At 42.9% G+C, this 131,248-nt stretch overlaps 10 protein-coding genes across 11 annotated transcripts; 9 read left to right on the top strand and 1 right to left on the bottom strand.

Moving 5' to 3' along the window:
* The first annotated feature begins 5,599 nt into the window (after nt 1–5,599).
* Nucleotides 5,600–21,528, top strand: si:ch211-137a8.2 (SPEC and KASH domain-containing protein). The gene is made up of 12 exons (XM_010893866.3): nt 5,600–5,876; nt 13,977–14,281; nt 14,526–14,676; nt 14,830–15,012; nt 15,253–15,390; nt 15,606–15,800; nt 16,249–16,480; nt 16,657–16,751; nt 17,330–17,563; nt 18,868–19,020; nt 20,856–20,917; nt 21,297–21,528. The coding sequence occupies exons 2-12, from the start codon at nt 14,043–14,045 to the stop codon at nt 21,526–21,528; spliced, it is 1,914 nt and encodes a 637-aa protein (XP_010892168.2). The 5' UTR covers nt 5,600–5,876; nt 13,977–14,042.
* A 12,849-nt stretch (nt 21,529–34,377) lies between these two features.
* Nucleotides 34,378–40,951, top strand: si:ch211-137a8.4 (titin homolog). Its single transcript, XM_010893865.3, has 3 exons — nt 34,378–34,567; nt 37,377–39,395; nt 40,393–40,951. Exons 2-3 carry the CDS (start codon nt 37,562–37,564, stop codon nt 40,413–40,415), a joined length of 1,857 nt encoding a protein of 618 aa, XP_010892167.2. The 5' UTR covers nt 34,378–34,567; nt 37,377–37,561; the 3' UTR covers nt 40,416–40,951.
* Nucleotides 40,952–41,971: 1,020 nt separating this feature from the next.
* zgc:162698 (Lung_7-TM_R domain-containing protein) lies at nt 41,972–54,251 on the bottom strand. 2 transcript variants are annotated; one of them, XM_010893863.5, is made up of 20 exons: nt 53,880–54,251; nt 52,573–52,645; nt 51,909–52,000; nt 51,587–51,706; nt 51,021–51,077; nt 50,417–50,488; nt 49,366–49,495; nt 49,222–49,283; nt 48,573–48,756; nt 48,257–48,356; nt 48,070–48,163; nt 47,110–47,178; nt 46,200–46,308; nt 45,873–45,931; nt 45,484–45,587; nt 45,006–45,079; nt 43,661–43,722; nt 43,478–43,530; nt 43,226–43,256; nt 41,972–42,691 (listed from the first exon to the last, which is right to left on the bottom strand). In XM_010893863.5, exons 1-20 carry the CDS (start codon nt 54,033–54,035, stop codon nt 42,650–42,652), a joined length of 1,743 nt encoding a protein of 580 aa, XP_010892165.3. In that variant the 5' UTR covers nt 54,036–54,251; the 3' UTR covers nt 41,972–42,649. The 2 variants fall into 2 exon arrangements, with proteins under 2 accessions (XP_010892165.3, XP_010892166.2); XM_010893864.4 differs by lacking the exon at nt 47,110–47,178 and adding an exon at nt 47,499–47,570 and having other exon boundaries at nt 53,880–54,247.
* Nucleotides 54,252–55,374: 1,123 nt separating this feature from the next.
* Nucleotides 55,375–61,580, top strand: LOC105024138 (calpain small subunit 1). The gene is made up of 11 exons (XM_010893861.3): nt 55,375–55,503; nt 55,733–55,802; nt 56,314–56,347; nt 56,569–56,661; nt 57,969–58,026; nt 58,574–58,638; nt 58,876–58,944; nt 59,175–59,253; nt 59,428–59,544; nt 59,652–59,710; nt 60,821–61,580. The coding sequence occupies exons 2-11, from the start codon at nt 55,756–55,758 to the stop codon at nt 60,845–60,847; spliced, it is 648 nt and encodes a 215-aa protein (XP_010892163.1). The 5' UTR covers nt 55,375–55,503; nt 55,733–55,755; the 3' UTR covers nt 60,848–61,580.
* A 2,631-nt stretch (nt 61,581–64,211) lies between these two features.
* LOC105024137 (calpain small subunit 1-like) lies at nt 64,212–69,515 on the top strand. Its single transcript, XM_010893859.4, has 11 exons — nt 64,212–64,304; nt 64,568–64,639; nt 64,777–64,813; nt 65,064–65,159; nt 67,729–67,786; nt 68,013–68,077; nt 68,163–68,231; nt 68,489–68,567; nt 68,755–68,871; nt 68,967–69,025; nt 69,254–69,515. Exons 2-11 carry the CDS (start codon nt 64,593–64,595, stop codon nt 69,278–69,280), a joined length of 654 nt encoding a protein of 217 aa, XP_010892161.2. The 5' UTR covers nt 64,212–64,304; nt 64,568–64,592; the 3' UTR covers nt 69,281–69,515.
* A 3,195-nt stretch (nt 69,516–72,710) lies between these two features.
* Nucleotides 72,711–79,065, top strand: zgc:101731 (SNARE_SNAP25N and SNARE_SNAP23C domain-containing protein). The gene is made up of 7 exons (XM_034293578.1): nt 72,711–72,916; nt 74,167–74,208; nt 74,480–74,528; nt 75,342–75,453; nt 75,706–75,843; nt 78,753–78,897; nt 78,988–79,065. The coding sequence occupies exons 1-7, from the start codon at nt 72,845–72,847 to the stop codon at nt 79,051–79,053; spliced, it is 624 nt and encodes a 207-aa protein (XP_034149469.1). The 5' UTR covers nt 72,711–72,844; the 3' UTR covers nt 79,054–79,065.
* Nucleotides 79,066–80,205: 1,140 nt separating this feature from the next.
* On the top strand, nt 80,206–84,221 carry zgc:113149 (uncharacterized protein LOC541363 homolog). The gene is made up of 5 exons (XM_010893856.4): nt 80,206–80,423; nt 81,627–81,860; nt 82,024–82,476; nt 82,625–82,678; nt 82,776–84,221. The coding sequence occupies exons 2-5, from the start codon at nt 81,722–81,724 to the stop codon at nt 83,255–83,257; spliced, it is 1,128 nt and encodes a 375-aa protein (XP_010892158.2). The 5' UTR covers nt 80,206–80,423; nt 81,627–81,721; the 3' UTR covers nt 83,258–84,221.
* Nucleotides 84,222–84,226: 5 nt separating this feature from the next.
* Nucleotides 84,227–87,394, top strand: zgc:171927 (uncharacterized protein LOC100124616 homolog). The gene is made up of 7 exons (XM_010893857.5): nt 84,227–84,305; nt 84,478–84,501; nt 84,889–84,961; nt 85,157–85,252; nt 85,530–85,625; nt 85,855–85,986; nt 86,136–87,394. The coding sequence occupies exons 1-7, from the start codon at nt 84,250–84,252 to the stop codon at nt 86,358–86,360; spliced, it is 702 nt and encodes a 233-aa protein (XP_010892159.1). The 5' UTR covers nt 84,227–84,249; the 3' UTR covers nt 86,361–87,394.
* Nucleotides 87,395–90,557: 3,163 nt separating this feature from the next.
* Nucleotides 90,558–115,468, top strand: timm50 (translocase of inner mitochondrial membrane 50 homolog (S. cerevisiae)). The gene is made up of 11 exons (XM_010893855.5): nt 90,558–90,799; nt 91,882–92,047; nt 92,660–92,691; nt 97,809–97,830; nt 102,047–102,105; nt 105,818–105,937; nt 106,509–106,613; nt 108,128–108,226; nt 112,815–112,971; nt 113,074–113,180; nt 114,351–115,468. The coding sequence occupies exons 1-11, from the start codon at nt 90,584–90,586 to the stop codon at nt 114,447–114,449; spliced, it is 1,182 nt and encodes a 393-aa protein (XP_010892157.1). The 5' UTR covers nt 90,558–90,583; the 3' UTR covers nt 114,450–115,468.
* A 6,996-nt stretch (nt 115,469–122,464) lies between these two features.
* Nucleotides 122,465–128,531, top strand: dlc (deltaC). The gene is made up of 9 exons (XM_010893854.3): nt 122,465–122,746; nt 122,854–123,093; nt 123,254–123,314; nt 123,561–123,818; nt 124,331–124,692; nt 124,894–125,110; nt 126,132–126,840; nt 127,060–127,180; nt 127,304–128,531. The coding sequence occupies exons 1-9, from the start codon at nt 122,696–122,698 to the stop codon at nt 127,307–127,309; spliced, it is 2,025 nt and encodes a 674-aa protein (XP_010892156.1). The 5' UTR covers nt 122,465–122,695; the 3' UTR covers nt 127,310–128,531.
* The last annotated feature ends 2,717 nt before the right edge of the window (nt 128,532–131,248 follow it).

Below are 131,248 nucleotides of genomic sequence, written 5' to 3'. Positions count from 1 at the left end.
TTCTCAGTGCTAGAAGATCCTCACAGAAAGTTAAGTTTGGTGTCTTACCTCTCCAACCAAGACACTGCCTCAGCTAAAATGTTCAGTCTTATGATGAACTCCAGATTATATACTCCTCTGGTGTCACTTTTTGTAAGATTTAACACCTCATTATTAAGACATTTGCATTCCTTTGTTCTAAAGGATGGTAATGGTACTCTGTGGGTTAATCTTTTTGAAGACGTCCACCTTTAACAGTACAGGTAACACCATGAAAGAACACATTTGGTTCAAAGGATAAGGACTTCTGTGATGCATTTTCATCAAAGGAAAACGCAATGATGTTTTGAAATTGTCCAGAACTGTAGATGATTGAGTCAAAATTAGATTCGGTGATTAGATTCGGTCGAAACAGATAATCGGCAACTAGCATAGGCTAATAGGTATAACTGTCTCACAGTTAAAAAAGGTTTGAGAAACATTTATTATTATTTATTATCAAACATTTATTATGTCGAACTGCATGGCTTAAACTATAGGCTGGGGTATTTACATTACATTCGTGATTCACAACATAACCAGAGACTTCAAAAGAACTGTTTCATAAAGTAGCCTTATCTTTGATAACATAAATTCTGTAGGCTAGTAGATATATTTATAAATATATCTACTGATCTATAGTATACGTGGGCTACCTACATTTCTCATTTTCACAGCCGCCTTGTGTAGCCTATGTCTAGTATTTTTTTCTGTTATGCCTTTTTTCATAACCCGGTTATGTAAGGCCTTTGTTTAAAATGTGCTGCAATTACCTTGGTATCCAGCTGGGGGAGCCCCTTTTCCTTGAGACGAAAAGTGTGTTTGTTTACTTTGATGGTAAGAGGCGTAAGTAGGCCACGAGCACAATCCATTGAAGGCGAAACGACAACGAGACAACTAATCAATCAATGACTGATACTGGCACCTGAATCCCAACCGTAAACGTTTGTGAAATGTTCAACATCAAAACTGTCGTTTTTGTAACATCCTTTGATCCGTTGTTTGTGAAGGCACGTGTTACTATTTACGCACCAAACGGATCAAAGCTAATGCGCCTACTCCATTCCAGTCAATTACCGGAGCCAATCAGAGCTGCTTTCTAAATCCCTTCGTAAATAACCGAATATAAGCTATACCGGTTAGGTGACTGATTTTAAAGCATGCCTACACTATTCACATCAGTCGAGACTTACATATGCATTTTTCCTGTAGGCAATGCATCATGGCAATTAGAAGGGTTTTCAGATTTTTGTCATATCTGAAATTGTAACTGAACGTTTATTTTAGGATGATGTACCATTATATATAATGACCTCCATCATGTTTCAGCAATAAGGCACCTCAGGGATTGTCAATGGTTGATATACCCAGGCTAAGGTAAAATACCACAGCTCTACATACGAGGTGCCATATTGGTATTATAAACTCAATACCAAACCAGACCACAAAATCAGTTTATAAATGGCCTGATAATACCATATAGTTTTTAGTTCATCAGAGTTTGAACCACTTAATGCATAATAACATTTTGGCTAGACTGAAAAATGTGTCTCTAACTCAGGCATACAAGTCTAGCAATGACAGGCAGCCGACACAACTAAAAGGCAGCTAGCGTGAAGATCAATCATCCGATACTCTCTCTGATCCAACATCAATGTAAAGAAACTCAAATGGACATCAATGAGGGCTATAAGAAAACAGACTTTAGCAGGGTCTTTAATGTCACGTCTGCATAAGCTATGTGGCAGTGTAGTCTGAATGAAGGTTTACAATATAACAATGGTTGCAGCATGTTTTAATTAAAACGATTCTGTGGTTAACATGACAATAACATGGTTTGATGTGTCTTGTCTATTGCAGCATCCAACAACATGTAACATTTTACATCTGTCAGGGAATGTGGCCAAGTGAAACCATATGACATCCTTGCTTGAAAACCTTGACATCATTAGAGAAACACAGTCAGACATGAGATATCATGTCAGACCTCTGCTACAAGGATGCACTGTTGCTGCCCAGCCCCATTGTTTGGAGGCTCAAACTATGATTAAATAATACTCCTGGCTGTCAGTTTATTTCATCCGCCGTCCTCAGCCTGCAATATTTGTTGGACAAACATCCACTTAACTAGACTCACATTATGACTCAGATTTTGATGTCTACATGCACTGACAATTTACTAGTTTACTACAGCTTTAACCCAGCTTTGCCCTAATTCTCATAAAGACGACCTACGTGAAAGCCTGCGGCACCCTCACTCTCATTAAACTGAATAGTCAAAATAGTGGGATTTCTTTTTCTTTTTTTTAGCAAGACGCCTCGTCTTCTGCACCAATCGATCGGCCTGGCGAATTGGGAGATATCCCTGATGATCAGCATCGGCGTTCCTGCCTGACGAAGAACAAGCATAGCCAAGGATTGTTCTGACTGTCATTGAATCCCAGGATTCATTCAACTAGGACCAGTTGTCCTGCTCCTACTAAGTGTTATGTGAACTATTCCATCTCAGTTGAGATGAAGACCAGAGTTCACTGCAGCTTTTTCCCAATGGGAGTAACTGTGAAACTAACAGGAAAAAATTGACATAATGCATGTACAGAGATGTTATTTTCGCAGTGTTTACATTTTGGGTCTTTTTGGGGGAAACTAAAGCTACTCGTGGTTAGCAAAATGAGATCTAGAAAACAATCTAAATGCTAAACGAGTTGCTTACTTCTGACAGTTGGCACTCACACCAGTTTTAGAGTATTTCTTTCTCACGATATTACCTCTACAAATCAGTGCTGACGACTGGATCAAAATTCATCGCCAATTCAAACCACCATACAAGGTATGTGAATATTATATGCATATCACATCAACTATGCATGAGAAGCGGCTCAATTTGCCAGCCCACTTGCATAATGATTTGACTTTAACGATTCACACTCAGTGTGCCAGCCTAGCGCCTGTCAGCCTGTCCGTCTAGTTGCAATACCAGCTATGGACTGTAGGAGGCAATACAAGTCTCACCCCCCAAAAATGCTACAACACTCCAGATCCATTACATAACACGCCACGCTTTAGAGGACACCTATGGAGGTTATTAGTCTAACAAAGGAACGCCACAAAGGCTGATGGAAGGATGAAATAGATGGGAGGGACAATCAGCATAACATCAACAGAATATGGGGCACCTGTTTATACTAGGTTAAGAGGCCAGTCCGGGGAAGGACATTTCACCCATTAGGTGTTGCTGTTAAAGGCACGGTGTCCTGGGAAGGTTTTCCAGAAATGGAGGGGAGCAGCTGTTTCAGTCCCCGGCCTGCGGATAATGATGTGATCCCTGTCAGACCTCGCTCACCTTCCCTGCACTCTTCAGGCCTCACTAAACGACCGTCCCAGTCTACTATTCTACCATTAACTGCCGACCTCAAGACTCTGTATGCTGTGTCACAGTGGCCATTTATCAATCCGCATTTTGGTCCGTACTTGTGTTCTTGTGAACTCGTTTGACGTCATCTTTCATGGCCCAAGTACGGTTCCAATCCAAAGAACGCAAGTTACCAAGAACGCCTAAAATGCCCGGATGCGTACTTGATCCACCTCTTTTATCGAGGATGCATGGGTTGGAGACTTGTTCAGCGAGAACGCATCTGATATCCCAGAAGTCATTTCAAGATGTCAGGAGAGCAGGAAAAACTCCACAACTGTAATAAGTTTTCATATTTTAGGTAAACGGTACCTGCAAATCAGCATCTGAAAAAAAAATGACGAGAAATGGCCTTTGTAGTCGCTGAATATTTGCTTATTTTATAAAAAAAAACAGCTAATTTATAAATTTGCTCCAACTTTTCGGTCAGCTAGCTAACGTTATTCAGTGCAGTGAAGAGGCTAGTTAACGTTATCTAAGTTAAGTAATTACAGAACCGGTAGAGAGAGACAGCTTTTTTGCAGTGGATTTTCGCAATAGCCAAATACACATGCATTCTCTGTCCTCGCGATCTTGCAAGACCATTCTCGCAAGGACGCTTTGGCAAGAGCCTTCTTCTCAAGGACACAAATACGTTCTTAGCATACTTGGAATGATAAAGAGCCAACATCTCCGGAGGCATCACAGTGTCCACTTCCTGATACCAACAGTGCATTTACACGCAGACGCCTCAAAATGCAATTAAACAACTAGGCCACACAAAATACGACTGTTAACTTGGTTTCTGCCCTGAATCGCAAATTAGATGGGATATGTTTTGTGTGTGTTTTCCCCTGTCCAGTCGGCATGGTGGTTCCAGTATGTCGACTACTGAAACCCTATGTCGTCCTCTCCACGGAGCTCTAATAATGAACGTCACCCCTGCACCCTGTCGAAATGAAGCCTGCGGCCTCTTCACCTTTACGCCCCAGTGGCTCTGGGGTCTATTGTTACCTCGGACAGGCCAATTGGAGAGCCCCCTTCCATTCCTCCCGCCCCTGCATAATTAACGCAGGGAAAGGACGGGGATTCAGCCCACTCCAATGCATAATTACAGTGTTTTTTTGTTCATAATTAGCAGAGAGGGTAATCCATTCAGACGTGTTCAGTGAGTTATCTCAAATGCCCCACGTTCACCCCCACCCCCCCTCCCTCGCTAAATAGAGATTTCAAGCCAGCTTCGGTTGGAGAGGGGAAACACAGTAAGCATATAATCTCTCACCCCCCACCCCCCACCCCCGTTTCTGCTGAAGCACCAACCTAAATCGTCTGACTGAGCTGAGCCCACAGTCCTCCTCTGAGACATGAGCCGAGAGTGTGGAGCCACCCTCTCAGATTCTGACATGAAAGCTTGAGTCTGGTTCCCCCCCTCTGTCCTGCTGCTCCACAATGAGGCTGCGTGCCCTGGATGTGTGGCTACATATTGGTAAATGTTTGCCTTGCCGAGGCCTTTCCTTTGTTTCACTGTAATCAACAAAGGGTCTCCTTGGGGAGGAGATGCTGGCTGCCTGTTAGTACAGTGTGACTTAATCCGGTGCAGCTCTTCTAACTACACATAAAATTAGCATGAACCCTGTATGGATCCTGTCTGTTACTTCACTTTCCACTTAAATCCGCGGATGGACTCAGAACCATGGGGTTTCTGAGTCGCATCTTTCTTCTAGTGCCTTCAATATTAATGGAAGCCCGAGCCATTAGATTTAACTGTGTCTTCACGACAACTGGGGTGAACATGAGTGTACATTCTTGTTATTATGAGTTTGTTATGAAATACTGCGTCTTAAAAAATAAAGTCTTATTTAATTTATTTCACCCAGGGTTTTCATTTTGCCATCCTTACATAACTGGTCCATAATAGGCCTTCATTTGAATATGTATGTATCCTGGCTGAAAACATTTCCATTAATTCAAATGACCCAGACATCTGTCTGTGATTTTTTTTAAACACTGTAAAAATACCATTCGATGCAGGCAATAGGATCATTTATATAAGATTGTTCTTTCTGTATTTCATTTTTATTTTAAGTTTATGAATGATAGGATATGGCAGTTATTTAGATCTGATCCTTTTCATAACAGTGAATTGGCAGTACGTGACATGTGTACAGTAAGCGGAAGTTAACTGCAGGTGCGCTGAGTAGAGCGCCGGCGAGGGGTGTGGTTTCGAAGTACCTGTGACAGGTCAAGTTACCTGCTATCTTCGAAACTCTTGTGCGTTATACTGATAGTGATTACATTCGCAAGACAAAGAGGACAATCGAATCAAATAATATCCCGTGGTTGATGCTTCAAAGGTGCGCAAATTTCCTCCGAATTTTGACTAATGGATTTGTCATATTTTTAGTCGCGCAAAAAGGGGATTTCAAGTGTCAAGACCCCGTTGCGTGAATCCAAACGAAGTACAATCGTAAGTTCCCTGGTTTGTTTATCTGTGTCTGTGCTATGTGATCTTTTTTACTTTAGAGTGCGCATATTAAAGTGTTAAGGGGTGTTTTTTTTTAAATGAATATTGTATATCATTTCAATACAGCAATGTGGGTCATAAACAAAATATTCAAATTTCGCAGATGTTGCTAGTTTTAAGAGCAGAGCTTTTGTAGCAGAGGACCCTGAAGTGTATCTTCGGGTTATATATTTTTTTTTTAACAAGAACCGGTTAGTGTCTGTCTGGCTGCTGGGCTATGTAATTGAAGGATGCGTGACTCATTGTAACAGGTGGACTGCCTGTCATGTCTTGGGGTTACTACTTCTTCAGGATGTGCCCTAAATAACCCTAGGGTTACAACTCACAGTGGAACCAAATACTCCTAGCCTTCTAGGGTTTCACAGAAAATGTAATTTTCACTTACCCTTAACAACATGCATGTCACTTGCTGGCCAAAATGCCACTAAATAAAGCACAGTCATGTATGCCAAGTAGTGAAATTCATGTTGTCCTTTTTCAGTGATCAGCAATTAGATGAAATTATTGTGCCCATTTGTGCAGCGGTTGACCTGACTGAATTGCCGTCAGCAAATTAAACACCCTCATCAGTGGCCCTGGCGTTAGACACTGAATGAACAGAACCAGTTGGTAAGGGGTGCCAAGCCCCTTCCGTTCTTTCCTTTCCATGACCGTTGGTACGGAGGACCGTTATATTACAGACGGTGAAACGGTGAAACAAGCTTTGAGACGTGTGCTTCGGGACTTCTTGAATGACTATTGGACTTATCATCCATAACTACAGAATGGATATGGACGTGAATCAGCAGGAAAATCACAGGCCTTCCTCATCATGTCTGTGTTGACTGGGTACCCCTCATCGTTTAGGTCCCAAATCACTTGAATGTCCCGAGTCACCGTGTCCCCTCTTCAGAGGATCATCTGCATGAGAATAGCATCTGGAAGTGGTTAGAGCACCTCTCCAAACTCCCTACAGGGAGTGGAGGGAGGCAAATCAGCAGATAAAGGATTTCAGAAGTGATTTGGATTCATGCTCTTCAGTACACAATATTCACTGAGTTGGGGCTTTGCAGGTGCCTGACCAGCTGCAGGGAGTTACTGAGGCGCAATGTGGCAAACTGACACTGTCCATCATTCCTCTTACCAATCTGGGTGGTGTTCAGCCAATTAACGCTGGTCTTTCCTGGGACACCCGGACACTGTTGTTATACTGTAAGCAGGCTATGATCTCGCTGCCTTAGGTCGCTGGGCTTCTCGGGCGGCCCGCCATTTCTCAGTGTCGTTTGTGTTTCTTGGCTTTCATTCCCGTTGATTTCTCTTTGACTCATTCGTGGCACTACTAAGCCGGATCCATTTAAATCCCGTTCATTTCCTTTGAAAACAGATAATTAAGTTACTACCGAACATGGAAAAACATGGCAAGCCTCTGAGTCTAATTGAGTCCTCTAGCCCTGTAAGAATTGAGTTCCATTCCCATGTCCTATGTGCGAGGCTGTGTAAGAATCACTCAAATTACGTCACGAGGGGAGGGAATTGCATTGCATTTGGGCTAAGACTGCCCCACAAAGCCATTGTTTGCTTCCCAGTGCTGGGCTCCTAGTGAATTGGATTTATTTTCACTTCTCTTAGTGTTAGCATAGTCACGATATCCAGGACACTCGTTTCCCATGCCTGATCAAGCACAACAGTAGATCATATCTCTTCAATGAGGGCTATATCTGACACCAAGGATAATCTGTGTACCCTAAAGTGTATTTGGCAACACAATCTCCGCATGTTCCCAGCCCAGCCTCTTGTTGCTTTGTCCTCACATCATCTATCTCTTTTCTGTCCTCATCCTCCGGTGCTCATCTGCTGAACCAAAGCCTTTTAAACAACAAGAGCAAGAGGGAAAGGAGAGCAACTTGACCAGGCCCATATCAGTGTTCAGATGTCTTCTCAAGGTATATACGGCATGTTCAGCAACGATTAGCTGCACACAGCTAACTAAATATAAACGTTGCCTTTTACTTCCTCCATCTCAATCACCGTCAACTGTCCCACGAGGATGGAGGCACTGAAGCCTGCACCGGGAAACTGCACCGGGAAACTGACCCAGTTCCCGGTAGAATTAACAGGTCCCAATGCAACTCCAATTTAGCCCATTCTTGTTACCATTCTGGGGATAAAAAAATTATCATTGCTATTTTCTGCCAACTGCAGGAATTATCGACTTCATTCTTGTTCTTTGTCAGTAAGTAGCCTACATTGCTGTTTACTGCCATAGTCAGAAGTGTCTCTGTAGCATGTGCTACTTAATAATCTATTTGCCTGCATGGTATTTTCCATACCTTCTAGGAAATGCGGTAGATGTCCTCTTTGGCCTAAATACATTTGTTGAGGTATTGCTGTTGGAAACGTTGCATAGGATTTCACCACTGTAGCCTGGTATTGCTTCCAAACACACCTTTTTAGTAAATATTTAGCCAAAATGCTTTGTATTGATACAAGTCTAGCAGCCTGTAAGATAATTAAGCTTTCTGTGTTAGTCACGTTCTTAACCAAAATTGTATATAGGTACACATTTATATATCTCTTTTTGTTAGATCTTATCTGTGTGTTGTTTTACTCAATCTCATTAATACGGTCTCTCACTTTATCACAGTTTCTCTTCTGTGTTCCAGGTTTCTTTTCTACATAGAAAATGATCAGGCAGGCCAAACTGAACCAAATGGTTATCAGCTTTAAACATTACAAATGTTTCAACCACATTCAGTAGATATAAGACGTGTTTTTCATCTCTGACAAAGGACAGTTGTGAAAATAGGAATGTTTAAGCATGTCAAGAACATGTCATTAGTCTTGGCAATGTCCACAGAACTGCACAAAATTGTCTTTCTGTCACTTCTCTGTATTTCTCTTCCATATACTGAATATTTTAACCTCCAAATCCTTTCATTTTCATAAGTAATGTGTAGAATTGAAGAAAGTCACCAGGAAAACCGCAAAATATTCTCCAATGCTGAGATGGAGGCCTCTAAGATTCTTTTTTCAGGGCACAAACAGAACATAGCCATGTCTATCACATACCCCAGTTGTTTTGCCCTGTTAAAAAACATTCCTTCTGTCTTCCAATTAGTTTTTCTAGTTCTTTAGGCCTCTCCTCATTTCTGTCCCTCCAGTTGTCCTTTCTCGCTTCATTTATGCTGACACTAGTTATGTGGTGAAAGAAAGATTTATATCAAGCATAACCAGATCCACTCTTTGTCTCCCGCAAACCGATGCATTCTGATCTCGGATAAATTCCTGATGGTGAGTTTCTGTCCCTGGCTACCTCTATCAAACCAATGCGTTCTGATCCCGGGTCAGTTCCTGATGGTGAGTTTCTGTCCCTGGCTACCTCTATCAAACCAATGCGTTCTGATCCCGGGTCAGTTCCTGATGGTGAGTTTCTGTCCCTGGCTGTCTCTATCTCTGTGTAAACAGTGGAGAGATCAAGTGTCCCAGGCATGTCTTCCGCTCTCCACCCAGATAGCAAAAAGGCACATTTGTTCATTTTGTGAGCCCTTTGTGCTCCCAAGACAATGGATGCAGTCTCTGGGATGTGGGAATGAGGGGGACAGGTTTTTTTCTTTAGGGGGGGTTGGGTACAGATGCAGCAGAAGATGCGAAGCCTGCCTCCCTTTATTCCTCGCTGGTTATCCCACCAAGATGTCACCAGGAACACGGATGTCCCCCACACCTGCTCCTCGTCCCTTTTTACCCACGGCGCGTTGGCGGCGCACTGAACGTGTCTGCAAGCCTGTTAACCGTCGGGATGAGAATAGATCTGTATTAGGTGTTAGAAGATGCGCTGACTTTTCTTTCCCTATAATTCCACACAGTGGGCTGTATAACGACGTGAAAGAATTTGTTCCCTATTCTGATTTTCTCCATTTTGCATCGACAAATCCTTCCACTGCACTGTATTTCCAGTGGCTGTGTGCTATCAGCATAGTGTCTGGTCACACTGCCGCCCCCCCCCCACCCCCCCGCTCCTTTTGATTTGACTGCGTTCTTTCTCTGATAGACCCTGATATAACCGGCGTGGAAGGAAGTTGCCTAGGTTGAGTTACGACTAGGACGACTAAGGATGGGGGTCACTTAAGGCGCTGCGGAGTGTCTCGTCTTTAGCACCGGCAGATGAATGAGCGTCCTGCCACGGAGGGGCGCCCCAGTCTGTTCTGCTGGCTGCCTCGGCTCCAGGCTGTGGACCTGCATACCAATACCTGTTTGTCTTCTCCGCCGTCATAAGAGGGGAAAGACGTGAGCTACCCGGACACAGAATGATTGTCGGGGCGCCGGATGCCTGTAAACTGTCAATGTCCTCCTCCAATCAGACGGCCGGAAACCAGTCAGACCGTGATGAGTGTTGAGCCTCCCATGCTGTAGACGCGTGTTGTGTCCGTGCAGGACGAATGGCAAGTTGATACGTGACGTTCTGTCAGGGTCTGAACAGGAGACCGACGCCGCAGTTTAATTGTCCTATTTTTCCTGGCTAATGTCTCGGCTTCCCACCCCATGCCTGCCCGTCAGGTGATCCAGGACGATGCCGGGTCAGACGGAGGCGCGTCCGTCACGGCAGGGAAATGTCAGTGGCCAATCACACTTCACAGCTGTGTTGACGCTGTCGTTATTTTTCATTTTTCTCGCGTAGTTGGGCTGTCTGGGCCATCGCCGGCTCATGACGTCAGCAGCTCACCTTATGTCTCAACGAGATATATATATATATATTTTTTTTTTTGTGTTCATAGCAGGCGACGCTTTTGCTGTTTGTGTTCATTCGGCTTGGTCTCACATATTCAAATGTGGGTCTGGTTATGGAAAACTACCAAGATTCACCTGCTTTCACCCCCATGTACCTTGCCAGTAAAATGAGACATGCACATTAAGCATAAGCTACCATTAGTCATCCCTATTCATGTATTCCTGGACTGGTAATTAATCCGGTCTGTGTAGAAATAGTGACTTGGCATCCTCTCTTTTTGGACATATTGTACTGTAAACTGTTGGTAGCCCTATTCTCTCACATTTTGATCATGTGTGAACAAGGTGTCACCACAGTGCTACAACCGTTTATCAGTAAATAATAGAAGTGAGGACACTACCGGGATATACAGTGGATTAAAAAGTTTACAGAACCCTGTGAAAACGCCAGGTTTGTGTGATGTACAAGAATAAGACACAGATGAATCATGATCAGAACTTTTGCCACTTTTAATGTGTCCTATAATGTGAACAATTCAATTGAAAAACAAACTGAAATCTTCGAGGGGGAAAAATGTAATCTACGACACCCTCATACACAGCACACACAGCACGGGCACATATGGTATTCCATAGAAACCAGAGATTCTGACGCGAGCCCCAACGGAATTACATGTCACTCAACCCCCACCCCCCAACACACAACACAACATTCAGCGCTGGAGACTTGATTAACCTCACACAAAGAGCGGGGGCATCATCGCCACCCGCCCCCCCCCCCCCCCCCCCCCACCCCGGCCTGCAGAAATGATATGCCCTTTAGAAGCTGTGACACCTGTGTGTTCCATTACTCTCCAGTATGGAGTGAGGTCCCCTAACAGGTACAAAAGTAATAAAACTGCATTCGATTTTCGACTCCATTGCCTCAGGGCCCAGTCCAGTGACTCCTTGCCCTCAGATGTGACTGAGCAGCCGCCAAGCTTATGAATGATGAGATGACGCTGCTGGGAGAGGTTACAGCTTCCTGGTGTTGATATTAATATTTCCTTCACTTAATGGCTGGCTGGTTAGCAAGTAGCCATTTTGAAAGCCTTGCCTTTTCCACTAACTGAAGATGACAGTTGCTAAATCTGTGTCTTGTCGCCTGTTATTGTTGTGTTATTCTCTGTCGGCCTATGGATGATCAATCCAGGGCCAGAGGTCAGTCTTAAGCTCAGACAGCCAGCCGGAGCTAGATTATCACGTGTGACATTACACCAGGGTGGTCTGGTGTAATGTGCTTTCAATTAAGTTGTTTACAGGACATTTGATTGGCAATGGGAACGAATGGGGTTGGATGGAACAATGCCATGGAGTACATCTGAACCTTATGATCCCTGTTTTTCTCCCTCTCTCACTGAGATAAGCGCTAATTACTGTTAGGTGATAAAATCACCCTCTTCCTTTTTTATTGATGTGGTCCATAATTGTATCACAGATTACGATTGTAGTCATCAGACTTCACCGACAGTCTGGGCTCACATTGGCCTTGGATCATGTTTTTATTTTGCTCCTCGGCTGTGTGTGACCTATCAGACTTGAAGTTGGGTCATTAGAGTTGTTCACATGTCACTCCCTGAGGGGCGGACTCACAGGGCTGGTGTCTCTCAGCTTTGCGAACAGCACCCATCAACCAACCAAGAACTGCCTCAGAGACAGTTGCCCGGAGTTCAGACTTCTGCAATCCAGAGTCTCTCCTGAACTTTAGCAATGAAAGGAATACAAAGTACAGAGTTTGGTGGATGGACTCTCTCAGGTGGCGTTGCAGATTACCCGTGATGTGTATTGGAACCAGTCTCCAAATGGTTCTACTTTCCCTAAAACTAGCTTTTGAAATGGCACATCAATGCTCAGTCCTTACTCCGATCAGTATGTTTGCCCTGAAGCATATTAGTTTTAAATAAGAAGACTGCATTTCATAACTGTGATGTTTCACTGAATAGACAGACAAAATAAAACTTGTCTGTTGTTCCACTTTGGGTTTCTCATATCTGTCTGTTACCCCTGTGGGTGGAGTGTACACCCCCCCCCCCCCCCTTTGTTAGAAGAGTTAAGGGGGTTATATACTATTGACAGGCTTTTCTGGGGGGACTGAAAATGTTGGCTGGGGGGGCATCTAGGGGAACGTAGCCAAGCCCGAGGGCATCTAGGGGAACGTAGCCAAGCCCAAGGGCATCTAGGGGGATCGTAGCCATGCGTAAACCACAGACGTTAAATGGGTTTCTTGACTCACTGCGGTCACTAAGATGGTCCTTTGGGACTTATCGTACAGTTGGGGTCCTTGGTGTCCTTGCTACATTTCCAGTCTGGCACTTGTAGCATTAAACCCCGGCCTCCAAAAGGCTAAATAATCCTCTCTGCTCTCCAAATGATAGACTGTAAGGATAACAAGCATCATGGCATGGTTTGGCAAACTCTTTTTATTTTATTTTTATGCTCAGGTTGACCTTTTCCCTATGGTCAGAAACCTGTGCCCACTCTGCTAAATGTTATCTGACGGGCTTACTAGTCGGCTGCTGCCAAGCCAACTGGAAAATAAACAGCAATTGAAAATGAGGAAGAGAGAAAAGGGGAAGTTGAGATGATTGACTAAGAACCACAATTCAACCATCTGGGCCTGTTACAGACGAGCATATTACAGACCGGTTCTATTCAGCCTTCATCTTACATTTTTGTTGTGCAATTTTATTTTTCAAGGCAGACTGAAATAGATAACGTCAACATAGATGACACTACTCTGTTTTCATTTTCTATTTAACAGTCTGCTGTGTGAAAAAGAAGTGTGGCTCTGCCAAGTCACAATTCATAAGAAGTCTTCCTTCCACAGAACGATTAGGTGGCGCCAAATATATTTGCTTGGCTACTCAGGTCATAGCTTGACTTTAGTGAAAGCATTCGGCTATGCTTTTTGATTTTGTTTTTGTTTGTTTGCATACGATAATATTGTGAATTGAACTATCTATCCCCCTTGGGAAACCTCTCTACAAATGCAATACTCACTTTAAAGCTGCTATAGCAATCTCTGCCTCATAACAATGTAGATTTGCATGAAATTTGCTTAACCTGATGTACATGGCCAAGATATCTTTCCCAGGGGCCTAAGACATTAGTACTGAGCACTACTGAAGTCATAGTAGAATAAATTGTATGTTATTTTCCACTCACGGTTTCTGATTGGTAGTGCTTTCCCTGATCAATTTACTATCACTAAAGTGGTCCGCAATCCCAAACCATTTAAGAACCGCAAATTATATTCGATGATGCTGTGAGGTTGCATTGATTATGTCACTTCATTCTCAGTTTTAGCGGTGACAGAGTGGAGTGGTGACGCAGTGGAGGCACCAAGGTGACAGGTGGGAGCCCGAGATGCCACTCCCAGTCGATCGTCAAGGAGACGAATGTCCTTGCCACACAGGAAGTGGCCTCGCCACCCAATCTGTAAACAGCCCTTTAGCATCGGACCTGCTCCTAGAGACCACTGAGCCTCTTTTTTCCAACTCCCAGTTCCTGCCACTACAAGACATTTGTGAGGAGTCCCAAGACTGTATGCCACTGGGAACCTGCTTGACCCAAGATGGATGCTCATCTCTAGATGGTTGTATTCAGTGAGTGCATATCTGTAAAGTCCTGTCCTCAACTCCTTAAACCAGAATATTTCTCCTGATTCTGGTTGCCTAAGTGCATTTCCGGGTTGCAAGATTCAGACCTAGTAAACTTGGATGGTTCATTAATGGATATTTAATTATGTTGTTCATTAGCAGCAAATACTGCTGCCCCGACCTAGGCCCACCTTGGCACCTTTATCAATGTGCTTTTTTTTTTTACCATTCTGGTCTCTGTCTCCCCGAGGTTGGAGAGGAAATGGGTGCTGTGGCATGAGTTCATGAAGGAATATTACTCTCTAAATGACTGGCTTCGATTGGCTGAGCAATCTGCTGACTCTCCCAGAACTGCCTTTGTGCCTTTTGTCACTGCCAAGGAGGAGCTCAAGAAGTTTGAGGTAAAATAGGCTCTGATCTGACCATCTAAATCTTCATTTTGGCTTTTATGTAGACCGGCGTCTTGACACAGCAGACTTATTACAGAACTGCTCCATTCACCTGAGTAATAGAAAGAAAAGATACTCATCTCTGTTAATCTCCTCACGCCAAAGAACCTGAGGAGCCAGGCTGGGTCCAGGCTTGCGCAGCTGGATAGTCTCACCCAGAGGAACAGGGCCCTGACCAGAATGTTTGACGGGGCCATGCGGTCCCGCCTGGCGAGCATGACCAGGGACTGTGGTCAGCGCTGGGACCGCCTCAGTGGGACCATGGAGTGTGTCTGCCGGAGACTCAGGGTGAGTTTCCAGATACAGGGCAGCAGCCTTCATGCCACAGATCTCTCAATGTACAGAGGAATAATAAAAATAGATTTTGTTTCAAATCAATTCAAACGGATTTGTATAGCTAGCATTGCTAGAAGGAAACAAAAATATAAATCTGTAGTCTCAACAACACTATCTATCTATCTCTATCTGTCCCTTTTATTTTCTCCATCCTGCCTGGTGGCTCCTGCCCGGTCTTATTGTTCTGCCCAGCACTGTGTGTCCCAGCGGGAGGAGTTTGACAACCAGAGGGAAGAGATGGCTGTGTGGCTGGCTGACATGGACCTTCGGCTGACCGAGGTGGAACACTTCTCTGGAAGGGACACGTGTGACAAGATGCGGGAGCTGCAGGTAAAGGACTGGACCGGCCAAGTCACCGGTCCAAACAATCAGGGGTCCACGCCTGTGTCTAACACTGTACCTGATTTATTTAATCATATCTGTAATTACTCCCGTCTCTGGTCTGGATGACAATTTACATTAACCAGATTTTATACTACCGATTCCTGGAACTAGTCTTATGACCTCTTCTTCCTGTTTGGGACTGCTGTGTGTGTGGGCCGTAGAGTTTCCAGGAAGCAGTGGGGGTCAACGCAGGGCGTCTGAACAGCCTCCTGGAGTGTGGTGAGGCGCTGATCCAGAAGAGCGAGCCATTGGATGCCCAGGACATCGAGGCGGGGCTGCAGGAATTGCTCCTCTACTGTGCCCACGTGTTCGAGGGGGTGGGTCGTCTCCACACACGGCTGCTCAGCATGAGACTGGTACGACTTCAGAGTGTTGGGGGTGGTACTAGCTCCTCTAAGGCCATGCTTTCCTTTATATTCATAGTTCATTTTGTTAGTATTCGTTACTATTCTTCAGTATTCTCCTCTGTTCCTCCCCTGGTCTGGGTGGGTTAAAGGAGTCTGTTGGAGAATGTGTGGAAGGGGACTTTGTGTTGTTGCAGTGCAATTTCTTTCCCCGCTTAGTTCTGTTTAGCTGTCCTCTACCTAACAATGACAATGACCAGACCATTAGTGTGTTTATGGCATCGTAACCAAACGTGGCAGATATTGGTGAAACGCCTGAGCGGAGTTTCCACATCGGTTTTCTGGGCATAAGGAAGCTAGATTAAATATAAACTGCAAAGCGGAAAACATTGGGAGAAACTCTCTTGTTCTTCCAACGCCGTCGATGGGTGTTGGAATTACCGTGTCTGTCCTGTGTCAGGTGTTTGAGGACGACTGGGTTCTGACGGCAGCCTCGGATTCCGGCTGCCCTTCCGAGACCCTGTTAGAGGAGGACGGGGTGTTTGAGAAGAGCAGCGCCCCAGACCAGCGAAATCCCCCGGGCACCTCTTCCACCCAGGACTACCTGGTGCTGGAGTGGGACCCCTCTGTTGATATTGGGGGCCCGGTTTCCCACGACGATGCAGATTCATCATATTTCGGCGCCAACACAGGTGGGCAAGGAAATTACGTAGACCGTCTCTGCCGGGCCCTGGACGGGGGACGCGTGACGAACACGCAACTCTCCGTTCCTACCGTTTTTGTTGTCCGTCTCAACGCTTAATGGTTTCTGATGTTTGTCTGTGAGTCTCGGCACCAGATCTGAGGTGCCCTATTGTCTTTCACCCAGACCGAGAGAAGCCATTGGCCAGAGATGGTGCGAAGAGGCGGAGCTTCCTCGGCTCCATGGGCTCTCGGTCTGATGAGACTCAAAAAGGAACAGTGGTGAGTAGACTCCCTCTGCTGATCCGTGTGGCGCTGCTTCGTTCCGCAGGCCTTACCTTAGGCTAAGAGGCAGGTCAACATGTTTTTGTAATATTACCCGGAATTTAAACTTGTGTTCAACTGGCAAAGGAATGTGAGAAATGCATTGGACAGTGTGCATGGATATAAAGTATGTCCATGTGGTTGTCAGGTTGAAACAAATGATCCATTGAAATTGTAATGAGGCCCAATGTTGTTCTTTAGTTTGATGAACAAGGAGTTATTGTGTGTTTGTGTGCACGCACAAGAATGATGAAGAATGATGAGAATTTGCATGTGGGGTGAAAAAGTTTTATTTTGCTGCTGTGACTTATAGGAGGGTGACTGTCGCTTTGTTGAAGTCCAAACCAAAACCTTCAGTAGTTAACTGGGCAAGATGGTATAGGACTGCTTGTGCATTATTAATACATTGAGGCCTCAGATGTTTTTTTGCCTATTAGAGCAGAAAATCCCTAATTACATGTTAACAAATGTCAGGTTAAATAAAATAAAAAATTATAACCTCACCAAAATGCTTTGGTTGTGTCCGGTGTTTCCAGAACCCAGAGGTCTTCTCACCCCTCACAAACCAGAGTGTCAGATATGGCGGACCCCTACTCACTGGCCACTGGACGGCCTCCATACTCGACAGACCCTCCTCAGAGCCAGTGACCTTTGACCCATCTCGCATCAGCGCCTGGCTAGGACAAACACATGGACACCCTTCTGTGTTACCCAGAACCCAGCAGCAGGTAGCCTGCTCCAAAGCTGTCCAGACTGACGGTGATCAGCAGGTATGAATGAATTAAAAGAAAAGGTCCTTTTATTAAAAAAAATTAACAGACAAATCAATTATCCCCTCAGACCCATGTCTCCGCTAAGATTAGAACTAATCATCATCTCATTTAATTGGAGGAAGTTGGTAGACTGTCCTGGGCGGGTACCCCTTTCGGTCCATTGCGAGCATTTGACTTGGCCCACGCTCAACAGGTAACAGCATTCTGAAACCAGTATGATCGCAAGAATGAGCTGTTGACAACAGTGGCCTTTCTTCGAGCAGCAGACTGCATCACATGACCGTCATCATCTTCACATGTGTGTGTCTTTCTGGCAGAGAAGCGGAGGCCCCGGGCTACATAAGACTCCTGACCTTCCACGCTGATTAGCAAGTCAGGTTCTGTTTGTTTTGCTCTTGAGTACCGTTGGTCCTTAGGCGTGTTCAGCGCCAGTGGCATCGCATGTGAGTCCACATCTGTAGAATCGGTAACATGGGAATGGACGATCTGCAGTCTTGTTACTGCATGTAACTTTTAATTAAATGCCCTCTGTGTTGTCTCACATCAATGCACCAAGCGTGTGTTTTGTGCCTTATCTTGCTCATAAATAATAACATTTTGATTTATAAAGGCGTCAGTGAAGCTGACACGACATTTTTAAGTGTCACCATAAACATCCAGCGCAGAGGAACCCCCACCACGCTGTGTTGGGGGGGGATGGTGCCCTAATGAAGCCGTCTGAAGCCCAACTTCCCAAGCCTGACTAAAGCATTCCGTTCGCCAAAGGGCGGGGGGGACCCATCCACAGAATGGTGAATCACTGAGCTGATGGAAAGCCTGATCTCACTACGACACCTGGAAAACCTAGAGGAACCGTTTCCATTTCAATGTGCCTGTTGTAATTTCTCTGCGCTCGCGGCTTAATCGGCTGCTTTACAGGGACGGCGGTGAGCTCCGGCGTTAACAGGCTTTTTAATGTCTGTCCTAATTGCGGCGGAGACCATAAAGAGGGGACACTGTAGGGTGCAATGTGAGGAGACAGAGGGAAGGGGCGCGTTTGTGTGTCAACCTCATTAGTTAATGGGCTGCATCTCAGTCCTTTTTGCTTTACATTTGCCCTTTGTTGTGTAGGAACACTGTCATGTAGAATGAGTGTAGCCTGTGCCACGATGCTGCTTTCAAGTGCTAGACGGGCCTTGGAAACTCAGACATTTCCAACTTGCTTATTAGCTGACCGTGGCATGTGTGACAACAAGTTAACAGGTTGTAAATTCAGTTTCCATTGATAACCCAAAAGCACGGTGTCTGTGTCCTTGTGACAGTGTGCTGTTTGCTCAGAGCGACGCCGACCTCTCAGGGACGTCCCCTTTCAGACACAAACGCGGGAACTAAGTGTCCCTCCCAGCACCCTACAGTCATGTGACCTCCACCACCAGTCTGATAGGATGACTTGTAGACGTCAGGACCACCCACAGGTAACAGTATAAAGTTGTGCATCATAACCGTTAATGTAACGATAAGGCCATTCTTTTCTTGTGTCTTCAACAGCGTGTGCTGAAGATGGCATTGTATGCAGATCAGATTACACTAACAGTAAAGAGCTTTGCCAGCTGGTTTGTATAGGCTTACAGAGTTGTGTGCTTACCCTGCCTTTTGGAAAGTCAGACCCCTTCACTGACTAGACATTGTGTTGTTTTTATAGACTTTATAAATAATTACATTTTTCTGTTATAAAAAAATTGAAACATTTTTGATAGAAAAAATACATTTGCCATAAACCTACACACAACTATATCTGATAATGACAAAGCAAAAACACGTTTTTTGAAACGTGTGCCATTTTATTGAAATAAAAAAAACTGATATCTCATGTGCATAAGTATTCAGATGCTTTATTTGTTACTTTGTAGAAGCACCTGTCACAGCTTTGAGTCTTCTTGGGTATGCTTCTTCCTTGTAGATCTTCTGAAGCTCTGTGAGATTGGGTGGGGAGTGTCAGTGAACTGTGATCTTCAGGTCTTTTTAGGTGTTCAGTGGGGTTCAAGTCCAGGTATTGGCTGAGCTACTCAAGGACATTAACAAACTTGACCTGAAGCCAAAACAGCGTTGTATTGGCTGTGTGCTTTGTGTCATTGTCACGCTGAAAGATTCATCGCTGTCCTGGTCTGACGTCCTGTGCACTCTGGATCAGTGTTTTTTTCCAAAACCTCTGTTTTTTGCTCCATTCATCCTTCAACCAGTCGCGTACTTCATGCTTCTGAGATGCATCCCCTTAGCATATTGCTACCATATTTAACCCTGGGGATGGTATTAGCCAGGTAATGAGCAGTATCTGGTATTTGCCAGACATGGAGTTTGGAAGTTCAATATTGGTTTAATCAGTCCAGAGAATCATTTTGCTCATGCTCAGAGTCCTTCAGGCGCATGTCTTGCATGTTTTACTCAGGATTAACTTGAATCCAGCCACTCAACCACACAGGCTTGATTGATTGAGTGCTGCAGAGTTGGTTGTCCTTCGGACAGGTTCTCTGCAATTAAACTCTAATGCTCTAAACCTTCCCCAGATCTATCCCTCGACACAATTCTCTCTCAATTGAATTTGCCACATGGACAGCTCTAGGTTGATCCAATGACACAGAATGCATCTGGGATCAATTTAGTGTCATGGCAAAAGGTCTGAATACCTATGTACATGAGATCTCAGTTTTTATTTTCAATAAATTAGCAACATTTTCTAAATATGTTTTCACTTTGTTGTAATGGGGTATTGTGTTTGATTGATGGCAAAATATTTACATTTAATCAATTACACATTTGGTCCATAACACAGTGAAATGTGGACCAAGTGAAGGTGTCTGAATTATTTCCAAAACTATATGTGGGTACATACAAGTTTTACTATACTCATTGGGGCCAACTGGCCAATAATAGGACATTTCAAGTCCTTTTTCCGGTCCCAATGAGTAACCAATCTATTTTGTGCTGAGGGGTCAGATTTAGGTTTGAGGTCACAGTTCGGGGGCCCCTCAACAACGCCGTGGTGAATTCAATTAGCTGCGTCATTGTGAGAACGTTGTTCAAATACTGCTCACAAATTTGCCTTGGGGTCCCATGGAGGGCAGTGGAATTGGCCAGCGCCGTCCGAGTTTGGAAGGATTAGTAATTGAGGGTTTAGGAGTTTGGTGTTTGGGATTATGGTTATTGTTAGGGGTTAAAAAAAAAAGATTTTGAATGTGAATAATTGTTTAGGGTCTTTGCAAGGATAGTAAAATGCATGTGTTCTCTGTTGATTCGTCTGTTTCTCTGTCAGTCTCCAGAGGACCAGCTGTGCTACAATGCCTCATGGGAGGTGAAGTTCCATAGCGACCAACGGTAATAATATCAATATTCCATGTCTGTTTTGGTTGAATTTATTTAACTGCAGTGTTTTTTATTCTACACGGATCGCGTAACTGTTTTCTAACAGTTTCTTCATGTTAAAAATGAATACAACATTTTAACCAGAACAGTCTTCATGTCAAATGGGCTTATAACTTTTGTCTGGACAACACTTTGAGTACCTGCTGTGGCAGTAGATATTCCAGTCAATATCAATTAGATGGCACTAGCAAATCTCACCCCTCTGCGCGATTGATTGAAATCAAAGACGCAGTGCACGCCAAGGTCGAAGCCAACAACCCCCGACTTCAGTGATGCTGAGCCTTGGTAATTCTTACACGCTCCTCCTGCACCTCTCCCACTCCTCTGCCAGGCTGGAAGGCTTCCCCAGCCGACAAGCTCTGTGCAGGCCATGGTCCTCAGGCACCTGGTGGACGGTGGAGACCCTGCGAGACCCAGTGTTCCTGGTCGCCCTCCTGGCTGTGGTTTTGGTTCTGCTGGTGTGGCCCGCCATGCTCACTGAGCCAGAATGCCGTCACGCCAACTCCCTGGCCCGCTCCTTCCACTTGGCCCTGCGCTATGTCAATGGGCCTCCACCGACCTGAGGGACAACCGGTGCCACTGACGGTCGTCACACAGGGGACTCGCCGCTCCCCCGGCACCCCCACAACAAACCTCTGGGTCAGGCAGACAGTCCCAGAATGACTTTGCATTTCAAAGTCTTACGTGAGGCAGTAAGCGGTAACGAACTGTATGAGAGAGAGAGAAATCTGGAACTGTTGAGGCCACTGGAAATATGTCTTGCAGTATTTCATGGATGAATCCCTCCACCGCCTGGCTGGCTCATGTCATAAAAGTCCAAATTTACAATAATCTTCAATGGCCACGGTAGCACTTTTGTTGATAGGTCTGATTGTTTTGTAACTTATGTGTTGATTCTGATCTATATGTTAGAGTTAATAACGGTAAACCCTTTGAGAATAAATTTTCTTGAGGCCTTTGATGACACAACGCATGCAAATGAACTGAATCTCTATGCATTATGTCTATGCTAAAGACAGCTTTCCATTTATATTTTACATTTCTGCCGATTAAATTTGCAGAATGTTCCGACATGCCAGACAGACTCACAGATACTGTCTTGGTAATTTGTAGGTCAATGGGATAGGTAACATGGCTAATGCACTTAGGATGAATTAGTTGTGTGTGTGTGTGTGCGCGCACACTACAATACTTGCAATACTGGCAAATCATGACTTGTGAGGACATTCTCCGTTACGTAAGTTGGTTTTTTAGGCTTAGGGTTAAGGTTAGTGTTATAATGGAGTTTTAGGGGTTAGAGGTTAGAAAAGATGGATATTTTAATAGAAATTATTTGTGATCCTAAAACAACAGTCTGCACAAATATTCTAAAGAGTGTGTGTGTTTGTGTGTGCGTCTTTGTGTATGTGTTACTATCATAGATTATAATTTTTTTATCTGCTGTGATGCCAAATTGGGTTCGGCTGGAAATCAACTCCTTTTTATAGTCAGCGAAAAGCTAACGTATCTATGAGGCACTTCAGGGCTAGTGTTAGCATGTAAACCGTATTATGTCAACGTTTGTAGTCAATGCTACAATGCAGTCCTGGACCTCAAATATGCAATGTCATGAATGTAATGGCATATTCTGAGAAAAAAATCTATTTTATAATGGTGTGCACAAATTACATGCAACATCATCTGAAAATGCTGGAAAATATCCTCTTAGCTCTTTCAGTTGATTATGGGGGAGTTTTTGCACAGTTGATTGTCTGTCTGTGTGTGTTAGCACAGAAATGTAGCACCAGGAGTTATTCTATGCGAAGTTTAACCTGAGCATTCCAAAATAAAGTGTAGAATTTCCAAATGGCACAATGTTTCGTATCTTTATTAAAGTGTGTATGTATACGTTTTTTTTAGGGCAGACTATTTTCTTGTTGATGTTTCATTAGGTTAACCATTATTTTAGGGAAGTATTCTAAAAACTGACTTTTATTGACCGCAACAACCTGGGAGCAATTAGGGTCAACTGTCTTTCTCGGGTCAAAACTACATTGTTTCTCACATGGTTGACTATAGGGTTAAAACCAGTGACCTTTTGTTTACCAAGGCTCTTGACCCCTACGTTACCCTGCCACCCCCAGATTCACACACACTCATATTTATCAGTGAAATCAAAATCATTATTGTGTCTATATACTGAACTGGTTTAGGTTAATTTGAATGTATATCTATAAATGGGTGGGCTAATATTAGGTTGTGGTACCTGGCAGGGTATAATGTTTACGCAACTTTCGGTGGAGGTTTTAAAACATTTTCAAACAAGACAAGAAACACTCATTGACCACCCAAATACTAGCGGGTTGGATCTCCTTGCCTCCAGAAGGGTATATTCTCTGAAAAAAGGCGCCGGACGTGTTCCACAGTGCTGTTGGTCAACACTCAGGTGATGATCTTCCCACAGATGCTGCAGATTGGAAACATTGGTGTGAACAGCTGGTTCCATCTCAGAGATGCGCTATTGGCTCGTCTTATGGGGTTCAGCCAAGGCAACAAAACTGAACCAGGATTGGTTGGACCAGGCAATGTATTTCCATTCCTCAGTTGTCTTGTGTTGGACTGACAACCACTGGAGCCTCTTTTTATCTGAGAGGAGTGGACCCCAATGTGTGAAAGACCGCTGAGACGTTTGTCTTGCTCACCGCTGTCGTACTTTGCCCGTAATTTGGCTGTTCATGGTCCCGACGTTACGTTTCACCACAGTGTCTAAACCCTCGATGCTGACATTAATGAAAGGCCCAATGGTTGCATTTTCTAAAACACTGATTGGAACGCCTGGCACAGATGATCCGGCAACACTTAGTCGCTGATGACACAAATACCTCCCATTCCAACGTTCAATCAAACAATGTCTCAACGCTTGTCTGTAACAATGTCCATTAATCACTGTCTGTAGGAGCAACACATTTTTTGTGAGCAGGGTTAAAGACCCAATGTCAATATGGTACCATAAAGAAAATGCTTCATTTTATATTTTCTGTCCATTCTCTGAGACCCCAATTGTGGTTTTGTATGTAACAAATCAGATGAGCTGCATTAATAGATCATTCCTTACACTGTTCCTTTATGCTGTAGGAAGGATGTTTCTTTTTATGTGGAGTTAAACATCCTGAAATGAAAGAACAGTGAGGGCTATAGATCCCTTTCTTCCACTATGGAATGTGTGGAATGATATGGCGTGTGATTCTGATTTGGCCGTAGTGTGGCCGAGTGCAACTATCCGGCCCAGTGGGAGCACTGAAAGAGGGGTTTTGTAGTGGCACTTGAAGAAAAAAAATCACCCAAGAATGTCTCAAATTCGATTAGTACGCAAATTATTTCATGTTGGAAGAATTTGCGGATGACATTTCAACCCTGTCGCTTTCCATTGAAAGAGGATTCCGCTGTGTACGGTCAGGAATTCAGGATTGCGCGTCTTGTAGAGGGACGAGACTGACAGTCCTCGACCGGCAGGGCCACTCCGTTAACCCATGCTAATGAGGCAAATTGCATTGCATTCTATGATGGAAATCAGGTGATGATCTGTTAGTCCTGTTCTTTCCCCCATGACTCGCAGAGGAGTTGGTGTGGAGAGGAAATTGCCCACGTGCAAGGTGTGTTTGCCCCAACTGTTGTTAACCATAAATTTTCGGCATGGAGACAGAGGCGGACGGCGCTCCAGATTGGACCCCGGACGGTGATATACTGCCGGGTATCCGGTGCCAACGGCCAAACGACTGTAAAAAAAACAGAACAAATAAATGCGTCCGTTTTCCCCTTGAGAACGGCTGTCTGCTCAGGCGGCTGAGCAAATGAGAAGCGTCCCCTGAGATATTGTGAGTAAACAGACCTTTCCAGTTGATTTCTGATGTACCTATCGGAGGCACTGACACTGGGCCATACCTGTTATGCAACATGGCTGCAGGAGCCGGTGTGAAGAACGGTGTCTTATTTCATATTTTTCTTAAATTCACTCATGCATTCATGACACAACTATTTTCATGACTGGCTACTTACTGTAGGCTTCTGGCCAATGTCCGTAACTGTAAAGCATCGGGGAGTGTTTTGAGGCAAATGTAGTGAAGACCTCACTCTAACAGAACAGGCTCAAGCTGAGATGAAAAGTATCGTTTGTTGTCTGTGTGTGGATTCGGTTCCCTGCAGCGAAATGATTTGACTTGCTATATTCCTACAAGAGCACCAGTAGTGCATTTCACAGCCTCGGAGCAAAACAAATCAAAAAAAAAGATATGTTGGTATGAGCTAGCCTGACTCACATTAGCTACCATCACTAATTGAGTTTCAACACTGCTACTGAAGAGGTCTGATAGGATCAGGCTGACTATCAAGGCACAATGAGCCATCGACCATTGCAGAATGAGAGCACATTGTTACAAACAATACCACAAATCTCTACATTTGATAGCAGCCTTCCCTGAAGTGCCCTTCTCAATAAATAATAAATATCACAACAACAAAAAATATTACATCGCTTTCACTAATACATGTATTTTGTCAATGTGATTTTATGATATTTTGCTAATTCTTTTTACTTTATTAAAAAAGTGCTATACTTTGATTCTGCTATGTAGTAAATACATGCATCTCTATACTTTTTCCTGCTTAGTAGTAAGTACATGCATCTCTATACAGTGGGAAGAACAAGTATTTGATACACATTCCCGATTTTGCAGGCTTTCATACTTACAAAGCATGTAGAGGTCCGTAATTTTTATCATAGGTACTCTTCAACTGTGAGAGACGGAATCTGAAACAAAAATCCAGAAAATCACATTGTACAACTTTTAAATAATTAATTAGCATTTTATTTATATCACCTACCAACCAGTAAGAATTATGACTCTCACTGACCTGTTAGTTTTTCTTTAAGAAGCCCTCCTGTTCTCCACTCAATACCTGTATTAACTGCACCTGTTTGAACTCGTTACCTGTATAAAAGACACACTCAATCAAACAGATTCCAACCTCTCCACAATGGCCAAGACCAGAGAGCTGTGTAGGGACATCAGGGATAAAATTGTAGACCTGCACAAGGCTGGGATGGCCTACAGGACAATAGGCAAGCAGCTTGGTGAGAAGTCAACAACTGTTGGCGCAATTATTAGAAAATGGAAGAAGTTCAAGATGACGGTCAATCTATCTCGGTCTGGGGCTCCATGCAAGATCTCACCTCGTGGGGCATCAATGATCATGAGGAAGGTGAGGGATCAGCCCAGAACTTCACGGCAGGACCTGGTCAATGACCTGAAGAGAGCTGGGACCACGGTCTCAAAGAAAACTATTAGTAACACACTACGCCGTCATGGATTAAAATCCTGCAGCACACGCAAGATCCCCCTGCTCAAGCCAGTGCATGTCCATCCCTGCTGCAGTGTGTGCAAACTTTGTAATTGCCAACAAAGGTTTCTGTACAAAATATTAAGTTCTGCTTTTCTGATGTATCAAATCCTTATGTCATGCAATAAAATGCAAATTAATTACTTAAAAATCATACAATGTGATTTTCTGGAAATTTTTTTAGATTCTGTCACTCACAGTTGAAGAGTACCTATGATAAAAATTACAGACTTCTACATGCTTTTGCAGGAAAACCTGCAAAATTGGCAGTATATCAAATACTTGTTCTCCCCACTGTACTTTATTCTGCTTAGTAGTAAGTACATGCATCTCTATACATTTATTCTGGCCCCTGATGGGAGTTGAACCCAACGCATGTTCTGGCTGAAGGAAAAAATGAATCTGATCAATCGAGCTTAGGTCCCAACTCTGAAGTCACTTAATTATTATTTTTTTAAACGGTTAAGGGTAATGCTTAAGGTTAGGGTCTGGGCAACAGTGTGAGTTAAGATTTGGGTTTAGGGCAGAAAAACACTACTCCTGGTGAGATGTCCTCTAACAGCATTCAGTGTGTTTGAAATGCAAGCTCCGCCCTCTCCATTGCGTAAACCATTCGTGTTAATTCCTCCCTAAAGTGCAGATGCCTCTATTACAAGTTTAAGTAAATCTCCCATGTGCTACATTGACTATGTTACATTTAATAAGTTACATATACCCCTGAGACCAGATTTAAGCATGTTTTTAGCAGAATAATGCAATGCTACTTAAGAGAAGCCAGATATGTAATAGTTGTTTTGAAGCTGAACTTTTAATGATCCCTTGCACAAGGTAGGAAAAAAACTAAGCTTCAACAATAAGGCCTTGTTAGCACTGTAAATAAGAAAAACTAAGTAATTGAATCACAACACAAACTGCCAGAGCAGTGTTTCTAAAATGTGGTCTTCTGCCCTACATTTAATATATTTTACTGTACATAAAAGTAGGATAATTGTCATTACAAATATGCAGCAACCTCTGAAAATATTGTGACAGGTTTTGTCTCTTAAAATCTCCCTAGTTTCTATGGCAGTATGTTTGGGGTCAATCTCTTGCTGTATGATAAAGAGCTGTCCAATTTCGTTTAGAGGTATTTGCTTGTACTTAAGCGGGACAATTCTTTAAGATTTTTCCTTCTCATAATGTTATCCTTTAATTTTATTGACACCCCCTGGGTCCACATGTTGACAGACATTAATAGCAGACTCCAAAGGCAAAGCCTGTCAGCTTTCTTGTGACTGCACCAATGATGTAACAGAACACATGACTACCCAGAAACAGCTGGCAAGCCAGCTGGTTCTGTTATATGATTTGCGCCTAAGGAGACCGTATAGAAATGTTGTCATTTCAAAATGGTGAAACCAGAATTTAATAGATAAAGAATTAAACAAGCTTGTGTCCTAATAATTGCAAAAGGCATTGTATTTGCTTACACAGTATAGCAATAGAACCCAGGCAATTGTAACTCATGGAGTTCCCTATGGTTCAATGTTGGGTCCTTTATTGTTCACTCTGTATATGAATAATAACTTTAACTCGATGAGAAACTGTGACATTGTTATGGTGATGGTATTGTATGCTGCTATCCCATGTTGAGCAAAAGCATTTGCACACCTGCAGTCCATTCTACAACTATTTCAAAATTAACTTATGGATCTATGTTTCGTGCACATTTTTAGGTCCCAAAATCTACATTTGTATAATGAATTAATCAATTTGTTTTATAAAGCCCTTTATGAATTAATTAGTTATCTGAATATCACTACCTTGGATTGTTCCCTTCACGGTTCTGTTATAGAATGTATTCCCTTGATGGTGAGATGATGATAATCTTGGTTTTAAAACAGTGCTGAGTTGGTGAACAAGCTAAAGATCAAAATGTTTTTCCTTTATAGAAGCAAATCATGTCTGTCATATCAGCATAGAAATTAAATTGTGCAAGACACTTATGTCAGTTTTAGATTATGTTGATATGCTAAATATGCATCCCTCATCATCAGTGTTGAAAATCTTGGATTCAGTCCATCATGCAATTTTGCACACAATTTATTTGTATATGCTTTGGTTGGCTTGAACTCTCTGACTTTCAGAAGGGCCAGACAGTTGTTGATGTTTGCATAAGGCTATACTGCAGAAACGTTGCCAGTTATTTCAGCAACACATTTATTTTGATGAAAAACAACAGTTTTGAAATGTGTTCTCTAGACTTGCTAATCCCAGAGATACCTCAGGCTTATTCAGAGTTAGGTAAAACTGCCCTTTTCTACTACCCCACCTCATGGAATGTCTTGCAGAGTGACCTTAATACAAATATTTTATAAATTACATTTTTATTGTTTACTGTGAATTATCTTCCGAATGTCTGCATGTTTTTGTTTTTATTTCTCAGTTTGATGTCCCTGCTTAATTAAGGTTAAATAAAAATTAAAACTGTACATCTATGTCTTCGGTTTTGACCGAATCCAGAAAATCTCCTTAAGTATCAGGACATGAACTGATATTGAGTAGTGAGAGAGAGCGATCTCTTGGTGGTTCACTTGGCAAGTCGTCAGGATACTTAGTGAGAGTAACTCCTTAAGCCTGATTCTGAACTACACCCAGTGTGTTACAGCTAATGAAAATGCTCAGCGTTAGGGCATGCACACATTTGTCTTCACACAAATTTTGAGCACAGGGAAGATGTATTTTTCCACATTGACTAGGGCTGGGAAAGGGAATGACAAACAAAATGGTGTTTCATAGATGTGCCTCCCTAGCATTTCCTAGATATTATGTGCCATGTCCCTTCCCAGCCCTAGTCAATGTGGATAATTTGTTCCGTCTCCATAGTATTTCTGCCCTCTGCCTAGCAGGGAAGGGAGGAGAGGATAATGAGATCGCATTCAGCTAATCGATAGAATAGATCACCATTGGTCCGGGACCCATGTCCCGCCCCCCTCAGCGGGACCCCGGCAAACCAACAACAGCCGTGATTGAGATTGACAGATTGTGCGCACATAAAGAGATTATACAGAGAAATCCCTGACAAGTGTGGTAGCAAATGGCTACAGCAGCAACAGAAGGTCCTCATATGCATGACAGCAGTGGTGCCTCTAACGTGGCCTCCATCGTGAGGAACACATTAAGCAATCAGCACACCTAATAAGCTGTGTGTAAGGACCGTTCACTGGACATGCCGATTAAGTATCTAAATGCATACCGAACACAGATGAGGGAGAAGTGACTATGAGGACACACACAGGGGGTGATGGAGAGAGATGTGAAACATACTCGTGGTATTCCCTTGGTGGAAGGGATTGTGATGGGTGGGAGACACGTGTGAAAAATTATGGTCCACGGTCTACAGGAAGCTTGATTGGGATGGTATGAGGACACGCAGGAAACAAATCCCCTTAGCACTCACTATGATGAGGTACAGTGGATATAAAAAGTCTACACACCCCTGTTAAAATGCCAGGTTTTTGTGATGTTAAAGAATGAGACAAATATAAATCATGTCGGAACTTTTTCCACTTTTAATGTGACCTACAATGTGAACAATTCAATTGAAGAACAAGCTGAAATCTTCAAGGGGGAAAAATAAAAACCTTACAATAACCTGGTTGCATATGAGTGAACACCCTCTTATAACTGGGAATGTAGCTGTGTTCAGAATTAACCAATCACAATCAAACTCATGTTAAATAGAAGTAATTACGCACCTGCCATCATTTAAAGTGACTGATTAATCACAAATAAAGTTCAGCTGTTCTAGAGCAAAAGCCATGGTCCGCAGAGAGCTTCCATAGCATCAGAGGGATCTCATTGTTGAAAGATATCAGTCAGGAGAAGGGTACAAAATAATTTCCAAAGCATTAGCTATACCATGGAACACAGACAGTCATCATCAAGTGGAGAAAATATGGCACAACAGAGACATTACCAAGAACTGGACGTCCCCCCAAAATTGATGAAAAGACGAGACGAAAACTGGTCAGGGAGGCTTCCAAGAGGCCAACAGCAACATTAAAGGAACTGCAGGAATTTCTGGCAAGTACTGGCTGTGTCAACAATCTCCTGTATTCTTCATATGAATGGGTTATGGGGTAGGTTGGCAAGACGGAAGCCTTTTCTTACAAAGATAAGCATAAGCCCGGCTGAAGGTGGTAAAAACAAACATTAAGTCCCCCAAAAGCACATGGGAAAATGTGTTATGGTCTGATGAAACCAAGGTTGAACTTTTTGGCCATAATTTGGCCATAAGTTATGTTTGGCGCAAAAACAACACTGCACATCACTCAAAGAACACCATACACACAGTGCAGCATGGTGGTGGCAGCATCATGCTTTGGGGCTGTTTTTCTTCAGCTGGAACCGGGGCCTTAGTTAGGGTGGAGGGAATTATGAACAGTTCCAAATACCAGGCAATTTTGGCACAAAACCTTCAGGCTTCCATTATAAAGCTGAAGATGAAGTTCACCTTTCAGCACGACAATGACCCAAAGCACACATCCAAATCCACCAAAGCATGGCTTCACCAGAAGAAGATTAACATTTTGGAATGGCCCAGCCAGAGGCCAGACCTGAATCCAATTGAACATCTGTGGGGTGATCTGAAGAGGGCTGTGCACAGGAGATGTCCTTGCAATCTGACTAATTTGGAGTGCTTTTGCAAAGAAGAGTGGGCAAATACATCCACGTCAAGATGTGCCATGCTAATAGACTCCTACCCAAAAAGCCTGAGTTCTGTAATAAAACCAAAAGGGGCTAAAACACAGTATTAGTTTAAGTGTGTGCACACTGTGAGTTTTAAATGTTTACCCCTCAAAGATTTCAGTTTGTTTTCCAATTGAATTGTTATAGGTCACATTAAAGGTGGAAAAAGTTCTGACATATCTTTGTCTCATTCTTTTACATCACAAGAACCTGGCATTTCAACAGGGGTGTGTAGACTTTTTATATCCACTGTAGGTTCCATGTTTACCGCATCTGTGATGAATGACAGCGCTTCGACAGTACCACCGGTGAGTCATCGCTGGGAGACAGCCGCACACTCAATTTCTTCCTCCCCGCTCTCAATGAGCATTGACTTCAGATGTATACTTATTATCCTCCAGGGCAGAAAGTGGTAAAAAAGAGAGAGGTACCCTGGCCCACCACGATCTGTTCCTGAGGACCGGATGAAACCTAATTACGCAGATTAATGTCCCGTGGAAAGTGCCATTACCTAAATGGACCCAAAAAAAGGAGAGTGAGGGAGACTGTGCACATCAAAAGCCCAACATTTTCAGTCTAAATGCTAATGCTTGTCTCAAATCGGACAGATTAAAAGACATAGAGATCTGTGCAGTGCCTTGCTCTTCCCTGACTCGGATAAGATTTTGAGCACTTTAATTCCAGTGCAAGGGCTACTTCCCTTGACAATGGCTCTAAGCCTGGATGAGAACCCCCTCCCTTAGCCTCCACTCTGTTCTATTTTGTCTGAATGAATTTCTTGTGAGAAATTTTTGGGGGCTGGCTGAGGCATGCATCAAAGCACCAGAATTGAAAAGCACCCCCCCCCATACACAACCTCACAACCCACTCTCTCTCCCCCTTCCCGTCTCTTTAACCCTAACTCCTCCTCCATGGACATCCTATTATTTTCATTGTTTCTGCAACCCACATTGATTAAATGGGAGGCTTAATCCCTCTGTAACCCCACATTATAGACAATGATGTCAGCCTATTGTGAATCTATTCGCAGGAAATAAAGTGGCTGCAGATGCAATTCGATTGGCTGCCGGCGCCTCATAGCTAGTGTGTTTACGGATCGGCTGCGTGGCACAGCGCGTGCTGGTCATCAGGCGGCAGAAACTGGCTTCTTAAAATAAGACCTTGTCGCCACGGACATGCGAGCGGGAAATGGAGTTGACAGGTAGTGCCGTGAGCCTTACACGGCCTTCAGCTGAGCCTGTCAGAGTTGAGGCATCCAACCCCCTTCCACTTCAACCCTCTCCTACACACACAAATACAGATGCACCCAAACACACACACACACACACACACACACACACACATAGACTTGCTCATTGACTCACTTGCTACCAGACATTCACAGCAGGCGTGCACGCTCAAGTACACAGACACACAGACACGCACACGCTGTCGCCAGGCATTAGGGAGGCAGAGACAAACACCTCGAACGGCTTCACTTGAACGTGTTCACACTGAAATCCCTCCACCGCTCCGGGGACATTCGATTTTATGTTTGTGTCCCCGTAGAGCGACCGTGTTGCCTACTGGCTGTGGGATCTCTGCGTCTGAGAGCAGACAGACATCCGGTAAAGAATGCCAGAAACTAAAGCCATTAACGCGACACTGTTCAAAGCTCCCAATCTAGGGTAGGTTGGCAGTAGCGCTTAGTGCTTACGGTCTCAGATGGCGCGTCTGACACTGAATGGGCGTTATTTATGATCAAGCCCCGTTGTTGTTTGTGACAATAAATGGCAAATATGTCATCACCATACACCCGCATCACTCGAGGCAGCAGGGGCATCTCCCGGCAGAGGCAGCTTTCTCTCTGGCTCCCTGTGACATCCAAATGACATTGGGCTGCTCTCGCTCGGGTAGCGGGTGAAAAGAATGCATTCTCTGACTGGATCAGCCAGTGGCGGAGACGAAGGAACGATGAAATCTTCCCGGCACATTCCCTCCCAACTCGCATGGTCAGATGCAGCAGGGATATGCATGGCAGAGCATGGCAGAGTTCTAGCCGCTGATCTTGCACAAAACACAGACACTCCAGTCTAGGACTAATTGCCGCCAGCCCCCCCCCCCCCCACACACACACACAAAAACTGCCTACCACACTGTGTTGTTGTCCCGGATGCAGAGGTACGATAGAGTGTAGAAACTCCAAATACTGTAACAGAGGGGCATCCATCCATTCTCACAAGCCATGCCCACCATCAACAGAGCTTTATTAACGTTCTGAATTCATACCTTGGCTAAGGTATTTATGAAGCACCTTTCATGATTTGCCCGATGCACCACGCCACATCCTTCCTCCGCCGTATTACGAAGATGATTTCACACAGAAACTACGCATGACACAGGTCTGTTCGCCTCGGCTGAACTCCGTTCGCCTCCTGTGCCCTGTAACAGGCTACCTAGCTAACGCGAAGGCCGACAGTGTAGCCCAGACTTCAGTGAACAGACACTCAGGCATCCTCCACAAGGAAATGAAGGCTTAGAGAGCGAAGGAGAACAAGTCCTCGCAGATGCACTGTCTTATGAAATATTAATCACACAGAAAATGCTTTCCAGTGCAGCGCGCAATTTACTCTATCCAGGGGGCAAATTTTGTCTGATATTAAAACAGACGCACCGAGAAATATGGTTTTTGGCATCCACACATACACAAAACTGCCCGAGTACAACTTGCACAATGTTCCTCTGTATCCTGGATCTTTCCTGGTGCCCGGGGCCTAGTAATGGAATTTGTGTGATTGTTCTCCCTGTACACCTTCAATTGTCAACTGTTTTGCAGTCTCACTGTATTGCAAGCACATGGCCACGGAGATCAACATGGCTGACTCATTGAACAACGCTGCTTGTTCAATGAGCAGTGTACAGAAATGGTTTCCAGAAAAAACTGCATACAAATGCTGCAACAAAGGGGTTTTTCTTTCTTTAATTGGCAATGTTCTTCAGTGTGATAGACTAAATGAATTAATTTCAATGATCCTATTTATAAACTTCAGGTTATTGTTCCCAAGTCACATAAGTTGAAGACGAAGACTAACCAACGGCTCGCTGTACAACAAAGTAATGTAAATGGGTACACGTGGTATAACAAACATTCTGTTTTAAATAGTAGTTTTATGCAAATCATATCCAAGTGGCTATGACTGGGCAAATTACTGAAGGAAACAATTTCCCCCCGTACTCTATCCCTAGTGGTGGGGGTGGGGGTTTTAGGGAGGGGGTGGGCTCTATGGTTGCTAAGGGCAACGGGGTGAGATAGATGGTGTGTATTTGCGGAGCCGCAGCTGCGCGTCTGTTAATGCCACCGCGACCCTCACGTCCCCGCGCAATTCTCCACACTGGGTTGGCTACTTCAAGGCGTGAGGATGCGAGCGGTGATTTAGTTTCAGTGTCTTTTCCCGTCCGCAGAAGCTTATTACCTTTCTCCCGTACGCACAAACGGATTTAGCCACACGAAACAAGGTTTGGACAGATTATTCGTTATTTTTTTCTTCTAAACATAGCCTATTGTGTTTATTAAATGCAGTATTACGCGCAATATGATTCACTTCTGTGATTTACCATTTGACGTTAAAATAACAATTACTGTAATGCTTACAATATGGCTCCTGTTGATAAAGCTCTTGGATAGGGAGCTCAGCTTATTGGTTTTGGTTGGAGGATCTCAACGCGAAGGACAATGAACGGGCTGTTGATGTGTGATGCGACGCACCGCAACTCTGGGTAGCATGCATATGGAACTACTGTGCTTGTTTATATTTTACTGGCATTGCTTTGGTTTGACACCGGTTTGTTTTGTGAAGACAATTGTGCCCTCCCAAACAACGTATTTTGGTGCCTAAGAACCGGACATTCAATCAACGTCCATGCGGTTCGCCAGACTGCCCCTTACACATTATAATTAAACTAATTTAAGTGTGAATTTAAAGTGGGCCAAGTGGGACATAAATATCACAATAATCTGATGGAACCATGATGTCGCTTCTGAGTAGAATCGCGGTCAAGATACAAGTTTCGAGAATGTTCACCAGAATAAACAAGGGCTGCATGTTAAGATTGTGGCGCTTGAGATTTCCACAATGACATTCATATTCTATGTATCATGCAGATGTTCTTGGGAGATTTCCAAAAGCGTAATATTTGTTAATTCATAGAAAATATGTCCTAAAATATACATTACTGTTGCCTATATCGATGCATTTACGCGTCAACAGACTGCACATATTTCTCTAAAGGCCAGCCATCTATTCTTCTGAACAGGCTACATGTTGGCTTCAACTTGGAAATTGTTGTGATGGTTATCATTAACGGGTTAAATGTATATCCCTACAGGCCTATAACGCAAACATTTCGTTCGGAAAATTACTGCTAAAATATTTTGGGAAGACGCTTCCTTTAGTCTAGCCTAGCCAAAATGGGGGTGGTGGCTTTGTGAATCACATTAGCAATGCAAATGAGCGTTTGAAAAGCACGGGCACCTGCTGTCTTGAGCGTTTGCATTGGTTTTCCCCCGCTCTTTCCCTCATTAGAATGATGCTCTATTTCTACAGCGCATGATTGGAGCTCACTGGTAAGCTCAATCGCTGGGGCTTCTTAAACCCCCTCGCGCTCACTGCTGGTTTAACATAACAAAGGGGGAGAGTGCCCAAATGAAATGGGGGACAAAAAGGCTAAAGCGCGCGATTGTCCTCGAGTCTCAGGACAGGCATGCGTGATCTCCTCCCACCATTAAGGTTCCTTTACGCGCACGTAGCCTAGCCAATCGATGAATATGATTTAAAATGCGTTATTTGCTTAATATAAAAAGGAGAACAAGGAATATGTATGTTTGTGTAGCTTAGTAATTCATAACAAATGCAATCACTGGGCCAGTTTGATATATATCCAATATCCCAAAGTGGTCCATGTGACTTCATGCAGTGGCGGGTTAACCTGGTTCGAGCCCCTGGGCTACAGGTCTTCATAACCCTGGTTTAACGGGTGAAGGTTATGAAATTATCCGCCACCATGCACCACTATCAGCAAGGGTACAGCTTTTGCGTTCATTATGACTCGGAGGGAATGATAATTGCACTCAAATGGCACGATTATTGCGATAAATAAACTGCTCTATTGCCACTCCATGAATTTTGACAATTATTTAGGGTAAGATAAAAGGCCAGTTTACAGGCGAATCCAGGAACTGACCTTTTCCCATTCATTTTTTTGACACTTCCCTGTTGAACTACATTGACTACATTGTCTTAACACAGTATTTGTTGAACCTACCCTTCTTCTACCGAGTCTCTGGCTTCTAGAACAGGCTGGCCTGCGCAGTAAAACGCCCCTTGGCATCATGATGCGCGTCTCTGGTGTTTTAGATTGGAGAGATGTGAGATTATTTCAGATTCTCAACTGGAAGATTTAGAGATAACATGAAATCGGTATTAATCTATAAAGATAGCATGCCGTGGATAAAATATTTAGCTGTGTTACTAAACAACCCACTGCCGACTGTAAAAATCAAGGTCAGTACTCCACAGCACATGATGACAGATAAAGGGTTGTCTGTGGGTGAAGTAAAGTCGATAATAAAGAGACCTTTAATCCAGTTTATATTGGGGTTAAATCCATAGGAAATCAGATGAATGAAAACCGGGCAGTTGGTTTCTGTGTTGTCTACCAATGATGTGTAATGATGCAATTTGAAAACATTTGCAAGAAAAGCATTTTCAGGTGGCTTTTGGGTAACAGACATTTTATGCGTTAAAGTCTCCAACCTGTTTTCATTGTTATTTCCTACTATGAAGGGTTGCTGAAAAGGTTCTCTGTTTCCCTCTCTGGCCACTGCTTGCATTTTATTGTTCAAGCATACTATCTGGGATGTCAGCTTGTTTTGTCAGGTATACTTCAGCCCAGAAATAATCCCCTCTAATGGTGCTGATTACTAAATAAACAACTGAATCCACTTTTCTAAGAAATAGCGCTCTCTGGCATCTACGTGACAACATGCAATTACCTGGAGCATGTTATGCCCTGTGTTCATTTCTCTCTGACTGCACTGGGACATGTATGTAATTTCCCTGTTCAAAATGCCCATCACCTCTCTCATTGCATTTGTCACAGTATATTATATTGGTTTGTGCCTTAGATAATACATTGGTTTACAAATGCCTGAGCAAGCCTTTACTATTGTAGAGATGTTTATTCCATTTGCTCCTCTGTCTGTCTAGACCACTGTGTTTCCGAACCATTTTCGGTTTTGAATCCCTTCTCTTTTTCCTTCCACTAGGTTTGTGGCCCTCATTTGCAACTTGGAATATGATGCAGAGACCCTGCTCTCCGAAGGGAAGTTGGATGGGATTACAGCCACACGTGTCAGTTCTTGATCAATGAACTCAGTCCAGTCAAGCACAAAAGGAAATAATCCCAGTTACTGAAGAAAAAGAGGGGATTTTACAACACAATTGTGTGGACATGGCGGCGACCGATGCTTGCGCGACACCCATCCAGGAAGATGGCACCTGTACCAATGATAATAAAACAGAAGTGGAGCCCACAAACTCAGAGACGGTCACAGAGACGGTCACAGAGGCTGTCACGTCTCCACCAGAAGAGGCACAACCTATAGAAGAGACCCCACAGAGCACAGAGCAGCCGGCCGATGGCAAAGCTAAACAGTCGTCTGACAATATTTTCTCTTCCTTTCTGAATAAAAGTGGGTTGGGAAAAGTCATGGGAGGGAGGAAAAAGAAGGAGCCCGGCACCGAGTCTGTGGAGGCTAACGGAGAGGGCCACATGGAGCAGAAAAAGGCTTCAGACCAAGCAGATGAGCCGGCAGCCAATGGCACAGAGGCAGTGGCAGAAGATCAGGCCATTGAGAAGGTTCCAGATCACGATGAAGTCGCATCAGAGGAAAAGCCATCTGCCTCCAAGGATGTCAAGCCAAAACATGGGGAGAAGTCCAGTGTCAGGGAATTAATCCGTAAACCTGTTGCCAGGATCTTCTCTCACAGAAGCACAGAAAAAAAAGATGGAAATGGAGAGCCCGAGAACCAGGTGAAGGTCAGATCCAAATCTTTGGACAGGTTGGAGGACCCTGAGGCCCTCAATACCACAGTGGACCAACCGGGAGATTCCCCGGCTGCAGAAGAGTCAGAGAAACCTGCCTCCGTTGCTGCAACCAAACATATGAAACGCTGGCATTCCTTTAAGAAGCTTATGGCCCAGAAGAGTCACAAGAAGAGCTCAGATGAGTCTAAGGAAGCTGAGTGCGTGGATGGTGCGTCTGGGGGCACACCTGGGGACACAGGTACACTGGACTCAAAGACTTCAGAAACCAGCGGACAGAAACGGTGGAAACTGAAGAGGTCATGGACATTCCAAGGACTGAAGAGAGACCCGTCAGTTGTAGGGATCAGCAAAGCCACAAAGGGCGAGAAGGATGAAGGGGAGGAAAATGCCACAGAGAACAATGAAGCAGCTGTGGCCGAAACTGATGAAGCAAAGGCACAGGTAGATGGAGAAGCACAGGAGAAGACAAATACAGAAGTAGAAGAGGAGAAAGGAGCTGCCACTGCCGCAGCGCCACACAAATCAATGAACCAGCATGCTGATGAGATCTGGACTTCCTTCAAGAAGCGTGTGATCCCCAAGTCCAAGAGGTCAGCAGACACGTCTGTTGTCAGTGGGGAAGAGGAAACTGCTGCCGCGGCTGAGCCAACTGAAGTGGTCGAGGAGACGGACGAGGCAGGCAAAGAGCAGGCCAAGTCGGCCAAGGCCAAGCGGACGCACTTCAACCGCGCCGTGTCGTTGAAAAACTTCATCCTGCGAAAGGGGAAAAGCACCAGTGTGGACCAGGGAGAGGGAGCTCCGAAGGAGTGTGAGGAGATGGCTGATGGGGAAGCAAAGGACACAGAGGGCACAGATGCCCCAGTTGGTGTGTCTGACAGCCAGCAAGGAGAAGCAGAAGCTGCACAAGAAAAGAGTAACAACAGTGTGGAGGCTCAGGTGGTCAATGATCACACATCCGCCAACGGAGAGGCATCCACAACGAATGCGTTGTCTGGTACCGAGTCAGAGAAGGCCAACTCCCCTGAGCCCGCAGCACCGGCAGAATCCGTAGCCGAGGTGAAAACCAACGGCGAGAATGGGTGCTCGAACGGCACACCTGAAGAAAGTGCCACACACAATCATGAAACAACCCTCAAGGAGGCTGGACCAACAGACGAGGCCAAACAAGAAAACACCAGCTCTACGAAGGATGCCAAGATCCTGAACCTTGGCACGGGAAATGCAGTTGCCCAAAGTGGTGAGTTTGCAGCAAAAATAGACTTTGATGATGATCTGCAGCAGAATGAAGCTAACATAATGACCCAGGCCAAATTAAAACTAGAGACTAGCTTTAAATTAGAGTTTGTTGGGGAAGGGCCTCCTCAAAATGGAGGTTCCCCTTCTGAGACAGAAGGGGCCTCCGCTGAGCCACATGACCAAGAGGAAGCACGGAAGAGGATGTTCTATAAGGCTGCTGCATCCATCGTCCAAACAGTGATGTCAGCGGCCATTGAACTGTTAGAAAAAGAAAATTTCTTCTTGGACAACGATCTAAAGTGTTCTCATTCCGTCAATAATGGGAATTACCCCAATAGTGACAGCAGCTTCTGCCATTAAGCTTTTACGTAGAGCAAAGTCCACCTAAAGTTATGATGCTCGGATGAATCATTAAGCGGAAGCGTAGAGTAGTTATGTGATAATGAAACCCTTCACCTTTGATGCAACTCTCCCAGATCCTTTTAAGGACACAGACATTGCAGAAACATGTAAATAGCAAGGGAATGAGACTAATTGCAAGGATTCTAGGCATCCATGTGTGCTCACAACAGAAAAGTCAATGAGTATATCAGGGCCTCTTCATTATTGTAGGGAAAGAGGGTCAAAAGACATCAGTGTTTAGTCAATCAAAGGATTAGTAGTCAAACCCAAGTGTTACTGGCTCTGTCTAGGGACCAGATTAAGTCGACTTCTCCCTGGGGTACCAGTTGATTCAATGAATAGTGTTTTTACCCACTTTGTGTAGCAGTCACAGATTTAAACCAGGGACCATGTCTCTGGTATTTTGATCCACCCAGTGCTGTGGAAGTAGAATCATATGTGCAGTGGATCTGTGTTTTATAGTCTAAGTCTTACTAACACCATGACCTCACCATCTGTCAACACCATGTCTGCTACTAACTACAACTTTTTTCTCTGAATGTTATTATTTAAACATATTTTAATATATTCAATCTTTTTTTGTTATCATTCACCAGAAATAAAGGCGGGAAACGTGTGACGCCACACAAAGAGGATTAGACCTGCATGGGATTCGTTCAGCGAGGAGCTTTGATTTCCCTCCCCTTTCCCTCCCCCCACCCCCAAAACGGAGTAAACACACGTTTACACCACGATTCACCATGGTGAGAGCGATGCAATCCATATAGATGAAAAAAAAATACTCAAAAGCAATAATTTAGTCACCAATCAGCGCAGTTCTTGCTTACCGTTCCATGATCAATGTAAATGTTTTTGCTTGTCCTCTACTAGTGAGATTTTATATTGTCAAAAAAAAAGAAGACATTCCATCCTTGTGAAATGTTAATCTCTATGATCTGTCATGCCAGGATCAAAAAAAGACTGTTAGTTTTATATCAATTGCCATTTTGTTTTTAGTTTTTCCCAATAGATATTTCGAAGTGCACCCAAGAACACATATGAAATTATTGCCCTAAAGACTGCCATTCAGTGTGGATTCATTAAGGAACGTGTTCTAATCTGTGTGTTAATGTTTTTAGACTGTCGTGTAAATGAATAAACCACCATAAAATATTGTCCAAATGTTTTTTTTTCTAAACACATCTCTTTAATGCAGACTGATCTACCGTATTGATGTTTTGTTGATCAATGGTTTCACATGTTCGCTAGCAAATTGTCAAAACTAGAACAATAAAATCTAAAAACTAAAAGAGATCAAATTGTGTAGGCTATTTTTGCATAACATTTTGATGTACAGTAAATGGCTGCTTACACACATAAGAAGGCATTATGGAAATGCTATTGGTCATTAATCTCTATTGATAATCCTACATCCTTTTACATAATGACAGATTTGAACAGTGTGTATTAACTGAAGTGCTTAATTTCACAGAATTGCGTCAATTGATGTGCTTATCCAGGTTAAATGACTCGTTTCAGAAAGTCATGTCTGCTGTAGTTGGTACCACTACCCTGGCAGTTGAGGGAAATGTCTGTAACCATTCTGCAAAGGCGCTTGATACACTAAACATGAAATCACCACCATACTGTTGTCTGTTAAAACTAAATCTCTGGGATTAAGTTATTAGAGAAAGACTGCTGACTGGCGGTAAGAGCATATAACAGATATTATAAACTGGGTGGTTCAAATCCTGAATGCTGATTGGCAGAAAGCTGTGATATATGACATCACGTAACACTTTTGTTCTCATTGCACTGGTAAAAGACTGATTATGGAAATAACAAATCTCAGGTTTGTGGTATATTGCTAATATACCCCAGCTAATTTCTGTACCCAGGTTCTCCAAGATGTGTCGTGTCTAAGAACAGTGGTTAGCCCTGGAATTCTGTCCACATACAACACCCCTTCATGCCTTATTGCCTAATTAACCCTAAAAACTAGCTACATGCTGCGTTAAATTGCAGGCTAGCTACACAAGAAATGGGCATAAAATGATATCCTACAGTAATGCATAAAAACAAGGTGGTAACACTGAGACGGAACGATATCGACAAGCCACAGCCACCCAAGTGTTCATAATATTGATCATTACATACATTGTTACACGCCAAATCTACAAAGAAGGACAAATTAAGTTAGTTTTTTATACCCGTGTTAGCAGTTCATTTATTAACAAACAATATAACAAGCAATATAACACAAATGAAATACAATATTATAGTAAATACAAAATCAATAAATGGAAGTAAAAAATACCCCGGAGTATTGTCAATGGATTTGTTAACCAGATAGTTGAATTTAAATCGCATAAAGGAAATGCAGGCCCTTTCAATCCTGTCGTGATGCCGTTCTGCGCGGTCCTCAGGTACATTTCATCCAGCATTTCAACCACATGGACAACAGTCACTCTCTAAAAGTCTGCTTTATGGCACACAGGCCAGGTAGAATACACTAGTGGTGAACAGAGTATGTGACATGACAGTTATTAAGGTATCGTAGTTTGTTTGTGGTCAAGTGCAGGTCTTCATATTGAAAAGTGAGTCACATTCTGCCCGTCAGATATGTAAACAGTGACCGGCAAGATACAATTTGTAGTAAATCTAAAAAAATATGAACCATATACCCATGAAAATATAAATACAAACAGTAAAAAAAAAAAAAAAAAAGTTCTAGTGCCTCTGCTCAATACTGCTCAGCTTTCACAGTTGACCCCATCATATTTACAAATGTCGCTTACAAAGCTCATAAAGGGCATACAAGTTTCCTACATACAGAGACAGTCTTGTCCAACATTCTGCCTGCACCCTCGCCATCTATTCCATTTTTGACATCTCAAGTTTGGTTGTCATGGCCTCCTGCAGGGAAATAACAGCACAACTCAAATTACTTTACTATTCGACACAATGTACAATGAAAAAGTATTAGTCTATAAAATAAATCCTCAAAAATACCCCCCCCCCCCACACACACACACAATCTCACTGTTTAAGCCAAAACGAAAACAGTACAGGGATAAACGATAAACGGACTGACATAAGCCTGACCAGTAACCACTCATTTAAAAGCATGGAGCTGGCGCTCCCTGCTGTTCACCCTGAGAAGAACACCTTTTCACAGCTGGAGTGAGGGCATCAGAGCCCAAACGCCTGTTTAGGCATTTTCCAGCACCACAGAGGACTGGCACCATTTTGAATGATAACATAAATCCACCAGGGTCACTAGCATGGCTTTGTCAATACATTATAATCCTGAATAAACATACCACAACTGCAAACATATAAACCATGGCTTTTTACCCATCTTATCAACCTTTTGGTTTGTTTACCAACTCATAGGACAGAAAAATGGTGGGGCCCATAAACATTGTCATCGGAAGTCACCAACTTTACCTCATCAGAGTCCAGCAGAGGGGGCAGAGCACTGGGGAAGGAAAACAAGTTTGACTGCGACCATTTGGTTTACAACTGAACTCAACAACATTGTTTTTAAAAAGTTGTCATTTCTTACTGACAACCACTTTATAATACCTTTTCTTGTCCAAGTGATTTTGCCATCAGTGTTAAAAAGGGTTAAAGTTTCTGAACCTTCAGTGTGTGTGTGTGTGTGTGTGTGTGTGTGTGTGTGTGTGTGTGTGTACTTACACATCTGCAATTGAAGAGGGGATATTCTCTTCTGCCCACTTCAGATCCTCATCCTGAGGGGGTAAAAACATTTCCTATCATCTCCGAGACATGACGTTGTTCCGAGCCATAGGCTGGAGTTAAGATCCTGTGTTGTTTGTATTCTCTCGGGGGGTATCCCTGTTGTATGGGGAAAGGCCTTACCACTTTGCTTGGCTTGCCTGTTCCATTTGTCTCAGACTTCAGACCTCTCATCTTTACACCCTCTGAAGGAACACACACAGGCGGACAACATCAGAAACAGCAGCAAGTCAAAAGAATTCCCTCAAAAACACTTGCTCGGAAAGAGAACCAATGTTCATTCATCCCAAAGACCAAAAGCTGCCGTCTCAGGTCAAATTATATTTTCATTCAGACCTCAATCCAATTAGCTACTAGGTAGAAAACAGAAAATAAGTGTTCCAATCAGGCTTGGAATTTTCGTCATTTTAGGGGCAAGGTCATTTGGCTTTCAGTATCAAATTTTTTTTCGTGCACAAAGGCCATTGAGTTAAATAGGAAGATTTGGATCTTACAAATAAACAACTTGAATAGTTGATAAGACAAAAACATGCATGATATAAAAACATATACATTATTCACTTTTTAATAATATAATATTTTGAATAATAACTTATTATAACTTATGTTTTTTCCACATAAAACATTTAATTATCATGTTTTAATCCTTATAATTACATCTACTCCACTCCAATTTTTACAGATTCCGGAATCTGTTTCATTTCAGAAGTTTTAGTTTGGAGCATTCACATAACGACAACAACCAGGCTACGGTATTGGCAGTTAAGTAATGTTAAAGCGAGCTAGCCAGATGGACATTACCTCAGTTACCCAAAAGTAAACCGCTAAGTATCCTTTAACATCACAATCACCTTAATGTGTACGACCTAGATAAACAAATATAGTGACATTTGTGCGCAGAAGTTATTATTGTTTTTTATCTTTCACCACAAACGCTGCCAAGGCGAGTGATGTCAAACCTAATGTTACTTCTCTGAGCATTCAAAAAGTGTTCAGGAGTATTCTCCCACTCGGAGGTCGGAACTTTCCCACATCCCAGTTTCTCAAGAACGCATTGATTCAGGTAAGCACTAAATAAGTCAGCTATCTATCAATAACTCGCTATCTTGCTTACCGCATGTCCGTTCTTGTGGTTGTTCTCAGTTGCGAACTACAAACAAACCTACAAACAAACTTCTGACCATGAGATTTTGACAGCAGCAGGGGCACAAAGGCCATGATGGCCATAGGGCGTACAATGATTTCAGGGACAGCACGGCCAGAGCGAAGGGCAACAACAGCCATGGCCGTCGTGAAATTCCTACGCCGGTTCCAACCCTCCGGAACCAGGTTTGGGCAGCTCCACTACACACTAGGAGTGCTACCTATCGGGACATAATAGTATAATCCACCAATAAACCATTCAGTGTGACCTTAAGTACCCACAAAGGAAACCCAGACAAAAGGCTCCAACACCCTTGGCTCTTACCAAAGGCCTCGTTCATCAGCTGTTCCTTGGCCTCGTCGTCACTCTCCTCATCAACAAGGGGACTATAGGCATACCTGAGGGGGGCACAGGACAGGTCAGGGGCCCGTTCAACGCCACAACACTGTGGAGTGTTCAGTGAGAGCAACGCTAAGTAACCACTGTATAGAATAAATATAGAATAAGAAATGTAATCAATGTTCATTGCATTTTGTTCTGCAACATTTGAGAGCATGTGACTACGGAACCTGAGCCATTTGTGCTCAATCTCAGATGAATATTGTTGATTTGGACATTTAATTATTTCACCACGCATGGTAAAAGCAATTATTGTCCGGAATATGACCCGAACTGCCACAGAAGTCTTCAGCTACACACCAAAGGATCCTTGCAAAGTACTCCACTGACGATTTAGAAACAGAATCACATGACATTTTGGCCTGTGAGCTGATGTATGAACTGTTTGGACATGAACTCTGACCTCTGGTTGTTGGCCGATGGCCTCCAGAGGAACATGATGACAAGCAGGAGGATTGAGAAGAGGAACCGCCAAAACGCATCATCTATCCACAGCTCCCTCCAATCCTACAGAGATACATAGAGACGAGCACAAATGCCACATGATAACTACTGTTCAACCAGCTGTGTGTGGGTGTGTGCTCCTACTAGTTTTGGGGATTTGACATCAACAAACCACATGCCGTTTTCATCAACACAGATTAAGCTTAGTCTAGAATTTATTTTTAATAAATCAAGTTCAATAGAGTTCTCCATTGAGTTTAGTCCAGGATTAGGCTTATTGTCCCGAAAGGCAAATTGTCCCCAAAAGGCCTTAAATGTTGCTTAACATAGTAAACAGACATTACTCACCGACTGGCACTTGGAAAACTTGAAGGTCTTTGTTGTCCAGATAATAAATATGACAGAGGCTGCGGAGCAAGACATTGACAAGCCGTATATATCAGTGAGTGTTTATAATCATGGCCACCCAAGGTGTATAGTACAGTACAGTACTGGCAGGGCCAGTCTCAATGACACAGACTAAGTCTAGTCCTGTACAACAACAGAAAATCAAGGTTATATCTCAACTGAGCTTGATTTATAAGTCCAAGAATAGGCTTAATCAGGATCTGCGAAACAGTCACCGTAATGAATTGCTGAGTGGTTGGAATAGTGCAAGAGCAGACAGCTTCTCACCAATAACGGCGAATATGAGAGTGTTGATGAAGTGGCGGTAGAGGGAGAGCTTGACCACGTTTCTTCGAAGGCGAAGGAGCTTCATGGTCTGGGCCAGGCTGATAAAGATGTGACTGGCTGTCAAGGACTACATCTTAATCCCGGGACACAAACCATTGCCAACAGGCCACCTCTGAGAAACAGTTTACCCATTTATAACCGACATTCCACTGACAGTCAACATAACTCAGAAGAGTTTGACTTACTGGTCAACTGAATTGGTCCACAGTAACTTAATCAGAAAGACAATCAGATTGGAAGAGTGTCTGAGGGCTTCCCGTGGTAGCTCGTCAAGCCATGAATTAACTTGGTCTTCCAATAACGATCGTACCACCCCACTTCTGAGTAAAAAAAAAAAAAGTATTTTGAGGAGAACTCTGCCCTTCATGGTCATATTTTAAGTTAAGCTCAGCTGGAAAAGCAGTTATGGTACCCTCTAAGACCAAAAGAGAAGTGTCACTCAGAATACCAACTGGTTTTCCGGCTAACTGCTCAACTTACCGTATCTATTGAAACACTGTCAAACCATAGGAGGAAAAGGTGCCTCCAAGCTTCTCTAAATTACGTTACTGATTACCTAGATATAGGTAGCTCAGCTCTGTAATTAAAACGTTAACTAATCCAGCTCCCCCTGATGTCTACATCAGTCTCTGTAAGGCCAGCTGAGCATATTCTCTTTGAGTTATAGGAGCGGGCAGGTAGGGACAGAGGGAAGGCTGCACACAGACAATCACCAAGCCACACATTCAGACTGCATGAAGGCAGAGTGTCGGGAGTACCGGGGCGAGGAAGAGGAAGGGGGAGAATAAAAAAAGATGGCCATTGGATAGGAGAGGAAGAGCGATCTGCGGAGAGCCACAGTACAGGATATCCACCAGCAGAGAGAAGAGTCGAGCACAGCCAAAGGAATAGCAGCCAGCAGCACCAGATCATCTTCAGCCTGAAAGGAGTGGAGGGGACCAGACATTCACGGGGGGGGGCAGCAGGTAGGGTGGGAGCGAAGAGAGGGGAGGGAGAGAGAGAGAAAGCACAGTCATGCACTCTTCGTTGCCAATTCTTATAGATAGAAATACTTTAACTTAGCAAAACACCAGTGCGGGAAATGATACGAGTAAGCTTTGGTAACCCATCTCAGAACAAGACGAAAATCTGTCTCGTTCTGTGAGAAGAAAAAACGGAAACAATATGTTTAGACTACGCTAACTTGCTGACTGGCATACTGATAGCCACTGGTAATGGCTGACCCCTCCAAAAGGATATCCACCACACAATGATGGAGTCAGTGAACGCCAGAACAATGTCACACAGCAATCTGCTACTGCTTCCTTGCCCCTGTTGAAGAGACAGGTCAGCACTGACAGTGGAAAGACAATGGTACTACACACAATAATGGACATTTAAAAGAACATTTTCAGAACTATTCGGGAGAGGGCAACAGTGTGGTTTGGGTCACTCCATGTCTATATTAAAGCAGTTATTTACGCATGGTTTACGGTCTGGTTCCATATCAAAACAGGTTTTCACTCATGGTTTAAGATTTAGTTCCATATCGAAACAGGTTTTCACACATGGTTTAAGATTTAGTTCCATATCGAAACAGGTTTTCGCACATGGTTTAAGATTTAGTTCCATATCGAAACAGGTTTTCACACATGGTTTAAGATTTAGTTCCATATCGAAACAGGTTTTCGCACATGGTTTAAGATTTAGTTCCATATCGAAACAGGTTTCACACATGGTTTATGGTCTAGTCTCAGACAATGCAGGTGTATGTAATCTCTTTTGGGAATAACAAGGATTAGACAGGAGGGGACAATAAGATCAGACTTACCGAATTGACCCTCAGGATTCCTTCAACAATGGAGAACACAAGGTAGAGCAGCCCCACCCCAACCACTCTGTGTAAGAGGGCACCAAGCCTGGGCCTGGGAAGAGGAGGAGGGCCTTTAACAACAGACAAAAGGGTAAAACTCTCTGCGCTCTTCTTCAATGTCAGCTCTTCTGAAGGGACGACTCACTTGACAATTCCATAACCAAGACTAGCGATGATGACGAGCACGCGAGCCAGGGTCCTCTTCACCGCTGATAAGACCTCTCCGAACACTACCGCCCCCTGAACTGTTCGACACACACAGAGTAGACATCCAGGCAAAGATTTAGAAAACGGAGCAGATCCACTCAGCTAGGGCCAGCGCCCCCACCTAACTAAAGCCATCCTGGCCTAAGCAGATGTCATTTGAATTTTCTCGGATCATCTGAAGGCGCGTTCTTAGAGACGACCGGTCACAACAGCAGGCCCCTTTCACTAAGGTGTGTTGCCTTGTGTCCCCTGACCTGACAGGCCGTCGTAGCGGATGCTCTGGAACTCGGCGTAAAACACGGCTTTCTCCAGCATGCCCAGGAAGATGACCCCGCCGATCCAGAACTGGATCCTCAGCAGATCCCTCCAGAAGCAGGCGGACAGACCCAGCCACAGCACGCCCAGGAGCACGTAGATGATACACATCACCATGTAGAACTGCACAGGGGACAAGGGATCCATCAGGTGAACGGGGGGGGGGGGGGGGACTAGAGCATTAAGCCCGGACAGGAAGACTCCGGGATGAATCCAAACCCAGAACGTGTTCAGAAAGGGTCTATTAGAGTGTGTGCCTGTGTGTCTCTTCAAAGCGGGAACTGGAGAGTGACTAGAATACACACACACACACACTTCTTGTGTAAGATGGATGTTTGTTACTATGAGGATATGCATTTTTTCTCCACTCCCAATTTCCTGATGTCCAATTCCCAAATTGAGTTTGCAGGCGCTCAGCCTTAACACAAGTTACAAGAGTGTGTTGTAAGATGGTAGTCCCATTGGACTATCTACCCACGCCCCATGGTGGCAACCTACTGTATTTAAGCAAAATTAGAACCGATTATAAATGAATATAATCATTAATAAGCCATAGTTACAACACTTTAAGGCACATAATTGACTTACAATCATTAGAGGCCATTCTGAAGCCGAGATGTAATCATGAGGTCCCTTCATACTGACTTCCACTGCATAGGGTAAAGAGACAGAGAGTCAAACCATTTTAAACGAAAGCGAACGAAAATGTCATACAACTCGAGGGGTCCATACGTTTGATTTCCCAGTTCTGTGCCATGACGGAGACAGGGGTGGCGTTGCTCCTCTCCTTGACCTCCTCGATGTGGACGATGAACATGTAGGGGCCATCATCCCAGGTCCGGGCCACGGCGTCAAAGTGATGCTGGGGAGGCAAGGAGAACCACGTTACAGTATGTCTACAGACCACTGCAAGGACATGAGGAAACGAGGCAAGTCAATAAAAAGGCAAGCGAAAGAAACTGTGTGTACCTTTTTATTATCCTGGCACACGGCTTGTTTGACCAACAGGTGTGTACTACATGAGAAGCTGCCACTATGAATGGGTCTTTTATCTCAGCGAGCGAGCGGCTGACACGGAGGAATAAAACTACACTGTATCGCGGTGATAGGTGGATGAAGCCAGGCATACAAACACTAACTGGATTTTCCTGATAAGGGTTTTAGGCTAGATACCACAGGCTCCTAACGTCAAAGACATTTACATACTTCTCCCCATATACCTCCTGCTTTCTATGTATCTTTTCCCAGGGGACTATGATGAGCCACACCCCATCTGGTCAGGTGGCTCTGTGGACACAGTCACTAGTCAGCGTTATGGTGCTCATCCAGTTCTTCCGTTATGAAACCTGAACCCTTGCCCATTGATGTCCTACCGCTACCCAGACCCGCTGTTTCGAACTCAGAAAGCTAACCCATAAAAAAAAAATATATATATATCAACGGACAATTATCCCTTAAACACTTTAACTGAGGCAGCCAAGTGAACAACTATTGTTATAACTTGACCCTAATGCCTATTAACTCTCATAGTCTTGGCACAATCAAAAGACAATTGGCCACCCTTAACAGCCAGGTTCTTCTCTAGGTTTCTTCCTAGGTTCCTATCATTCAAGTAAGTTATTCAGAGCCAATGTGCTTCTACATCTGTAACGATTACTCTTTCCGATTTTAGGATGGGAAATCTGTAAAGCATTTTGCAACTGCTTACATTAAAAAGAAAATCCACAAAAATGAAATAGTTTCAGTTAAAATGTGATTGAGTGTGCTGACGTTCCTCATTTACCTCCTTTGAAACCACCTCCTTTGGATCTTTAGGGCTCCTTTTCTTCACCCCATGGTCCTTGTCAGTCACAGGCTGAAAATAGGACACAGACATTCAAATGACGTCTCTGAGAACAGATCAGATGCATCTAAGTTACTATAAATGCAGGGGTGAAACCAAAATGGTGTGGTCTACTACAGCACGCTGGCAACAGAAAGACAGGCCTGGACCTCGGAATCAAAAAATCTGTCTCTGCTGATAAAATGTGAATACATGGTTTAAAACAAACATAAAAGATGCCTTTCCAACCACTGACCAGAACAGAGGTGGACGCTAACACGAGTGAACATATCAACAAATTCATTTTACAGGCATACCAAAGGACACTGCACTTTTTATTGTTCAATAGAAGTCTATTTTCATTAATCCAACATAGTTTCAAACGTCAGATTAAAACCTTATATAAATTCCAGAAAATCTATTCATTTTAATAACATGCATTTACCATAAAATTGTTTCTAGAAGGTCCTGTACCAAAAATACATTAAATACACTTTAACTGCTGAATACAACTATATGTACATGGCATTTATCCCCACAAATAACATCTCTGCTTTTACCTTACCTGTGGTTTGACAGGCTCAGTGAGTCTAGTCGGTTCCTCAAACTTGTCAAGAAAGAACTGTGACAGAAAACAGCAGAGTAGCTGCATTACCAGATGACACCCCAAGAACACATCCATGAGACACACGCCTCACCTTGACTGCACTGTATGAAACACTTAGATCAGCAGTTAAAAAACACATGGCCGGTCAACATTAGAGTTGCTACTATTAAAAATCACACTATTGACAAACAAATCAGGAAGACATAATTCATAATGATAATAACAATCAATAACATTACATTTCATAAGGGTATTATTTCCCTGTTGTGGTGTTTATACTAGGCTTTTTTATTATTTTTTTTTACCATCATTTAACAGATTTCACTGATCTAGCTGCCGTTTAACCAAAACAATGCATTTCATTACTGTGTTATTATTCTCGCAAGAGACGTGTACCTATGAATCTTGCATCATATGCCAGAGTCCAGCCAATTTTACCATGACCAGGTCATTTCAGAAAGGTGCTGTGAAATACAAAGTGTCCCCGTGTATTCTCATGAGAGTTTCATTGTCGCACACTGTACCTTACTGCTGGTGGTGGACTGCTTGCACTCAATGACGGGGTACTGGTGGAACACGTAGAAGCCACTGCCTCCTTCCTGCTTCACAGCAGTCGACCTGAAGTAGCTCCCAGCATTTGAAGGCTGTAGACCCAACGGGTATCATAAGTCTGAGAAATCTGAATGACTGACTTTGACAATTAGCACTCCTACCAGGACCATGAATCTTGCGTTACCGAATTAAGAAAACCTATCTAAGTGAACCGCTGAAGTGTTTATAGTAGAGAACATCAGCAGTTATTCAGGTTCTACTGAGCCCATTTCCAAACGGTAGAGAGAAACTCACATTAAGGCCAAACACCTCATCGAAGCAACGGGAGCTCCTCAGGTACCAGGAGATGCTGAGCTTTACTGGAGGTTCACACTTCTCGCTCAACCCTGAAACAGAAGACATCTAATGAATACAATATTATATCAGACGGCCATATCCACTTCTACATGTGGGTCAAAGGCTTCCTCCTTCAACAGGCCTTTCCATGTTTGTGTACTGTTATTCAGGAGAGACTTGTACACAGCAATACAATAGCTTGTTTTGGAAAAATGGGCAAGACATATCCAACAAAAATGTTGAAGGACAATTTGAACTTTTTTCCCAAATGTTAACTGGTTCTTCACCGTGAATGTAATCTATGAGTCAAGAGAAACTAATCTGTGTTTCGGTGTTCAAACAAACATTTGAAACTGCAAACCTGAAAGTGATCAGGACGGGTGAGCAACCATAACTGAAATACTCCTTTAAGAGCTATAAAAAGAGCTTTCAGGCAGCAGGAACCTATATGTGTAACTGATAACATCCTATCATTCAAACATGTTGCGGTGAATTTTTATAATCCTACAATACAGTCAGAGAAAGGGACAACTGCCATTGTTCTGTGACATTGTACAAAGGGGTGTGAATCAGAGTCTGCTCCTATCTTCCAGGAGGATGAGAGAGCATATATCCTACTTACATTTTAGATTAATGACAGTACTGTTAAACATTGTTTTGGTGAAGAGGAAAAAGCTCTGCTTCTTCAAAGTTTCCTGTAACACAAGAGATGAGAAAATGAAATGACTCTTAACACTGTTCCTTGGTTTAAGAGTAGAAGTTGCTTCTTTCACATACTGCTCATAATATAACAATAATCCAAAACAGATATACAAGTGGCCTGGACAATTTATTTTCTACTATTAGAAGAAAGGCAGGGTAAATTGTTTTCTTGATTTTACTTTAATAATTGTTAACATATTAAAACCCTTTATCACTTGAAAGTCATCAAAGTGCTCCTACATGACGAATTTAATGAGAATTTTAATGAGAGACTTCAATTGTAAGAAATATTTACTACTAAAATATGAAAATAGATCCCTTTCGCATATCATTGTTAAAATGATGACTGGAATAAATGACACTATAACTTATTAGTTCCCTTGATGTTGAAACCTCAATGTTGAAACCTCTAGATGCAGTCTATCAGGCTGCATTACGTTTTATTACTGGTGCAAATTTCCACACCCATCATTGTCTTTTGTACACTCTAGTTAGCTGGGACTCCCTAGTTTCCAGGAGGTCCAGACACTGGTTGTTATTTACATATAGGGCATACATACATATAATGCATAAACTTTGGTTGTTCTTAGAGATTCCTCAGGCTCATTCAGAACTGGGGAAAACTGCTTTTGAGTACCATGCTACTCTTTCATGGAATGAATTTCAGAACAATTTAAAGCTTGCTGATTTGGTTTCTATTAGCCATTTTAAATCAATGATAAATGAACATTTTGCTGTAAAATGTAATGGTTATCTGTAATTTTTGTATTTGCTATACACAGGGTTCAGCTGTAAAAGAGACATTGGTGTCAGAGTGATTTCTCTGTAAAAATATATGTTAAATACATTTTTTTTAAAAGGCAAAATGTTTTAACTGAAATTCTCTTTAACAGCGAGTAACGAACACAAACACTTATTAACTGACGCTTACAAAGTGAAAATGAAACTTACTCTTGCAGAACGAATACAATTATATTTTTTATACAGTGGAAGGTGTGACGTTACATAGTCGTTACATTGTCCTAAAGAAACATCTTCAGAGGGTTAATTCATGTAAAACAAAAGCAATCATAGTATAAATGCCTCGCTTTGAAGCGATATTATATCGAGAACCATATTGGATGAATCTGTCTTAACTGACATAAGTAACAGCTAGCTATCTAGCGATTCTGATTTGGTAAGACATAGCATTGTCTACCCACATGACTGAAGAACAAGAGAACTTACATCACGGACGTCTAGGATCCATTTACCCGGCTCTGACACAGCATATAACGGGCGTGTAAAATGTATATAAATCAACAAAAATAACACTTTTGAAAAGTGCCCCGGCAAAAACACTGCTTTCATGCCGCTCGCCATTTGTACCAGGAAGTAATTCATCCGGGTTATTTCATGTTTGCCTGCTCAGATGTCGTATGCACTACAAATGGTTCCATGTACGTCATCAATAGGTTGGTTAGCTGATAGGTAAAACATCCATTCGTATGTTTCAAGGTATGTCCGGGCTCAGCTATGCTTGTGCAGAGGAACGCGCCAACTCAGTTAAGGTAGAGCTGGGTGATGCTCTATTGGACGTCAATGCGTAAATACCATATTGTCATTGTTTTTATGTATTAGAAATTATGCAGCAAATGTATTTTCTACACTCTAAATTGTGCACGATTTATGTTGCGTTCAAAACTATGCAAACTCTCAGTTGATTCTAACCCAACACGTTTTAAATGCAATACTTTTATAACATTTTAATTGTTTATTTAATGTTAATATATTTCTTCATTTAGATGTAGAGAAAACATAATACGTATGCATATAAGTATGCAAATCTGTTAAACCATGGTTTAACAGATTTACAGTTCATAAGGAAATCAGGCAATTGAAATAAAATAATTATGCCCTAACTTCTGGACTTCACATTTATGTTAATACAGATATTACAGCGTGTAAATTGTCTGGGATCTTTTTCCACCGCTCATGAAACATGGGACCAACACTGCATTTTGCATTTATAATTTAGTTCAGTGTAAGCCTAGGGTGTTTTCATTATTTTTGTTTCGGGGCTAGATTCCCGATAAGGTTTGGTGACAACCGCTGTGATTTCTTTCTACTTCTACTAATGTGGTACTTCAATTTACTTGTGTATTTCCCAGTAATCAATAAATAAAGTTGTAAAATGTACTATAACACATCTACTAAAACCAAACGGCATAAAAAACGTTGACTACAATATCCCCTCAATGGAAAATATAATTAGTTTGATGGCTAGCTGTCAAATGATTCTGATTTACACAACACGTGGAGAAAGAAATTGAGAAAGTTTAGCACTGAGAGATAAATGAGTAAAAGTGAATGCAAGTGTCGTTGCTTGTGTATGTGTCGTGTGGCAAAGCTTTCTGAGAATTTTTTTCAGAAATGGGAACTCGCAATTTGGGAGCGGTAAATTCAAAAGTCAGAACAGTTCTTCAAGCAATACGATTTTAGCTTGCTTGACATACAAATTAATACAGCTTAACATGGTAGTAATAACGTCAACAAGCGTGCTTAACACTGACGATGCAACATTATCCGTTGACAACTAAAAACTGATACTCATCTCATGGTTGTTTCTTTTGTTGAGTGTAATTCAAGTGAAATGTCCCACTAGAGACTAGGACCGGATAACGTCGACATCATATGAACCCGCAAAAAGCCAGACTGGATATATGAACGGACAGTAGGACCCAGGGACATTCCTAACCTCTGCCTAAAGTGCGCACTAGAAGGGCGGTGGAGCTGTGTGATGCATTGAAAAAGAAATCATCGTTTCCGTAGATTTTATACGCTACACGTTAAGAGTGCCTCAGACATTAATGTAAGTATTCTTTTCAGTGTTAAGCGATGTGATTTCTGACAGATTACCCTTTATTTGTTATATATTCGTCACCTTTGGCAACTACTGCAGACGTTACTGTTAATGTTGAAGGCCTGCGTGAAAAGTTTTACAAGAAATAATTAGAGGCGGACATATTATTTTACGTCTTGCTGTAATGGACAGTATATCTTCATTCTTTAACTGTCTCTCCATATATCTGCGTTTGCAGATTTTTCCCTGTGCCCCGTCAAGATGTTTCTAGCCAAAAAACTAATTGGAGGCATCCTGGATGTTGTGAGGTAGGACTGTGTTTTGCTGACATACGCTCACAAACACACTTTTATCAGTATAAAGTAGGTGCGGTATATGGCAAATGTAACATAGCTTAGGCGGTTGTTACATTTGATGTAACACAGAGTATGTACCTATACTGCCTAAGGAGTTATATTACCATTACAAAAGGGTTGTGCACATAATAACAACAGTAACTGGGGAAAGGAATGTCATTCATGTGGTTTATTAAAGCAATAAGGCCCAAATGGGTGTGTCATATGACTAATATAAGGCTACGGGCTGTTTTTGTGGCAGAGTTTGGGGGTACAGCCCTAAACCATGGTCTTTTGGCAGTATACCACAAACCACAGCTGAGTTACTACTGTTATAAAGCCAATAACAACGCAAATAGGACTGTGTAAAGGACTTTTTGTCATACCTTTGATTTGGATTTCAGCCAGTCAGTATCAGGATCCAGACTATGCTGCTTATGAATATTAAATGACAGTCCTTCTTGTTTCCTTGTTTTCCCAACAGCAACATCGATCCCAATCAGTTTGTACCAGATCCTGTGAGTTAACCCTTTAACACTGGTGATAACCGTTTCAGAACATTTTTTATATGTCTTATAATAGTGCAGAATGCGGAATGGAAACTTTTGCAAACAAACACTACTCTTGTGAGGAAATGAGCCACATCTGTTGGTGTGTCTTGGCCTGTGTCCCAGACTGTGCTGAGGAGGGATGTGAGTGTTAAAGCTAACAGGCCCTGTTCTGTGCATTTGTGAACTAGCCCCCGCCACGCAGACCTCTGGCCTACGCTGAGCAGAATGAGAGTGATGAAGAGAGGCAGTTCCGCAAGGTGTTCCAGCAACTCGCTGGAGATGTTAGTACTCTTTTTTTTTTACCTATACACTTCTCCTATAATCAGGTCTTATATTCACTTCTAAACCTACTGTCCTTTCCTGTTTTGAGATGTGAAGAGCATAGGTAAATCAATGAAGGAATTGCTCTCATACCTGATGTCCTTTTATGAGTCTTTGGGAGACATCTTAGGTTTTTGGCCATCGAGTACAGTAAATCAAGTGTGGCATTGTATAATCAGGCTTGGGTGTTTCCTGGTAAGGATTTCTATAAGGACAAAACACAGTTGTTAAAAGGGGTGACATTAAACTACGATACATGGTAATGTATATCAAACAATGCATTGAACCTAGGAAATATATTCTACAAATTATTAATTGAAGTTACAGTATTTTGTGGTATATTCAGTGGTATACATTTTTTGGGGTGGGATGACTTTGAAGGGAAGTCCTGAAAAGGCCAATCCTGACAATGGTTAATCAAGACAACCAGAAAGAGTGGAACAAGTATGAAGAGTGGAACAAGTATGTGCTGTCAATCATTCCCTGCTGGTAGACTCCACTGGTAGCTCTGGTTGGCTTAAATTATTGATCCTGCCCTCTGATTACAGTTATGAAGTAAAGTGCTCCACAGACATTCTGCTTCTCTACATCTCACTGCTTTTGGATCGAGTAGTCGTTTACATTAAGAGGCTGAGGGCGTTGTTTGCTGACAATCCAACCTCTGGTCTATTCCAGTGGGAATAAACTGCGACAGATTCTGTGCAATCCTACCATTGTCTGACAGGGCGGCTCTGGTTTCCATATTCATACCACAGCCACAGAGTGAAAATTGGATATACACTCCCCAAAAAAATCTGAAAAATTTAATGAACATTTAGGCACCAGGCTAGCAGAATAATACAAGTTTCAAGATTTTCAGAAGATGAGTCGTTGAAATAGACAGGATCGGGACATAGTTATGACTTTGTGTGGAAGCTAGTTACGACCCGGCTCTCCTATCTTGTTAGGTATGTGTGGGTTGGAGAGGAAAGTCTGTATGAGTCATGGATGGGTGTGGTGACATAACATGGCCTGCCAGGCTCATGCCTGATAATAGTTGCCTTCATGACTAGCCGACATGAATGAGTCCTTACCGATCAGTGGAGGCAACATGTGATTCATTGAAATCTGTTATGTTTTTGTTATTGTGATATGTTACGATAACACACACACACACATTTGTTCCACGATTGTACCCCCCCCCAAAAAAAAACAACATTGGTTGACTTTATGGTTTGTCCCAGAGCTGTAGGACACCAAACAGATTATGTCTACCTTTGTGTTCTAGGACATGGAGGTGAGTCCCACTGAACTGAGGGACATCCTCAACAGGATCATTAGCAAACGTGAGTCCAAGCATCTGGCAAATTCACTGGGTCTTGTCAGTGATCTAATATCAATTGAACTGACATTAGATTGTCTGATGTTGCATAAATTATAAACATTAATGTTTTTTTAAATGGCAAACAGCACTACTGCTGTCATTTCCTGTATTCATTATTTGAGGTTTTTTCCCACAAAATTTATTTTTATATTATAATTTAGGAACTATTTTAGAAGCTTGCTCATTGAGAAATACACATTAATTATATCTTCCTAGCAGTTTTATTGTGGTTCTGATTTTGTAACATAAAACACTGTTAAGTATTTTTCTTTTTTCATGTGTTTGGAGGGATAACTATTTTTGTACCTGGAAGTGTTTAGGACTGTGTAATAGAGGTTATACCATTTAGTCTGAAATGCCATTAAAAGTGGAACCTGTGATTTAAAAAAAGTCTTTGGGCTGCAGCTGTAGAAATGTAGTCACTCTCAAGCTCACAGTGAAAGGTATGAAGGTAGTTATTCATCGTGTGGTTTATGGTAGTGAAGAGGCAGTCTCTGTGTTCGTTCAAGGTGGGGACCTGAAGACCGACGGCTTCAGTGTTGAGTCATGCAGGGGCATGGTGGCTGTCATGGACGTATCCTTTCACTTCAGGGTTTCTCTTAGAATTAAGAACTATACTGCACTGTCGGAATAGTTTATATAACGTTTTTTTCTTGATTTAAATACAGTCCGTGTCCTTAGTTGTATTCATTTATTCACAGTTGGAATAATTGGCAAACGGGTTAAGTTGAGACAGGTATTGGACCCTGGTCTCTGGGGAGGTGGAGGCGATACAAGGACCTGTATTTTTACCTTAACCCCAAGCACACAGAGCGACAGCACAGGGAAGCTTGGTTTCCATGAGTTCAAGTTTTTATGGAACAACATTAAGAAATGGCAGGTGGGTTTGGTCCTCTGGTTAACCTTTAGACACTGACCTGTAGAGAATGTCTTTCATGTCATGGAAATGTCTAGAAATTGTTTTGCAAATGTGTTTGCAAGGTGTCCAACACTCCTTACACTCCATCCCTTTGACAGTCTTTTAAATGATGTCACGTTGATTCGCCTTTTTAATAAAACATGCTGAGTACTTTGACCGGTTTGTGAGACCTTATTTTTGTTTTCATTCAGGCCATCTACAAATCACATGACACAGATTGCTCTGGGGTCATCAGCTCACATGAGCTTCCTGCTGCCTTCAACGCTGCAGGTGAGCTCAGAGGTCAATAGAACCAGACCTTGGAATTGAATATTTGTCATAAGGCATTTATAATAGTACAGTCACCATGGCAAGATGAACGGTGATGGCAGCTGATGAAAGCTACCCCTTTCATGCGTTAGTCATGCGTCTCACCGTTGTGTCTCCTGTTTGGTCCACTTGCAGGCTTCCCTCTGAACGACCAGCTCTTCCAGTTGCTAGTCCGAAGGTACAGCGATGAGCAGGGCAACATGGATTTTGACAATTTCATAGGGTGCCTGGTTAGACTGGACTCCATGTGTCGTAAGTCACTACATTCCAAAACTCTACCGCTCAGCTTGACTATGTCCTTGAATTCAGACAATTTTCATTTTGTTACCCTACCGTAATAGTGTTTGATGCTTTTCCAGGGGCCTTCAAAACACTGGACAAAGATAACAATGGATGCATCAAAGTCAACATTCAGGAGGTGAATAAATTACCATCTGCTCTGTTTTCATCTTAACTGTTTATGTAAAGTGGCATTTTTAAGGTTAATCATTGTTGTACACTGATCAGCCATAACATTATGACCACTGACAGGTGAAGTGAATAACACTGATAATCTCGTTATCATGGCACCTGTCAGTGGGTGGGATATATTAGGCAGCAAGTGAAAATTCGGTCCTCAAATTTGATATGTTAGAAGCAGGGAAAATGGGCAAGTGTAAGGATCTGAGCAACTTAGACAAGAGCCAAATTGTGATGGCTAGACGACTGGGTCAGAGCATCTCCAAAACTGCAGCCCTTGTGAATTGTTCCTGGTCTGCAGTGGTCAGAATCAAAATGGGTCCAAGGAAGGAAAAGAGGTGAACCGGCGACAGGGTCATGGGCGGCCAAGGCTCATTCATGCATGTGGTGAGTGAAGGCTGGCCCGTGTGGTACGATCCAACAGACGAGCTACTGTAGCTCAAATTGCTGAAAAAGTAAATGCTGGTACTGATAGAAAGGGGTCAGAACACACAGTGCATTGCAGTTTGTTGCGTATAGCCGCAGACCAGTCAAGGCGCCCATGCTGACCCCTGTCCACTTCAGAAAACGCCAGCAATGGGCATGTGAACATCAGAACTGGACCACAGAGCAATGGAAGAAGGTGGCCTGGTCTGATGAATCATGTTTCCTTTTACATCACGTGGATGGCCGGGATTGTGTGCGTCGCTTACCTGAAGAACACATGGCACCAGGATGCACTATGGGAAGAAGGCAAGCCGGCAGAGGCAGTGTGATGCTTTGGGCAATGTTCTGCTGGGAAACCTTGGGTCCTGCCATTCATGTGGATGTTACTTTGACACGTACCACCTACCTGAGCATTGTTGCAGACCATGTGCACCCTTTCATGGCAACAGTATTCCCTGATGGCATTGGCCTCTTTCAGCAGGATAATGTGCCCTGCCACAGAGCAAAAATTGTTTGAGGAACACAACAACGAGTTTAAGGTGTTGACTTGGCTTCCAAATTCATAATAATGTTATGGCTGATCGCTGTAATTGCTGATGTTCCACTTAAATAACCGCAACTTTGTCTTTGACTCTCTCCACAGTGGCTTTTGTTGACCATATACTCATAAAAGATCTGTAGAAGCCCTCAAAAAGCCTACGTTCATCTCTACATTCATCAGTTCGTCATTTTATAATTGTAGTTCATAATACCATTGCTATTGTAGTTCATTACTTTTTATTTTCATGAATGTTAATTCAAGAATTTGTCACAAGATGGCAGCAAAACAAAAACACTGGGTCACAAATCCACATTAATTCCCATAGAGCACAAACATTATTTATTTCAAGAACCCTTTCTGGAGGGCGAGGAGGCTTTTTAAGGCAAAGGGTTGAAACTAGAACTGTTAACATCTTGAGAATATTTTTTTTATTTTGGGTGAAAATATTGAGTATTTATCTCATATCCCCTTAATAATTTCACCTGTACATTATCGATATATTTTGAGCGGACAGTAGAATTGAAGAGCATATATAAGTGAATCAGCAGTGTATTTTATGGTGCACAGTAACCTAGAATGTTTAACCGACTCTGGATTTTTCAGTATAACATTTCTAATGATTTGGATTGAAATACCATAAGTGATGTTTCAGCTGTTTCTGTTGAACAAACTGTCCAGTGTTTTCATATGTTTAAGAAAAACAGTGTCATATAAATGTGTCCCCTTATCTAAAATTTAGCATTTTTTTTTCAATTGATGTTTTCAGATCTTCAAACAAGTAAACAAATGATACCATATGTATACTCATTTCATTTATTCAAATAAAATTATTCATCACCAATATTAAACTGTGAGAACACAATGGCCTCCTTGCATTGAATAACGTGTGTGTGCAATGACTGCAACCAAACAGCTCCAGATCAATCTCACTTGGCTGTGGAAGATTTTGAACCACTTTTCTATGCCAAACTAAATCAGACGTTTATAGGTTTTCAGAATGAACTGCTGGTTTCAAGTCCTCAGTTAGGTTTATGTCTAACCATTGACTGGTCTAGACCATTCCAGAACTTTAAACGTATTGCTATGCATCCATTCTGATGTAGAATAGATGATTATTGTCTTGCTGCTTGACCCTTAGATTCAGCTCACAAGCATGTTTTTGTTTTACCGGTTCCTGAGCAATGTCTACTTAAGAATAGATTGATGTCTTCTGAAAGCAGCATAGACATCAAAAGGCATGCCTGAACTATCAACACCTTTATATGTTAGCACTTTGTTAACATAAATGGTAAAGAAAAACACAAAATGTCTGTCTCCTTGCCCTTATTCGGATTGGTACCGGGATTTCTCCCTCCTGAGCCCATGGTGGACATTCTGGTGTCCCTTTAAGAACTCCTGCAGCAGGGCTGGTCACTACTGCTGTTTAGCATGAAACTATTGTTGTAAGCATGCGAGTATGCTCTGCCTCAATACAAATATTGGGCTCCACCTGTCTGACTCAGGTTCCGGAATGCACTCAGATGCATATCATTGACCTGTCAAAATCTGTTTCTTTGGCAACAGCACTAGGTAGCAGGTTAGCTTGCTTGTTCGGTTTATCTAGTACCTACCGATGTTATTTTCATGAAGTGACTATAGTGACATTATATCAGTCGTAGTACTAAGCCAAAGCATGCTAGGGTTGCAATGACTAAAATAAAGCGAGGTATTTTATAATTGACATTCGGTGGATATTTGTTTTCTCTTGTCATAACTATAAAGTCAAGCATTCCATGACAATGAAAATTACCAGATTTTGAATCGGGATAGGATGCACTACAATATATATTTTTTAAATGATTAAATGTTTTTGGGGCAATTTCTGAATTCAATCGTCAATTGCTCCTACAAAAGGTGTTGTAATAATGTAAAACGTACCTTTTCTGGATCTGGGAAGGATAGACTACAATCCATGTTTTTTAAAATTTGTATTCAACATTTCAAAATTGTATAAAAAGAAGAGAAAATTCAAAACGTGTGCCATGACTATTAAAAATGCATATTTTGAATCAGGGGAGGGTGTACTAAAATCCACAGCATTTACTTTTTCGATACATTGTATTTCAAAATGTGTTCCTATCAATTGTTGTTATATTATAAAACATACATATTCTGAATTGGGGAAGGATGGACTACAATCCATGGCTTTTAGTCTTTCAAAATTGTTCACTTCAAAATTTGCTAAAACTTATAATTCAATAGTTCCTACAAAAGGTGTGCCATGGCTATTAAAAATGCATATTCTGAATCAGGGGAGGATGAATGACAATCAATGGCTTTTAGTTTTTTTTTGATTAGAAAATTTGCCAAACCTTTGAAGATTCAATAGCTCCTACACAAAGTGTGCCTTTGACTATGAAAGGTGTGTATTCTGAATGGGAGGAGAATGGACTACTTTTAGTTTCAAAATGTGCTAAATCTTTGAAAAGTCCATAAAAGAAAAAAAAATGAATCCAATGATGTGCAAATAATTTAACCTTAGCCCTGTATATTAATTGATAATAGTACAAAGACAACATATCAAATGTTGAAACTGAGAATTTTTATTGTTTTGGAAAAATACATGCCCATTTTGAATTTGATACCAGCAACACATTTCAAAAAGTTGGGGACAGGGCATGTTTACCACTGTGTTGCATCACCTCTTCTTTTAACAATACCCTGTAAGTGTTTGGGAATTGAGAAGACCAATAGATGTATTTTTGAATGTGAAATGTACTCCCATTTTTGCTTGATAAGGGGTCTTCTTTGTCTTCTGTGCATTTTTTATCCATCCACTACTGTAGTATCTGTTGATCCTCACTCTGCCAAGCAATCATAGCATGCAGCTATTATCTTTCCATCATACTTCATAGGCATCATGTCTATGGAACAGGTAAATGGAATAGGTTAACATTCTGATTCAGAACTGCTCAAAGTGCAGAGGACACCTTTCATGGGTATGTAATGTAGGGATCAGTATGTAGGGATGCTATGATTATTGTACAGTTTGAGTTGATGTAAGACTTAACTATGAAAACAAGGCCTTTTTTGGTGTTTTGATGCTTTTACATATACTAAATCTTTAAAACATGCATCAATAATAGTCAGATTATACAATCACTTTGGGTGTTTCAGAGTACACATAGTGTGTTTTAAAACACTTCATGTGTATCAACACTTTAGATGCATTAAGGTGTGGGTATTAGACTAAACACAGCAAAAACAGCTTTCAAAATATGGTTAACAATGAAGTAGTGCCAGCAAAGATGGATGATGAATGCAATCATGTGTGTTTTTTCTGTAAGGGAATCCATGGATTGGAATGTTTTACTAGATATTTTATCAACACAGCATTTTAGGGCACTATAGCAACTGATATGTGTGTCTATACCTGCCAACAGCCATTCCCAACCTGCCTCTCATTAAATGTTGCGAGGTGGGCGGGGCCGTGGGCCTCTTATGCATTGAAAAACAAATTCTTGCAAAACTGGTTTTTGAGTATAGGCTACCTGGCAGGAGTGGCAGCCAGTCAGTCTCTGACAACTTCATCTACACGTTAATCACTGTGAGTATTCTTTGCAATTTTTGGGCAGATTTAACTTAAGTTTTCCTGACTGCTTCTTGTTTAATTGTTTGGTCTTCAACACTTTTGACATCTGAATTAGTATTTGTCTTGTTGCTGATTAAATACCAGGGGGAAAGTATTTACAGGTGGACATAATTCATTTCCTGGATTCTCTGTCTTTCTGTTTGTTTTTAGTAGAGTTTACTCTTCATCAGATATTAGGTATTTTACCATTTTATTTCTTTTTATGGCTTCTCTTACAGGTTGGAACCTGTGTGCCTCATCAAGATGTTTCTGGCCAAAACACTACTTGGTGGCGTCTTGGATGTTGTGAAGTAAACCTGGCTCTTGACACACACACACACACTCAAATACACACAATTACACAGTCTATCTCGGTATACATCCTGAATATAATGGTGACTTTGCGGACAGTAAAATGGTACCTTCTGTGATCTTATTTCCCCAACAGCAACATCAACCCAAATCAATTTACACACTCAAATCCCGTGAGTTAATCATTTAGCACATTTTATAACGATTTACATAAGTGTTACATAAGTATTTGTTCATCTATAAATCTAAATAGTCTAGTAAATGGAATGGACCATTTCAGGAGACACTACTCCTCAGAACAAACCATGCCACAGCTGTTGGTGTATGTTGTCTGGCATCCCAGACTACAGTTCGGAGGGAATTGTAGTCAGGAGGATTAATTGTGAATGCTGACAGAGCCTGGTTGCTGTGTTTGTGTCCTAGATCCCACAACGTACACCTCTGGCCTACGCTCCTAAGCCAAATGTGAATGACGAGGAAAACCAGTTCCACAGAGTCTTCCTGCAACTTGCTGGGGATGTAAGCACTTCGTTTTCAACATTATGCACTCCTCCTGTACTCAGGTAGTTTTAGGTATTATCAACATATCAACCACAAACCAGTTACAAGCAGTAGAACATTAAAAACTTATGGGACAACATACCTGTGGTCTCATATACCACAGCTTTCAACCAATCAGTATTAAGCATTTGAACCACCTGGTTTAAAATTAAGCAATAAGGCACGAGGGGCTGTGGTACATGACCATTATACCACGGCTAAGAACTGTTCTTAGGCAAGACACATTTCAGTGTCTAGATACAGCACTTAGCTGTGGTATATTGGCCATACCAGTTGGTTCAAACCCTTAATATTGACATGCTGAAAGCTGTTGTATATAAGACAGTATACCTTGAGTCTACCTTTAAAATGTTTAACATTTTGCTACGTCCATTTGAGCTGATTGGCTGCCAGTTTGAAAGTATTCAATAAGGCCTCTAGATATGCAAATCATACAAAACATCAAATACTTATATAACTTAGATAAACATATAAACCCGGCCAACCATGTGGTTGTAGTAGAATACAGTGAAATACAAACTCCTCCCCTCAATGAATTTCATAAATGTATCCATGTATTAATTCATTAATTCCAACTGCAATTGCTTTTAGTGTTTTACAGTCGGTTATGGTATTGTACTGTGTGTTATAACACTTTATATGTTGAATATCATGTTTTCACAATACAGCAGTGTTAAATACAATATGTAACGTTACTTCCCAGTAATCTGCCTTTACCACTACAGTGTCTCTATGTTGTTCAGGGAAGTGAAGAGCTTATATAAGTCAACACAGTAATTCCACCCATCCTTGGTTCCACATCTAATATTGGATACTGTATACTATGTTGGTTGATTGTAAACTGTGACAATCAGTAAGGCCCTTGGTGTCGCTCCCATTAGCTAAGCCTTGTTAGCTTCCCAACCCTTCCCCCCTCACATTTCCGCCCACCCATCCACACCACTACATGTGAAACCAGTCCTCAGAATGTGGCTCCTCCCGACAGTGAGATGTGGTGGATAGAGTCTTTGTTTGCGGTCAACATACACGAGGCATTCAGTAGACCAGACTTAAACTTTATGACTGGCTTGAATAATGGTAAAGATCTTAGCCAAGTGGTTCTAGTTGTCAAGGCAGCACAAAAAAATGTATTCTCTATGGTTATAATGTGATGTCAAAGTGATTCACTGGGATTGGAGCTATCAGGGCGGCTTTACTTACTTGTTGGTTTTGTTTTGGGTGCGGGAGGTGTTAATGCTTTTTGAAACATATAGATAGGCGTGGATACGTGTATTACATGTTCTTCTGGGCACTAGTCTGGTATTGGTTGACTTGACAGAAAAACAGGTTATACAACCATCACCAATGGAGAACCCTTTCTGACTTCAGGTAGGACCTTTCTGGGTTGCAAAATTGCATGTATAGCCATCTGTGTAAAGAATACTACATATGGAATTAAAGGGTTCTTTATGTTTTACTATAGGTAACACGATTTTGAAAGAGTGATACAACCAATCAACCTGAATGAAGATTTGTTGTCTGGTGTATTGTGTATGTGTATGTGTGGCCAAAATAATCCCTTTTTCAGTTAATCCAATTAACACAATTAACTGTAGATTAAACTTGCACGTGAAGTGGTGTTTTGATAAGATATGTTGCAACAGCTCTTTGGCTTGTGATGGTTTGATATTGAAATAAGAATTTTTGCTAAAATGGAACATGTGAAGTATAATTCCCAGAAATGATTAAAGACTACTTTTATTGCCTGGAGGTACATATACAGCACATCTATACACATCTGCAAACCAAAAGTGATCTGTCCAGTCCATGCCAAAGTTCGCTTAATCTGAACTGAATAGTTTCACATTTCATCTTGTTGTTAGCTGGAGTTTCCAAGATTCAACATTTGGAACAGTTTTCCGTTTGATGGGTCCATTTAGCGAGGAGTATTCCAAACTATCACCTGGGATGGCCATTTAATTTCTCCCAGAGACTTTAATCTCCACCACTAGATTTATAAGCTAACAATCAAGCCAATAATTCAATCAGATGTTCTTGTTCTGGACTAAACAATGCATTTTTGAGATTTTGCTGCAGACAACTGGCCCAGCTTACTGATACGGCTAACAAATCACAGAGTTTACCTAGTTTGTGGTGCATGTACTGTATTTATTAATACTCGTTGGCTACAAAAGGTGGCCACTGCAACTACATGCTAAGGCTTCTCGATTGGGAATTCCCCATCTTCAGTCAGCTGTTGAACAACACAGGATTCAAAATTGCTAGTTTGTCCAATTTGGATTTTAATCTGGGAGTTGTGAGTTTCACGGTTTACCAACTTAGCCATTCTGGACAAAATTGCTTTTGAAATCACTTTTTCTCTGCAATTGTAATACTACAAATTTAGTTCCAGAATGTTGAGCATGCACTACATCTCAGAATTAGAATTATTTATTGATTGTTATGCAGCAAATGTGTTGCCCAAATATATCTGTAGTATAGGACTCTATCAGATTGTGTACCTATGTTGTGTATCTTTGTGTTACAGGACCTGGAGGTGAGCCCTAATGAACTGATGGAAATCCTCAACAGGATTATTAGCAAACGTCAGTCCTGTTTTTTACAGATTGTGCCTATGCTAGTGCTTGTCATGTGTGTAATGGAGATACATGATACAAGATCGATGTCTACACACACACACACACACACACACACACGCACTGACTAATATCAAAATCTGCTTCATGCATGCTAGTAGGAGTCGGTTTAGGCACAAATCTTCAATGTGTATAGTAGTAAAGGAGGGATCTCTCTGCACTGTGTTTATTCCAGAAAGGGACCTGAAAACTGACGGCTTCAGCATTGAGTCATGCCGGAGCATGGTGGCTGTCATGGACGTATCCTTTCACTTCTGTATTTCTATTAGGATGAAGGACTATACTAGTTTATATTATTCCTTTTTACCTTGACCCAAACACACAGAGTGACAGCTCAGGAAAGCTTGGCTATGAAGAGTTCAAATTTCTGTGGAACAACATCAAGAAATGGCAGGTGAGTTCAGTCCTCTTGCAAATACTGACGTATGCACCCTATTACAATTAGTGTAGCATCATGGACAACTTTTGTCCTAAACAACAAATTATTTACATTTATTTCCAAGGGATTCATATAGCACCCTCTACTACATCGAATAGTCCTTATATTGGACAACTGTGAGAATCAAATTGATAAATGTAACATTGATTCACTCTTAAAAGTTGCTGTGAACATTGACCTCTCTGCATAACCTCATCTCCATTCTGATTTAGGCAATCTACAAAACATACGACGCTGACCACTCAGGACTTATAAGCTCAACAGAGCTCCCAGGTGCCTTCAAATCTGCAGGTGAGATATAAGATCCGAAGAACCAAAAAATAGAAAAACAAATGTGTATTTGTCATCGTAGGCCTCTAAAGAGTGTAATGAGAGGGGCAAAAGAAAACATGAATGACGACTGACAAAAGCTAGCTATTTCCTGCATTGGTAATGCATTTGGTCTCATCGTTGTGCCTCCTGTTTTGTCCATGTGCAGGCTTCCCTCTCAACGCCGACCTCATCCAGATGATTACGCGCAGGTACAGCGATGAGCAGGGCAACATGGACTTCGACAACTACATAGGGTGCCTGGTTAGACTGGACGCCATGTGTCGTAAGTCACTACATCCCAATACACCAACACTCAGCCTGGCCGAGTTCAAATTATTTTTTATAACCCTCTGCTAATAATGTTTTGTGAATCTTAAGGATTCTTCAAGACTCTGGACAAAGGCAACGCAGGAACTATCAGCATTAACATCCAGGAGGTAAATAAGTGATGGCAGTCTGCTTGACTTCTGCCGATTTCAACGGGTTGTTTAGGGTGTGTGGCTAGTATGAGATTAATGACTGGATACCGGCATAGCCCCGGGAAGATTTTTGGTGGTACTGATGGCTGAGTGGGGGGGGGGGTGCTGAGGCTATGGATATTGAAAACAGGCATTGATATTATTCCTAAACAACCTCACCACTAATGTCTTTTGCTCTTTCCACAGTGGCTTCAGTTGACAATGTATTCATAAATCACCAGACAACGCCTATCTCGCGCTCTTCCTTTTTGCATCATGCAATTCATCACTAGATGGCAGCATTGTAACATGGCAAATCATGCAATACTTTTTTTTAATATGACAAATATTTTAGTGATGTTTTCTAATATTAACATAAATTTGCTTTTAGTTAAACATGCCATACAGTCATGTAATGGAATGTCAGAAACTTTAGTGGTCAATAAATTAATTAATCAGTAAATGTTCAGCTTTTTCTCACAAAAATTGTCCTTTCTTATTGATTTTTTTTTTATCCCTATTTTCTGTGTTTAAATGATAGCTTTTGCAAACCAAAGTCAAATATGAAGTTGATTCATCTTTAGTTGTTCATCACCACCTCTTGGCTTCCACTGCCAAGTGAAGCCCTAAAAACATGACTGCCAATTCACTTTATTTACACACTGCATGGGCAAAAGGGGACGCACACCAAAGAGTGGCTGCTGAAATCTTTCACTGGTACCAGGGCAGTTCCCAGAGTAACGATCGCGGCTGTTCAACGGGGCCTGATCTCGGAGGAGGGACTTGACGGTGTGTCATCTGACCTGGGGCGGGTTCACTGAGTCTCATCGTTTTGGAAAGTTAAGATAGAAATATGCCAAATTGAACGAGCATGTGTTTCCAAGTCATGAAAACAAGTTCTCACTATGGCTCTAGTTTTTATATTTCTATCTGCAACGTTCAAGAACGAGGTTGTACTGAATGGCTATGGGTCTAGAGCTGACCTGGAGAAAAAAAAGTGACGCTGAGGAAACGGGGGTAGGACAGATCGATAAACCAGGTAACAGATGTGCTCTCTTGGATTGGATTGTCTGGCTAGGTAGAGGGAAACACGACCACTCAGAAAAGTAAAAGGTACGTTTAAAGGGTGTTTTATATTCATTTGTAAACACTATATAAACAGGGTAATGTTTTTTATTTGTGGGATAAGCTTAATCGATTGATATAGCCTTTAGTTACATCAAAGTATAGTTTGAATTAATTTTTGACACGTTTAATAAAGATATGTTTATTTTAGTTTAAAATTATCAGCATAGTATTTGTTTAAATAAAACTGAGTGTTACTTGATACTAAGTAAACATGCGATAGATCTCCCACAACAGTGCATATGCTGACGATACCACTCATTGTAGCTGCACCCAGACCTTTACATGTTATTAAAACATATTTAAATCATGCAAAATACTATCAACAAACTTTCAATTATCTGTGGATAAGCACCTGCTTGCTATGGTTGGGTTAGATCTAGAATAATGTTTAGGGTGATTGTTAAGGTTAGAGTTGGGATGAAGGTTAGGATTAGAATATGGTTTAGGTTTAGTACATAGTTAGATAAAATGCTAGTTTCATAGTCAGTGGACAAATGTAGACCATCTACAGGCATACATTTGGGACTCTCAAAATAAAGTTTTACAACACTCTTATTAGTATTCTTTGTGTAGGGGCATTGTATAATTACTTTGTTGATATTCATGATAACAGCATTCTCAAAGGTCCTTATTTCATTTACATGGCAGTCTTCTTCTGTAGGTGTCCTTGATCCATAATCTAAGAAACCAAGTCAAGCTGTGAACAATCAACTCTGACCTTTTTTATGATTCTTTTTTATTGTGTTTTTTACATGTATTCATACAGAGACCAATGTCAGCTGAGATCAAGTTTTATTTTACAGCTGAACCCAGTATTACAACAATAAAAACACATACAAAATGGAAATAAGACATAATATAGAAAAACAATCACAATTCACAACAAAAAGATTATTATTGAAATATAAAATTATTTTATAGGCCCTAATATGTTGTTTCAATTGAGTGTATGTCAAAATATTCAGAACTGTTTTATCCAGTTGTGAATTAGCCCACGGGATGTCCAGTAGTATCCAGTCCAATATTTGGCCCTTGTAGATGTCAGGTTGACATTTGCACTCCTTGGCAATGAGACACTTTGTGATCAACAGTCACCTTGCAGGAAAAAAAATACATTCAACGTGTGCCTTTATATATTGTATGCTCTGGTTACATGAATAAGCGATATGTCCCTAGTGGTCAGCCTGTGTATAGCGTGTGAACAGGGGTCACTTTTAGCGAACTAAACCAATGGGTTTGTGGGTGGCTTGGCAGTTTGTACTTTATCAAGCAGCTGAACGCTCATGAAAGATGCTAATACATCCAATGCCTCCACGTACATCAGCATCAAAGCCGATATTCCCCATCACTGAGGAATAAATCAGCATGCTCCTATAATTTCAATTGTCCTGGGTTTTTTCTAACCGTGTTTTAATGCCCCACGTGCTCCTCTTCTTGTCATATTCTGTGCTGCATTTGACTGAACCTCTTCTACTTTCCCTCTGATCTTAAATTCAAGCCTACAAAAACAGTCTCCCTAATTGTGCTAGTGAGTGAGTCTGGGAAATGGCTCTCCTGACCATCAATATTGGTGATGTCTGGGCAAGTCAGCCGTAGTACAAACAGAAGTCTTTGACCGAGATGTACTGTCTCAGCCTCAGTCCTGTTATGGACAGGAGACAAGGACTGTTAATTGAAAAATAAAAACTGACCTGTGTTTTCCTTGGCAATTAGGTTGTCTCAAAGTCTCACTCCCAGTGTAACTCCTCAAAAAAACTGTTTGTCCCGTGGGGCTCCTCACACAGCCACTTGCAACGGAAACATTTAACTGTTACAGTCTCCGCAGCCCTTCATTCCCAAACAAAGCGTACTGTTTTCAGTTCTGTTTGTCTCTTGTCTTCTGCCTTTCTTCCACCTAACTCCCTTTTCCTTCTTCCTAATCATCTCTCCCTCTAATCGTTTTCACTCTCCCCCTCTCCTTTTCGTTACTCCGTGTGGTGCCTGGGTTTGGCAGCTGGTGATTAGAGGGTGATTACCAAGATGCTGAAGCACCTTCACCCTCACCAACAGAATGGAAAGGGGCCCAGGTTGGGATGCGTGTACGTGTGGGGGTCTCAGGAACAAGAGGGACTGCCTGAAGTAGGCACTAATTGCGTTCAGCAGTGAATGGAACATGATCTGAGGGAAGAGGCAGTGGGGGTGTATGGTCGAGTGGTGACGGGGTTGGTCGTGTAGACAGCATAAAGGATAGATGGTGCAACTAACGTGCCAGGTGTTGTTAGGTTTTGAGCGCTCTGAAGATCCAGTGGCACTGAAGTAAGAAGCTGTTGTCATGGAGTTGAATCACAGTATATTTTGTTGACTGAACCGAACGTTTTCACCCAGAGAAGGGCGTTCAGTTCACGGCCTTCCCTTCTGGCACCAATGGCAAAGCACATTACTGAATTACCATGTCAGAATGTCTGGATGATACCTCATAGACACCTCTGCTGCCTGGACTTTTGAATTACTGTACAATATAGAGCTCTGTACTACAGCACTGTTTGTCTATATTTTTTTATTCATTTTTTAACCAGAACTAGTGTCAAATTCAACTGATGCTCTAACCTCACCTGTTGGGAAAAGAGGCCACTGAGCAAACCAGGCGTAGACGGTGCCATCCTCCCGCTGCTGCTGTAGATCACAGTCAACATGGCTGCCCACAGGCCCGTGAGGACAGAGCACGATGAGCTACATAGAAAGGCCGACCACGTCACAGATGAGGTAATGACTTGTGTGTTTTGAGAAGTGTCAACTCCTTTAACATTTCGATATTGAAAACTGGGAGGTTCAGTTGTCCTTTTTATAAATACACAATGTGCATTGTTGCCTGTTGATCCTGACATTAAAATCTTAATCGCTTTGTATGCAGGCTTTTTATACAGAGATGACACACTGACAGCACCCTTAGCCTGTTTTCCTCTTTGGTACGGGTTAGTTACTGCACATCGCAGCCATTTCACAGTCGTTATCTCAACCTCTGGAAATGCCCCGGGGAAATATACCCAGTTCTGTGAACACACACTTGGCACACGGACCTCTGAAACTAGAGTTTATTGATCACCTGAGTACGGAGCCCCCTTGGGGTCAGCTGAGAAAAAAAATACTAAACCGTGGTCAGAGAATAAAAATTCATTCCCTCGGTTTTAGAATCTGTTTGAATGGATTCATAATCCGTGCCCTCAGTTTTATAAACTGTTCGCATGGTTTTCCAATCTGTGCGGACGGTTTTGCAATCTGTGCGCACGGTTTTGCAATCTCTGCGCACAAATTTGTAAACGTGCCCAGGTTAAAGCGCGAAAAAGTGTGTAACATTCCAGAGAAGATGGCACGGGGTAGCCTACTTTCAGCAGCGTCTGCATCTGACAAGTAAATCATATCTAGATTTAAGGCTAGATGTAATGCTATATTGATGAATTGAATTGTTCGTTTTACTGCTTTCATAACTTACGTTGCATTTATTGAGTTTTTCACTCACTCCAAAACCTCAGCAGCAGTTTGTAGTTGAGTTACCTGAAAATATGTTATTGTTAGGCGACTACACAGCTCCGTGATATGTCGCTGTATCGCCAGGAGTTGGTAGTTCAGTTTACCCGATGTATGGTTACTTTAAACTAGGTACAGGGCCCGCAAGTTGCTGGTAATTTCGGCTGACATTACAGTTATGTTAAGGCAACAGGGGGGCTCTGTACCTGAGCCTGACACTGGTAGGGAAGATGGAGTTCAGTGAGATTCCAAAAAATGTGTCTTGCAAGATTCACTACCACCAAAAATGCTATCCCTGTGTAAATAGTGTTATGAATTCTACATAGTTTAATATGGGCTATACAAATACTGTTTTAGCTATAATGAGTATAGGTGTTTTGGCAATTTTTAATCCTCACCCTTAGGATTTGATACGTTTTTAATACAGTATCTAATCTACAGTAACTACATCCACTGTCCTCTCTCTCTCTCTCCCTTTGCTCAAACAGTCCCTGGAGAGTACACGTCGCATGATGCAGCTAGTTGAGGAGGTACTGTATGGGAGTCCGCCTGTCTCTATCGACCGAGCCCTAATTATAATTACGCATCGTCTTCATCACATTGCTTCTTGGGAATTTTGTTGGCTGCCTGATGATAATGAACTCCAATCAGTCTTTTAAGAGAAGCGTGTTCATTTGATTTCTGTTGAAAAGCAACGTCACAATCAGCCACATTGCAATGGATCTGCTCCCATTTCTGTTTGAATGTCTTTTATTAAACAGAACAGGTGCCAAAAATGAACCAAATCTCTTATCTCAACAGAGCAGAGATAAAGGAATCCTGTGTCTGGTCATGCTGGATGAACAAGGAGGTAATGAAATCGATACGACTGTAGGTCATTATTCCCATCACTTTCCCTCATGGTATGATGTTTGGAGGTGGGCACATCAGTGTCAGTCGCACAGCAGCAGTCTTAGAAGGTTGTTGTTTGTGTCTGTACTGTAAGTCAGTGATTATGTCAGTATACTGTCTGTGTACGGTGGTCTGCACGCTTCTGTCTGTACACTTTGTGTTTTCTCCTGTGTTCCTTCCATCTGTTCTTCTCGCGCTACCCGAGATGGGCAGAGCACTTTGACCGCATTGAAGAGGAAGGACAGATCACATCTATCAGGACATGAAAGAGGCCAAGAAAAATCTCAGTGGCATGGTCATGTGCTGTGTCCTGTGCATCTGTCCTGCATGGAGGTCACCCACGTCTGTGTGTTAGCACTGCGCCCCTCAAGTCAGGCCCGCTGGCTCGCAGGAAGGCTGTCTGACTGTGCCTGATGCCTCTGCTCAAAAACTGCTTTCTGTTTCGAGCCCGTGATTCATCTTGTTTGTTTTGTTTCAATTTTGAGGTTGGGTGAATAGAAGCAAAGAAGACAAGAACCGCAATTTAATAGAATACCTTCTAGTCACACCAGGCGTTTCATGGACTTGTACACGATTGTAATGTTTTTTTTTCTCCCTGATATACGTTTTGTGGTTTGCACATGCTTTACATTTTTATGCAATTCCATAATGTTTCAACGCTGGCTTCTTTAATTTGTCAATCGGGAGCTTGTTGAATTACCTTCTCCTGTTCTCCCTTTTCCTCCCCCTCACCCCCATGCCTCCCATTCCTTCACGTTTTGCGTTCGTCCAGAACAACTTGAGAGGATTGAGGAGGGCCTGGATCAGATCAACTCTGACATGAAGGAGGCCGAGAAGAACCTGACAGACCTGGGCAAATGCTGCTGTCTGTGCTCCTGTGATAAGTAGGTGCCGGCGGGAGGAGTGGGTGGCAGGGTTAAAATGTGAAATACCTCTTTCCTTCTTTAGTTGCCACACGTCAGCCTCCTGCTTGATTGGCTCGTCTCTTCCTAAAAATTGTGCAAAGATGCTCAACAGGTCAGCGTTTCGATCAGCATTTTCTTCTCAACATAACCCTTGGTTGTGCTCCATGAGGTGAAAGCTGTCAGTGCAATCGTCTGTGTCATGTGCTCCGTCCTGTCTGTGGCTCTGCGCAGGCTGAAGGACTTTGAGGAAAGTGGAGCCTATAAGAAAGTGTGGGGGGACAGCCAGGATGGGGTGGTGTCCAGCCAGCCGTCCTCACATGTCGCGGATGAGAGAGAGCAGATGGTCATGAGTGGTGGCTACATACACAGGTGAGTAAGTAGCTAGCTGTGCACAGGCCTTGCGATAGGCATGCGGTGACACTGAACAAATGATCGTCAATCTGTCAACCATTCATTGTTTTCATGTAATTCCACACAAAACTCTGTGGACTAGGGTGATATTAACCATGATCATGCCATTCTGCATATGTAATCCATTTCAAACATAGGAACACTATAAAATATGTTGAATTTGTATCTTTGGATTAAGTTCTGGTCTTCAACGTTACTCTACAGTCTATCCACTTTGAGACAAAAAAACAACACCTCCTACTGGCAAATTGATGTACCTACTACTATCAGTTAAGTCTCCAACTACTGATTTTAACATAGCCCTGCTTTTGTTTTAAATGTGTAACTAAATACTATAATTTGCTATCTTGACAAGTATTATTGTAAGATCTCCTAATAACTACATAGGTTCACTGTTGCTATAAAAGTTATTAATTCCAGTTGGTATAACAGAGAAAATGTTATGTAACCATACTTTTAATGTAAAATATATGTGCATATATTTTGTATCTTATTTGCTACATGAGTTTCTAAGACCTGTACATTGTCTAGCTATCATCTATTAAAAGGTTTGCTGGTGGAAGGTTTTAAAAGTGTAAACTTGTGTATTAGTCATCCCCATGTATTAACCGCTGTGGTTGAAAATGTTTTCAAAATCTGTGTATAGTCTGCGGTTTATCAGCGGGAAATTACAGTATATACACTGCTCAAAAACATTAAGGGAACAAATAATCATCACAGTATTGCACCACGTCAGTTTTAATTCAGGGATATCAATTTATCCAGTTAGGAAGCATAAGCGATTATGAATCAATGCCACCTGTTTTGGTGCAAATAAAAGTGACAAAAGGTGCACTGGAGTGGCAACAGCAAGACAACCTCCAAAAAGGGAATGGTTTTGCAGGTGGTGGCCATAGACAATGTCTCTCTCTTTACCCTTCCTGACTGATTCTTCTCTAGTTTTACATTTTGCTAGTGTCCTTGTCACTACAGGTAGCATGAGGTGGTACCTGCAGCTCATTCAATTTGCACAGGCAGTCCAGCTCCTCCAGGATGGCACATCCATGCTGTGTCTCCCAGTAGTCTCAAGAGCACGGAGGAGATACCAGGAGACAGGCCGTTACACGAGGAGAGCTGCGCAGAGCCATAGAAGGGCATTAACCCAGCAGCAGGAGCCCGACAAAATGACCTTCAGCGGGCTACTGGTGTGCATAGTGTCTGACCAAACTATCAGAAACAGACTCCATGAGGGTGGCATGAGGGCCGGACATCCTCTAGTGGGTCCTGTGCTCACAGCCCGGCACTGTGCAGCTCAGTTGGCATTCGCCAGAGAACACCAGCATTGGCAAATCCGCCATTGGCGCCCTGTTCTCTTCACAGATGAGAGCAGGTTCAAACTGAGCATGTGACAGACATGAGAGTCTGGAGACGCCGTGGTGAACGTTATGCTACCTGCAACATCATCAAGCATGACCGGTTTAGCAGTGAGTCAGTGATGGTCTGGGGAGGCTTATGCTTGGATGTTTGCATAGACCTCCACGTGCTAGCCAACGGTACCCTGACTGCTGTTAGGTACCGGGATGAAATACATTTTTGGATGACGAAGGCTTTGATGCCATTGACTGGCCGTTACGTTCCCCAGACCTCAATCCAATTGAGAACCTCTAGGATGTTATGTATTGGTGCATCCAATGCCACCAAGTAGCACCACAGGCTGTCCAGGATCTCACTGATGCCCTGATCCAGGTCTGGGAGGAGATCCCCCAGGACAGCATTTGCCGTCTCATCAGGAGCACGCCCAGACATTGTCGAGAGTACATACAGGCACGTGAGGGGCCATACACACTACTGAGTCATATTATAAGTTGAGGTGATGAAATTCACGCAAGTTGGAACCATCTGTGATTTCAATTGTTTACTTAGATTTTTGGTGTGAGTTTTAATCCAGCCCTCAATCGTTTGGTGATTTTGGTTTCCATTGACCATGTTTACGTCATTTTGTTCTCAACGAATAACACAATGTTCAGAAAAGATTTTGATCTTTAATATATTTCGTTCATTGAGACCGGATATGTGATTTAAGTGTTCCATACATTTTTTATGCAGTGTATTGTATATACCTATAGGAGAATATTTTTTATAAATGTGTATATTAGCATGGTAAGAATTGGAAATGATAGACCAAGACTTCTGTGGTAAAATTGGTTGGGATAAGGTGTTGGGATAACACATTTATATGACAACCAAACCAATACTAATTTTTTTCCCCATTAGAATGTGGTTGTTCTTCTAAACAGTAAATATAGTGATAACACATTGGGGAATTCAAAAAAACCCTGCCACCTTTTTGATTGGTTAAATAAAGATTTACAATTCTATTGATCTACATCTCAATGAAATATTACACACACATCTTGAAAAAAATATGAACCCGCTGTCTTGACCATTATTGACTAAGAGGAATGTTCCATTTGGATCAAAGGCAGATGCATGTTTGATATGTACTATATTACACCATTATGCCGATGCACTAATAACTCTATGTTGCACAATTTCATATTTGGCACATGCATTTTTTTAACTCACTCCAAAATTATTTGAACGCACACAAATACTACTTGCTCATTTATAGTTCCAAGGACTATAATAAAAGCTGTGCGTGGACGCGGAAAGATATTTATCCTGGTCTAATATGACAGGTAAAACCAGTCACCTGTGTTTAAGCACCTGTACAAACAGAGGTTCATTTAAACCCACTGCCCCTCCTTTGACGCACAGAACACACCTTGCAAACACAACATTGTAAACTCTAAAAAGTGCAAATCTGACATCTGCAAATTATGCAGTCTGTGGTGTTTTTTCTCTTAATCTGTATTTCTGTTTGTCAGGGTGACAAATGATTCACGTGAAGATGAGATGGAGGAGAATCTGAGACATGTAGGCAGCATGTTAGGCAACCTGAAGAGCATAGCACAGGATGTGGGCAATGAGATTGACACACAAAATCTCCAGATAAACCGCATTGATGTCAAGGTAAGTCTACCTGCCACACAGCCATAACTCAGAAAGAACTGGATTCCCTATTATGTATTGAACAACAATCAACGTTTTATTATTTTCCAGACCAACCTCAATGTTTCCTGCATTGATGCTGCCAGTCGACAAGCTAAGAATCTAATGAAGAATTAGAGGAAGAGGAACCTTTTTTGCTGTTTGATATGCTCTAACTTTGCTTTTCTGTGCCAACATGTCTCCATGTAACGTTCATCCACATGGGTCATATATGTCCTTAATTAACAGGGTAACCAACATTATCCAAAACAGTCTCCATCTTCACAACAATATTTAGTACAAATTCAATGAAATATCAAAGGCAGCCGCCATAGTTTTGAAATGACGGTCCCACTGACTATTGGACTCACTACAGCCATCTGTTGGTTAGATTCTATTCTCTAAAAACGAAAGGTAGGCTAGCCATTACACATCTGTTTTTTTTTACCCAATCTTGGGCATTCTCCCCCTCCCCACCTCTGTCGATGTGAAATGGAGACGCAGTGGAGTTGGATTTGTTTCTAATCTTGTTGCAGACGATATACGGTAAATTATGAGGAATTAACATTCGGCAGCTACGGTAGTTTTTAAAATGCACTTTATAAGTCATTTGTCTTTTTTACAAATTTTTATCTTTTAAGAAGTGTCTCAGTGAACTTTATAATGTATCCACTGTATTCTGCATTCCCCATGATGTGTCAGGATATCCTGGGTAGGGATTGTGTCATCGCTTTACATCTCCGTATCCAGCAGTTGATGGTCCTTGTAAATCAGCTTATGTCAAACTTGGTTTCCATCGCACAATTTCCTAAATGCAATAATAAAAAAGAAGCTGACCCAATAAATCCCCTTGTTGTTGTGATGTTTATTTGCTAACATAATACCGGATAATGCTGTTAATGTATACGTGAACAATGGTGACTCATTTTGTCACCCCTTTATATAAATTATAAATTTCAATGAGTTCCATTTTATATTAAACTATGGCTACATTCTTGATATCACGGATTTTGTTAAAGACCTATTGACTTATATTTTTCTTTCTACATGTCACTGGGTTATTAATCTGAAATCAGTTTAAATGTTACCAGTGTTCATACTAAGTATGAACTCTTTAAATTGTCCAGCGCCACATTGTCCATTAGTATATGCTGTTACAATTACCAGTAAGTACTAGTTTACGGCCTTCGTTCTTCAATACAAACAACATGGATTTGTTAAGAATTGTCTCCACGTGGAGTACATCTTTCGTTCGATACATAATGTACGTTAATTCATAACGAAAGTAGCAATGATTGATGTACGTTGAACAGTAATCTGTCCATTTTCTGGCAGCATGCCAAATTCGTATTCTGGTAAGATTTCGTAGATGTTGCGCTCGTGGCCGTGTGTGGGTCATGAAAAAAAACGCCATCGGAGTGCTGCGTGCGCAACGTTATCGTTTCTGTGCGAAGTTTATGAAGCTGCACTGCAAGAGGAGAAAAAAAAAAACATTCTTCACACTACGGGTAATTCCTACCATATCAAATCAATCACAACTTCACATTTGGTACTGTTAACAATTTTAACAGGGTGATAAATTATTACGCTAGCTAAAGTTTCAGTATCTGTAAACAATCTGCAAACAAACGCGGACGACCTAGCTTACTTAGCTAGCCAGCCAGCTAGCGGCCGACCGAGCCAACGTTGCTCTACGTCTTTCCAAAATGGTAGCTAGCTAGGCAGATTGAATACGAAAATTCGCTGTTGTCTTGTCGGTTTATCCATATACAGTTATTAAATACGCGGAGGTTTTCTATTGCATATTTCGTCCTGTCTTGGCACGGATGTTCATTACCGTGTTTGAAAAGACTGGCGTTCGCTGTACGGCAAACATCAAAGCATAGTAGGTAGCTAGATTCACCGTAGACAAGGGAGGGGGTTCAACAAAGAACCAGGAAGCATAATGCTCATTGGCCTGGCAAGGCTGTGTAAGATTGTAGCTGCTAATTATACAAATAGTTAATTTAAAGGCAAATGACCGAATTTAATTCATCATGCATTTATTTACTTTTAGTTTTTACAAAACTATCGTCTCTGTCTCTAATCTTTCCAATAATGACGGGTGTCATGACTCTTGGAATGTAGCTTGCTGTATTTTAATAGAACTTGATGCATCAGGTCACTTTAGTTGACATTTAATTCCCTATACTGAATATGATGTGCCAATGACCCAGAGTACATCGAGGACTGTTGCCTAAAGTAAATTGTACTGAAACTAGGCAAGTATACCAGGTTTTATCATGTAAGCCAGGGGTGTCAAAATCATTTCATGACAGGTTCAAGCTGTATTGTTGGGATACAAGTGCCGTTGTTTGGCGAGTAGTGGAAAGCTTAGCCGGACTATTTCAGACTAACCAGCTGTTGGCAATACAGTGTTTGCTCTCGATGTACCGAAATATGTATCACCGAAATAAAGTACAGTGGGGGGGGGGGCACAAGTAAGCACCTGCAAGCACCTGCAAGCACTAAGCCCCAAGTGGAATGAGTTTAACATGTTTTGAAGTGTTCCCCAAGGGATGGATCCCAAGACTTCCCAGCACAGCATATTTTAACACAGACCATCATTTGTCCCCACAATGTATTTCAGTGCACTTGTTTCTTGAATCTCTCTACACGGTCCATATTGCACTGTGATTCAAACCAGTGGTTTATGTTCTGTCCTTGTGCAGACTGGCTGTGCCAGGGCTGTTGCCCTCTTAGGTACGGGCAGCGCTCTCAGGGGGGCGTGTGAACAGGATAGGCCAGGAGACGTGCGGGCCGCAACATGAATTTCAAATTCACCTATAGCGAAATAGAGGATCTTGGGGGCAACCTGCCAATGAAGAAGAGGAAGTCGCGCTTCACCTTCAACGAAGTCCACCTGCTGCTGACTGAAGTAAAAAGGAACAGGCACATACTCGTGAGTAAGTACCCATTTGCACACAACGTATATTAGTGTTTACGAAGTTGTGCTCTGTAATGTGTGAGGTCCGGTGGTCATGATCTGCCTCCTTCCCTAATTCTCTGCTTGCCTCTTTTTTTTTGTACCGCAATGTGCTGTCACCTTTGCGTGTCACCATGCCACAGGCAAGTTCAACCAAGGGGCCTCGTCAGACCTGAGGAAACGGACATGGGCGGACATCGCAATTCGCATCAACAAAATCAGCGAGTGCCAACGGGAGGTCATGGAGATTGTCAAGAAGTGGGCGGACCTGAAATGCGACGCCAACCGCAGGATGGCGGCCATGCGGGGCCCCAACGGCATTCGGATCTCCCAGAACTTGTCGCCAGTGGAGAAGATGGTGCACGAGATCCTAACCATGTCCCCTCCAGACAAGGCCACTCTGGCCAATATGACTTATGAGCCTGAGGAGGAAGACTTTGGCAACATGTCGGCTGGCACCTCTAACGGTATGTCCGGCCTTTATCACGTAGGCGTGCCCGGCACCAGCCCCCACGCCATTGGCCCGTCCGTGCCCCTGTCACCGTTCTCCGCTCCGGACAAAGACGCCGCCATGTTATCCCAGATGCAGTTTGGCCGTGAGTCTTCCCTGTGTTCCGAGCAAAGCTTTGCCTCTCCTTATGAGCATTTTCTTGCCGTGACTCGTGCGCGCAACGCACAGTTCACACGTTGTGTTGATTGTTCACTTCTCCCATGTCATATTTTAATTATGATAATTTTTTTTAGGGGATCCTTCGCAGTTATCTCATGAGTTTTCATTCGAGGCACCGATCGATGACGGTAAAGCCTTCTCTCTCACTTCATGGTTTCCAGAGTTTGTTCGCGTCCTGTGTTTCTGTATTGTTATGGGCCTGTTTTGTTTGTGTGTTGGCAATAGACAGTCTAGGGTTTGACGACCTAGAGGAAGAACCACGTCATATGGGCTCCTTCCGTCCTCCCGCTGAGCCACGTCGCACCTACTCCAGACTCGCCGCCTCCTCCACCCCTATGTCTTCCTCCGTGGCTCCCGCGTCCCCTCCTGTGTCCTCCTCTTTCCCCGCTCCCTCCTCTTCCTTCCCCGCTCCCTCCTCCTATCCTCCCGCCCCCCCTGCCACAGGGACGAGGGCCGTGCGGGAGCAGCTAGCCCACAGTGCCTCCCTTAGCCTCCAGGAGCAGCAGGCCACCACGGCTCTGCTGGAGGCCGTGTCGGGATCTCTGGGGACCCTGGCCCAGTCGGTGCAGCAGCTGGTGGAGTCGCAGCAGGTGTTTGTGCGCGACTCCCTGCAGATGCAGCGAGAGACTGTTAGTGTCTTGCGAGACTTCTCCACAAATGCCCTGGCTCTCCTGCGGGACAAGGTCAACAGCCACCCGACAACTTAACATACACGCAAAACATTTATACATCCACAGACCCTACCTGTGAAGTGATTGCCTGTGGACTGAGATCATGTCATTAATACTGTTTGCTGATTCATCTTGACAGTGAGCATGCTGCTACTAGTGTAGAGTACTAAATAGCAGGAAGCCAAAATATAATCATGAATACCTTTTTTTTTTTTTTTATAAAAATGTGCTTTAACCAGTGACAGGAAAGTTGTGGGTTGATGATAAACAACAATTTATTCACCTGTCATGGTTCCAGTACTATAGTAAATTGTTACTTTTTATTTATTTTTTACAGAATCAGATGAGCGTGGACATTGCAAGGACGTTTATCAGTTATTAGCGTGCATTATTTTAAAACCTTTTGTTTTGCTCACGTTTTGTTTTACATTGAATCGTTTTGTAGGCTTCCTGTAACACCTTTTGTAATGACCATTCACGCACATACATTCCATGCGTAGCCTAAAACATTTCTAGATTAATTTTGGTCAGAGCATTTGGATAACTAACAAAAAGACCAGCACATACATGTGGCTAGTATGAATGGTCCTGTTTCCTGTGTCAGTTCTGTGTCACAGCTGTCAGCCTCTGTCATATGGTCATCCAAATGTTAGCTGGTGGTTTTTAAATGGGCAATAAATCCCACTACAACTGGCAAGTGACGATTACATAGCAACTGGTCATGTTTGTAGCATTTTGCACTTCAATTTAATTTATTTTCATTTGCATTGAGTTTAAAATATATTGTCTGTTAAAACCTTTTTTTAAAACATTTGAATTCTATTTGTCAAGGCTAAAGAAATTTGTTTTTATGAAAATGTATTCTTTTCACTGAACTTGAATTAACTTTTAGATTTTCCAGACTGAATGATTTTTTTAAGAAAACATACTCTAGACTACTGTCTTTCTGTAAAATGTAATGAGTGATGACAAAATCTTGGGAATAAAACTTTGTTTTTAACTTTTTTTGTTGTTGCTATGGACAGTGAATGAATATCACAGTGGGATTTGCCATGCTGATCCGGGCTACAGCTTTGAGGCTCAGGTACTGACCAAACTGAAACATGATCTTGGGCTTTAATAAATAATGGGACTCCTGGCTGGTGCTGTTTGCCCTCTGAAGGACAGAAACAACGCATCTGAAAAGCCAAAGATAACAAAGACATAACATTAACAGTCCTATTCCCTTTGCTTACAATCCTTCCTCTTGGATATAGGTACCTGGCCATGAATCCTGAATAGTAAGTACTAATGAGTTGTGCGTGACTGTTGTGGTGTTATTTTTATGGTTATAAAAGCAAGAAGATGTAATCTGATGTCGTTTGGACAAAGGTTTAAAATGCTCAGAATGTTTTAGTTGTTCCCTGACATTTAAAGGCCAGTATAAGTGATGTAATGGGTGTGAACTTTTGTATAGGATTTATTTTGCTTTTTTTCACAAAGAAACTTCGGCTCGGAAGACAACTTGGCCGTATAAACAACCGCTACCGAAATGTAACTTGAAAAGCTGACCGCGGTGTTTGTTTCTGCAGAACGTGTACAGAAACACATGATTACATTTTCAGTTCACCCGTGTTTCTCCGATCCTACTTAACAGTGATCCTAAATACGTGTGATGTCTTCCTCAGCGACTACCTGTTCAAGCTGCTTCTTATAGGAGACTCCGGTGTTGGCAAATCTTGTCTGCTCTTGCGGTTTGCGGTAGGCATCGTGTTAAATTTGAATTCACACAATCTTTGGTGTTGCCCTTGTCCTGTGTGGCATTGAGTCTGAAGTCCGGGCCGCTTCCTTTGTAGACAGGACACTGCAAAAGCAATCCAAACCAGTACTTGACCAAGGTTAGCAGGTGTGTTCAGACATAAATAATAGCTCAGCTCAATTGTTTTTCGTCCTCAGGATGACACATACACAGAGAGTTACATCAGCACCATCGGAGTTGACTTTAAGATCCGAACAATTGAAATGGAAGGAAAGACTGTCAAACTTCAAATTGTGAGCATGTTTTTATAAGATCAGGAATTACTTAATCTGGCGTTTCAGGTAAATTCAAGCTCGGCAGATTCATTTTAGCCCAGTGGGACTCGTGTAACATATGAGTGCCAAAATAAAATGATCTGACTAACAATTGGGGCCTGTGATGGAAGAAAATCCACATTGTGTGGGCCTCAGGTGGGACTGTCTTTACTAGTCAGACCTAGTTGTACATTTTAGGGATGTTGATGTGGTAAGGCTTGTCTGTAAGATCTAACTGATGCTCAACCGCTTCTAGTGGGACACAGCTGGACAAGAGAGGTTCCGGACGATCACCTCCAGTTATTACAGAGGAGCGCATGGGATAATTATTGTGTATGATGTCACTGATCAGGTAACATGTCTAAGTTCACTGTTCCTAAATATAGCTGAGTATTTAAGTAATTCAGCAGACACACTTTTTTAATCAGAATGACTTACTGCAGAGAATGGAGACATTTTAAAAATGTTTTCTTTGTCCTTGCCAAACATTTACTTTCTACTACTCCAAGTAGACCGTCTATTGCATTAGAGCTAATTGAATAAAACCGTATGTACAGGATTTCATTTTGTGTTGTTGCCAGGAGTCTTTTAACAACGTTAAGCAGTGGTTGGAAGAGATTGACCACTATGCATGTGAAAATGTCTCCAAGTTACTTGTGGGCAACAAATGTGACTTGGTCTCAAAAAAGGTTGTGGACTCCGCCACTGGTCTGGTAAGTGTCTCCATTCACAAAATACTTGTGCCATCAGTGCACAAAACATTCCTGATTGACTACAAATTTCTGTTAATGATAGATAGGTGTAACAGTATAATGATATTTCTTCCTGTTGTGAAGTCAAATTCTGCTGTCTTTTGCCTCAGGAACTGGCTTCGTCCCTAAAGATGCCATTTTTAGAAACCAGTGCCAAGAATGCTGATAATGTTGAGAAATCATTTTTAACCATGGCCTCTGAAATCCAGAAGCGTGTTGGAAATGACACTGTTCAGACTGAGGCTGCTAAAGTTGGCAAAAAGATCAACAGTGCCCCCCTTTGGCCTGGGGCAAAAGACAAAGCTGCCGCAGAGGAGGCAAATTCTTGTTGCTAGCATCATACCCAGATTACAGCATGAGCATCGGTTAATTTTGAAAAAAATAAGGGCATTTCCTTAAGGGGTTTTTTCTCTTTTTTTTTTCAAGAGTTGGGGATTGCTCCCTGAGGTATTCAATTGTGTATGGAGTTCCCTTTTCAAGCAATGCAGCTACTGAATTACCTTTCTGTATAAGAAACATAAATGGACAATAGAACAATTTAAATGACACATGTGGACATACAAAATTGGTGGATGTTTACTTTAGGCTTTACACAAATTTGTTGACTTTAGGGTGGCTACATGTGTATTTTATGTGTTACATTGTGGAGAAGTTATCGTGTTAGTAATTGTGTTAACGCACTTTAAAGGGGAAGTCTCAAATTTGGTCCCACCTTGTGGACATTAGCTGAATGACAGCAACATTGCATGTATTCAAACAAACTCTTCACTCACTTCACCTTTTCGTTTAGTTAACCATGACACAAACTGTAACATTTATAAATTTCGCTTGCCTTTGTCTGCCATTGCTTGTTTGAGGAGAGACAATACTGTCTTAGTGAGGCTCATGGACGATGGCGCTGCTTTTACATTTGACAACAGAAACTGGTGCGCCTTCTGTTGGCCAATGGGAATTCGGCATTTAGGATGCCTCTGGTACACTTCTGGTGAATCGATGTTTTGAAACACTATCATTACGCTATTATATTGTAACGTCTGGCAGGGCAGTGTCTCGAACCCGCGACCTTCGGCTCCCCAGGCGGGCACACTACCCACTCCAAATAGAGATATCCCTATATTATAAAATTATACCAATTCCCCTTTAACGTTTGTTGTTTAATTATGATAATACATTATATATTTGTGGCGTACATTGTTTTCTTGGTTGGTTTTTGTATATTTCGTGAGCTTTCTTTTGTTGACATTTTTGTTAAAATTGAGTTATTTACATATACTGGATTATTGGATGTTTATTAACCTCTGTGTGGTGTTATTTTTTTGAAAACGAATTTTTTGTGTCCATAATTCACAAAATAAAAAAGTTCCATCTCCAAAAAGGCATACCACACTGGAGTTAAAAGGTTCTATTTATGATCCAATCAAAAGCCTCAATGATTACGGGAGGACCAATCAAAATCCATATTTTAGCCATGTATTTAGCTGTGCTAGTTTGTGTATCAGCTAGTTGACTTGGGATAGTTCGCAAATTTAACAATACCAATAAGAACTTAACATTCAATGACTTTATTGATGATTTGTTAAAAAGTGATAGCAGTAGTGAAGTGTAAGTTGAAGCATATTAGTTATATTGCGGTTTGTTATAAATTAGATAGCCAACCCACTAGCTTGCAAGCTACCCTCCGTTAGCTACCTGGTCCCAATTCGCTAGCAAATGTACACAGTCCGGTTAGCTACGGTGAATATAGCCAGTCAACTAGCTCCACATCAAGTAGCAAATTAACGATTGCTAGCTAAGTAAACTTTTAATCGCCTTAGCTATCCATCTAGAAACTAGATGTGCAGCTAGCTGGCTTCTTAGTAATTAACTAATGATGTCGTCAGCACACTAACTAGTTAACTAGCTAACAAATCTAGATACGTTTTAGAGCTTTTGTGTTCAGCAGTGCAGTCATTATGGCCATGTATCAAGAACAGGGCCAGCTATAAAAAGAACGTAGTAAACTTGCTATAGTAGCTAACTGTTTTTGTAGAAATTGTGACTATAAAATAGATAACAGAGAAGGCTCAGATTATGATCATGAAGCATGGACACAGCAGGAGAAGTAACGAGACTAGTAAAAAGATAGTAAAAGAGACACAAAGAGTGGTAAAAAGTGTAAGCAGAGACACAGAGAGAAATGGGTGAGTATTGTCAGGCATTACCTTATAAAAAATAATATTTTGTGTGGTTACACAAAAAAACGATATCACAATAACAGAATACTAACAATACAAAATATTATAAGAATAAATAATATTGTGATGCTCCGCTGTGTTGTTGTATTGTTTTGTATCCCTAATAGTAGAGGCAGAAAAGTTGACGTTGCAGAACAAACAGGATTTTTGTTACTGTAATTCAGTTGAAAGGCACAGATGACCAAGACTTTTAGTCTTGTTACAAAAAATATGAACACAAGCAAGTACCTTTTGCTGCATTGGCCCAGATTGTGTTTGGTCAGTGTCCATACAGTATACAGTACTCTAAGTGCCATGGTTGACATGGACATCAAGGGCTCAAATGTACATTTGAGGTCAGACTCTCTCACCAACCATCATCTTGCCAAAGGCAAAGATATAAAAATAAAAAAAACACACCCAGAGGCCAAGAAGAGTGACCTCAGGTCAATGTCTAAGTAGATGCCTGCTAAAAGGAAAAGTACTAATAGTGATAGTGTTATGTAGAGTAAAAAAGACATGCTTAATGTATAAGGTGTTTCAAACTTGATGGTATTGCCTAAATGCATAGGAATTGACATGTTGAATATACATGTTTTAATGATTCAAATATAAATATGATGTATACTTTTATAAGATTTAGAAATAACACATTTTTCATTGTGTTAGATCAATGTTTTGGGATTAAGATATAAGATATTAAGATCCCGGATACAGGCGGCCGAAATGAGCTTTCTCCGCAGGGTGGCTGGGCGATCCCTTAGAGATAGGGTGAGAAGCTCGGTCACCCGGGAGGAGCTTGGAGTAGAGCCGCTGCTCCTCCACAACGAGAGGGGTCAGCTGAGGTGGCTTGGGCATCTGTTTCGGATGCCTCCGGAATGCCTTCCTGGGAAGGTGTTCCGGTCCCGTCCCACCGGGAGGAGACCCCGGGGAAGACCTAGGACACGCTGGAGGGACTATGTCTCCCGGCTGGCCTGGGAAAGCCTCGGTGTCCCCCCGGAAGAGCTGGAGGAAGTGTCTGGGGAGAGGGAAGTCTGGGCATCTCTGCTTAGACTGCTGCCCCCGCGACCCGGCCCCGGATGAAGCGGAAGAAGATGAATGAATGAATGAATGATATTCAATTTGCAATATGGCTATATTTATTCCTTGATACTAAAGGGTTTACATTGTGATGGTGAGATGGAACCTTATAAATCTGAACCGGATCAGTGCTCAGAATTATAAGGTTTCATATGCATTTGAACTATTCCAAAAAAGAAAATTTCTAACTGTCCCAGGATTTTGATATGACCCACCCTCAGTACAACTAGGGTGATGGCCTTGTTAAGCTATAAAAAATAAATGTACTATGTAAAACCTTTGCTAACAGGTTATAATTCTAAGCTCACGATTTAGCAACGTTGATTGACATATAGTAAGTTTAATGTTTATTGACTATCTAGGAACAATATATGAATAGCAGAATATGAACGATTTCATTACTGAACTGTTCAAATAATGTGATGGGTAATGTCCACATTTGTTATACAAGTTAGGTTGAAGGTAATTGGTAAAACAAATTAAAACATTGAGTTTTCTCTATAACAGAAATTATTTAATATCAATATATTTTCTCAGTTAATGATATGTTTACTGTAACAAATAATATATTCAGAGGGCTCTTACACCATTTCTACATACATAATTGTTTCATATTCTTGATATTACCTGCACTAATGCACTGCCCACTTCAATGCAAAAATAGCCTTGGTCTTTTGCCATTTACATGATGCAGTGGTGGGTTTTGGTGTTTGGTGTTGAAATACCAAATGAGCAGTCAGCAAGAAGAGATTAAGAACATCAATGTCTGGAAGGATTTGTTATGGCAAAAATTATTCTAACATCTCTACAGTTTTCCAGCTACTTGTTTATTAATTAATGGAATGTATTAAACATTGAACATTGGTCCATAATAAATACAAATATTACATTATCTTGGCAATTTCGTTATTATGATCTAAAGTAATTCTACATTTGTCTTGCATTTAATTTAGCTAAGTATTTATTTAATGATACAACAGTCATTTTTGTTCATTCTTTTCAACGACGTGAATGCGATCACACCCCTAAGTAACAAACTTTGGGCATTGCCATTAGTAATGATGGACATTTTGGGTTGCATTCGAAGGTCAAACATATATTCGTTTCGATTGGGGCGAAAGCTATAGGTACCGCCCTATTGTGTTTCATATGTTTGTTACCTCTTTTGATTCGTTCGTATGGCTGTCGCTTTTAGTGACATAAGCCAATCAAGCGCGTTTGTCCTTTTCGCTTGCGCTACGTTCACCCACACTGTTCTATTCAAGATGTCGGCGTTGTCGATGTTCCCCATGTGTGTTCGTGCGGGTAGAGGCCTCCTGCGGCTCAGGGATGGGGACAGAGGGTTTTTTACCCCCGCACTGGCGGCGTTCATTCGGGCACTGTCCACCGATAAGCCGCAAACAGGAGAGAGCATTGACAGTGCTTCAGGTGGACTCGCTCAAGCAATCTTGCAAGAAAGGCTTCAGCAACAGAAGAGTCAGGTAAGTCTACTGTGGCTAGCTAACGTCAGCTAACTAACTGACATCACTATCTGCCTAGTTGGATCGCTAGCTATAATCTAGCAAGCAAGGTTACAAAAACAACAAATCCACATTGAACAAATCAGGTACATTTGTATTTATGACCTGTCATTGCTAGATACTTGAAAACCCGGTGTGTCATGAGTCTTATTTTTCATTGACGCCCCATTTATTTGGTTGAATGAATGGACTCGAAGAAACATGAGGCTAGCTTGTCAGTCTCATCCATCTAGATGTAACCTCTCACCTGTAGTTAGCCTAAATAGTATCGCATTTGTTAGTTGCTGCTATCTGTAAGTCATCCTAAGCAAACGGATCGCGGCAAGACGTGTTTTTGAATTACCATTTAGTGTTACCTACGACGTAGCTATTCTGCTAACTGTGGTTCAGCTGCTCCGACGTATTCAGGACAGGAGATAAGCTAGCCTTGTCATACTACTAGTTAGTCAGTGAAGTAGTGGATCCGGTAAGTAGTTGGCTAGCCATCCTTATCCACTCCCATGTTCATTTTCCGTTTGAAATGTGTTTTTATGCCTGTTACGGAGACTTATTTCTGTTCAAGCCAAGGCCGTAGTAACATACTGTACTGTAAGTCATAGCTTGATGTTTAACAGCCCAAGAGACGTTCATGTAGATTTCCGAAGGTCAGAGCCACATGATTGAATGTGATGTATTCCTAGTTAATTAATTATGCCTAAATTGTCTGTCTAAGAGCCGGTTTCAAAGACACAGATTAAGCCTTTTCCTTGAAGAAGTAAACACGGTCAATGGAAAATCTGAGGAATATGCTTATTTTGTGCTTGCAAAACCACCCCCTATGTCTTTCAAAATCTGTTATTGTTGCCTTAGTCGTTTGATTCTTTTGGATTGATTTGGCCCCACCTGTTCTAGTATTTGATGACAAATATAATTTCACTGGAATTTATTTCCTTGTAATAGTTACATATTTTACTAGCTACTCAGTGTTGTCAATATTTCTGCTTGATTGAATATCTTGTGAGGAAGTAACAAGAATCGGACCTGAATGGTGTTTGTATGGATAGGGTAAACCTCCTCCAGAGGGCGATGGGGGCGGGGACTCGGAGCAGACGCAGGACAAGGCGGATGACAAAAAGCAAAAGGAGAACACCGCCTATGCTAAGAAGATGGTGATACGGTTAGCGGGCCTGATGGGCATAGGAGGTGCGGTCAGCATGGTGTACATATTTGGTAAGTCTGCCTACAGCTGACCCCTTCCTCTCTTTGGTCCCCTACTCTCTGGGTTAACGGCATTTCAAGGACTTAACGCCAAGCCGGCAGCTCTAGTGAAGGTCGTGCCGATGATAGCGGAGTGATTCTGTGGCCCTGGGATATTCCTTTTTTGGAGGGTATTTTTGATGTAGCTTGTTTTGAGAATGTGGAGTCTGTGCAGGTTTGTGTGTTACTCACCTTCCAGTTGATGAACAGGAGGATTGTTCCTCAGGAGTATCTTTTGCACTCATGTCTCAAGTGTTTTTCTACGTAAGCATGTCATGTCGGATTGAGTTACTGTGTGTGATTTAAATACTTTTTCTTTTAGTATTGTATATTTCTGTGTTATTGTACTGATAGTGTAGTGAATACTGTAATTTGAGGTAAATGGTTCAACTTTAAAATACCTGACACTTCATATTTTGTTGTTGTGAAAGGCTTCCTATGGAGCTTTTGTAATGTTTAATTCTAAAATACTAGTTTTGTGTTATGCTCTTTTTAGGTGTAATTTGTTTGGTGACACTTGTGTGTTAAAGGCAAATAGATGTGTAATGTTTATCATAAGTAATGTGTTTTTCACCCTATCTACAGGTAGCAATTCAGTGGATGAACATGGAAACACGGTATGTTGTCATGAAAAATATTCCAAAACAAAACATTCCTGCCTGTTAACTTATAAAGGCCAGTTATTCAAAAGTGTGGGTAATTGACTGTTAAAAGTGTCACTAACTTTAGATCACTGAAGTATTAATTTTAAATTCTGACCAATTACTATTATTTCATAATCTCTGATTGTGGCTTCAAATTATTAAAGGATTTTATTCACACTATTGAAGTTTTATGTGCCCTCTAACCCTCAGGTGTGTGTGACCAGAGGGGAGGGTTTCCCTCAAAGGGCACACTTCTCAGCAGATAGCAGCTTGTGCCAAAGGGTGTTAAAGTGTGCATATTGAAATGTGACTCGTGGCTTAAGTGATGTTTTTTTTTTTACCACGGTGATGTACCTTGTTAAATCAGTACAAGCTCGTGTTTTGATTTGTGGTTTCCCAGGAATAAGACACACTTCTCACCGGTCTGAGAATGGCTTGTGCCAGTGGTTAGAGCTGTTGGTCGGTGAAAGTGACTACTTTAAAGAGCACACTTATTTCACCTTTCAACTGTGGTCCTGTTGTCCATATCAAAGGGGCACACTTGTCACTGTACTGCGAGCCGAGTGTGTAAAACTGCCAGGGATTAAAGGCGGGAATTTTGAAAGAGCGCACTTCTCACCTTTCACCTATCAACCAGCTTCAAAGGTCATGACACACTTGGCAGGCTCCTGTGAGAGGAGTGTGCCTGGGCCTCCTGGTGCTGGATTCAACGCTTGTCCCCCTCAGACTGGAAGGGGCTGTGTTAATTGGAGGTCTCTGGGTGTTACTGTGAGAGAAGGAGCTGGATCCTGTTCTCATATTTATAGTTTCCTCTCAGTGTGTCACCCACCTGTCCAACCGATCTTACAAGACTTGGATAAGTATTATACCTGTTAGTGGCAGGATTGATGTCATCATGGCAAGCCGCTTCTGAGCATGGGATGTGATGTCAGCCTTCGTGATGTAAATGGTCGTTCTCAAGTTTATTTGGCTATTTACTCAACATGTCTCGGCTGAGCCTTTTAGTGCTTTAGAAAGAAATGTCACCAATATTCACAAACTATTTTAGGTGGCGATGTGTCTCCACTAATGTTTGTCGGACCCATAGTGTTACCTACATCAATGGGCTTTTTGACTCTGGCCCTGGTGGGCTGACATATTTTATCTCTACTTGGTTGGTGACTACCCCCCTTCTAACTTGGGTCTAAATCAGTCTCTGATTAGAAGGAGAGGAACAATAACAAGTGTTTTGACCGTCTAGGGTCAGAGTTGAGTAGGCTTGCCATAATCCAAATTCCTCCTAAAGGAGCTTGCCTCAAGGTTAATGTAGTTCACTGAAACAACTCCTATGGTCACTGTCTTTCTGTGGCGTTATATTAGGGCCTTTTTACTCTACGATAGATTTTTATGAAAGGTGCCCGGTCTATTATATTGTAGTTTTTTTGCAGAAATCCTTCCCTTCAGCTGCTTCCTTCAGAGGTGGTGGGTGGTGGGTTCTTGAAGGCACCCTTCCCCCAGAGTTATTGTACTTTCAAGAGAAAAGCTTGGAGTTTGACAGGTGATCCTAGTTTCAAACCAAAAAAATATCTAAGTTGAAAAGTTAAACTTGTAATGAAAGCTTTTTTTTTTTTTTAAATATAGTTTGTCTGCGTTGTTATAAGGGGCTGGTGAAGTTTCTGCCTGGTGAAGTTGCCCAGAACAAAACACTCTCTGCTTATATCTCCACATGCCAATGTAAACTGAGATGTCATGTAAAGGATAATGTAAAATAAGGCCTCTGTCTGTCATTGTGACATGATGTGTGGAATCTGACAAGGACAGGCCTTGTGTCACTGTGATAGACAGGAATACAGTTGTGGGTTTTGGAACATGTACACTTCTTAGGGCTCACCTCAGCCCTAGTCTGATGCTTTATAGTATAGCCTGCAGCCACTTCAAAGGGCATACTTCACAGGCTGCTGTGTGGCCCTCTGACAGGAGTTGCAGAGGTGATGCTTTGGGAATGTGGGCACTTGAAAGGGCACACTTTACTTCAAAGGGCACACTTGGCAGGCTCCTGTGAGAGGAGTGTGCCAGGGCCTCCTGGTGCTGGATTCAACGCTTGTCCCCCTCAGACTGGAAGGGGCTGTGTTAATTGGAGGTCTCTGGGTGTCACTGTGAGAGAAGGAGCTGTATCCTGTTCTCATCTCTTCGGTTTCCTCTGTGTGTCACCCACCTGTCTGAGAATAAGAGAAAGGTAGAGGCAAGATCAAGCATGTTTTTGTGCCTTTAGCCCCTGACTGAGTTTTCCAGGATTATGGTGATGGTTAGAAATTTTAGCGGTAAGGCCTATTATGCGCTTCCTTGTAGTCTGGTAAATTTGTGGAATTTTTTTTGGTGCATCTTTGTTCTGTATGCAGGAAGTAATTTTGAGGGCATACTGATGAGCGTTCTTGCAGTGACTGCATTCTATGTGAGCCACTAGCATGTTAGCCGTTTCCAGTCTTTCTGCAAAACTAGTTGGAACAGTGCATCTTTCTCTATAGTGTATGCAGATGTACAACCATATCCCATAGTTCACCTGAGTCTGATATTGTTATCTTAAGACGCCGTTTCCCTAGGACTGCCAAAGAAATGCGAGCAGCATTTTCCCTGAACAGACAAGGCGTCCTACCAGGTTGAACACCCCTGGAGTTATCCTCTAAGTTTTCATCAACCTCTCCCCTACAGTGGTAAATGTGCTCATATCAATGTATATTACAGCCTTTCAGTTTGACATACCGAACCATAAGCAACTGTGCAAGACTTTGCTGGAGTTTTTCTTCTTAATTGACAGGCAAAATGCTCCTTTAGATTTTCCTCCATTTGTTTTGATGGTAGGCCACCAGTAGACCTAGTTTGCTATACAGCGGCATGGGTGACTACAGGTAGAACTAAGAAGGCTCAGTTTGTGTTCACACTAAACAAACATTCAGTGTTCAAGCTTGCACACAGCTGGCCAGAAGTGTGCTCCGGGTTGAAATGAGTGATCCTAGGAATTTGCTTAAACATTAGAATATGATGAACTCCTTTGTCACAGGATGTTCAAGTAGGTTTTGTTGAACTTCCAATGCTGGTTAATTCTGTTTGGAACTTGGAAGGGACTTCAAATTGCTGTAAGCTTTCATGGCTCAGGCTTCATCTCTAAATGACATGCCCCTCCACGCTACACTGTGTAAGAGTGTCTGGGCTCCCACGCTGTATGCTGTCAGTGTGGGAACCGATTTCATCCCTGCATGTAATGAGCAGCCACGTCTGACACCTCCGTGTGGAGAGTTCCCGTGGCTTTGCTGAAGCCGGTTCGGGAACATGGCCGCTACCTTGTCTCCCAGGGCCCTGCCCCAGAGTGATGAAGGGGTGTGAATTAGCCCTAAATGAGCCCTCACACACCTCGAACAACATCAAACTCCTCTGAAAAGTCCCAGTTTGGAAGAGCTGTGTCTTCTGTACCAGTGTTTTCAGCTAATTCATTGCTGGGTGTTACCAGAAGTTCCTCTTTGGAGTTATGCTGTATTGCTTTAATAACATATATGTTGTAACTGTATGAGTAAGCCAAAGCATAAGTTAAAGAATTGGCCAGTAAGTGCCTCACAAGGTTCCTTTTCTATTTGTTGAGCTATATTTGGTTTTATTCCAGAAATATTGCTCATAGAATTCCTGCCTGTGTTTCATCTAATTGAAAAAAAACTAAACTGACTTCCTGTAACTGTTGACAATACATTTTTGTGCTGTACTGAAACTATTAACCTGTGAACTACAAAAAACGCAATCTTGGCAGGAGTCATAACATGCTAATACTTTTTTGGTTTATTTGTGTAAACACTTCAATCTGTATTCAATAAATTAATCCATATGGAAAAAGTATAGAAATGCTGTGCTTACACTGCCAGACCAACCTATGCAGCATATTGGCTTTGAAATTACTTCAGGTATCTAAAATGAGTTTATAAAATAAAAAAAACCTGGGTAACCAATAGTTCAGACCGACTGTGTCCTGTGGGTTAAAATTTGTTTGTCTTCTTAAAGGGGAACATGTAGACCTTTCATCTCCTCACAATACCACCAGAGGGTGTGATTGGTCTTTCCATGACTGTGGTTACTGGCCCCATCACACTACCTTTGCCCTAAAACACATCTGGTACATTATGCAACTATTTTGGTACAGTGATATAATCATTGTAGTTGTCAAGACAAATAGGCTGCATGCTTTAAGCAGTTTTTCAGCACTAAATCATTTTAATAAGATTAGGGCACGTACCTTTTCCTGCTAGCACTTGGTGAAAGAAAATGTACCTAATGCAATTGGGATGCTGTTTGGTCGCCAATTTATTTTTATATTAGGTTGCTGTAGATCATAGTGTTTGCCAAGGGACTTGTTAATCTTGTGGCAAAGGAAACTCCTTTTCAGACCCAACCATTGACAGGCAGCAGGGGGTGTCGTTATGTATTCTCCTTACCGCTGCTGGGCTCCGCTTTCTAATCTCAGGGCCGCCTTGATGGGGAAGTTGGGGTGTAGTGTCGACCCCCCCCCCCCATTCTCTCTGTTGTGCAGGCAAGACCTGCTGGCAGAAGCAGCTGAATATTAATCAGCTGAGAGATTGTTTGGCTGGTTATTGGTGGGCCAGTGTGGCGTGCTGCTGCAACACTGCGGGGGGAGGGGCCTGTTTAAGTGTGTTCTGTCATTACACATATAGACCAGCAACTGTGCCTCAGTTCAATATTCTTTTTTTGTTGTCAGTGTCCCTGTCATCAGGATAAAAACCCTTTCAGATCAGTTTTTTTTTTTTTTTTTGGTCACTCGTGTTATGTGGGATTCTTGTGTTACTTCTCTCATTCCAAAGGTTGTGGTTAGTTTATTGTATGCAGTGTCTAGTGCCTCTTTGTTTGTAGTTGTACAGTATGGATATGATACCCACGGTTTATTTTTTAGATGAAACAGGTCCTGTGTTGCTCAGCTGGTAGTGTCATGTGGGTTTGATTCCCACTGGGACTTGGAACTGAATGAGTCACTCCTTTAAGTCCCTCTGGCCAAGAGCAGTGTCATTTGGCAAAATGACTTTGACAATGTTTCTGATTTGTGTCTTCTCTTACAGATTCCAGATGGGTTTGACAAAGGTGAGTTGTTTCCACTACTTTTTGATGTTTCCCCTGATCCCTTTTTGAAGAGGCTTGGTCCCCTGGGTCTGAATCTTTTGGCCTGGCTGTGTTCCCTGACATCTGCTCCTTGGTCTGTAGGTGGATCTGATTCTGTCAGGTTAAGGACACTGACACAGACATCCCCATGCTGATATTTCTTAGTAATTGGTCTTCAGACCAATCGTGTATGAACATTACACACATTTCTGTTACTAAGTAACTGGTTAAAAACAGTGATTTGTGAAAAAGACCAGAATTGGATTCTGTGATCCATTGTGGCGGTTGGAAGTAAAAGCTGCTCCAAGCAGAATTTTGTGAACACTGTGAAGCTAACAATAGTCCGACAGCTGTTGATGATCATCGTCTTGTGAAATCTTAGTCTTGTTATTTCCTCTTCTTGCTGAGGGGGTTGATGCAAATGTGGCATCACAGACATGAAGCCCCTTTTCAGCGTTGTGCTGACGTATGTTCAGTTTACTGGAAAGGAAAGCCAGAGCGCCATGACACATGACCCCGTCAAGTCTGGAAAAGATTTACTAAAATAGTTTGACTGTATTAAGTCATCTGTTTGGTTGGTGTTTTGCTGTGCTCATGTCTGGTGTCTTAACTGGGTATGCTAATGACATGACAGGGCAGGTTGGAGTGGGGGCGATGCCTCCCTGCCTACATCAAAGCTATGCTAATGCAGGGTGGTAGCTGTGGACCTTTCCCGATGTTTTTCACACGGCAGAGCTGGATGGCCTCCTTAAACGGGTAACGATGGCCCGGTGACAACGGTTATCATCCCGTCTCTATGGCGCCGCTGCTTTGTCTCCGTTTTCATTACCTCAGTGCCCGTGATGCTGCTACAGCCGCTCCTATTGGCTGGAACTGGCGCAACCACTCCCAGCACACTGCCCCAAGCGGCAGAAGGCGAGCGGAGAGGGATGTGTGGCCCGGGGAGGGGGATCCCTGAGCCTTAACGCCTCCACTGGGTGGGCCCCTTGGGGACCTGAGCCGAGGAGGTCTGGTTTCGTATCTTGGACCACGCCTCCACGCCAAGTGTCGGCATTCAGAGCCAAGGCCTCTGGGGGATCTGACTTGGCGTGATGCTGATGCTGAGTGGCGGGTTGCCACGATGAAGTCACAGGTACTACCTGACCGGTGGGCGGGGGTGGGGGTGGGGTTCCCTGAGTCTGCCCTGTTGAGACAGACCCACCCCCTCCCCCCACCGTGGCTCCTTGGCTGCTGTCAGAATGCCGGCTTTTTGTTATACATGAGTCTTGAGTTGTCACAGGTCAGCACCACGGACAGCGCGCTGTGCGCACTGCTCCTCCTTGCCCTCGTCCAAGGGAAGTTGGAACTTAAAAGGAGGAAGAGATGCAAGAGAGGGTGTGGATCAGAAATGTTGCACTATGAACCAAAGCCTATCATTGTATATTTGTGGCACAATATTTATTTAAAGAATAAATAAATAGTTTGTCCGTTGGAATGGAGTCTGCTTTGTTCATCAAAAGAACATACCACACACCAGTGTTTCACTGAGGTTGGTAACTGTTGCTTTAGCCCAGCATGTGGAATTAATAAACATTCCGGATGCAGAATTCAAGCACCAGATGTCTGTGTTTAGCATTAAGGAAAACATTTATTGCCTTTGGCAAGCAAATTTTTAAGTGCTTTTGTTATGCTTACATCGCTGTGCCATACTTTTCAGAGCCATTTTAGGACTTGGAGGACCTCTTCTGTTATGGTTTTATTCAACCTCTACCCCAGTTATCTACAATGTTCTTTACAATCTCCATGTTGGGTCTGTCTGAAAGACATGCAGGCTCTTGGAGGAACATGACCTCCGGGGCTGGAAACGAACCGATAGCCAGCTCCTCAACCTGCCGCGCCTGGAGCCCCTCCTCTCCAGCCTCCTCAACCTTCCCCTCCTCTCCAGCCTCCTCAACCCTCTCCAGCCTCCTCAACCTTCCCCTCCTCTCCAGCCTCCTCAACCTTCTCCAGCCTCCTCAACCTTCCCCTCCTCTCCAGCCTCCTCAACCTTCTCCAGCCTCCTCAACCTTCCCCTCCTCTCCAGCCTCCTCAACCTTCTCCAGCCTCCTCAACCTTCCCCTCCTCTCCAGCCTCCTCAACCTTCTCCAGCCTCCTCAACCTTCCCCTCCTCTCCAGCCTCCTCAACCTTCCCCTCCTCTCCAGCCTCCTCAACCTTCCCCTCCTCTCCAGCCTCCTCAACCTTCCCCTCCTCTCCAGCCTCCTCAACCTTCCCCTCCTCTCCAGCCTCCTCAACCTTCCCCTCCTCTCCAGCCTCCTCAACCTTCCCCTCCTCTCCAGCCTCCTCAACCTTCCCCTCCTCTCCAGCCTCCTCAACCTTCCCCTCCTCTCCAGCCTCCTCAACCTGCCCCTCCTCTCCAGCCTCCTCAACCTGCCCCGCCTGGAACCCCTCCTCTCCAGCCTCCTCTACCTGCCCCGCCTGGAACCCCTCCTCTCCAGCCTCCTCTACCTGCCCCGCCTGGAACCCCTCCTCTCCAGCCTCCTCTACCTGCCCCGCCTGGAACCCCTCCTCTCCAGCCTCCTCTACCTACCCTGCCTGGAACCCCTCCTCTCCAGCCTCAAACCACCGTTTGTCTCTGAAGAAACGCTCGACTGACAGCGCGGGCCAAAAGAGAAAAGAAAAGCAATACCACCCCCCTCCCCGAGAAGAAAGGCAATTGAGCAATAATGGCCTTTGGCAAACTAGCGGAGCATATGCCGGCCCTGTCGAGGATTAAAGGAAGCTTTTGTTATGTCCGGAGGCCGGGCCATCTCCCTCTCGTCCCTCCCTCCCTGACTCTCCCCCGTTAAAATCGACATCCCTCCAGAGAGCAACATGGCCTTCCACTAACCGCAATGGGCTTCCTCGCGACTCAGATCAATCAGGATTGGGACGGGGGTTGTGTAGCCATTGCGCTCTTGCTTGTCAAGGGGGGGTCGTCAGTTTGCAACGGTTGTTTTTTTGACTCAATGTAATTTCCGCCTGGGATAAACGACGGCCTTATGTTGTTGTTTTTTGCCATAGTGGGTGTTCTGTATTTCGATCAGCCTAAATCGGATCGTGTGTATTGCCAGCCGACCGTTACTAGTGGAGAAAGTGGAGTGTGGCAGAATGGCCATTGTTAGGCCACGCCCCTAATCTGGAGGGAGTAGTTGCTTCCTGACCAGTCACTCATCACAGGGGTTGCGGTGAGGCCAGACCCACAAATGTTCTTCACCAAATCATCCTCTTTCTGTTGTCCTCTGTTCACGGTCATCCTACCAGTCTCAGCCCTCATCCTTTTTATTATCATGATAAAAGCCTGCCTTGATCAGCCCTATCCTAAAGCACGCGCACGCACAGCATCCTTCTGCAGGGGTGAGTAACATCATCGCCCCCGCCCCCCTAGCCTGGCTTGGCTCTGTGCTCCCCAGGGAGTGGTTTGTCAACGGGGCCGATCACAGTCCCACGCTCCCTGGAAGAGTGTGTTCACCCCCAGGACTAATCAAACATGCAGGACTGAAAACACACACACCACAGCCAGGCTGAAGGGGTGGGGGTGTTTAACATGCTGTTGGTCCTGGCCTGGGGGGCCCAGAGGGGCCTGCCTGATTAAACACAGGGGCCAGAGGCATGGCGCACGCAATAGGCCCATAGAGACCTACTCCATCTCTCACTCTCTCACTTTCTCCAAAGCCCCTGCATCCCACGGGCCCATGGCTGCATGCTTCCGCTGACTAGTAGCATCTGCTGTCAAATTGCAGAGATGTTATCTGTTGAGCCCGACGCTGGCGTCCCCCGGAGATGCGCTTTTTAATTGTCAGTCATTGGCCCCTGCAGCTGTGGGCATTTCTACGTTCATCCACGTGGTCTCTAGTGGGTCTGCTAATCGCGCACACAGGTCCTTTGCCCTGCGCACTTGTGGATGCCTGAGAGAGAGAGAACATTTGTAAATTGAAAGGCATTGCTGTGATGGCTCCACCTTGTTCTTTGATTGGATGTGCGGAGGTGATACCACGTCACTCATATCCTCTCAGATCTCCACAAGTCCACCCAGTCTATATGGGATTGGTCCAGAAGCATGCATCTTTCAACAGGGATTGGTCTCCACGCTAGCGTTTCAACAGTCATGAATGTTTGTCCTGTGTATTTTATGCCGCGTCTGTGCACTTTCATTCCTCTCCTGTTTGATCTTTCTTACAGACGCTCCGGTTATCCAGCAGTTGAGAAGGACGTTTAAGTATTTCAAAGACTACAGACAGGTAGGTGATCTGTAACAGAAACTGTAAACCGATGAAGAAAACACAGCTCTAGTCAGATCCCAGATCTGGAAAGCATATAAGTGTACTCACAACGTTGTTTGCCTGTTAACTAACATGGTGCACTCTGTCGAACACTTTCTGCTGCTGGTGATGGTAGAGTTCTTCTGTGCCAGTGTGAGCGGATTTTCATTTCTTCCCTAATGCATTTCACATTAACTCAAAAGGTGTTGTGCAACAATTGCCCTTTTCACCCATTTGCGCTATTAAAATATTTATAATCTAGTCATCTAGGTAAGTCTATCTAAATAAAACCATCAGTGTACAATAAACAACGACAACAAAACAGTGCCAGTGCTGATGTGTGTTTGAGATTCAAAGCAGTTTCAACAGAACAGATTTAGATGAAGATCACTGAGGTGTTCAGTGATCCTTTGTAGTTGGCTGAGTGGAGGATGGTTTCAATGTCAAGCATTACAGATGATTTCAGTGACATTTGACATCATCATAAAATATCCTGGCCCTAATACTTGTTACAGATTGTACTTTGAAATATTTTGCTCTTTGATCTCTTAAAACCAAAAAAAACTGTTATCGGTAGGGGAATATTGGTAAGAAAGTGTTGCTTGCATAAACATTCAACCTACATATCTTCATGTTTGGTTGAGACTACTTGCTCCAATCACAGCTTTTAGGCTTGTGGGGTAAGATTGGACCTGTTTTGCAGACAGTGATTTTAGCCCAGTCTTGGCAGATATACTTCAGGTCTTTAAGGTGGTGGATGATGCTTGTAGACTGCAATTGGTCTATTGGTTCCACCGACTTTTGATCAGGACTATGACAGGGCCTTTTGTTTTTCTGCCATTAAAATTTTGTTTGGACTTGTGCTTGGGATAATTGCCCTTCTGATGAGTTTCTCTTGCGGTATTTGCCTGTATGTTGTGCTATCTGTGCTTCCATGAATTCTAATAAGATGTCCAGTCCATGCTCAGGTGAATCTTCCCAAAAGCATGATGCTGCCACCCTCATAGTTCACTGTAGGGATGGTGAGTCTTCAGGCCTGGGCAGTGTAAAGTATGTGCAACACCCAGAGCTTTTTGTCCAAAACTTCAAATTCTATCTGGTTCTCATCCGACCAAAAATCAAAAAATTCGGACCTGCTTTCAGATGGTATTTTTTGCCAATATCATATAAAACTAAATTTCAATGTGCCATTTGTAATTCAGTAATTTGAGAGAATTTGACAGGGGTTTGAATAATCAAATCCTTTGCACATAATCCCATTTAACTCCACCAAACGCTGGATTTGTTCTCTGGGTATGCTCTACCAGGCCTGTAATGCAGCAATATTCAGTTGTTGTTGTTTGTATTTCTGCCTTTAGTTTCACTTCAGCAAATGAAAGGCATTCATTTGATTTAACATATAAATAGGCTTGGCCTGTCAAGTACTTTCCACTTTTACAGATGAGGTAGTATTTTGACCTTTTTTCTTTTCTTTTTCCTCCCTACGTTGCTCAGGGCATCACTTTGTTACATATTTGTGTCACCTGTCCACAAGATTTTTATCCAGAACTCTGCAGGTTATTTTAGGTGCTTTTTAGCACACTAACCCGACCTTTCTGTTTTAGAGGCTAACTAAGGGTTTGCATGTTACAGAGTAGCCTCTGTATAGAAGGCGGTGAAGTCTTCTGTGGGCACCAACCTCCTAGTGTTGTTTTAATTTTTATCGTGTTATACTATAGTGAGCATTGAGGTCTTCGTTGGCCTGTCAGGCTGTTTACGATTGCTTACCATTGCTTCTGTTATATTTATCAATGTTTCAAACCAGTTTTTGGTATGCCTAAGATTATGGCTATGATTCAGGTTTTTCAACTCCCTTGACCTCTTTGGGCCTAATGTTAACAGGCACCAATAGCACACTTTATAGTTAAACGCAAGGACTACAATTATTGAGAACTTTATGCCTGCAGATTATGTAACGACGCACACCTGACTAACCAGAAACACCTGTCAAGCCGATTGTCCTTATACTTCTGGTGTCCTGGAATTTGCATAGTGTTGACGTTTCTCAATGGTGAAACCCGTATAACCTATCAGGTTCAAATGCATGTGGAAAGATGCTTCACTTTTCCATTGCTTGCAGAGAGCACTGTATTATTGCTAATGGTTATTTAACCGAAGGGGGGGGGGGGGACTGGATGGGACGTCTTTCCTCTCCTGTGTGGCACCCACTTGGGTGACGCCTCAGCAGCACTGGGCACCAGAAAGCTCCCCAAACAAAGGTCAGATTGGTAGTCCGTTCTGCTCGCTAGGGAGACCGGTTTCTCAGCTCCGCTGTATTCCTTCATGGCTCATTCCTCTCAAGCAACACTTCAAAATTATGTTCTTGAATGACCAGGATCTGGCAGCCGAGTGAAACGAAAGCTGGTACTGTGCCCAGCTGTATTTTTCCAACAAAACCCTTCCAAGCCAGAACATGTCCTGTTTAGCTCTCTTGATAAATGTGGTGCCAGTCCTGTGTGTTCCATTCCCACTGTGGACTAATATGGTAAAATTACAAATATGTATGCATAAGGAATGTCTGCATAATTACTTGAATATGAATGGTAACCTGTCAATCAATCTATCAGAAAATGTTATTAAAAACAACTCAAATTTGAAAAAAATATTAAACCGTGGCGTTGTGGATCCAGTGGTCTAAGACATTACCTCCAGCACAAGGGTTGTGCAATTTATATTTCATTTGCCCTTTTTATCTGTACAGGGAAAGCTGCATAGTTTCCGGTTGCTTTACAGCTGTGCCCTGTATTACTACAATAAAAACACATACAAAATGACAAACATGACGATAAGTGAACTAATATGATTTTCAGTATGATTCGCAGGAACCCTAATTCATTATGTAATAGGTTATTTGTAATAATAGTGGTAGATTTCTATGGTAGTGAATCACACCAAAGGTTGTAAGGCACTGCTCTAAAAGCAAATCTTTCAGGAGACACCCTGGTTATCTGGACGGGGCTTACCGTTCTCATATAAGACTGAATTTAATTAAGAGGTACCCCCGATTTGCTGTACTTACTTTTTAAGAAAAACAATATTTGAAGATTTCAAAAAAAAAAAGATTTATTAGACTTTTTTTCCCTAATGAGGCTTTGATGTATTTAGCCACTAAAACATTTAACTTAAGATCACTGGAACGCGTTCGTTGAGTGTGGGGCAAAATATTCTAGAGCAGTTTTCCCCATTTCTGTATAGGCCCGTGGAATCTCCAGCGGAATCTGGTCTGGAGTGCTTGTAGAAGGAGTTTATAGCTGCATATGAAAACATGCATCAATGTCTGACCCTTCTAGGTGTGACTCCCAGCCATCTGAAGTACAGTATGAGTGCAGAAATGTTCACCTGTGAAACTCTAGGCCAAATGAGACACCGCATCCAGAGATTCGAGTACAGATGGTGCTTCGTTGCCTGTTTCCTATATTCCCATAATCTAGTAGTGACATAAAACTTGCACAATATAGCGTCTGTGCTGACAGACTTTGTTCCTATAAAAAAAATACAAAAGTTAACCTTTAGCTTCTTTGCAAACTGACTCACCTGTGTTTGTAAGAAGCGTCAAGTACTACAGAATTAAGCTTGGTTGCTGTCAATCAGCCTGCAGTTATATTGTTGTACACCTCCATGATAATGACGTCATGTGCCCCCCCCCCCCCAGATGATCATCGAGCCCACCAGTCCCAAGCTGCTTCCTGACCCCCTGAGGGAGCCCTACTATCAGCCCCCCTACACCCTGGTCCTGGAGCTGACCGACGTCCTGCTACACCCCGAGTGGTCGGTATGTACGGCAAGGTTATGAGTTAATCATTCATAAGTACACTAGTTGTATTTCCAGTGGGGGTGGTGCCATCTGGCCTGCGGGTCGTTGGGGGCACACCACCTGTCTACCTCTTATCTAGAATGTCCCCCTCCGCTCAACCGTTACCTGTGGGCCCCACCTGTCTCCTGGAACCCCTCCCCCCTCTATTCTAACCCCACCTTTGTTTTTACTTAAAACCCTGCCTGGCCCCCCTACCTGAGCTCTCTCCATGTCCCCCCCCCCCCCACCACCACTAGTTGCCGATTGGTCGACAGGCAGGGCGCGGCCAGCCGTAACCCAATGCCTTTTTTCGGTGTAACAAGATTGGCTGGGCCTGCAACCAGGGTTGTCACCAAAAGGCTTAGTTTGCTTTAAGCTGCTCTTTTTAGGCTGTTGGAAAAAGAAATCATTCCACGTTGTACTGCCACTTTAGGAAAATACAACTAGCTACCCTCATGTTATAGTGTTCAATAAACTGGTGTTGGTAGTGGCTAATTGTATTTCTTTGGGTGTTTTATATTTACTGCTGTTGGTACTTTGCTTTCCTCAGCTGGCTACAGGCTGGCGCTTCAAGAAGAGGCCAGGTATCGACTACCTGTTCCAACAGCTCGCACCGCTCTATGAGATTGTCATCTTCACTGCAGAAACAGGCATGGTGGGTAACTCCTTTTTACAGCACCTGTTGTCATGGACCAGTGACAAATTGAAATATCTGTCTCGTGTTTTCTTTTTATACATTTTTTTGCATAATTTGCATTTCAGCTCTGATGAGTACTCTCGCCTGGTGCGCGTCTTGTTGTAGTGAAGAAGTGTTAGGGATTAGGGTCTGTAGCTGGTTACCTAATACCTGCCACAGCCTGTCTCTGCTCCAGCCAATCAGAGGTGACCATACTGCTGGGTGAAGCCTAGCTGGTTTCCTGTGCCCATACAGCTGCCACCTGTTAACACTGCACCTGTCAGCACTTAATTCCACTGTTGACATTCTGTTCCCCCAGTCACCCAGAAACAAATCCAGTGCTTCTGTCTAACCCTGTTGATGTCTCAATCATCCCTGATTCCTTCAAACAACAATTCCTAGTGTAGGGCTGCCGCAAACCCCAGTGTTCAGCCGCATACAGAACCGTGGGTGGGAGACCTTATGGCCACAGCTCTATCCCTAGTGTTAGTGTTGTTGTTTTTTTTTTTTGTTTTTGACTGTTTTGTTACTTTGGCTCCAACAGTCCTCGGCCCAAGGTTTCTCCTAATTACCGTTGTCTTAGCCAACAGGCGAGCGTCCAATAGGGCTGCCTGCTGGGTTGAAAAGACCAATTTATGCCCACATGTATATGCAAATGAGCAGATTCTAATTGGCCTCTGATTTACACCTGGGACGGTGTGGGTTCAGTACGTTAATGTCAGCCTCAGTGTTTCCATGACCTGCACCCGGGTTTTATTTTTTCATTTTTTGTCATGTTTGAGAAAATGTTTACTCCTAAAGGGAAATATTTAGAAAAAACTCACAAGACATTCAGCTGGACCAATTGAGATAAGTCCCTCATTTTCTGAGGTGGGGGTGGGGTTCAGTTTTTCAGTTGGCTTCTGTTTTGGTTTGTTAAACGGTCTCTGTTGCAAGATATGTTAAAGGTCCAGGCACTGGGCCAAGTCAAACTGGGGCCTGTCTGTTACTTTTCTCCCATTTGCCCGACACAGCATTGCTAGATCATTAACCCGCAAAGGTTAGCTGCATGCCAAGTCATTGGAAGTGTTTGTTGTTACCAGCTACACTTGACGGGTGATTAGACCCTTTAGATTTCTTTACACATCCAAATATTTTCTCAATTTCAAATCCCACATGGGATTTGAAAACCATTATTTTTTTACTACTGTGTACTTTTGGGGAATTGGGGTGGGTGGTAAAATCTGGGCCTATCAAAATCTGTATTTCCACCAGTAATGCTAACTAAACCAAGTAGCTAATTAGTTCTATAACAGCCTGTTGCTCTGAGGCTTCCCGTTCTGCGAGTGATAACCGGGGGACTTCGACCCAGACAATACAACGCTCGGGTCTGTCCCAGTCCTCAGGCCAAATTCGGCCGTGTAACTATGGCTGTCCTCTCGTCATGAATATGTAGCAGCATACGACGTGTGAAAGCTGTGAGGCTCTGATGTAATGTGTGTTCTCTCACCCAGACGGCGTACCCTCTGATTGACAGCATCGACCCCCAAGGCTTTGTCATGTACCGACTCTTCAGGGACGCCACGCGCTACATGGAGGGACATCACGTCAAGGTTTAACAAATTATCAGACTACCCCCCTTGGTGGGGGGGTGGGGGGGGGGGTGCGGTGTGTGCGTGTGTCCGCGTGCACGTGTGTACATGTGTGTGTGTGTGTGTGTGTGTGTGTGTGTGTGTGTGTGTGTGTGCGAATGCCTCAAATAACATGGCATACATTTCAACCAACAGTTATACTGACTTAACCATCAACCATGTTTTGGATGTGTAATAGCTGTACGCAATTGTTCAAATGCTTACTGCAGTTTGTCATTGTTTGAATTGATTTATCGTTAATCTAGTCTGTAGGCCGTCTCCGGGCAATTTTCTACGACGTGAGTTGAGTTTTCAGTCTCCCAGACATGGCTCTGAGACTGCTGTGCTCCCCCTGGGCCGAGCCCCCCGGCCCAGAAACCCCGGTGCGCCGCGCTCTAGTGTGACCCGACGGCACGATGATGCTAAACCCCCCCCACCCCCCGTGTCTCCACTCCATAGCCGCCTTCTGCCCCCAACATTGATTTTCCCTTACTCTGTCTTCATCCGTCTTTCTGTCCTCCTCAGGCCCTGACAATAGGGGTTTCATCACCCCCCCCCCCCCTTTCTGGGCCTCACTCTTGTTCCCTCCATCTCCCTCCCCAAAAGCCCCATTCTGTCTCTAGCTGGGCTGAAGTACATTAGTATAAACAACATGTTCTCTGATGAGGAACTCCAAGGCTGTGCTGTAAACAGGCATCTAACTGACAAGTGATTTTAATGGGGTACGTTTGTGTGTAGCGGTCCTGGCTTCTTCCTCAGATGTTCCAGTGGTATGGCCTGACATCTGCATGTAACACAACGTCCGTTTGTAGTTGTGGTCCACCTGACTACTGAGTGGTATTTAAGAAAAACATTTGCGGGCTATTTTTAATATTGCGATTCCCAAGTGGCTGGTTTGCACAGGCATGTAGAAGAGAAGGAAGAGGGCCGACTCATCCCAAAATCTGCTTGAAATCCGGCCAATATGTTTGCGGGGCTTCCCTTCCTGCACGTCCTGGGTACAATGACATGTTGTTAGGGCAGCGACATGATTGTTGTTATATGCGGATCTCTGGTTTGCGTCAATTCCCTTCGCTGAAACCACTGCTATGGCTCGCAATTTTTTAATGTTGACATTCTGGCGTGTGCTTCGATATGAGGTGTATATGCATTTAACTTTATATTAACGTTTTGTTAAGTTCTCAAAAAGATTTAAACCCAGAGCCCAGTCACTGCAATGGCCTAGGGCCTGACCACATGATGAATGTTGTACTGTTGTGAATGGCTGAAATGGTGAAGCCGTGTGAAGATTCATGATTGTCTTATTTATAGAGCTGTGCAGTTCTTGCCGTGTTAATTACACTCAAACGGGAACTCATCGGGTGAATGTATGAGGAGAAACCAGCTATTCTCTTACTGGATTTAGATATACAGTGTTTTATTGGTCATTTTTAACTCTGGGTATTTTCAGTTCACCCAAAACGTAGTTTAATTAGTAATGTAAACGGTAGTTTAGTACTCTACATCACGGAGTCCTGTTTTGTGACCACGGGATCCTCCTCTCCAATACACGTGTCCCCTGTCAACTTTTAACTGCTCCTGACATGGCCCTCCCCTTTCCCCAGTGACCTTCTGCCCGTCTCTCTCCCTCTTCAGCCCCTCTCCTCCCCCCTTTCCCTCGCTCCCTCCTTCCCTCGCCTCCCATCTGGCCTTGGAGCGCAACAGGGAGGCAGAGAGGCCGTAACAGAAAGGGAGGGCTGAATAGACGGCACTCCCCCCTCAGGCCTCGGTCCAATGGCGAATTTCGATGGTGATACCCCCCCCCCTCGACAAAAAAACCCCCACCTCAAACAATGTGGAGGCACAGATGTGAGGTGCCAATACAATCAGCGGATCTATTTGACGACGTGTTATCGGCCTGTCCGTTTAATCGACTGTGATTGAAGCAAGCTGTGCTAGAATCGGTCAAACCTTTTTTCTTGCTAAGTTGGATAAATGTACATTTAAAAAAATGTATCTGTTCCCCAGAGTTATCACTATTTTAAATAAAGCTTAATTGTGATCTACAGTGGGGAGAACAAGTATTTGATACACTGCCGATTTTGCAGGTTTTCCCACTTACAAAGCATGTAGAGGTCTGCAATTTATTTTCAACTGCGTGACGGAATCTAAAACAAAAATCCAGAAAATCACATTGTATAATTTAAGTAATTAATTTGCATTTATTGCATGACATAAGTATTTGATACATCAGAAAAGCAGAACTTAATATTTGGTACAGAAACCTTTGTTTGCAATTACAGAGATCACACATTTCCTGTAGTTCTTGACCAGTTTGCACACACTGCAGCAGGGATTGTGGCCCACTCCTCCATACAGACCGTCTCCAGATCCTTCAGGTTTCGGGGCTGTCGCTGGGCAATACGGACTTTCAGCTCCCTCCAAAAATGTTGTATTGGGTTCAGGTCTGGAGACTGGCTAGGCCTCTCCAGGACCTTGAGATGCTTCTTACGGAGCCACTCCTTAGTTGCCCTGGTTGTGTGTTTCATGTCGTTGTCATGTTGGAAGACCCAGCCACGACCCATCTTCAATGCTCTTACTGAGGGAAGGAAGTTGTTGGCCAAGATCCCGCGATGCATGGCCCCATCCATCCTCCCCTCAATACGGTGCAGTCGTCTTGTCCCATTTGCAGAAAAGCATCCCCAAAGAATGATGTTTCCACTTCCATGCTTCATGGTTGGGATGGTGTTCTTGGGGTTGTACTGATCCTTCTTCTTCCTCCAAACACAGTGAGTGGAGTTTAGACCTAAAAGCTCTATTTTTGTCTCATCAGAACACATGACCTTCTCCCATTCCTCCTCTGGATCATCCAGATGGTCATAGGGCAAACTTCAGATGGGCCTGGATATGCGCTGGCTTGAGCAGGGGGACCTTGCGTGAGCTGTAGGATTTTAATCCATGTTGGCGTAGTGTGTTACTTATGGTTTTCTTTGAGACTGTGGTCCCAGCTCTCTTCAGGTCATTGACCAGGTCCTGCTGTGTAGTTTTGGGCTGATCTCTCACCTTCCTCATGATCATTGATGCCCCACGAGGTGAGATCTTGCTTGGAGCCCCAGACTTAGGGAGATTGACCGTCATCTTGAACTTCCCTTTTCTAATAATTGCACCAACAGTTGTTGCCTTCTCACCAAGGTGCTTGCCTATTGTCCTGTAGCCCATCCCAGCCTTGTGCAGGTCTACAATTTTATCCCTGATGTCCTTACAGAGCTCTCTGTTCTTGGCCATTGTGGAGAGATTGGAGTCTGTTTGATTGAGTGTGTGGACAGGTGTCTTTTATACAGGTAACAAGTTCAAACGGGTGCAGTTAATACAGGTAATGAGTGGAGAACAGGAGGGCTTCTTAAAGAAAAACTGGTCTGTGAGAGCCGGAATTCTTACTGGTTGGTAGGTGATCAAATACTTATGTCATGCAATAAAATGCAAATAGATTATTTAAAAATCATACAATGTAATTTTCTGGATTTTAGTTTGTGTACCAATAATAAAAATTACAGACCTCTACATGCTTTGTAAGCAGGAAAACCTGCAAATCGGCAGTCTATTAAATACTTGTTCTCCCCACTGTACTATTTTACAGCAAAGGTACACTTCCCAGTCCTGAAGCACTTTGTGGTTTAATTAATTGGCATAAAACGCAGGCTGGTAAAAATAATGAAATAATCAACTTCCCATTCACATTGCTTAAACCATTCAGTTTTGGAATCAGTTTTTCTTGCTTGAACGAGCGCAGCACCTGCGAAGTTGACTTCTCATCAACCCGGGTGTCTCCTTTTATCTTGTATCGTTACACATTACCTCAGAAGGTGACCCCTCCACGTTGCCTGCAGTGGGCAATTAATGTTTAGTTTACACTACAATGTATTCACCCAGCTCAGGTGTTCTTTGGTGCTTGAGAGAAGTAATCATTTTTATGGAAAAGGTGTGTGTGTGTGTGTGTGTTTGTTTAGGACACGCCTACTCGCACATGCTGTCTGTTAGCCTGGTTAGAGGCACACGGAGCATGGCTGTCTGTCACTTAGCCCACCAGTTTGGCGCACGCACGTACAAACACACTCTACCTGATTTATACTCCGGATGACCCACCAGCAGCCTCCGATGCCACTACCACACACAATGTAGTCCTATCTTTCGCCGTGGGGGGGAGGGGGGGACAACGATGACACATTCTTACGTTGCTCGCTAACTCGTTACTGAACCGGAGCACCGATAGGTGTCCGTGTGGATGTCCTCCTTCGGGCTCGGGCCCTGCCGCCCAAATAGGGCAGGCGCTGATTATTTGGAAAAGCGGTGTGTGCCGGTGCTTCCTTACACGCACGCACACGATGAGACGCACGCACATGTGCTTTGTGGCTCTGTCATGTTTGTCAGCAGCACCTCAGGGGCATCCAGTCAGGACATCCCATCTGTTCCCCAGGCCGTGTGTCTGTGTGTGTCTGTGTGTGTTTAGTTATTTATCTTTAAATCTGAACTTTCTTTAGATTCTAAATGCCTCTCTAGTGTCTTCTAACACTTTGACCCCCCCCCCCGGCAGGACGTGTCCTGTCTGAACCGGGACACCTCCAAGGTCATAGTGGTGGACTGTAAGAGGGAAGCCTTCAGCCTCCAACCCTTCAACGGCATGGCTCTGAGAAAGTGGGACGGCAATTCCGAGGACCGAACACTCTATGATCTGGCTCATTTCCTCAAGAGTGAGTGTGTGTGTGAGTGAGCGTGAGTGTGTGTGCAAGAATGTGTGCGCAACTTTCTCATGTTTGTTTTGTTTTGGTGGACGGTGGCGGCGGCGTTTGCAGCCATTGCTCTCAGTGGAGTGGATGATGTCCGGTCTGTCCTGGAGAACTACGCCCTAGAAGAGGACCCCATTGAGGCCTTCAAACGCAGACAAGCCCAACTGGCTCAGGTACAGTCCAGACAAACCCAGCTGACACTGGCACAGTCCAGACAAGCTGGCACAGGCACAGTGTGATTACCAATAATCAACACAACCCACTAAGTATCGGGTCCACCTAATCAAGAATTCTGTGTGGAACGTTATATTTTTCACACTGCATTATTGTAAGCCCTGGAATATCTTCGCCCCAGGCTAAGACTGGCCCTGGGTTAGCTTAGCCTGTGCTCACACAAGTTTGTTAACCCTAGGGTAAGGTTTAACCCCTGGCTAAGGATTCACACTTGTATTCCTAAGCCCTGGGCTAACAGACAAATACGACACAATACCATTTTACATTCTATAATAAGCTACAAATGTCACGTTCTCACAATCAGTGTTACGCTTCCATGATTCACTTAACAATGTCATGACCTCAGTTGGTCAGTACCACCACCCTGTAGGGTATTTGCTTTGACAACTTTGTTAAAAAATATGCAAAGAAAAAGAAAAACGTTCTTTCGACATTTGCTAGACTTGCGTCCAAAGCAAGCTACTGTAACTCCTTCGCTAAGATGTATGTAGCAGGTCTAATGAAACGAAAAAGGTTTGCAGAGTGAAAAGACCAAATAGGAATGCAGTGTAGCTATTAGTAACGGCATGCGTCAAGAACATATGTAAATTAGGTTAAAGGGCCAGGTTTTGTGATTGGACAACAAATGTTTTTGTTCTTGACCCCGTTTCACGCTGGTTATTTTGTCATTGTGTTTCGGAGGTTAACCCTGAAAATGTGGCGCTAACTCTGCTCCAGAGCCGGGCCTGCTAAACCTAGGCTATGGGTGGTGCTAGCCCACTTCAAAATATAGCCCTGGGCTTAGGAGGCTCTTAGCCCTGGGCTTAGGAGGCTCTTAGCCCTGGGCTTAGGAGGCTCTTAGCCCTGGGCTTAGGAGGCTCTTAGCCCTGGGCTTAGGAGGCTCTTAGCCCTGGGCTTAGGAGGCTCTTAGCCCTGGGCTTAGGAGGCTCTTAGCCCTGGGCTTAGGAGGCTCTTAGCCCTGGGCTTAGGAGGCTCTTAGCCCTGGGCTTAGGAGGCTCTTAGCCCTGGGCTTAGGTGGTGTGAACATGCCTATAGTTCCAGCTTGCTGTCAACTGTTTCGGGTGGGCTTCAAAGCCTTAACGGACCCTGTGGTGTGTCTGTGTTGACAGGAGGAGGAGCAGAGGTTGGCAGACCTGGCACAGCAGAAGAAGCAGGGCATCTCATTGGGCTCCATCGCTGGACGGTTCTGGCGCTCTAAACAACAGTGAGTGTCCCTCTCACCGGCACCCACCAATCGCTGCCCACCCCTCCAGTGTCCGGCCAATAGGACGGCGGGCCGCAGTCATTCGGCGGGGGCGTGGCGCGTGGGGTGAAGGGACAAGTTGGGGACACCGTCCGATCAGCTGCTATTCGACTGTCACAACCCGGGGGGGTGGGGTGGGGGGGGTGCGGGGGCTCGGAAGGTGTGAGGCTCCAGAAGACCATTATGGCACCTCCGTTGCCAGTTAAGACACTTCCTGGATCTCGTACTCTGTCGTAAGCAGCACACGACCCCTCTGTTGTTACTGACGTGCAAGGTACTGCGTGGTTCGACATGATTCATCGACCATTTCAGTCCACGTTCATCCTCTTCTACTCACCGGCCGGTCACACAAGGAACTGACTCCAGAACAGTGCTCTTATCTGCAATGCTCTGCACTTGGACCTGGTGCTCTGTAATGATGATTGACTTTGATCAGCTATGTGCTGCAGTTTTCTCATGATGTTCTTTTTTTTTTTTTGATAGATCTATAACAGATTGGGCTGGTGAGGAGTTAGGACATTGATAATATTATTGTTATTAGATGTGTTGCGCTCGTAACCTTGAAGTTTATCTCCACCAATGACAAGTCGTAGCTTGGATGGGCTCTTGTCATGCCCATTGTTCCGTATCCAAGTTTGCTACAGTTTGCACTGGTGGAATGAGTGGGAGGAACCAGTCAAGCTAATGCGGACCATGGGAAATTGGACCGGTGCCATTCACGCCAAGTGGGTCTTTGTATTCTGAATTTGTGCTTGCTAAACGTTCTGTGAGAATCTGTTGGTGTGAACCACTCATCCCAAATAAAGTAAAAAAATAAAAAAGACCCATTAAATCTAGCATATTGTTTGATTTGACACCGCTGAACACAAATCATGTTTCAATGGCAGCATGTTGCATCTCTAAATCTCTTGTCTAAATGTATTTATAAAACTGTTCTCAGACCTTTTCCTTGATTTATTAAATCGGTCTTCTGATCAATGTCGACAACGTTTTCAATCGTTCTCTGTGCAATCCCCACGGAGCACATGGTAAATATACACATGCTCAGTTTTGCTGGGTGTGATGGTGCTGCTGTTGATTGACAACATGTATGAACACTGCATTAACGGTGACCTCCAGTGGCTCGGGTTGACCTGGGTGGACCCAGCAGTCTGGCCTGCTGACTCCGCGGCACAGGTACTGCTGCACGGTAGGCTTCAGATCGGACCTGCTGTTCCGACAGAGTCTGGAAAAAGTACACCCTCTGGAATGTCTTTTTTTTTTTGGTACTGCTTTTTACTATTGACTGGTCGAGGAAGCCTAGTTTAACAAATGACACTGAATGATTCTTTTAAAAAAAAGATATTTATCTAGTACAACATGAAATGTATAGTTGACTTAATCATGGTTAGTTTGCCAGTCGACATTGATTGCAGCAAGAGGCCTGTAGGTCTTTGTTACTCTGGTGTCCTCATGAGCAGCTTTCTGACTGCTATTGGGATTACTTTGTTGGGACAACCTTTCCTAAGTAGATTGCCCGTGGACTTTTCACCATTTGTAGATGGTCCATTGAACTGTGGAATGATGCTCTTCAAATTACTCAGAAATGGCTTACTAACCCCTCCCAGAACCATGGGCTTCCATTATGGACTGGGACAGGTCTTTTCCATTTGGAATTGAGAGAACCTGAGGTTTATCTTTATGGACGAATGGATTCTGAAGTTACTCTCTAATAATTTTGAAAAATTTGCACCTGTTTTGGTACACCTGATTCAGATTTTAGCCATTTGATCTGATGGTAAAGTTGGGCTGCATGTACTTTTTCTGCATAACGAAATTACATTTCTGTTTGTTTTCAATCCCTAAATGGTTTCACATTTCAATTATTTTAAGGAATGTGGTTGGAATTAAGCTCCAAAATCCATGTGAAGAAATATGTAAATAAAATTAAAATAAGAGACAACTATCCAGGGGGTAGGCAATAATTCCTTTTCAAATGACTGCATTAAAAAAATATATACATTTTGCCAGTGAAGATTTTATTTGGCTCTTTACTCCATAGGTTTTAATTTTAAATCAAGCAATTACTATGAGGTTAATGTATTGATTCTCCACTTTGTTATGGGTTATTTATATTAATATTTCTGTCACCCTTTGCCATTTATTTCTTGTCTGCTAAAGTACAAGCTAATGCTTCAACTCTTTGGACTGAGCATCCTAATCCATGCAATGACACCAAACATATTGGCCCAGAAACTTGTTTTTCAGGGCCAAAAACAAGAACGTTTTTTACTGGCCAACTCAACCTCCATATTCAAAACCAACTGAAAACGAATTTCATTCCCTACAGTACAACATTCACAGAGAATTACCAGAGAATATACCCAGTGTCAATAGATGACAATGTCCAAATTAAGCCCTTCAATTATATAAATTTGTTCCTATGCTTTTTGGCACTATGGAGACTTTGACAAAGTGTTGTCATTTGTCAATTGTGAAAATATCCCTTTTATAGTACTGTTACTCAACTAGTCCTGCATGGCTCTTGCAGCGCCAGAGGCTGTGTGTTTGTTTGCTGCCGGGGATAAGGTAGGAAGTGTATGCAAAGACTGCAAAAAATCTAACCATCCTTAAAATTAGGTTAATTTTTTTTAACAAACTGAAGTTGTATTAGATAATACCGCTTAGTTTTAGAAAAACAAAGCGGTATTATCAAGTAATTTTATTATCAAGTAATTTTGTTTGTTCCATTGGCAAATTATTTCATTTCCAGGGTATCAACTAAATGACTAAAATGTAAATATATATACATGTACACAACTATCCTAAAATTAAATCTGAGAATGTATATTTCAACATAGTAATAGTTCCATTTCAATTCCAAACATCTGCAATGTAGAGCGGGAAACATAATATAAACAAACCCTGTTGGTCAGCTGATTACCAAACCTGGAATGCAGACTGTCAGTAGACTACAGCTTTATATCAATGACTGTTTACCACACACAACAACCTCATGAGGTGCTCCGACGGACCTGTAAAATGTCATGAATATTTTTCTCAGTGATCTTTTGATAGGCTATAATATAAGCACCACGTCGCTAAGAAACGGCTTACTCAATTAAGCAATTATGATGGTCTTGTAAGTATAAAATTAAAGTTTCATATAATAAAACTGAAAATGTAGTTAATGTCTCAATTTGGTCTGGGAATAATGCCATACAGTATACTGTATTTCCCTTCAGTATAACACTATGTTGTACTAGCAGCACCACCTCTAATAGTAAGAATTTAGGCGATGTGTCTTAAGTGTACCGTACAGTGCTGGAAAACCTTGGAGTATGAGAAAAAGCTTTTTTTGCTTATGTTTAAAAAAAAAAAATGAATTTTCCTTTTTAATATATAAATATTTGTGGAGATTCATTTGATATACACAGCTACATGATGGAACTTTATATCGTTTTGTTTTCGGCAGACACAAATGCAGGCCATGGACAGGCCTTCAGTGGGTGTGAGACATCAAACTATTACGTTGGTGGTCTGATAATGGCCTGGAGCGGACTCGACCTGCTCGTGCCAAGGCAGTGTACCTGGAATAGGACTTTGGCAAAGACAAATACCGCGGCAATTACGTATTCTAATGATTAACTACTAACATTAACAAGCATGTGCTGTTTTTTTATCCTAGGGAATATCGGCACAAATGTTTGCAATGGCCGATTAGGGTCGATCAAAGCGCATCGTCCTCTCACGTAGCCTGTGTTTATGAAGGGGTTTCAAGGTGTCTAAATTATCCTTCTTATTGTATATTTGATAATTATACTTGTTTAAGGATTCTAAATGTCTTCGTTTCAGGAAATAGGTTGTGTGGCCTATAAGTCCCCATTTAATTGTATGCAAATAAGTAGAGCAGTTTTTACTTGACAACTGATTATGGTTTAATGTCGTTTATATATTAATCCTGTATTTTATTAGACTGAGAACCTAATTGTGCGTGGAACCATTATCTGAGGAAATCGAAAAAGGAAATGGCTTAGCAATGGAATCACTTCGTTTGGACACACTTTGCCCACATTTGTGGTGTTGCCAAATTGGATGGCTACTAGATGGTAATACCACCGTTTGAGAGAAAGGTGTGATGGGGGCATATGTAGTCGAGCAATTCACAAATGCCTGCAAATTATCAGGTGACGAGGCTTCACAGTTTACCACCACCCCTGGACAGACGCGCACGTGCCAAGAATTTCAAGTTTGCTTGGAAGTATAAGTCTGGTTTAATCTTCTAGATTTCTTTTTTAATTAATTATAATTCATTGAAATAGCTTTTTTAAAATCATTATGTATTCAATCTGCATGCCCTGAAAAACCCAATAACTGCTGCAGTCATTAGCATCTACCAACTGTGGTGGAAAGAAAAGAAAATACACTGTTTTAATACCAAAGCCTATAGCACTACAGATACCGCACCTTAATTTTAGCAAGTTTATCAAAGCAAGAAACGAATCCATTAGCAACAACGTTTGTTCGAGCGCCAGGCCTGGTAATTAAGGACAATTTACGGTCCATGTGTTCTGCAAAAGGCGATGTGCAATTCCATTTAGAGGCAAAATCTGCCCTGGTGTAAATGTGCGACCAAACGACCAAGTCTGTATCACCTTTAACTGCTGTAAATGAAATGGCACGCGGCAAAATGCATGGGAATCAGTCTAGCCCCAGGCTCATGGTGTGGCACTTGACACCTGGGCAGAATGCGCGAATTCACATTTATTGGCGCCCTGTGCCTTCTGCCACCGAGTAACACCTCTACAAATGTTCTCGCATTGCGTCTTTCCGCAAGTTGTTGCCTATTTTCTCCTCCCAGTTTTAGCACCAGCAGTCAGACACACGCCGCACCTCGACAAAGGCGAGGGGTCCTACACCATTTGGACATTGGGCACGTGGGAAGAGTCTCGTGCCAAGTGAAAAATACTTCAACATTTGTCTAATTAAACAGTTCCAACATAAATTAAGAACTACCCTATATTAAATGATAATATTTACCGCATCAGATTCTCAGGATTGTTGGCAATTGTGAGCTTGAGGCTCGAGCAAGGAACTTTCTCCTGTAAATCGTTTCGGACGAAAGCGTCTTAAATTACTGGAATACGTGACAGAATGACATATAAATGAAAATCAACCGAATATTATTAATGTAAAAAGATAACAATTACTCAAAAGCTATTTCCAAAAACAATAGCATATAGGCTACGCATGCTAAACACTTGTTAAACGCGTGCGGTGCCACGTCCTGTGAAATATCTGGCTCTTCTAGCACGGCTTACAATATGCGCATATTCGATCGTACCATCTGGCCATCGATTTGTTTTACCCTTTTTTCCTCCTTTGAATTCCACTCTTGATATGCCACACGCGTGGCCTGTTTTATGCCTATCCCTAACAATTTTATCTAGTAGGTCTATAAACAATATTAACATACTGCCATGCTTCTACAAGCACATAACAGCCTACCTGACAAAAGCAATGGGAGTTAAGCATTCTGTCCAAAATGTGTCTTTAATTGTTTTATATCTTTTATAAAATACCCCAAACAAAAAATGCATTCAAGAGGCTACATATTGTATGACTCTTTTTCAGTCAATAATCTGCATTAATTTACGTAGGCTACATGTGGTAGGCCTATAGGACCTAAAGCTTTAGTGCCATGGACCTAATAAAAAGGTCACTGATGGCATTCATATCCTATCAAAAGTGTCACAGCACAACATGCTGTCCTATTAAAACCACACAACTGGCATTGTTGTTTTGGCTAAGGAATATAAAACAAATTATGTGAACAGTCCGGTTCTGGATATGCATGATGGCAACTTGTATTGTTTACAGAGAACAGCTCATATTTATTTATACAGTCCTTTGTCCCTGGCTGGAACTCAAGCCGCGAAAGCACTCTGTCTGGATAATTATCCAACAAAAAAATAATGACAATAGATGTTCATCTGTACCCTCTTTCTTCTACGCGTGTTTTTAACAGAAGCGTGCCTGGGGTAAATTCAGGGCCAGCGGAGGCACGCGCTGCCCTCATTAGAATTACAATAGACGAGCGCCAAAGATAAGCAACAGTTCGTAAAGCTGCCCATTGTCCCGGTAGACCCCGCAACCGCAAACACGCGCAGTCTACTGCCACACCCTATTAAACATTACTCTGTAGGCTATTAAGTCGTCGTCATCAAAATAAGATTTAGTTGATGATTATTCAGTTTTTCCTCGACAACTGTTATCAGATTTAAACTATTAGCCAACACTTCATGACTTTTGTCAAGAATACAGCCAGTATTCAGGGGCTTGAATTATAAGAAACACTGTGTCTGGGGATATTTTTAATTTTATCACAGACAACCTACACAGCGGATACACTCCACATGGCTGGAAGTCACCAAAAATGGTATTGCACAGATATATACTTGTTATGTGCAGGCAACGTTGTTATGAGACTGCGGGCTTAATTGCAGGGCACATTCACATTGTCAAATTATTGCCGCAAATAACATTCGCTTCTGCGTGCGTGCACGCGAATATACATTACATTGGCCTCGGGGTATATATTTGTAGTGGAAAGGATTAGTTCGCGCTACACGACTGCTCTTTTAGTAGGCTTCTCTGCATGGACACTATCACAATGAAATAGGGTTGAACTGCATTTCATTAGCTGTGCAGTAACGTTGGATTGTCTACACCCTAACGTCCATTCAAACGATTATGCTAGTTATACACGTGCATACCTATGTAAATATTAACTCTGCCCATCTCTGTCATCGAAGAAACATTTGTGTGTATCCCATATGCCAGTGGTTCTAAAATTTCTATTCAGTGTCCCTGGACGTTTCACTATTTTGTTGTAGACCCGAATTAGCCTGAATTTGATCCACTAATCCAGGGCTTGCTGACAAGCTGACAAGTCTAATCAGGTGTTCTAACTTCCTACTCTTTCAAATACACAGAACACAGAAGTGAGTGCCCGGAGGAGAGGTTTGAGAACCACTGGCTTACGGGTAGAGGAGGTGGGGTATTTCAAGGCCAGGTGCCGTTGATTATCATACAGCTGGAGTCGTGAAGCCCCCCGTTTTCCCTTGTACAAAAGCAATTATCTGAAATTTCCAGAGCCCCATCGTCCCTCCTTCCACCCTCTCAAGACCCGCGCAGCCTTGGACCAAGACAACAAAAGACCCGCCCGAATCTTTCGATGGCACAATAAAAGATCTTTCCCCGAAGTCCGCCGTTTTAACGACTCACACGCGTCAGAACAATTCTGCTGCTGAATTAAAGGGGTGTGCGCGCTACCCCCTCCCTCCTCCTTCGAGCACACAGTGGTTGTCCGCCCGCCTAGGAGAAATGGATGAAAACGTCCCTGAATAAGAGGGCACGCGACAAGCTGAACTAAACAAAATCTGAGAAAAAACTCATCTCTGCTTTATTAGGGCAATCTCCCCTGGGCGAAGCACGTACATTTTGAGATTTTACTTTTCATAAATATGTAACTCGGCATTTTCATCACCAATCAAATTATGTCCCTATATATCACACACAGAAACAAAAGTTTTCTAGACAATAAAATGTATTCTGTGATATGTATTCCTTCATATTATTCAATACGGTTTAACTGTATGTCTAATCACAGTAGATCCAAATGGGTTTTTGATTCGCTCACAGGAGTGTGGTCTCCTGTCAGTCAAGAAGCGTGGTTCTTTCAAGGCGTTTAGGCCAACATAATCCGCTATTTAATAACACGTTCGTACAGGGTAGCTATTTGACTGAAGCATGCGTAAGGCTTTAAAATGTAGACTAATAGTTTGCGTTTCGTTATATTACCCCATGCAATTTGGTGGCATCAAATTAAAGCACGTCGTAAACAGCTAGCAAACTGCACAGACTTTTGACACTCCCCCTCTCGCGCCCTCCTTCCTCAGATGCTGAATGAGGTATAAATTCGCTGGCACATGCTCAACGAAACTAAACGTACTAGTCCAGAGTGCAACTCCTCCACGCAGCGAAAGGATTGTATTTCCCTTGTGAGCTCTATGAAATATTTGACCAAAAATATTTAAGAAGTGCACTGTATTTTTACATTTCATCCGTCATTTTTTCTTCTTGTTTTGGATAAAATATTTTTTTTATCTATATTGGATACCTGGTGCTGTCTGCTATACTTCCATAGCAGACGAAGAAAGATCCCGTAGAATGGCTAATTTGTTATTAACGTGTGTTATCGCGTTGATATCAACACACTTGGTGAGTACACACACAACACTAATATTGATGTCTGTCACCTTTGGTTACTAGTGCATTTACGTCTTTTACGCATCGACAGTGCATTTACATGACTTTCTTTCCTGTAGGTCGAGTCGTCCGGTGTGTTTGAGTTGAAAGTACACAAGTTCAGCAGCACACGCACTGTCTGTAAACGGTCTAGTGACTGTCAGATATTTTTCCGAGTCTGCCTTAAACATTCCCAAGATGTAATCTCCCCTGAGCCACCGTGCACCTACGGGAAAGGGCTGACCGACATTTTCAGTGCGGACGAGAGCTCCATCTCCAGTAGCGCACCTATCAGAGTGCCCTTCCATTTCAAGTGGCCGGTGAGTAGCCCACTGTATTGGCCAATTACTTGAAGCCCTAATGGCTAATTGCATAGATTGGATTGTCTGATTAAGGCTTTTATATATAATTTCCATTTAATAAACTTCAGCTTTTACAGTTTTTTGACCAAGTTTTATTTTTTCCGTGTGTGGATTGTAGGGTACGTTCTCCCTCATAATAGAAGCCTGGAACGCGGAGTCCTCCGACGGCCAGTCCACAGGTAGGTAGCGTGCACACTCACCCTCTAGAGGGCGGAAAGTGGCTTTGAGCTTACCCTACCCTGCACAAGACGTTCAGAAAAAAAAAAATCGCATTAAGAACATTTCGTTCGTTATTTATTAAACGGTATATTATTTTTTTAAAGTTTTTCGTTAGTCCTACAGCACGGAAATGTTAAATTTTTTATTTATTTTTTATTTTGTATACTGATTTGCTTATTTTCTCTTTATTTCATTAAAAAAAATAGAAAACCAGAATAACTTGATCAGCCGTTTGGCCACTCGTCGAAGACTAGCCATTGGTGAGGATTGGTCACAGGATGTGCACTTTGGAGAACAAAGTGAACTGCGTTATTCCTACCACGTGGTCTGCGATGAGTACTACCACGGAGACAGCTGCTCAGACTACTGCCGTCCCCGCGATGACCCTTTCGGACATTATACCTGTGATGCTGCGGGCAGCCGGATGTGCATGTCAGGTTGGAAGGGAGAATACTGTGCCAAACGTAAGTGTCGACATTTCAACAACCCGTCTTAGTGATAATTGTTTTCGATTATAATTCTTACCTTTATTTGTAAAACATAAGTCTTGATATTCAGAGTAAAACGCAGGTAGGCGCACTTTTGTAGTCTGTGACTTTTTTGCGCCAGTGGTGTGCGCGATGTGCGTACTTTCAGGCCTTGAAATGGCTTATTCTGAAAGATCAACGTTATCTTCTGAATACAAAAAAAAGAAGCTTCTGTCGAATCAAGTATTGAGTTTGTTTGCCTCTTTTGTTCATGCCAACAATGGGAGCTGGGTGTATGGTTTAACAGGGACACGCGTTGGAACTTAATGTGCGCTCCCGTGCGTGAAAAAAGACGGCATGTGTTCCTTTTGTGTGCGTACCAGCTGCTTAGTTTAGTACTTAACAAATACTTGACGTGTCTGAGCCCAGCGAAGGGGGGTTGTTTTGTGATGCGAACTGGGGCACACTCATTCTAATTTGCCCCCTTTCTCCCCTCTCTATCGCCACAGCCATCTGCTCGTCTGGCTGCAGTGAGAAGCACGGTTATTGTGAGGCTCCCGGCGAGTGCAAGTGCCGCCTGGGGTGGCAGGGGCCCCTCTGCGACGAGTGTGTCCGCTACCCGGGTTGCCTGCATGGCACCTGCGGGGAGCCGTGGCAGTGCAACTGTAAGGAAGGTTGGGGCGGGCTGTTTTGCAACCAGGACCTCAATTACTGCACCAACCACAAGCCCTGCATGAACGATGCCCCCTGCACCAACACCGGTCAGGGCAGCTACACCTGTACCTGCCGGTCAGGTTTCAGTGGAAACAACTGTGAGATCGAGACCAACGAGTGTGACAGCAACCCCTGCAAGAATGGAGGAAGCTGCAATGTAAGTCGTCCTGACCCCCCCACAACTACCCGTGCCGCGTGTGTCCTCGTCAAAGTCTGTTTTGTCCGTGGGTTGTATTTGTTCATGTCGCTGTGAATTGTTTCCAATTTCCACGTGTTTTTGTGCAAAACGAAGCACACCGCAACTTAATTTGCACACGTTCGGCTATGAAATTAAACTCGTCCATGTCCCGTTTAACAGGATCAGGAGAATGACTACACCTGCACCTGCCCCCAAGGCTTCTATGGAAAGAACTGTGAGGTCAGTGCCATGACCTGCGCCGACGGGCCCTGCTTCAGCGGCGGCACCTGCACAGAGAAGGCGACCGGCGGCTACTCCTGCCGCTGCCCGGCTGGCTATATGGGCTCCAACTGCGAGAAGAAGATTGACCGCTGCAGTAACAGCCCCTGTGCTAACGGTAAACACCCCTCGCCCCCTCCCTCCCCGTTTACCGTTCAAGGCTGAGGGGGAAAACCACCAGACCATAGATGGAGCCGCTCGCAAATTATCTCCCCATCGGACAACAAAGTTCAACGGCACGCACAGACTCTTTGGCAGTGGCCGTCGTGTTTTTTCTGTAAACAATTTCTCACTGCCAATAAAACCCAGCCTGCATTTTGAAATGGACCCTGTGCGACTGCTTTGTCAAGCAGAAACTGAACATTTTAACCCTAACCCCAATTTAGAAGATGCTCTTATTCAGAGCGACTCACAGTTAGTGCATTTGTGTGTGTGGTACAAAATATGCCAGGATTCTTAGCTTACACTGATATGGGGGCTGAGATATAGCTGTCATAAGGTTGAAATAACAAGTCTAAGAATGTTGTGGGGTATTTCTTCCCCCTGGGTCATCATTAGGGGGTATGGCATGTGGATTTCACCACACATTTATCTGTAATAGGCTAAATTCCTGCTAGTGGAGTCTGAGATGATTGACACCCTTGATAAATAAGAAGAAATGGCTGCATAAAAGATTAATGGTTAAGCTGGGCTGTATAGTATTCACCAAGTTTGTTTTTAATTTCTATTTTGTATTTCACACTACTACAATTGCTTGGAGAGAGAGAGTTTCGTAGATTAAAACACAGATTAGCGTGTTGTCATGAATCTCTGGAGGCAGCTCTGCTTAGCCCCGTTAACCTATTGCTCTTACTTCGTAGTGCATCCCTCTGCCTTTCAGGTTTCATAAACTTGTTTAGTGTGCCGTCACCCCCGGGGCCATTCCTCACAAGCGGAACCTTTGGTTGTCAGGGGAAATGTAAAAATAGCCTGTGACGCAACATTGACAAGGCAACATTCCATGTTAACTTCTCCTCCACATTTACTAGATTTGTTGAACAGTGTACCCCCTCCCTCCCCCCTTCATATCAAGTCCATTATGTCCCCCTAAAGGTTAGTGTGCAGTGGTTTTAACCCGTCCTTGTCTGTGTCCCTAACAGATGGCCAGTGTCTGGATCTAGGTCACAGCCTGATGTGCCGCTGTCGCCCTGGCTTCAACGGGCTGCGCTGTGAGGTCAATGTGGACGACTGCGCCCGGAACCCCTGCCGCAACGCCGGCACCTGCGTGGACGGCGTCAACGGCTTCACCTGCACTTGCACCCTGGGCTACACCGGCAAGGACTGTGGCGTCCGCGCCGATGCCTGCTCCGTCTTCCCCTGCCAGAACGGGGGTACCTGCTACACCCACTTCACCGGGCCCGTGTGCCAGTGCCCAAACGGTTTCATGGGCCCCCGGTGCGAGTTCAGCCTAAGGACCACGCCAGTGCCAAAACCCAACCAGGGCGGCTTCACCCTGGCCCTGGCCGTGACCATCACCCTGGGCCTGGTCACCCTGACCCTAGTGGTGTGCGCCGCCATCGTGGCCCTTCGCCGGATGAGGCGCGACCGGAAAGCGCTGTCATCGTCAGTTCGCAATGACCTGGAGACGGTCAACAACTGGTCTGTCGTAGGTTCCGCGGCGCTGTCCGGCTTTCGGGAGAAGGAGGCCTTCCTCATCCCGGGAGGCCATTATAAAGTGTCCAATAAGGACGCGGCACTGACTTCAGCCCCCGAGGACAAACACGCAGACAAGTCGGTGTACAAGCAGAAGATGGCTGACTACAACTTGGTCACGGTGGAGGAGCATCACGCCAACAACAAATTTGACCTGTAAGTATGCCTTGCCAAACTCAGCGAAGCGGACAGTGTTATCACCAGTGCCCGTATTTTCCAGCAGAGCCTTGTACAAGGAATTTACATAGGCAGACACGTTATAACTTGATCCTCCCCATGTGATGATTAGGCTTCACATTTTCTTTTTTCTCAACATCATTGACCTCTGTAGCTGTCTCTAATGGAATCTTTTCTCCCTCTACCTCTTTTCAACAGAAAAATGTCTGACGGCAGCAGACTGGGTCCACCAATGAGCTTCCCGAAAGACAACTTGTACCACCCTGTCTTTATCATCCAGACGGAACAGCAAACTGAACAACATGTCTTTGCTACTGAGGTATGTAGCTTCTTCTATTCAAATGGGTTATAATTAAGAGCTCAGTAAATATATATTGTTCTGTCAAAGAATTTGTAATGATTTGTTTTTGCTAATCTCTCCATATTTTCTTTTCCCTCTTAGGTTTAACTACAGTATCCTGTCAGGAATACAGTGACCTACAAGGGCTTTGCCTGAACATGTTTACAATTGTTCAAAGACAATTCAAAGAACTAAAGAGGATTTATTATATCTAAATACTTAATATTATTTAATATTTATTCATGCTGCTCATTAAAAATGAACCTCTGCTCGATATTGCCAGTGTTTGGACACTATGCGAAAAGTGTGGGCTGGAGGGATGAAAGAATGCTCTGGCATCATTTGCACTACATTTTTTTTCAAATCTAAAATACATTTTGTGTTAAGAATTAACAAAAAGAAAACGTCCCGTGCCAGAGGGCCAAGGATTCCCCAATCACAGAGAGGCTGGACCTTTTCGACCTTTTGATGCCTTATTGAAAAGAAAATGACATCTCAAACAATCTAAAGTGGCCTTTTTTGCAATCCGTCAATAAGCTGTCACTGCAATCCACTTGAGAATCAAAAGTAACGGCAAAGACATTTTGGTGACACCTTTGGATTGGACCCTTGTTTTTAATGCAGGAACCAGTTTTGAAGCTATCGAAGATCTGAGGATGAGGTTTTGCCAAAATGGATAACTGAGTTTGAATTGGCCAGTTGTCATGTCACAAAGGCACACTGGACCCTGTACTGGAATCCTCTTGCCTTTGGATACAAATCACCAATGTGCCCTATCGTTCAGAGAATGATCATGTTCTTATGAACCTCAATCAAGTGCCTGATCTTTAAATCTTTAAATTATGACAAATGGTACTGATCATACACACTAAAAATGTGTATTGTTTTCTTTGTTTTTTACGTACACATTTTTAAAGTCTATTTCAGAGTATAAAGTAACTCTCTTTTTAGCCAGTTGTATGTCATAGTACAATTGTACAGTTAAAATGTATCGATGCCTTTCAGTGCTTTTTCTGACATTCCCTTGATTTGAATTATACTTATTGTACATGACTGCTTCCCTAATGAAAAGATATTAATCCTGAAAAAACACATTGTTCTTTTACAGTGAAGGCCTCCATAATTATGATTTCCTTTAATTCTTTTTCATTTGAAACCAAATAGATTTTATATGTTGTATCTTTGTCCTCTTTAATTTAACAATGCAATCTGTACATAACCATAAGATATTCTTTCTATTTAATTTTTCTGTACATAATTTGTATTTATGAAGAGAATTGTATATATGTCTAAGTCAAAAATATATATTTTTCATAAATAAACCTGAAAATCCAGCATTTCTTGTTGTCTTGCACTGACAGATTTGGGGATTTGGGCTGCTTACTTCATGTTCACGGTAAGTAGATGAGCTTCCTAAACCAGCCCTGAAACCTCGATAGCAGCGATGTTGGCCTTCTAGAGAAAGGGCCGCTGTTTAGTGATGCATCATCCAGGGATTAATACGGCGCTAGAACTGAAAGCGAGGGAGCAGTGATTTTTGTTAAGCCTGGGGCAAAGTTCCTACAGCACACATTAACTGGCTCCAAAGAGCAGCTCTAATCCATCTCACTGATGCCTGTATATACATGCTAATTCTCTATCACTTTCTCCCTGCTTTGTGGAGACCCTGTGGTGTGCAGAATAGATTAAAGGAGAAGCATATGTTAAAAGGTCTGCATTCTCTGCACCACTCTTGCTGTCAAAGGCGCATGCATCTGTTGCCCACACAAACGGTCAGATTTCTGCATTCGGTTCTGTCATATCCCGGGATTTTACTGAAACAATCGCACGACAAACAGGTCCGAAATCAATAAGAGGTCCAGTGTTGTCTTCCCCGGGAAGGGAGATCTCATTCTGTTATGTGGGCGGGGCCTCTGGTCCGACCTGTGGGGAGCGTGTGTACCGGACCCCATGTCCCGGTCAATCCTACAGGTCTTCTGTGAGATCACGGTAGTCTCCGTGTGTCAGCCCAAACCGAGATGTTTAGCGCACTATAGTTCACGCTAAGCCTGAAACCCTTCTCTCAGGCACTCATCCACATCGTCAGTGCTGCTTATCAAAAGTGAATGATATAAAATAATAAAATGTGAATGAGAACAAGCTTCAGTGAACTGTTATTGATCTCAAGCTCTCGGCCTCTGTACATCTCAACCCCAATCCCATACTTCCTATACTTGCAGCTGTTCAGCTTGAGTAGTCTTAATAAATCCTCCTCTTCATTGGTGCTAAAAGTGTGGGTTAAGATGTGAAGCACCTGCTGCTAAGCTCTTTGGACATGGTTTTGTCAGCTCTGTATTGCTGTGAGTGCCTGTGGACATGTGTCGTGAGTGTGTATGTTTGTGTGAGTCTGTCATGGGTGGTAGGTTATTGCAAAAGGACATGTGGCTCTTTCCAGCGCACTATGACAACTCAGGAAGAAACCTTTCCTGAGCTGTCATAGTAGATGACTTTCATTCATAGTGAATGGGGGGATGCGAAGAGAAGACAGGCCTTCACAAAGCCAACTGTCAAGAAGCTACGGATGACCTCCACCCCTTCTGTTCCGCGCACAACTGAGGCTTTATTGTTACCACACATATCAAGTAGAGGCAACCCAACCATCAATGTGGTTAATCAGTTCCAAGTGCCACGTGTCCAGACCTCTGCGCGCTGACAGCTGGGCAGCAGAGAGACTTTAACCCCCCAGGGCCTACCTGCTGTTCACCTAGCTTTGTCTGATGAAGCGTCCCGCCACTACACCCCACCCGGCCCGGAGAGCACAGGTTGCACGCCCGAGTCCAAACTGTTGTCATGTAACCTTGATGTCACCTGGATTGCGAATAAGGGCCAGCGGAACCAATTCCCGTCGACAAGTGCCTGAATGAGTGGTGGTCGTCTAAAATGATGGGCTGGTTCAAAACAGGATGTGGTTGTGTACACAGGGCGGGGAGTGGCTGAGACACACAGCTGGAGACACAGGGCAACGTCCTGTTTATCCCGGCGAGCAGAGTGCAGAAAGGGGTGGGCCTGTGCCCCTCAGAAGTGGCCTTCCCTTAGTTTCCTGTGGCTGATTGCATACTGTGCCATCTGATTTTTGGTGCTACTTGTTGAAAGCTGTCTCCTCAAAAAAAAATAACAACACAGAGCCCCCTCTGCATGATTCCCTACTTGCCTGTTGGTTGTTTTATTCCCGTCTTCGGAGAGTAGAATGTTGTCGATGGGATACTCTGGCTCATTCCGATCAAGTGAGTCCATGCAGGTGACATTTATTCAGCGTTCATATGCAGAAACCGAAGACCAGATGTCCTTTCCTAACAATGAGTTGGACATTTCGTTGGGGAAATGGTTTCAGGGGAAATTGCAGTTGGATGTAAAATAAGAAAATAGCCCCAAAAAATGTTTTCTACTTTTTTTTTTCCAAACAGAGCAGACTTCCCTGATGCCATTCACTGTTTATACACCGACTGGGCCTTAGTTGGTACCTCTGAGAGTGGGCAGGGTTTGGAAATGCATGGCCTTTGTAAAGGGTCTGTCAGACCGGTGCTTCACTTCCTTGAAACTTTTCTTTGTTTTTATGGCTAGTGAGGATTGAGCCGTGCTCTAATTCAAACAAATAAAACAAGCATACAATGGCTATTGAGGCCCAGAAATCAGCACCCCTATGGAAAAATTGAATAATTTATACGGGACGTTAAAGGAGGGTGGACTGAAACAGAAGTAGATTGTTAACCTTGCTTACAATCTGACTGATTGTCTGTTGTGCTAAATTCCTTGGTCAGCAAGTGTTCCGGAAATGCAGTTATATAACTGCATCATGCTCAGAGGTGATGCTCATTGTAGTCACGTGACAGAGAGGTGAAAAGGTTGTAAGTATGTCAAAGTACAGTGCCAAGAGAACAGAACGTGAAAACGCTGCCTCAGTATTACAAATATGTTTTTACTAAGAGTAAAAACATGATAGAAATCTTTATTGGGTTGGTTAGTGAAGACAGATGGAACAGCTTTGTTGTTGTTGTCCCTTTAATATAT

This window comes from Esox lucius, chromosome 1 (assembly GCF_011004845.1).
Source record: "Esox lucius isolate fEsoLuc1 chromosome 1, fEsoLuc1.pri, whole genome shotgun sequence".
NCBI classification, from domain to species: domain Eukaryota; kingdom Metazoa; phylum Chordata; class Actinopteri; order Esociformes; family Esocidae; genus Esox; species Esox lucius.
Note: the sequence above shows the minus strand (reverse complement) of the source record. Positions and strands in the feature narration are given on the sequence as shown.

What these genes read in the sequence shown, in the direction of transcription:
- si:ch211-137a8.2 (XM_010893866.3), top strand. Translation starts at nt 14,043, where the DNA reads ATGCCACTCCCAGTCGATCGTCAAGGAGACGAATGTCCTTGCCACACA. An exon ending in AGACTGACGGTGATCAGCAG is followed by an intron (nt 17,564 to 18,867) that starts GTATGAATGAAT and finishes TCCTTGTGACAG; the next exon opens with TGTGCTGTTTGCTCAGAGCG. An exon ending in AAGTTCCATAGCGACCAACG is followed by an intron (nt 20,918 to 21,296) that starts GTAATAATATCA and finishes CTCCTCTGCCAG; the next exon opens with GCTGGAAGGCTTCCCCAGCC.
- si:ch211-137a8.4 (XM_010893865.3), top strand. Translation starts at nt 37,562, where the DNA reads ATGGCGGCGACCGATGCTTGCGCGACACCCATCCAGGAAGATGGCACC. An exon ending in AAATGCAGTTGCCCAAAGTG is followed by an intron (nt 39,396 to 40,392) that starts GTGAGTTTGCAG and finishes ATCATTCACCAG; the next exon opens with AAATAAAGGCGGGAAACGTG.
- zgc:162698 (XM_010893864.4), bottom strand. Translation starts at nt 54,035, where the DNA reads ATGAATTACTTCCTGGTACAAATGGCGAGCGGCATGAAAGCAGTGTTT. An exon ending in TACTGTCATTAATCTAAAAT is followed by an intron (nt 52,001 to 52,572) that starts GTAAGTAGGATA and finishes CTTCTGTTTCAG; the next exon opens with GGTTGAGCGAGAAGTGTGAA. An exon ending in CTGAGCCTGTCAAACCACAG is followed by an intron (nt 50,489 to 51,020) that starts GTAAGGTAAAAG and finishes TCCTATTTTCAG; the next exon opens with CCTGTGACTGACAAGGACCA.
- LOC105024138 (XM_010893861.3), top strand. Translation starts at nt 55,756, where the DNA reads ATGTTTCTAGCCAAAAAACTAATTGGAGGCATCCTGGATGTTGTGAG. An exon ending in TAGACTGGACTCCATGTGTC is followed by an intron (nt 59,545 to 59,651) that starts GTAAGTCACTAC and finishes ATGCTTTTCCAG; the next exon opens with GGGCCTTCAAAACACTGGAC. An exon ending in TCAAAGTCAACATTCAGGAG is followed by an intron (nt 59,711 to 60,820) that starts GTGAATAAATTA and finishes CTCTCTCCACAG; the next exon opens with TGGCTTTTGTTGACCATATA.
- LOC105024137 (XM_010893859.4), top strand. Translation starts at nt 64,593, where the DNA reads ATGTTTCTGGCCAAAACACTACTTGGTGGCGTCTTGGATGTTGTGAA. An exon ending in GGCGTCTTGGATGTTGTGAA is followed by an intron (nt 64,640 to 64,776) that starts GTAAACCTGGCT and finishes TTTCCCCAACAG; the next exon opens with CAACATCAACCCAAATCAAT. An exon ending in CAACAGGATTATTAGCAAAC is followed by an intron (nt 67,787 to 68,012) that starts GTCAGTCCTGTT and finishes TGTTTATTCCAG; the next exon opens with AAAGGGACCTGAAAACTGAC.
- zgc:101731 (XM_034293578.1), top strand. Translation starts at nt 72,845, where the DNA reads ATGGCTGCCCACAGGCCCGTGAGGACAGAGCACGATGAGCTACATAGA. An exon ending in TGATGCAGCTAGTTGAGGAG is followed by an intron (nt 74,209 to 74,479) that starts GTACTGTATGGG and finishes TTATCTCAACAG; the next exon opens with AGCAGAGATAAAGGAATCCT. An exon ending in TAAACCGCATTGATGTCAAG is followed by an intron (nt 78,898 to 78,987) that starts GTAAGTCTACCT and finishes ATTATTTTCCAG; the next exon opens with ACCAACCTCAATGTTTCCTG.
- zgc:113149 (XM_010893856.4), top strand. Translation starts at nt 81,722, where the DNA reads ATGAATTTCAAATTCACCTATAGCGAAATAGAGGATCTTGGGGGCAAC. An exon ending in ATCCCAGATGCAGTTTGGCC is followed by an intron (nt 82,477 to 82,624) that starts GTGAGTCTTCCC and finishes AATTTTTTTTAG; the next exon opens with GGGATCCTTCGCAGTTATCT. An exon ending in CGAGGCACCGATCGATGACG is followed by an intron (nt 82,679 to 82,775) that starts GTAAAGCCTTCT and finishes TGTTGGCAATAG; the next exon opens with ACAGTCTAGGGTTTGACGAC.
- zgc:171927 (XM_010893857.5), top strand. Translation starts at nt 84,250, where the DNA reads ATGAATATCACAGTGGGATTTGCCATGCTGATCCGGGCTACAGCTTTG. An exon ending in GCTACAGCTTTGAGGCTCAG is followed by an intron (nt 84,306 to 84,477) that starts GTACTGACCAAA and finishes TCTTGGATATAG; the next exon opens with GTACCTGGCCATGAATCCTG. An exon ending in CTGGCCATGAATCCTGAATA is followed by an intron (nt 84,502 to 84,888) that starts GTAAGTACTAAT and finishes TGTCTTCCTCAG; the next exon opens with CGACTACCTGTTCAAGCTGC.
- timm50 (XM_010893855.5), top strand. Translation starts at nt 90,584, where the DNA reads ATGTCGGCGTTGTCGATGTTCCCCATGTGTGTTCGTGCGGGTAGAGGC. An exon ending in TGGATGAACATGGAAACACG is followed by an intron (nt 92,692 to 97,808) that starts GTATGTTGTCAT and finishes CTTCTCTTACAG; the next exon opens with ATTCCAGATGGGTTTGACAA. An exon ending in TCTGGCTCATTTCCTCAAGA is followed by an intron (nt 112,972 to 113,073) that starts GTGAGTGTGTGT and finishes CGGCGTTTGCAG; the next exon opens with CCATTGCTCTCAGTGGAGTG.
- dlc (XM_010893854.3), top strand. Translation starts at nt 122,696, where the DNA reads ATGGCTAATTTGTTATTAACGTGTGTTATCGCGTTGATATCAACACAC. An exon ending in CGTTGATATCAACACACTTG is followed by an intron (nt 122,747 to 122,853) that starts GTGAGTACACAC and finishes TCTTTCCTGTAG; the next exon opens with GTCGAGTCGTCCGGTGTGTT. An exon ending in AGAATGGAGGAAGCTGCAAT is followed by an intron (nt 124,693 to 124,893) that starts GTAAGTCGTCCT and finishes CCCGTTTAACAG; the next exon opens with GATCAGGAGAATGACTACAC.